Source organism: Ranitomeya variabilis, chromosome 3, assembly GCF_051348905.1.
Source record: "Ranitomeya variabilis isolate aRanVar5 chromosome 3, aRanVar5.hap1, whole genome shotgun sequence".
Taxonomy (NCBI): domain Eukaryota; kingdom Metazoa; phylum Chordata; class Amphibia; order Anura; family Dendrobatidae; genus Ranitomeya; species Ranitomeya variabilis.
The window spans coordinates 113,969,619-114,113,797 of NC_135234.1; the positions used below are offsets into that span (position 1 = coordinate 113,969,619).

The window sequence follows — 144,179 nt, forward strand, 5'->3', positions numbered from 1 at the left end:
TTCTCCCTAGTCTAGCTTTACACCACTCCACTTTGAACAGTCACCTGCTATGCCTCCATGTCTTCCAAGGAGTTCTGAATTTTGTCCAATAAAACAGCTTCTGTTAATGTACTTTAATTCATGAAGTAAATGTCAAGAATTAAGAATTATCATAATTAGAGCAGAGGAAATAAGAATTTAAAGGGATCCTTTCGCCTGTTGACAGCCGCAATGCATGCGGGGATTGGCTGCTTGTTAGGCAATCCCTGTATTACGGCTGTCTAACAGCTGCAAAACATGCTGCAGCAGGGACTCGAACATATTATCCGAGCATGCCCAAGACACTCAGATAGCACCTGAGAATGCTTGGATAACATCTGCACGTTCGCTCATCACTAATGCCTGGCTGTCTTACTGGAAGTACATCTACGAGGAGAAAACAAACTTATATTCTCATGCAAAAAACAAGGATACAGAAGCAGCTTGGCACAAACAGAAGAAAAGGATTCAAATTAGCTTAAAACGACACCTGACATAGAGCTTAAGACGTGATATATGGTGGTGCTCTGTTCGGAGTCCAAGTGGGGTAAAGAGAAGCAATGTTGCATATAATGTGAGATAAGCGTATGCACACATTGCAGATTTGGTGCGTTTTTGCCATGCAGATTTGCTAGTAAAACCTGAAGCAATCCTGATGCCAGCAAAGTGAATGAGAAACCTAAAGTGTCATGGAGACGTTGAGTATTTTGACTTGCAGATTTGGTGCAGAAAATAACCTGCCTTATGTCAATTTTCTGTGCATTTTTGCCAGCGTTTTTCACCATTGACCTCATGCAAATCAGTCAAAAATCGCAGGGTAAAAATGCATAAAACGCACATTTTTGCAGCTGTGTTTTCTCTGCCAAGAGATGCAAAAATGGTGCAGACATTTCTGCATCCATTTACTCAACGTGTGCACATAGCCTATTTGTAGTCTATTAAAAACAGACAGCATGAGAGTTGGCTGCATGGTGTGAAAGCAACTGATAAAACTGACCAAATTCTGATGAAACTTGGTTCGTTTTTCTCGTACGTCAAAAAAACTCACGTCTGAATAAAGCCTAAGGTGCTCATGTCCATATCTCTGCTTCAGTGGTTGCCTTGAATCACTTGTGATAGGTTCTAGCCACTGCATAACTCCCATTATTTTGATAGGTGCCAATCAATGTTCACATCACCTGCCGATGGTTTTATCTATTTAATTACATTTAGGCTGTGTGCCCACGATGAGTTTCTGACACTGCATATTTCCATTGCGTCAAAATTGCAGTTTCAGAGTAACAGCAAAGTGGATGTGATTTATAGAAATCTCATGCCCACTGTATTTTTTTTACTCTTTTTTACTTTTTTAAGTGTAAACTGACTTGTGGTGCGTGTTTCAAATCCACAACATGTCACTTTCTCTTGGCACAGATCTCAACAAGGTTACAACACAATTTCTGCAGTACTCAACGTTCCTAAAAGCACAGTGGCCTCCATAATCCTTAAATGGAAGAAGTTTGGGACCACCAGAAGTCTTCCTAGACCTGGCCGTCCAGCCAAACTGAACAATCATGGAAGAAGAGCCTTGGTGAGAGAGGTAAAGAAGAACCCCAAGATCACTGTGGCTGAGCTCCAGAGATGCAGTAGAGAGATGGGAGAAAGTTCCATAAAGTCAACTATCACTGCAGCCCTCCACCAGTTGGGCCTTTATGGCAGAGTGGCCCTACGGAAGCCTCTCCTCAGTGCTAGACATATGAAAGCCCGCATAGAGTTTGCTACAAAACACATGAAGGACTTCCAGACTTGTCTTTTGCTTTGTTCACTGGCAGGGTGTCAGATCCCAAATTATGATTTGGAACTCCCAATGGAACCCCCCTGAGATTAAATGGGTAATCCCTACCTTTATGTCTCGTTAAAGAGCCAGAACACTACGTGCATACCAGAGGAGAAAACAAGAAGCTGGGGGGTTCATCACGAGGAACTGAACCGTGCGCTATGACCGTTGGACAGGTTAGTAGCGAAGTGAGTATCAATATTTTTTTTCACCAATTACCTGGCCCTTTAAAGATCAGCAATATGGCAGCTGTCTGGCCTCCATTTTGCTATATTTGCACAAAGTGAATCACAAAAAATTAAGACTCGGTAGAGTCTGATTTTTTTGTCAAATTAAAAGATGAATTCAAGTTGCCTCCAACCGATTTATTTGTCTATAAGTAATAAGCACTTGGTGTCACAACTAAACCTTTGATGCCAGTATGGATGGGTGTTTTCATAGATATGAATATAGCCACCTCAGCAATATGATTCTGGTTGACTATTCCAGTGCAGAATATTAATTTGCAGTTTTGTCCACTTTGATATTCTATTCATTAGTATAATAATTGCTGCACTTGCTTCATGTCCATTTGTAATCTCTACAAGTTTGCCAATTCACTCTATATCGAGGATTTTTGGCTTTCAAGAAATAGCAAAGTAGCCAAAACAATGCTGATAAGAAGTTAAAAGACACTAATAACAATAAACACAAGGCAGTCTCAACTACAGAGTCTTGTTTTTACAGGAGATACGCTATCTAGTAGAAATACTCATACACTTTACTTTTACAGAATTTCAACATTTTTTTTTATACTGAAACCTCCTCCGCCAAAGTTAAGTCTAACACAAATATTTGCCTTTTGTCTACTACCCATTTTTGTCTGTGTTTTCTTCCTAGTCTATTGTGTGACTTTGTAATTTAATGATGGGTGTTATAGAAACAAAACACTGCGAAAGCAGGGGAAACTTGCAGAAATACTTGATGCTAAAAGAGACACAAGCTGAATGGCAGAAGAAACATAAATCTACAGGGTGGGCCATTTATATGGATACGCCTGGGTGGGCAATTTATAAAATTGGATCCAAAATGGCGGCCATGGTCACCAACCATCTTGAAAAGATTTCCTCCTTCCATATACTAATGTGCCACAAACAGGAAGTTGATATCACCAACCATTCCCATTTTATTAAGATACCGTATTTTTCGGACCACAAGACGCACTTTTTCCCCCCCAAAAAAGGGGGGAAAATGGGGGGTGCGTCTAATAGTCGCAATGCAGGCTTACCGGTGCGGCGGCAGAGGTGCGGCGGCAGAGGTGCGGGGATGAGGAGGCGCAGTGAGCGGGGTCCCTTTCCCCAGTGAGGTGATGCAGCAGCCCGGTAATGCAGCAGAGCTGGGTGAATCCTGCTGTTACCGGTGGTGGCGGCCATCTTCCTGGGGCCGCGCGTGCGCAGATGGAGCGCTCTGCTGCCCGGGGCTTCAGGAAAATGGCCGCGGGATGCCGCGCGTGCGCAGATGGGGATCGCGGTGGCCATTTTCCTGAAGCCGAGATGCAAACTCGGCTTCAGGAAAATGGCCGCCGTGATCCCCATCTGCGCACGCGTGGCATCCCGCGGCCATTTTCCTGAAGCCCCGGGCAGCAGAGCGCTCCATCTGCGCACGCGCGGCCCCAAGAAGATGGCCGCCACTACCAGTAACAACAGGATTCACCCAGCTCTGCTGCATTACCGGGCTGCTGCATCACCTCACCGGGGAAAGGGACCCCTCTCACGCCATATCTCTCACTGCGCCTCCTCATCCCAGCACCTGTGCCGGTAACCACTGCTGCAACCCTCCCATGGACACCAGGCCGTGGCGTCGCCCACCTAAGCAGGAAGGGACCCTCCTCAGGTGTACCGCATCACCCCACCTCTGCCCACACCATGCCTCTTGTGACCCTGCTCTGCCACCGCCAGCCCTCAGGTAAGATACTGTAAATTCAGACAATAAGACGGACCCCCATCTTATAAAAAATCTTTTTTTCTGCAATTTTCACCCCAAATTTGGGGTGCGCCTTATGGTCCGGTGCGTCTTATAGTCCGAAAAATACGGTATCCATATAAATGGCCCACCCTGTACATTGTGGTGTCTATCAGTCTTGCAGTGTATTATTATGAAGTAGAGATCATAACGTAAATAATATTGAGAACAAGTAAAATTCTCTCTTGGTCATATACAGTGAAAAAGTGTTTGCTCCTTCCTGATTTTCTATTTTATTTCATGATTGTCACACTTAAATGTTTCAGATCACCAAAACAATTTAAATATTAGACAAAGATAACACAAATAAACACAAAATGCAGTTTTTAAATGAAGGTCTTTATTACTAAGGGAAAAAGAAATCCAAACCTACAGGGCCATGTGTAAAAAAAAAGTGATTGCCCGTAAACCGAATAACTGGTTGGACCATTCTTAGCAGCAACAACTGCCAAGCGCTTCAGATAACTGGCCATGAGTCTTTTACAACACTCTGTGGGAATTTTGGCCCACTCATCTTTGTAGAATTGTTGTAATTCAGCCATGCTGGAGTTTTTTGGATCATTGTCCAGCTGCATAATACCAGTACGCTTCAACATGAGGTTACAAACAGATGGCCGGACATTATACTTCACAATGTTTTGGTAGACAGCAGAATTCATGGTTCCATTTACCACAGCAAGTCTTCCAGGTCCTGAAGCAGCAAAACAGCCCCAGACCATCACACTACCACCACCATTTTTTACTATTGGTATGATGTTCCTTTTATGAAATGCTGTGCTACTTCTATGCCACATGTAATGAGACATGCACCTTCCAAAAAGTTCAACTTTGTCTTGTCAGTCCACAGAGTATTCTCCCCAAACTCTTGGGGATCATCAATATGTTTTCTGGCAAAATGAGATATTTATGTTCTTATTGCTCAGCAGTGGTTTTTGTCTTGGAACTCTGCCATGCATGTCATTTTTGCCAGTGTCTTTCTTATGGTGGTGTCATGAACACTGACCATAACTGAGGCAAGTGAAGCCTGTAGTTTGTTGAATGTTGTTCTGGGGCCTTTTGTGACCTCTTGGTGGAGTTATTGCAGCGCTCTTGGGGTAATTTTGGTCTGCCGGCAACTCCTGGGAATGTTCACCACTGTTCCATGTTTTTGCCATTTGTGGATAATGGAGCTAACTGTGTTTCGCTGGAGTCCCAAAGCTTTAGAAATGGCTTTATAACCTTTTGAGACTGATAGATCTCAATTACTTTGTTTCTCATTTGTTCCAGAATTTCTTTGGATCATGGCATTATGTCTAGCTTTTTTGGATCTTTTGGTCAGGCAGCTCCTATTTTAGTGATTTCTTGAGTGATAACAGATTTGGCAGTAATCAGACCTGCGTGTGGCTAGGTAATTTTAACTCAACTTCACAAAGTTGTGATAAACTAAAGTTAATTTATGTGTTTTTTGGGGGGGTTGGGGGGCAATTACTTTTCACACAGGGCCCTGTGGGTTTGGATTTCTTTTTGCTTTACTAATGAAGACCTTCATTTAAAAACTAAATTTTGTGATTACTTATGTTATCTTTGTCTAATATTTAAATTTGTTTGGTGATCTGAAACTTTAACTTTTAAGTGTGATAATCATGCAAAAGAATAAGAAATCAGGAAGGGGGCAAACACTTTTTCACACAACTGTAACTGCTTCATTGGAGGCTCACAAGCAGCCAAAAACATTAGTTCTTTTAACCAGTGAGAGGTTATCACACATGCGGTCACTATCCAATATGGTAGATATATGGAAATGGCTGAATTTAAAGGGAATCTGTCGCAAGTTTTTGCTATGTAATCTGAGAACAGCATAAGGTAGAGGTTAAAACACAGATTTCTGTGATATGTCACTTATCAGACTCTGTGCTGTTATTTAATTGCAGTGAAGATTTTATCACTAGGACATTATCATTACTATGATTAGCTGCTCTCGTGAGCACTGGTCAGACCTTGGCCCCTGTAAGCAGCTCACTGGCAATAGACAATGTAAATGCAGAGCCTTGTGTGGGCGAGGTTAGCTTTTTCAGCTCTGCCTCATGTTAAATCTAAGGCTACATGCACAAGTTCAGTATTTAATCAGTATTTTACCTCAGTAATTGTAAGCCAAAACCAGGCGTGGGTAATGAAGGGTTACATGTGATTCTATTATAATTTTTTTCTGCTTGTTCCACTTCTGGTTTTGGCTTTCAAATACTGAGGTAAAAAACTGACCAAATACTCAACGTGTGAACGTGGTCTAAGTGATACATCGTTGGATTCAGGGCCTCTTTGCCTACATCAATACTTCCCAAACTACAGTCCCAATGGCCCCCCACATGTCATGTTTTCAGAATTTCCATACTATTGCACAGGTGATGGAATTACTATTAAGCAGGGGCGGACACAGACAGCTTGGGGCCCCTGTGCAGGAAATGTGTCTGGGCCCCCCCTCCTATAAAGGCGAAAAAGCTATATATATATATATATATATATATATATATATATATATATATATATATATATATACATATACACATCCCCACACACATACATGTATATATATTAAATAGTCTCCTTTATCCTATAAAGGCGACAAAGCTATATATATATATATATATATATATATATATACACTCACCGGCCACTTTATTAGGTACACCATGCTAGTAACGGGTTGGACCCCCTTTTGCCTTCAGAACTGCCTCAATTCTTCGTGGCATAGATTCAACAAGGTGCTGGAAGCATTCCTCAGAGATTTTGGTCCATATTGACATGATGGCATCACACAGTTGCCACAGATTTGTCGGCTGCACATCCCAAAGATGCTCCATACAAGGCAGGATGGATCCATGCTTTCATGTTGTTTACACCAAATTCTGACCCTACCATCCGAATGTCGCAGCAGAAATCGAGACTCATCAGACCAAGCAACGTTTTTCCAATCTTCTACTGTCCAATTTCGATGAGCTTGTACAAATTGTAGCCTCAGTTTCCTGTTCTTAGCTGAAAGGAGTGGTACCCGGTGTGGTCTTCTGCTGCTGTAGCCCATCTGCCTCAAAGTTCGACGCACTGTGCATTCAGAGATGCTCTTAGGCCTACCTTGGTTGTAACGGGTGGTGATTTGAGTCACTGTTGCCTTTCTATCAGCTCGAACCAGTCTGCCCATTCTCCTCTGACCTCTGGCATCAACAAGGCATTTCCGCCCACAGAACTGCCGCTCACTGGATTTTTTTTCTTTTTCGGTCCATTCTCTGTAAACCCTAGAGATGGTTGTGCGTGAAAATCCCAGTAGATCAGCAGTTTCTGAAATACTCAGACCAGCCCTTCTGGCACCAACAACCATGCCACGTTCAAAGGCACTCAAATCACCTTTCTTCCCCATACTGATGCTCGGTTTGAACTGCAGGAGATTGTCTTGACCATGTCTACATGCCTAAATGCACTGAGTTGCCGCCATGTGATTGGCTGATTAGAAATTAAGTGTTAACAAGAAGTTGGGCAGGTGTACCTAATAAAGTGGCCAGTGAGTATATATCTCCACACACATACATGTATATATATTAAATAGTCTCCTTTATTATGTATATTGCCGTCCTTTATTATACAGTGCCCTCTCCTATTGTGTACTGCACCGTCCCTTACATATTGGATTTTATAGAGCCCTGTGTTTTTATTACATACCGTCCTGTCTTGTTAGCTGTAAAATGCAATGATGGCTGATGGAGCATAAGAAAGCTTCTTTTCTAAAGGAGGAGCTGATGGACTGGTAGTCTGGTCACCGGCTCCTCCATCAGTAGTCATTTTATATCTAACAAGAGAGGGGACTATGTAATAAAAGAAGGCGCTGTGAATAACAAAAATATCAAGAATACACTATGTAAGAGACTGCACTGTACATAACAGCAGAGGAAGCTATATTATAAAGGAGGGCATCATACATTCGCTAGAGAGGATGGTACGTAATAAGGGACGGTGTTATACATAACAAAAGAGGAAACTATGTAACTAAGGATGGTTTTATACATAATGAGTACACTATACACTAAGGGACTGTGCTAAAGATAAGTGAGTACACTATATACTAAGGGACTGTGCTATACATAATAAGTGAGTACACTTTATACTAAGGGACTGTGTTAGACATAATAATTATCGATAATAACGTCTTTCTCCACCTCCCCCTGTTCCAAATCCATTATAAATCCCCCTTCCTCCCATCCCAATCCCCCTTCTTCTCACCCCAATCCCCCACATCCCTCATTGTCCTCCTCCCCCCACATCCCATTATTGCCCTCTTCCCCACCTCCTTAATTGCCCTCTTCACCACCTCCATCATTGCTTTCTCCCCACCACCCCATTATTGCCCATTCCACCACCTCCATCATTGCCTCCTCCCCACCACCCCATCATTGTCTTTTCCACTGCCACCATCATTGCCTTCTCCCCACCACCCTATCATTACCCATTCCATGACCTCCATCATTTACTCCTCTTCACCACCCCATCATTAAACATTCCAGGACCTCCATCATTTCCTTCTCCCCACCATCCCATTATTGCCCTTTCTACCTCCCCCATAATTGCTTTCTCCCCCACCACCCCTATCATTGCCCTCTCCATCAACCCAATCATTGCCTTCTGCCCCATCACCTCCATAATTGCCCACTCCGTCAACCCAATCATTGCCTTCTGCCCCATCATTGCCCTCTCCATCAACCCAATCATTGCCTTCTGCCTCATCACCCCCATCATTGCCCTCTCCTCCACCCAGGGCTGCCACTAGGAATTTCAGGGCCCCATGCTGTCAAAATTTTCGGGCCCTTTGAGACTCCGCTAAGGCTTCACCTCAGCTCTGCTTCCACACCTCGAACCTTCCACAGTCTCATTGCCCACTCTTGGAAAAACTCCACTTCTGCACCACGTCCTCACCAATCACACATTAACAGTTCCCATCAAACACCAGATTACATACATAGCCTGCAGCTTTTGTTTTGGCAAAGTCAGGAGTGGAACAATCAGAGGAGAAGTATAATAGAAACATGTCACCACTTCCGCATTTATCGCCGCTCCTGGTTTTGGCTTACAAATACTAATGTATAATACTGACCACATACCTATATAAAATGCATACATATACTGTAGAATATGCCCATGTATAATAAACACCTGTGTCTACTGCATATGTGACATACTATACATTAATGTATAAGGGTATGGTTCCACGGTCAGGAATCGGCAGCGCTTTGGATGCAGCACATGTCCACTCAGTCCAAAGCGCTGCCGGCTTTTGTACGAGTGATGATTCCGCATGTGTTCATTGAACATATGCGGAATCACCGCATCCTATACATTGGACTGTGATATTTATCTTGCGGAGACTGAGCGTCTCCGCAAGATAAATAGACATGCTACGGTCTAGAAAGATGCGCCGCATGTCCGTCTCCGCAGGGAAGCTGCGGGCGCCACTGCATACATAGTGGACATTGGATTCCTTGAAATCTCATGCACTATGCTGTAACATCCGGCTGCTGCGGATTGGATGCTGCGGATGTACACAGCGTCCAATCCGCAGAGTTTACTGACAGTGGAAACATCTACTATATAATTGTCTAAGGGGTACTTACGTCTTTCTGTCTGTCTGTCCTTCTTTCTGTCGGGGTTATTCGTTCGCTGATTGGTCTCGGCAGCTGCCTGTCATGGCTGCCGCGACCAATCAGCGACGCGCACAGTCCGGAAGAAAATGGCCGCTCCTTACTCCCCGCACTCACTGCCCGGCACCCGCATACACCCCTCCGCTCACCGCTCACACAGAGTTAATGCCGGCGGTAACGGACCGCGTTATGCTGCGGGTAACGCACTCCGTTACCGCTGCTATTAACCCTGTGTGACCACCTTTTTACTATTCATGCTGCCTATGCGGCATGAATAGTAAAACGATCTAATGTTAAAAATAATAAAAAAAATAAAAAATCGTTATATACTCACCATCCGTCGGCCCCTTGATCGACAACACGCCTGCCCGACGCTCCGGTGACCGCTCCATGCTGCGATCTCGCGAGATGATGACGTAGCGGTCTCGCGAGACCTCTACGTCATCATCTCGCGAGACCGCAATGCACTCCTGGGACCGGACCGCGCGAGGAGCTTCGGTAAAGGCCTCGCGTCGGTAAAGGCCTCGCTTGGATCCGGGGGCTCCGGAAGGTGAGTATATAACTATTTTTTATTTTATTTCTTTTTTTTAACAGGGATATGATGCCCACATTGCTATATACTGCGTGGGCTGGGCAATATACTACATGGGCTGTGCAATATACTCCGTGCGCTGGGCAATATACAACGTGGGCTGTGCTATATACTCCGTGCGCTGGGCAATCTACTACATGGCTGTGCAATATACTCCGTGCACTGGGCAATATACTACATGGGTTGTGCTATATACTACGTGCGCTTGGCAATATACTACATGGGCTGTGCAATATACTCCGTGCGCTGGGCAATATACTACATGGCTGTGCTATATACTACGTGGCTGGGCAATATACTACGTGACTATACAACGTGGGCTGTGCAAAATACAATGTGGGCTGCGCAATATACAACGTGGGCTGCGCAATATACAACGTGGGCTGCGCAATATACAACGTGGGCTGCGCAATGTACAACGTGGGCTGCGCAATGTACAATGTGGGCTGCGCAATTTACTACGTGGGCTGCGCAATGTACAACGTGGGCTGCACAATATACTACATGGGCTGTGAAATGTACTGCGTGGCCTGTGCTATACACTACGCATACATATTCTAGAATACCCGATGCGTTAGAATCGGGCCACCATCTAGTACCCTTATATGTGTCTATGTATTGTACCTGTGTGTTTAATGCAACAGATACAGTATATGTGAAAAAGTCTTCACTGTGGGGATGGGTTCAGGGGTCAGTCCCAGCCTGGATCTGATACTGCAGTGATGACTGGAGACCCGTCAGAGAATAGACCCAGTGATTTAGTGACTGTGTTCCCGAGTTCTGAGCTCTCTGGTCACTGCTGTGTGTGGATGAGAATCCTGCACTGACCAGAGAACACAAAGCTCCGGGGGTCACAGTCAGTAAATCACTGCTTCTAGTCTCTGACTGCAGCCCCTGCCTCCCCTCTTTATTCTGCAAACAATCCGTCACATTCAGACCATTCTTTACCTCCTGCTCAGGGGATGATTGAGGTCCTGCACACAGCTGCAGCTTCCTTCCAGCCATGAGTGTGCAGACCCCGTTCTGCACAGGCTGGAAGTGTGTGCAGGGAGAAGGGGGGTGATCTAACAACAAGCACCAGACAGGAGGAGCAGCTGTGAAGAAGACAGGAGATGTCTCACCTCTGCGCACGGATCCTATCCTGCAGCTGCACGCCGGCAGCTTCCTGTCTCGCCCAGCCGCAGCGCAGAATGATGATGTCATTCAGCCGCTGCTGTCTGTGTGAGAAAGGAAGCAGGATGGATTCATTCCCTGCAGATCCGCTGCCATTTTCTCTTGCAGGCAGCGGAGCTGCAGGGATTGCTCCCTGCCTGCCGCACGAGAGCCAGGGGGCCCCCGGAGCCTCGGGGCCGGAGAGACTGGCCAGATTGCCCTCTATATTAGCCGCCCTGCAGGGGCCCCCCAGAGCCTCCGGGCCCCGGTGCAGCCGCACCGGTTGAACCGGCGGTATGTCCGCCCATGCTATTAAGGCATCAGACATTGCCACAGGTTCTCTAAGTTGTGCAATAATAAGAAAATCCTGAAAACATTAACTGTTGGAGGGCTGTGGAGATGGGTTTGGGAAATACTGGTCTACGCATCAGGCTGCTCTCAGATGATGTAGTAAAAACCTGCTGACATATTCCCTTTAACCCCTTTCTCACATTGGGCGTAATAGTATGCCAATGTCGGAGTCCCTCCCTTTGATGTGGGCTCTGGCGCTGTCAGCTGTTTTGAACAGCTGACATGTGCCTGTAACAGCAGCCGGTGGAATCGCGATCCACCCGCGGCTGTTAACTAGTGTGACAGCAGCATTTAACTCGCGCTTCCGGCAAGCGCGCCAGAAAACCCGTCCATCGGTGATCCCGTCACGTTATTGCGGGTCCCAGATGGGTCGGCATGACAACCAGAGGTCTCCAGCAAACTTCTATGGTTGTTGCTGCCGGATTGCTATGAGTGCCGCCCGGTGATTGGCGCTCATAGCAAGTGATCATGTCTGCTGTATACAAGCAATCTGATCATCGCCTGTATGTAGCAGAGCCGACCGAGTTATGGCAGCTTCTAGCCTCCCATAGAGACTATACAAGCATGCCAAAAGTAAAAAAAAATGTTTTAAAAATATAAAAAAAATAAAACAATAACAATAAAACAATAAAAATAAAACAAACATGAAAGTTAAAATCACCCCCCTTTCACCCCATTCAAAATAAAACAATAAAAAAATTAAACATACACATATTTGGTATCACCGCATTCAGAATTACTGATCTATCAACATAAAAAAGAATTAATCCGATCGTTAAATGGCGTAACATGAAAAAAAAAGTCAAAACGCCAGTTACTTTTTGTTGGTCGCCGCAACATTGCATTAAAATGCAATAATGGGCAATCAAAAGATCGTATCTGCACCAAAATGGTGTCACTAAAAACGTCAGCTCGGCACGCAAAACCCGAGATCACGAAAAATGGAGACGCTATTTATTTTTGGAATTTTTTTTCACTACTTAAATTAAACAGAACCTAGACATCTTTGGTGTCTATATACTCGAAATGACCTGGAGAATCATAATGGCAGTTTTAGCATTTAGTGAACATGGTAAAAAACAACTGTGGAATTGCACTTTGTATTACAATTTCACCTGCCCTAAGAGTTACAGCTACACAAAGCATGAAAGGCCTAGTTCACACATCATGGATTTATGGTGCATATTTTGCACTGCAAATCTGCAAAAATATACAGTACAGTACAAGTAAATGGGATTTTCAAAATCCCAGTTAAGCTGCAAAGAAATGGAGATTTTCATTGTTGTTTTGCCTTGATTTAATTCTGAGTATATGGTGTAGAGTAAACTTGGCAGTGGATTTGTGACCAAATTTTCTGCAACGTGTGAACACAGATTATCACTGTCTACTATTCTAAATATGAGCTGCATGTGTCTGAGTGCTTCCTTTATAAAGTATAGACACAACCCCCTATAGAATATCCAATGAAGGACATGCCCCCCATTACTCAATGTGCAGTAAGTGCCCCTGTATATACACTCACCGGCCACTTTATTAGGTACACCATGCTAGTAACGGGTTGGACCCCCTTTTGCCTTCAGAACTGCCTCAATTCTTTGTGGCATAGATTCAACAAGGTGCTGGAAGCATTCCTCAGAGATTTTGGTCCATATTGACATGATGGCATCACACAGTTGCCGCAGATTTGTCGGCTGCACATCCCAAAGATGCTCCATACAAGGCAGGATGGATCCATGCTTTCATGTTGTTTACGCCAAATTCTGACCCTACCATCCGAATGTCGCAGCAGAAATCGAGACTCATCAGACCAAGCAACGTTTTTCCAATCTTCTACTGTCCAATTTCGATGAGCTTGTACAAATTGTAGCCTCAGTTTCCTGTTCTTAGCTGAAAGGAGTGGTACCCGGTGTGGTCTTCTGCTGCTGTAGCCCATCTGCCTCAAAGTTCGACGCACTGTGCGTTCAGAGATGCTCTTAAGCCTACCTTGGTTGTAACGGGTGGCGATTTGAGTCACTGTTGCCTTTCTATCAGCTCGAACCAGTCTGCCCATTCTCCTCTGACCTCTGGCATCAACAAGGCATTTCCGCCCACAGAACTGCCACTCACTGAATTTTTTTTCTTTTTCGGACCATTCTCTGTAAACCCTAGAGGTGGTTGTGCGTGAAAATCCCAGTAGATCAGCAGTTTCTGAAATACTCAGACCAGCCCTTCTGGCACCAACAACCATGCCACGTTCAAAGGCACTCAAATCACCTTTCTTCCCCATACTGATGCTCGGTTTGAACTGCAGGAGATTGTCTTGACCATGTCTACATGCCTAAATGCACTGAGTTGCCGCCATGTGATTGGCTGATTAGAAATTAAGTGTTAACAAGAAGTTGGACAGGTGTACCTAATAAAGTGGCCGGTGAGTGTAAGTATCCTGCTATCCTACATGAAGTGTCGGGGCAGCCACAAGCCTTTCTCCAGGTAGAGTCTCAGCTCTTATTCCCCCTTCACGTTCCTCGATATTTGCAAGAAGTAACAGCACTATGTAATGCTGCCACGTGTTTGACAGGCCAAATTCATGATGTCTTCTCTGAGATAGTTATGACGTCACTGTGGGGTTCACATCCTTTACAGAGTAAACAAATACAGTGTTATTAAAGGAAATATCTTTGTGTCTTGGACATTCTTATTATTGTTTTTATTATTGAGGTTTCTTCTGACAAATTACGGAGTGATCCAGTGGTGGAATCCCCAGTAATGATTTCCAAATTTGCAGTAGTGCCACCACAGGTGAAATGTGGAATTACACAGGCTCCATTAAAGGGCCACTGTCACCCCCTCCAGCCGTTATAAACTAAAAGAGCCACCTTGTGCAGCAGTAATGCTGCAGTCTAACAAGGTGGCTCTTTTAGTTTTTTATTAAGTTATTACCTCAATAAAGCGATTTGAAAATTGTCCACAAAGACCAGCTATTGTACTGGGAGGCGGTCCGAAGCGTCCTGTATGAATCCCCCAACTGCCGTCACTCTTCTCTTCAGGGGCGCTGGTTTCCGCCCCCTGAGCGCTGTTATCTTCTGAAATCCGGCGCTTGCGCTGTTCTTTCCTGCCTGGGGCCTGCGCAGTGTTTACTGTGAGTCACAGCACAGACGCAGGGTGCCTGACTGCACCTGTGCCGGCAGTGCGGCCGCCCTGTTACTGAATCCCCGCCCCGCACTGTGTTATTCATTATGCACAGTGCGGGGCGGGGATTCAGTAACAGGGCGGCCGCACTGCCGGCACAGGCGCAGTCAGGCACCCTGCGTCTGTGCTGTGACTCACAGTAAACACTGCGCAGGCCCCAGGCAGGAAAGAACAGCGCAAGCGCCGGATTTCAGAAGATAACAGCGCTCAGGGGGCGGAAACCAGCGCCCCTGAAGAGAAGAGTGACGGCCGTTGGGGGATTCATACAGGACGCTTCGGACCGCCTCCCAGTACAATAGCTGGTCTTTGTGGACAATTTTCAAATCGCTTTATTGAGGTAATAACTTAATCAAAAACTAAAAGAGCCACCTTGTTAGACTGCAGCATTACTGCTGCACAAGGTGGCTCTTTTAGTTTATAACGGCTGGAGGGGGGTGACAGTGGCCCTTTAAAATCAATATACAGTCCAACAAGTGATGTCATATAGAGATGCTATTATTAGCTAAAATAATGGGCCTGAATGCGGGACCACCCTTCTGACTCGCCAGTATTTGAAAATGGGCTTCCTAATCAGGGAGCCCTTTTAATATTTCCATCGGCCAAGTATTAGGCTGAAATTATATTTATGATGTATACCTGGATCACTATGTACAAACAATTTAACAATCTACCCAGGTCATTGTGATATAAATTTGTGATTGACGATAATGTCACATTTGCATGTAGCTGAAAAGTGGGGCTCTGGAGTTGATTACTGGTGGGCCCTCAACACCCCCAACCCGACACTGAATCCACTCATACTGTACTGAGGACCATATATACAGGACACGGCATGAAGAATGTTAAAGGTATGTGCGTGTGTGTATGGGGGGTTACATAATTAAAAAATATAGTGATTTTTGAGTTTTTGCAATGCCACATCTGTCCATAAGTTGGGTGGTGTCACAGCTCAGACCTCTCTCCAGGAGTGGACACAGACTGAAGAGGGCTCCTGTGCTCCTGTGCAAGAACAGTAAATGGCTCTTTGCAGTGTAATAATGTATCTATGGTGGAAGTAGCTTGCTGCTTCAGAGATGGAAATGGGCTCCTTATTAGGGTTGAGCGAAACGGGTCGATCATTTTCAAAAGTCGCCGACTTTTGGCTAAGTCGGCGTCTCATGAAACCCGATCCGACCCCTGTGCTTGTCGGCCATGCGGTACGCGACTTTCGCGCCAAAGTCGCGTTTCAATGACGCGAAAAGCGCCATTTCTCAGCCAATGAAGGTGAACGCAGAGTGTGGGCAGCGTGATGACATAGATCCTGGTCCCCACCATCTTAGAGAAGGGCATTGCAGTGATTGGCTTGCTGTCTGCGGCGTCACAGGGGCTATAAAGGGGCGTTCCCGCCGACCGCCATCTTACTGCTGCTGATCTGAGCTTAGGGACAGGTTGCTGCCGCTTCATCAGAAGCAGGGAGAGCGTTAGGCAGGGTCCACTAACCACCAAACCGCTTGTGCTGCAGCGATTTCCACTGTCCAACACCACCTTCGGTGTGCAGGAACAGTGGAAGCTATTTTTTTTTTTTTTTCCCCTCAGCGCTGTAGCTCATTGGGCTGCCCTAGAAGGCTCCGTGATAGCTGTATTGCTGTGTGTACGCCACTGTGGAAACCAACTGCTTTTTTCAAAGCACATATCCTCTTGTTCCTTCCTTTCTGCACAGCTATCTTTTTTGTTTGTCCACACTTTTTATTTAATTTGTGCATCAGTCCACTCCTATTGCTGCCTGCCATACCTGGCTTACATTACTGCAGGGAGATAGTAATTGTAGGACAGTTTTTTTTTTTTTTTTGTTTTTTTTTTGTGGGAGATTAAGATTGGCATTTCTGCTACAGTGCCATCCCTGTGTGTGCCATCTCTCACTGAGTGGGCCATAGAAAGCCTATTTATTTTTTCCGTGATTTGTGTTCTAAAATCTACCTCAACACAGAAACACTACATCAATCAGTGGGAGAAAAATATTGGCCTCAGTCAGGGCTTGTGTGCCACTGCTGTGTGTGCGCTATCTCTCATTCAGTGGGCTATAGCAAGCCTATATTTTTTTTTTTTTTTTTTTTTTAATATTATTTGGTTTCAAAAGTCTCCCTGAAAAAAAAAAAAAACCTAAAAAAACAGTGGGAGAGTAATATTGCCCTTTCAGCTTGTGTGCCAGTCTTGACTCCTGGGTGTGCCACCTCTCTCCCTCTCATTCAGTGGGCCATAGAAAGCCTATTTATTTTTTTTTTTAAATATTATTGGGTTTCTAAAGTCTCCCTGAAAAAAACAAAAAATACATAAAAAAACAGTGGGAGAGTAATATTGCCCTTTCAGCTTGTGTGCCAGTCTTGACTCCTGGGTGTGCCACCTCTCTCCCTTTCATTCAGTGGGCCATAGAAAGCCTATTTATTTTTTTTTTTAAATATTATTGGGTTTCTAAAGTCTCCCTGAAAAAACAAAAAAAACCTAAAAAAACAGTGGGAGAGTAATATTGCCCTTTCAGCTTGTGTGCCAGTCTTGACTCCTGGGTGTGCCACCTCTCTCCCTCTCATTCAGTGGGCCATAGAAAGCCTATTTATTTTTTTTTTTAAATATTATTGGGTTTCTAAAGTCTCCCTGAAAAAAACAAAAAATACATAAAAAAACAGTGGGAGAGTAATATTGCCCTTTCAGCTTGTGTGCCAGTCTTGACTCCTGGGTGTGCCACCTCTCTCCCTCTCATTCAGTGGGCCATAGAAAGCCTTTTTTTTTTTTGGTTTTTTTAATATTATTTGGTTTCTAAAGTCTCCCTGAAAAAAACAAAAAAAACATAAAAAACAGTGGGAGAGTAATATTGCCCTTTCAGCTTGTGCGCCAGTCTTGACTCCTGGTTGTGCCACCTCTCTCTCTCTAATTGTGGGCCATAGAAAGCCTTTTTTTTTTTTTTAAATATTATTGGGTTTCTAAAGTCTCCCTGAAAAAACAAAAAAAACCTAAAAAAACAGTGGGAGAGTAATATTGCCCTTTCAGCTTGTGTGCCAGTCTTGACTCCTGGGTGTGCCACCTCTCTCCCTCTCATTCAGTGGGCCATAGAAAGCCTATTTATTTTTTTTTTTAAATATTATTGGGTTTCTAAAGTCTCCCTGAAAAAAACAAAAAATACATAAAAAAACAGTGGGAGAGTAATATTGCCCTTTCAGCTTGTGTGCCAGTCTTGACTCCTGGGTGTGCCACCTCTCTCCCTCTCATTCAGTGGGCCATAGAAAGCCTTTTTTTTTTTTGGTTTTTTTAATATTATTTGGTTTCTAAAGTCTCCCTGAAAAAAACAAAAAAAACATAAAAAACAGTGGGAGAGTAATATTGCCCTTTCAGCTTGTGCGCCAGTCTTGACTCCTGGTTGTGCCACCTCTCTCTCTCTAATTGTGGGCCATAGAAAGCCTTTTTTTTTTTTTAAAATATTATTGGGTTTCTAAAGTCTCCCTGAAAAAACAAAAAAAACCTAAAAAAACAGTGGGAGAGTAATATTGCCCTTTCAGCTTGTGTGCCAGTCTTGACTCCTGGGTGTGCCACCTCTCTCCCTCTCATTCAGTGGGCCATAGAAAGCCTATTTATTTTTTTTTTTAAATATTATTGGGTTTCTAAAGTCTCCCTGAAAAAAACAAAAAATACATAAAAAAACAGTGGGAGAGTAATATTGCCCTTTCAGCTTGTGTGCCAGTCTTGACTCCTGGGTGTGCCACCTCTCTCCCTCTCATTCAGTGGGCCATAGAAAGCCTTTTTTTTTTTTGGTTTTTTTAATATTATTTGGTTTCTAAAGTCTCCCTGAAAAAAACAAAAAAAACATAAAAAACAGTGGGAGAGTAATATTGCCCTTTCAGCTTGTGCGCCAGTCTTGACTCCTGGTTGTGCCACCTCTCTCTCTCTAATTGTGGGCCATAGAAAGCCTTTTTTTTTTTTTTAAATATTATTGGGTTTCTAAAGTCTCCCTGAAAAAACAAAAAATACATAAAAAAACAGTGGGAGAGTAATATTGCCCTTTCAGCTTGTGTGCCAGTCTTGACTCCTGGGTGTGCCACCTCTCTCCCTTTCATTCAGTGGGCCATAGAAAGCCTATTTATTTTTTCCGTGATTTGTGTTCTAAATTCTACCTCAACACAAAAACACTACATCAATCAGTGGGAGAAAAATATTGGCCTCAGTCAGGGCTTGTGTGCCACTGCTGTGTGTGCTATCTCTCATTCAGTGGGCTATAGCAAGCCTATTTTTTTTTTTTTTTTTTTTTTTTTAATATTATTTGGTTTCTAAAGTCTCCATGAAAAAAAAAAAAAACCTAAAAAAACAGTGGGAGAGTAATATTGCCCTTTCAGCTTGTGTGCCAGTCTTGACTCCTGGGTGTGCCACCTCTCTCCCTCTCATTCAGTGGGCCATAGAAAGCCTATTTATTTTTTTTTTTAAATATTATTGGGTTTCTAAAGTCTCCCTGAAAAAACAAAAAAAACCTAAAAAAACAGTGGGAGAGTAATATTGCCCTTTCAGCTTGTGTGCCAGTCTTGACTCCTGGGTGTGCCACCTCTCTCCCTCTCATTCAGTGGGCCATAGAAAGCCTTTTTTTTTTTTGGTTTTTTTAATATTATTTGGTTTCTAAAGTCTCCCTGAAAAAAACAAAAAAAACATAAAAAACAGTGGGAGAGTAATATTGCCCTTTCAGCTTGTGCGCCAGTCTTGACTCCTGGTTGTGCCACCTCTCTCTCTCTAATTGTGGGCCATAGAAAGCCTTTTTTTTTTTTTTTTTTAATATTATTTGGTTTCTAAAGTCTCCCTGAGAAAAAAAAATAAATAAATTAGGTGGGAGATTAATATTGACATTAGTGCTTGAGTGACAGTCCTGCGTGTGTGTCATCTCTGTGATTTTGTGCCACAGAAAACAGAGTGTGTAACATTGTGCCTGATTTTCCTTGTGGTCTCACCAACCTGTTAAGGGATATTGAAATCATACTGAAGTTATAGCTCACCGTGTAAGTTGTTTGATAGCAACAAATAAAGTTACTTTGGTTAAGATTTTAAAACAATGAGGAAGTCTGGTGCAAGAGGTCGTCGTGGGCGTTCATTGTCAGCTGGTAATGATGGTAGTGGTAGTGGAGCATCAGGTGGTCGTGGGGATAAAAATATTCCACCTAAGTCTGGAGCTGTGGAGCCAGTTTCGTCGTCAGGCTACACAAGGCCTCGAACGCTCTCTTTTCTGGGAGTAGGAAAACCGCTTTTAAAGGCGGAGCAGCAACAGCAAGTTTTGGCTTACATTGCAGACTCAGCCTCTAGCTCTTTTGCCTCCTCTTCCGAAACTGGTAAATGTAAAAGCAGCGCGTCGCTTGTGGATGTTCACGGTCAGGGACAAGTCGCTTCCTTGTCCTCCTCAGCAAAAACTACAACAAGAGAGAAGGATGCAGCAGGCGACACAACGGGTCACTCCATGGAGCTCTTTACACATACCGTCCCTGGCTTAGAAAGTGAAACATTTAACAGGCCATGCCCATTACAAGTATATTCTGACATGGAGTGCACTGATGCACAGCCACAGCCAGAGTACTATGCTGCTCCTTTGACTCAGACCACCACATTGCCCTCTCAGGGTACAGATCCACAATCAGACCCTGATGAGACTATGTTGCCCCGCCACGAACGCTATACCACCGACCGACACAGTGACACAGACGAAGTTGCACACGAGCTCGAAGAGGAGGTAATAGATGACCCAGTTATTGACCCCGATTGGCAGCCATTGGGGGAACAGGGTGCAGGCGGCAGTAGTTCAGAAGCGGAGGTGGAGGAGGGGCCGCAGCAGGCATCAACATCGCAACAGGTTCCATCTGCCGGGCCCGTATCTGGACCAAAACGCGTGTCAAAGCCAAAACCTGTTGGAGCACAGCGTTGCCATCCGGTTAAAGCTCAGTCTGCAATCCCTGAAAAGGGATCAGAGTCTAGGAAGAGTGCAGTCTGGCATTTTTTTAAACAACATCCAACTGATCAGCGCAAAGTCATCTGTCAAAAATGTTCAACTAGCTTAAGCAGAGGTCAGAATCTGAAAAGTCTAAATACTAGTTGCATGCATAGACACTTAACCACCATGCATTCTCAAGCCTGGACTAACTACCAAACGTCCCTCAAGGTTGTAGCACCCTCGGCCAATGAAGCTAGTCAGCAACGCAACATCCCTTCCGTCACTGTAAGGCCACCATTTTCCGCACCACCGGCAGTATCTGTGCAGGTTTCTTTGCCAGCCAAAAGCAGTCAGGGTCAGGGAATCACCAGTTTTGTAGGAGGAAATATTGCATGTAGGGCACCGGCGGAAACAATACCGTCTCCAACCGTCTCTCAGTCTGCCATGTCCACCGGCACACCCGAAAGTTCCACGATCTACAGCTCTCCAGTCCAGCTCACCCTACATGAGACTCTGGTTAGAAAAAGGAAGTACTTATCCTCGCATCCGCGTACACAGGGTTTTAACGCCCACATAGCTAGACTAATCTCGTTAGAGATGATGCCCTACCGGTTAGTTGAAAGCGAAGCTTTCAAAGCCCTGATGGAGTACGCTGAACCACGATACGAGCTACCCAGTCGACACTTTTTTTCCAGAAAAGCCATCCCAGCCCTGCACCAGCATGTTAAACAGCGCATCGTCCATGCACTCAGGCAATCTGTGAGTACAAAGGTGCACCTGACTACAGATGCATGGACCAGTAGGCATGGCCAGGGACGTTATGTGTCCATCACGGCACACTGGGTGAATGTGGTGGATGCAGGGTCCACAGGCGACATCAATTTAGGGACAGTTGTGCCTAGCCCACGGTCTAGGAAACAGTTGGCTGTAGGCGTTCGCACCCCCTCCTCCTCCTCCTCGTCCTCCTGCAGAAGCTACAGCTCTTCCACAGAACGCAGTCGGCCAACCACTCCATCGGCAGATGACACTGTTGCACACCAGTTGTCCCATTATGGGCCAGCTACTGCCAAGCGTCAGCAGGCTGTATTGGCTATGAAGTGTTTGGGCGACAACAGACACACCGCGGAAGTTCTGTCCGAGTTCTTGCAACAAGAAACGCAGTCGTGGCTGGGCACAGTAGATCTTGAGGCAGGCAAGGTAGTGAGTGATAACGGAAGGAATTTCATGGCTGCCATCTCCCTTTCCCAACTGAAACACATTCCTTGCCTGGCTCACACCTTAAACCTGGTGGTGCAGTGCTTATTGAAAACTTATCCTGGGTTCTCCGACCTGCTCCTCAAAGTGCGTGCACTTTGCTCACATATCCGACGTTCGCCTGTACACGCCAGCCGTATGCAGACCTATCAGCGGTCTTTGAACCTTCCCCAGCATCGCCTAATCATAGACGTTGCAACAAGGTGGAACTCAACACTGCACATGCTTCAGAGACTGTGCGAACAGAGGCGTGCTGTTATTTATTTGTGGGAGGATACACGGGCAGGCAGTAGGATGGCAGACATGGAGTTGTCAGGTGTGCAGTGGTCGAAGATACAAGACATGTGTCAAGTCCTTCAGTGTTTTGAGGAATGCACACGGCTGGTTAGTGCAGACAACGCCGTAATAAGCATGAGCATCCCCCTAATGCGTCTGCTGATGCAAAGTTTGACGCACATAAAGGAGCAGGCGTCTGCACCAGAGGAAGAGGGAAGCCTTGATGACAGTCAGCCATTGTCTGGTCAGGGCAGTGTACAGGACGAGGTAGCGGGCGAAGAGGAGGTGGAGGACGAGGAGGATGATGGGGATGAGTATATTTTTAATGCGGAAACTTTCACGGGGGCACAGGAAATTGGTTGCGTGTCACGGCCGGGTTCTGGTTTTTTGAGGGACACAAGTGACGTAGATTTGCCTGCAACTGCCCCTCAACCAATCACAACCGGAGATTTGACAAGTGGAACTTTGGCCCACATGGCGGATTATGCCTTACGTATCCTACAAAGGGACACACGCATTACGAAAATGATGAACGATGACGATTACTGGTTGGCCTGCCTCCTTGATCCACGCTATAAAGGCAAATTGCTAAATATTATGCCACATGAGAACTTGGAACTAATATTAGCAACCAAACAATCAACTCTTGTTGACCGTTTGCTTCAGGCATTCCCAGCACACAGCGCACGTGATCGTTCTCACACGAGCTCCAGGGGGCAGCAGACTAGGAGTGTTAGGGGTGCACACATCAGAAGTGGCGTTGGACAGAGGGGTTTTCTGACCAGGTTGTGGAGTGATTTTGCTATGACCGCAGACAGGACAGGTACTGCTGCATCAATTGAAAGTGACAGGAGACAACATTTGTCCAGTATGGTTACTAACTATTTTTCATCCCTTATCGATGTTCTCCCTCAACCGTCATTCCCATTTGATTACTGGGCCTCCAAATTAGACACCTGGCCAGAATTGGCAGAATATGCATTGCAGGAGCTTGCTTGCCCGGCAGCAAGTGTCCTATCAGAAAGAGTATTCAGTGCTGCAGGGTCAATATTAACCGAAAAAAGGACTCGTCTGGCTACCCAAAATGTTGACGATCTAACATTCATTAAAATGAACCACAACTGGATTTCAAAATCTTTTGCCCCACCTTGCCCGGCCGACACCTAGCTTTCCTATGAAAAGCTCTTGCCTGTGAATTACTTTTCTAATGTCTAATTTGCTGCTGCAGATTGTACAGCATACGACATGTTTACACCTCCCTAAATGGCCAAACTCCCCACACGGGGCCGTGGTATCGCGACTTGGCGCAAGCACCCGTGAGACTGCTGTTTGTCTGAAGAGGTGGGTGTGCTCGCTTTTGGTTGACGGCATTGCTACTGGGTCCCTCATAGTACAATGTAGTGTCTCTGGCGGTGGTGGTGCGCACCCAACGTCAGACACACCGTTGTAACATGAGTGGCCCTGGGGCGGTCCCGCCGGCCTCAAGAGAGTTCCCCCCTACCCCAGCTCAAACTGGGCTCTACTACGTGCAAAATTATGTCGCACAGCTCCACCAATCTTTAGTCTATTCGCTGACATCATTCAATGTCTGGCACTGACAATACAAATTTGTAGACATCTATGATGCAACTTAAAGTAGTCTGTGTCTGTGTCCTATATTGGCACCATTAAATAGTTACTGCCAAATTACTATGTCAGAAACACAGCAGATGAGCCCACCCCTGTACCTAAGTATGCCATCTTTTTTTTTGTTTTGGTTGTTTTGCGAGACATTAACATCTATTTATATTTTGGGAGTACTGGGACAGACACTCCTTGCACTACTCCTCCACTCAGCACCAAGCTGCCTGCCCGTGTATCCATGTAACCGCTGTAAAACTGCCATGAGCCTATTGTTTGTTATTTTAGGCCTTTGATAGCCTGTCTGCGGTCCCTACTCCTCCACTGACCACCAAGCTGCCTGCCCGTGTATCCATGTAACCGCTGTAAAACTGCCATGAGCCTATTGTTTGTTATTTTAGGCCTTTGAAGCCTTTCTGCGCTCCCTCCTTCCACTAGTCCTCCACTGACCAGACCACTGCTGCCCGTGTACCCCTGGAACCAATTTTAAAGTGCCTACAGCCAGCCCATTTTATTGTGTTAGGCCTTCGAAGCCTGTCTGCGGTCCCTCCTTCCACTAGGCCTCCACTGACCAGACCACTGCTGCCCGTGTACCCCTGGAACCAATTTTAAAGTGCCTACAGCCAGCCCATTTTATTGTGTTAGGCCTTCGAAGCCTGTCTGCGGTCCCTCCTTCCACTAGGCCTCCACTGACCAGACCACTGCTGCCCGTGTACCCCTGGAACCAATTTTAAAGTGCCTACAGCCAGCCCATTTTATTGTGTTAGGCCTTCGAAGCCTGTCTGCGGTCCATACTTTAAATACTCCTCCACTCAGCACCAAGCTGCCTGCCCGTGTATCCATGTAACCGCTGTAAAACTGCCATGAGCCTATTGTTTGTTATGTTAGGCCTTTGATAGCCTGTCTGCGGTCCCTACTTTAAATACTCCTCCACTCACCACCACCAAGCTGCCTGCCCGTGTATCCATGTAACCGCTGTGAAACTGCCATGAGCCTATTGTTTTTTTATGTTAGGCCTTTGATAGCCTGTCTGCGGTCCCTACTTTAAATACTCCTCCACTCACCACCACCAAGCTGCCTGCCCGTGTATCCATGTAACCGCTGTAAAACTGCCATGAGCCTATTGTTTGTTATTTTAGGCCTTTGATAGCCTGTCTGCGGTCCCTACTCCTCCACTGACCACCAAGCTGCCTGCCCGTGTATCCATGTAACCGCTGTAAAACTGCCATGAGCCTATTGTTTGTTATTTTAGGCCTTTGAAGCCTTTCTGCGCTCCCTCCTTCCACTAGTCCTCCACTGACCAGACCACTGCTGCCCGTGTACCCCTGGAACCAATTTTAAAGTGCCTACAGCCAGCCCATTTTATTGTGTTAGGCCTTCGAAGCCTGTCTGCGGTCCCTCCTTCCACTAGGCCTCCACTGACCAGACCACTGCTGCCCGTGTACCCCTGGAACCAATTTTAAAGTGCCTACAGCCAGCCCATTTTATTGTGTTAGGCCTTCGAAGCCTGTCTGCGGTCCATACTTCCACTAGTCCTCCACTGACCAGACCACTGCTGCCCGTGTACCCCTGGAACCAATTTTAAAGTGCCTACAGCCAGCCCATTTTATTGTGTTAGGCCTTCGAAGCCTGTCTGCGGTCCATACTTCCACTAGGCCTCCACTGACCAGACCACTGCTGCCCGTGTACCCCTGGAACCAATTTTAAAGTGCCTACAGCCAGCCCATTTTATTGTGTTAGGCCTTCGAAGCCTGTCTGCGGTCCCTCCTTCCACTAGGCCTCCACTGACCAGACCACTGCTGCCCGTGTACCCCTGGAACCAATTTTAAAGTGCCTACAGCCAGCCCATTTTATTGTGTTAGGCCTTCGAAGCCTGTCTGCGGTCCATACTTTAAATACTCCTCCACTCACCACCAAGCTGCCTGCCCGTGTATCCATGTAACCGCTGTAAAACTGCCATGAGCCTATTGTTTGTTATGTTAGGCCTTTGATAGCCTGTCTGCGGTCCTTACTTTAAATACTCCTCCACTCACCACCTAGCTGCCTGTGTATCCATGTAACCGATGTAAAACTGCCATGACTGCCTACTGTTTGTTATTTTAGGCCTTTGATAGCCTGTCTGCGGCCCCTACTTGCAATACTCCTCCACTGACCACAATGCTGCCTGGAGTGCCTGCCTGTGTATCCATGTAACCGATGTAAAACTGCCATGACTGCCTACTGTTTGTTATTTTAGGCCTTTGATAGCCTGTCTGCGGCCCCTACTTGCAATACTCCTCCACTGAGCACAATGCTGCCTGGAGTGCCTGCCTGTGTATCCATGTAACCGATGTAAAACTGCCATGACTGCCTACTGTTTGTTATTTTAGGCCTTTGATAGCCTGTCTGCAGCCCCTACTTGCAATACTCCTCCACTGACCACACCAATGCTGCCCGTGTACCCCTGGAACCTATTTAAAAGTTCATAGAGCCTAGTTATATATTTTATTTACTATTAATAAGGCCATGATGGACTACGCTGTACCACGCTACAAGCTAACCAGTCGACACTTCTTTTGCGAGAAAAGCCATCCCAACCCTCCACCAGCATGTAGAAGACCGCATTGTCCATGCACTCTGGCAATCTGTGAGTACAAAGGTGCACCTGACAACAGACGCATGGACCTGTAGGCATGGCCACGGAAGATTTCGTGTCCATTACGGCGCAATGGGTTAATGTGGTGGATGCATGGTCCACAGGGGACAGCCTACTAAGTCTGTCTGCAGTCCCTAATTCAAATTGTCCTCCACTGTCTAAATCGGAACTTCCACCTTCTGGCTTTCGGCCTATAGTATCAGAAATTAAACTGCATTTGGCCTTCAACTTTGGTTAGGGCCTACTAACGGCTTCTGCCCCTCCCTGGTGTTGCCCTCAACTAAATAAAGCTGAGCTTCAACCTTCCGGCTCTCATTATGTGGTTTTAAAAAAAAAAATGGTGGTTAGGGCCTACTAACGGCTTCTGCCCCTCCCTGGTGTTGTCCTCAACTAAATAAAGCTGAGCTTCAACCTTCCGGCTCTCATTATGTGGTTTTAAAAAAAAAAAAAATGGTGGTTAGGGCCTACTAACGGCTTCTGCCCCTCCCTGGTGTTGTCCTCAACTAAATAAAGCTGAGCTTCAACCTTCCGGCTCTCATTAAGTGGTTTTAAAAAAAAAATGGTGGTTAGGGCCTACTAACGGCTTCTGCCCCTCCCTGGTGTTGTCCTCAACTAAATAAAGCTGAGCTTCAACCTTCCGGCTCTCATTAAGTGGTTTTAAAAAAAAAATGGTGGTTAGGGCCTACTAACGGCTTCTGCCCCTCCCTGGTGTTGTCCTCAACTAAATAAAGCTGAGCTTCAACCTTCCGGCTCTCATTAAGTGGTTTTAAAAAAAAAAAAAATGGTGGTTAGGGCCTACTAACGGCTTCTGCCCCTCCCTGGTGTTGCCCTCAACTAAATAAAGCTGAGCTTCAACCTTCTGCTCCAAATTACCATTTTAAAAAATGCAATAGGCTTTTCCGGCCTACTAAAGGTGTCTGCCCCTCCCTGGTGTTGTCCTCAACTGAACAAAGCTGAGCTTCCACATTCTGGCTTTCGCCCTATACTATCAGATATTAAACTGCATTTGGCCTACTAGTGTGGTTAGGCCCTTGAAACAGTGTCTGCTGCTCTTGGGTTTGCTACTCCACTGAACAAAGCAATGCCGCCTGTTTAGTCCTGTTACCAATTTTGAACTGCATGTAGCCTACTTTATTCTTTGGCCCTATATCTGTTTCCTCCTCATCCTGCCCATTGCCCAGCCACTGCTAAATGAGTCTGCTGGTACATTGACCTAGACCACTACATTCCCCTTGTACTCTACACAGCCAGAATCTGTCCCTGCTGAAAGTAAGGTTCCCCTTCCCGCATGTTATACCACCTTACACAGGGACAAAGAGGAAGGTGCAGATGAAAGTGCAGGTTCCTTCATCAGGTGGGGGGGCATACTCGTTGGCGACGTCACTGGCACAGGGCCCCTCAGAGTACGCAAAAGTGTCGCTGCTGGTGGGAGGCGCCCCCGCCATGCAAACACACCGCCGTACTTTGAGGGGCCCTGTGCCAGTGGCAATGCGAACGAGTGGGCCCCCCCTGCTTGCTCAGGATCACAGCACTTGCAACTTTTAAATACTTACCTTTCCCTGCAACACCGCCGTGACGTAGTCCGCATTTCCTGGGCCCACGAAAAACTTGAGCCAGCCCTACTCCCCCCACAACTTTCCCCCAATTCCCTATGCCCAACTATTATTATACAGTTAATTAAGATTGGCAAGCTTCAGAAACAAGAATGGATGTTTTTGGCATTAAAATGGGCACTGTAGGTGTTTTCCTGGCCTCCACTCACTGCCGACTATGCTTCCCCATTGACTTGCATTGGGTTTCGTGTTTCGGTCGATCCCCGACTTTTAGCGATAATCGGCCGACTGCACTCGACTCGACTCTGGACAAAATCGGGTTTCCCAAAACCCTACTCGATCTTAAAAAAATGAAAGTCGCTCAACCCTACTCCTTATCTTTTGCGTCCATGTGTAATACATAGGTAGCACCAATGGTATGTCCGCTTCTGCTCCTCTCACTTCAATAAAGCTATAATATCAAACATAAATTGGTGCAGTCAGGCTCGGACTGGCCCATAGGGAAACAGGGGAATCCCCCGGTGGGCCCCTGTGCAGATGTAGGCTCCTAACCCCACTGTATGGGCAGTCCTTGGCATAATTCACTTGATTCACTGTGTACAGAAAAAAAGCAGCATCTCCTCATTCATTAACCGCGCTACCTAGTTTATTTTTATATAGAGATGTAGGTAAATTTATGAACCAGGGTTGTGTAATATTTGTATGCAGATGAAAAGTGCCCCCCCCCCCCCCCCAAGTCAATATTACTAGTGGGCCCTTGGCACTGGGTGCGGTGCTGTTTGTAGAAAAAAAGTAGCAAATTATTCCCCTCCAGGAAGAAACCAATCTCACTAGTGCTATCTATAGGAAGCAGCTAACCTGCCAGTCAATGCATACTCCTTCAGCAAAGCTTTTTAAAGAATCAGATATTTACTTCCATGGAAGATATCTCCAAAAGATGGCACTAGCAGGATAGTCCTCTTTCCTTCCTGGAGATAGTTTGCGTGTTTCTATAATGGAACATTGCCAGTGAGACTGTAAACTCACCTGATCTCCCTAAGGCTGTGTGCACACATACAGGATTTTTCACGTCTTTTTGCGGTTTTTCGCTATAAAAATGCGAAAAAAACGCATACATTAAGCATCCTATTTTTAGAATGAAATCCGTAATTTTTTTGCACATGCTACGTTTTTTTTCCGTGGCGGAATCGCATTCCGGAAAAAAACGCAGCATCTTCATTTCTTGTGTGGAATCGTGGGGATTCCGCACACCTAGAAATGCATTGATCCACTTACTTTCTGCATGTGGCTATGCCCACCATGCGGGAAGTAAGCGGATCCTGTGCGGTTGGTACCCAGGGTGGAGGAGAGGAGACTCTCCTCCAGGCGCTGGGAACCATATAATTGTTAAAAAAAAGAATTAAAATAATAAATCGTGATATTCTCACCTTCCGGCGTCCCCGGCAGCCTTCCCGCTCCTCGCGATGCTTCTGTTCCCAATAATGCATTGTGAAAATGACCTGTGATGACGTGCGGTCTCGCGAGGCAGCATCAATAGTAAAAAGTTGGTCACAATTGTCAAACACTATGTGTGACCAACCTGTCAATCAGTTTTCCAAGCGATGCTACAGATCGCTTGGAAAACGCTAGTGTTTAGCGGGAATACGCATGCCAATTCTGCATGCGATATACCCGTGGCAGGAGTTGCGGAATTGCCATTGAAATTTCCATTTCCATTTCTGTTTTTTTCCACCTAATCTGAAAACAGCATAATGTAGGGACAGAGACCCTGATTCCAGTGATGTGTAACTTACTGTGCTGCCTGGTGTACTTTTAACAAAATCACAGTTTAATCAGCAGTATATTATCATTAAAGGACTAGTAAGCCTGCTGCCCTGGTAGTCCTCCATATTCATGAGCTCGGTATAACCACGCCCCAGTACCGATTGGCAGCTTTCTGCCTATGCATTGTGTACACAGAAAGCTGCTAATCAGTGGTGTGGTTGGGGTTATACAGAGCTCAACACATAGAGGACTGGCAGATTGGCAGTAGACAAAAGTGATTTTATTAAAACTGTAGCAAGCAGCTTAGTAAGTGACACATCACTGGATTCAGGATCTCTACCCCTACATCCTGCTGCTCTCAGGTGAAGTAGTAAAAAGTCCCCCTAAAGGAGAATCATTCCTCCCCAAAAGCTAAAAGAAAGAAACATTTTCTTTTAGAATCATTTAATGCTGTACAACTCATTTCGGCTGGTTGGTGATGTGCACTTTGACTTTTTGCTTTGTTTATCTTCACAGTGTTATAAATGATTGCCTTTATGATCAATGTAAATATAATAATGCATCCAGCTTTCATGATGCTAATGAAAGCTCTGAAAGATAGCCTTGACCCCCCTTGACCACGATGTGAAGCCCCTCCGGACTCTGTGGATTTTTGCCCAAATAAAATAAACATAGTGAAAAACATAAAGTCTCGCTCGACCTCTCCTTGGTAATGAGTGTGTGACATCACAGCGTGCCACGAAGACAATGGGGGTGGAGGCAGGGATCACGTCCTAGTGAAAGTCCCAGGGTGACCAATTACCTGATAGCCTGATAGTTGTGCGCTGCTTTGGGAAATTCGCTGCTATGAAAAATTCTCCCAGCGAGGGATAAGGCATTAGTGTGTTGGCCGGAAAAAACAGTGAAAGCAATGACACCATGACTCATTAGGCCGTCAGTCTGGAAGAAGCTACATTATCTGTGACACATAATTGTTAAGTAAAACACAACTCAGCTGTTGTTCTCGGTGCTGATCCTTATGATTAAGACATTACAAGAACCAAGGCCCATATGCAAGCGCTAATGAATGGAAATTTCAGAAGCATGACCTAATTTCATATTTACTTATCATATAATATGTTCAGGGTTATGTTCACTTTTGGAGGCAAAAGTAAGGAAAATAAATTAAATACCTTAATATTCCAAAAAATATAAATGTTAAAATATTCACACTTCACTAATGATCATATGACCATTTGTGTTTATAGACCAGAAAGCCGTAAATTCAGCTGACGCCTCAGGCCGTGACATGTTCCTTCTGGAATAAGGTAAACTAATGAGAAAAAATACTTTAAACTGGCTACAATTACTGATTTATGCCCAGGATAGTCAAAGTGTTGCATCCAATAATGATCATCTTGGTTTCCAAATTTGTTTCTCCCCATGATCCACATAATCCAGTGAGCCCTCCTTTGATGAGTTACAAAATTCTTTTGTAGAGGCAGTAGTATTATTAAAACCGCTACCTATACAAGGCCTAGGTTCGTGAAAAATCCCAGAGGTCTGGACTCAGAGTACAGAATTAAAGTTGAAATATAGATTACATTTTCTGTTACAAGCTTTTAAGATGTTATTCACACACTAGATACATGTAAACATTGTTTTCCTATTTATTACTAATTACATTCATTTTTTTCTTGTAGGTATAATCATCTTCAATACTATGTAATGAATCATAAAGTGTAAGAGACTGTGGGGACATCATTCTACAGTGTGTAGGGGCAGCATACTGTATGGGAGCTGTGTGGGCATCATACTGTGCATGGGGATGTGTAGGCATTATTGTGTACGGGGAATGTTCTGAAAGAGAATTATATTGTTTTGCGGTGAGCTGTGGGGGCATCATACTGTGTGTAGGGACATCATATTGTATTGAGAGATGTGTGTGCATCAAACTGTGTGGGGGGATTCATACTGTGTTTGGGGGGAATCTACTGTTGAGCATTATAGTGTTTGGGGCAGTAAAGTGGGGGCCATGAAAGGGGTGACACTGTTTGTGGCAGCCAGTGTGGGAGAAAGTGCAGAAAAACAGAACTGAGCTTTGTGTCATTACAAACACTTCTATCAGCTCTCCTGTCATAGTGTTATCTGCCCAGCTGTATTGCCCCTCCCCCATACTAGTTACCATGATGAAAACTTAAGAAGTGTTGGTAATCACACTTATGTCTGCTCTACTGCAGCAGTGTTTGAAATCACACCTAACTCTGCAGTGGCACCAGTGAAGAGCAGACTGTCATTACATGTCTCACGCTGAGAAACCTGCTGTAACTCATTATGGGACTTGTTGCTGCCTGCTTATGACTGGGTAACATCATACAGAGAGAAGTGTATGCCCCCAAGACAGACTTTCGAGAAGATCTGTGTGGGGTATCATGCTGTGTGGGCATTATATTGTGTGGGGAGCTGTGTGGCCATCATAATGTATGTGTGTGGGGGCATTATACTGTGCGTGTGGGGGGAACATAATAATGGGCATTATACTGTTTGGGGTGGCACTGTAGGGGCCATAAAAGTGATGCTATACTGAGTGGGGGCACTACTGGGCTTCAGTAAGAGCATTATTTTTGTTTGGGCACATATAAAGGACTTGTGAGGTTAGGGTTATGGCTAAGCATAAAATAAGCATAAAATAAAAATTGCCTATAGTTGTCTGTCTTTCTTATCTTTCAAAACCCGGGGGGGGGGGGGGGGTATGTAAATACTGCACTTCCTGTGTATGTCACTATAAGAGGCATGAATGGACATTTTTTCCTACACTCCAGAAAAAAGGGAGTTAATCATATTAGTTGTGTATGCAGAAGTTTGTAGATTAGGGGAGAGGCAGAAATGATCAGTGCCCCCTTTGATGGAGCCAGAGCTAAAAGGAGAGGTCAGAAGATTGCTGTGTATTAGTGGCAGAAAGAGTTTCTGCCGAATAAGAGGAGCTGCCCAGTGCAATGTTGAGGGAGTTCTGATGGATTTTCTTGGACTACGATGGAACTTTTTTTTTTATCAAGAGTTCAACTAGAGAAAGTGTCTTTGTTTTTTTTCTCTGTCTTTTCTGTGTATGTTCTTTTCAGGTTTCCATTGACTTGACTACATAGTATTCAGTGGACCTTTCAGACCTGCGTGGGATTTTTTTTTTTTTAAAGTTGTGAACCAGGGAAAGTGTGGGGGAGTGTTTATTTCTTTTAAAGCCTTTTTTGTGTGTTTTGTGTCTCTATTACAACACCAGGGCTTAGGGTATGTGCACACGTTGCGGATTTCTTGCAGAAATTTCCTGAAGAAAACCGGAAATTTTCTGCAAGAAATCCGCATTTTTTTTTTTGCGTTTTTTTTGCGTTTTTTTAGCATTCTGCAAGCGTAATTAGCTTGCAGAATGCTAAAGTTTTCCAAGCGATCTGTAGCATCGCTTGGAAAACTGACTGACAAGTTGGTCACACTTGTCAAACATAGCGTTTGACAAGTGTGACCAACTTGTTACTATAGATGCTGCTTTTGCAGCATCTATAGTAAAAGATAGAACGTTTAAAAATAATAAAAAAAATAAAAAAAATGCTTATACTCACCCGCAGACATCAGATCTCCTCACCGGCGTCCGTTCCTATAGCTGATGTGTGCGCGCAGGGCCTTCCATGACGTCACGGTCACGTGAGCGGTCTCGGCCAATCACAGGACAGTGACGTCATTCGGCAAGGTCCTTCACCGCACGCCAGCTACAGGAACCGAAGCCAGCGTGCAGCACAGAGGCGGGAACACTTCGGGGGCCATCAGAGGGTGAGTATAGGACTATTTTTTATTTTAATTCTTATTTTTTTACCAATTATATGGTGCCCAGTGCGTGGAGGAGAGTCTCCTCTCCTCCACCCTGGGTACCAACCGCACATAATCTGCTTACTTCCCGCATCGTGGGCACAGCCCCGTGCGGGAAGTAAGCAGATCAATGGACCCCTAGGTGTGCGGAATCCCCTGCAATTCCGCATTTTAATGAACATGTTGCTTTTTTTTCCGCGATGCGATTTTTTCGCGGAAAAAAAGGCTACATTTGCACAAAAAATGCGGAATACACTGAAAATAATGGGAGGCATATGTTAGCGTTTTTTTCGCGTTTTTATCACGTTTTTATAGCGAAAAAACGCGAAAAAAACGCGAAAAATACTGAACGTGTGCACATGGCCTTAATGTCAGCTCTGTTTTTGGACAATTCACAGCTGAAATCAACACCAAGCCCCAACAAAAATAGGGGGGACCCCACGTAGTTTTTTCTTTTATTTATTAATTTATTTATTAGTTTAATACAAAGCTGTACAATAAGCTTCATATGAGAGGCACTAAAGGGTGCAATTAAGTCTTTTTATTAAGAAAAAAATAAATCCAAACCTACAGGGCCCTGTGTGAAAAAGTGATTGCCACTCACCCTTAAAAATAAATTAACTGTGGTTGATCACATCTTTGGGAAGCGGAGTTAAAATTCCCTAGCCATGCACATGCCTGATTACTGCCACCTCTGTTCTCAATCAAGAAGTCACTTAAATAGGACCTACCTGACAAAGTGAAGTAGACCAAAAGATCATCAAAAGCTAGAAATTATGCAGTGATCCAAAGAAACTCTGGAACAAATGAGAAACAAAGTAATTGAGATCTATTAGTCTCAAAAAGGTTATAAAGCCATTTCTAAAGCTTTGGGACCCCAGCGAACCACAGTGAGATCCATTATCCACAATTGGTGAAAACACGGAACAGTGATGAACCTTCTCTTTGGGAAAAAGTGATTGTCCCCTAAACTTAATAACTGGTTGGACCACCCTTAGCAGCAACAACTGCAATCAAGCTGTCATGACTCTGGACAGGATGGTGCTGCCTCCATCCTGGTCAGGTCAGGGTTAATTTTAGTCCGCCTCTCTTTGGTTCTGGGGCGGCTATTTAAATGTTGGCAGTTCCTGGATCGTGTGTCGGTGATACTTCCATATACTTGGCTTGTGGTTGCTGACCCAGGTTCTCGTCCTTAAACTTTGTCCTCTGTGCTAGTGTGCCTTGCTGTGTATGACTCAGTTATGTTCTTTGACTTCAGTCTTTGCATTCTGCTTTGTACTGCTCTGTCTCTCCTGGTTATCAGACCCCTTGGCTGGTCCTTTTTACTCTTTGTCTTATGCCTAAAGTACATCACTCCCTCCTGGCTTTGACCATCGGCTCTATTTGGCTACATTTTCTGTCTGTGTCCTGCAGACTGTATTTTCAGTGTCATTCCCTACCCCTACACTCATATGTTGTGGCTCCGCCCCTGGTCACTTGACTGCTCTGTGCCAGGTCCTATGCTCACTGCATTAGAGTAATGTCCTTGAGTTTGGCATGACTTGTTTCTGCAGTTATTACATTTATTTGTGGCCCCCCTGATAGTGCCCCCTAGGCAGCGCCAGTGAAACATTAGGTGTCACAACACAAGCGTTTTCAATAACTGGCAATAAGTCTTTTACAATGCTCTGGATGATTTTTGACCCATTCATCTCTGCAAAATTGTTGTAATTCAGCCACATTGGAGGGTTTCCGAGCATGAACTGCCATTTTAAGGTCATGCTAGAGCATCTCAATTGGATTAAGGTCAGGACTTTGACTAGGCCACTTCAAAGTCTTAATCTTGTTTTTCTTAAGCCATTCAGAGGTTCACTTGCTGGTGTGTTTTGGGTCATTTTCCTGCTGCATAAACCAAGCGCGCTTCAGCTTGAGGTCATGCACAGATAGATTTTTTGGTAGACAGCAGAATTCATGGTTGAATTTACCACAAGAAGTTTTCCAGGTCCTGAAGCAGCAAAACAGCCCCAGACCATCACACTACCACCACATTTTACTGTTGGTACGATGTTCTTTTTCTGAAATGCTGTGTTACTCCTGCGCCACATCTGATGGAACATACACATTCCAAAATATTCAACTTTTGTCTAGTCAGTTCACAGAGTATTCTCACAAAAGTCTTGGGGATCATAAAGATGTTTTCTGGAAAAAATGACATGAGCCTTTATATTCTTATTGCTCAGCAGTGGTTTTTGTCTTGGAACTCTGCCATGCAGGCCATTTTTACTCAGTCTCTTTCTTGTGGTCGAGTCATGAACACTGACGTTAACTGAGGCCTGCAGTTCTTTAGATGTTTTTGTGGAGTCTTTTGTGACCTCTTGGATGAGTCGTTGCTACACTCTTGGGGTAATTTTGGTTGGCCGGTAACTCCTGGGAAGATTCACCACTGTTCCATGGTTTTGCCATGGTTTTGTTTCTGTGGAAACTTCCTGAAGAAGAAGCCATGAGCTTCGAAATGCATTGAATAAACCACCCGAACATCTTAGAAGTATATCTGGATCCATCATTTGTCGCAGCAGCGCGGATTTTATCCACATTCATTTATTATAAAGATATCTCCAGTATTGTCCCATGAAAAGATGAAAGAAAATATTTACAAAAATGTAAGGGGTCCACATTCATCTATTATAACGGTTCTAAGAGGTCGCAGTGCCGACCTGTGGATCTGCAGCAGCTGAAAACTACACGCTTTTACTATGTACCACCAGGTGAGCAGTTCTCTCATAATTGATTGGAAACAATCCTGGGGATAAGACCCTATTTGCCCTTTTTTTGTTTCCTACCTTTCTATACTAGCAATACTGAAGATATGACACTTTAAAACAATGTAAAGTACCGAGTCTACAACTTGTATAACAGTATAAATTTGGTGTGCCCTCTAAATAACTCAACACACAGTCATTAATGGCTAAGCCACTGGCAACAAAAGTGAGTCCAGGTTCAGCATCCGCTTCACCTCTTTCGAGATAATCTCTTGGCGGACTTCGAGAATCCGATACAGCTTCAAGTTCACCTGAACAAGAGACTCTATGAGAACCTCATGCTCTATGACCTAAGTACAACCCAGTAATTCTGAGAACAGGTCTGTGTTCCGATGTAGCAACTCTCGACACTGTTGCTCTTGGGCATGTGACAGTGACTCTGTCACCTTCACCTCTTTCCTGTCGGCTTCTGATTTAGCCACCAAACACGGAGCTTCCATGGGCTCACTATTTCACCACGGCTTAATCAGGTTGACGTGGTATACATGGTAGAGCTTCCTTTTCCCTGGTTGGTGGACTTTATAGTTGATGTCGCCAACCTTTTCAACTACTTTATAGGGATCTTACCACTTGATCAAAAATTTGCTCTCTACCATAGGTACCAGCATCAGTACCCAATCCCCAGGATTTAAGTGTCTCACCCTCGATGATCTATTGTACACCCTCGACTGTGTCTCTTGTGCTTTGAGGAGGTTTTCTTTCATAATGGGCATCATATCTGCAATTCTCTCTTGCATCTGGACCACATGTCCAATTAAACTTGTTTAGGGTGTGGACTCTGCCTCCCAGAGCTTCTTTGCTACATCCAGGTGTCCACAGGGGTGTTGGCCATACAATAGTTCAAAAGCGGAGAAATCAAAAGAGGACTGTGAGACTTCTCTGATGGAGAACAAAAAGGTACGACAGTAGACAGTCCCAGTCTTGGCCATCCTTCTTTATGACCTTCTTCAACATGGCCTTTAAGGTTTTATTATACCTCTACACCAAATCATCCACCAGCAGATGGTAGAGCGAGTTCCTGGGTTACGTGATTTGGGGAATTTTGCATGACTCTCTCATTGCCTTTGACATGAATGGAGCTCCTTTGTCCATTTGGATCTCCTTGGGCAACCCCGTTCTGGAAAAGAGATGAACCACCTCCAGAGCTATACACTTGGCGGAGGAGTTTCTTAGTGGTACAGCCTTAGGATACTGTGCAGCATAGTCCAGGACCACCAGGATATACTGATGCCCTCTGGTGGACTTGACCAGGGGTCCCACTAAATCCATGACTATGCAATAAAATGGTACCTCAATGATGGGCAATGGCACTAAGGGGCTACTGAAGTGAGCCACTGGGGAGGTTAACTGGCAGGTGAGCCAGGACATACATAATTTTGGATTTTTCGTTGACAACTAGTCCAGTAGAACCTCTAGAGGATCCGTTCATGGGTTTTACTAGACCCAGATGATCACCTAAGGCCTCTGTCACACTTCCGTTTTTTATAATCCGTCACAACAATCCGTCAAAATGTTGAAAAGACGGATCCTGTGCAGATTGTAAAAAACTGATGCACTGGATCCGTTTTTTGACGGATCCGTAGCGTTTTCCAAGCGATGTTTAGCATCACTTGGGAAATTGATTGACAGGTTGGTCACACTTGCCAAACATAGTGTTTGACAAGTGTGACAAACTTTTTACTATTGATGCTGCCTATGCAGCATCAATAGTAAAAAGATGTAATGTTAAAAAAATAAAAAAAATAAAAAATCTTGATATTCTAACCTTCCGGCGTCCCCCGCAGCGTTCCCGATGCTCTCGATGCTCCCGTTCCCAGTAATGCCATGCGTGAATGACCCGATGACGTAGCGCTACGTTATCACAGGTCATTGTCTCGTTACTGGGAATGCTGCGGGGGACGCCTGAAGGTGAGAATATCAAGATTTTTTTTATTATTATTTTTAATATTATATCTTTTTACCATTGATGCTGCCTATGCAGCATCAATAGTAAAAAGTTAGTCACACTTGTCAAAAGAGAGAGAGAGAAAGAGCGAGAGAGAATTTCCCTGACTGGAAATTCTTCCACGCATGCTCAGTTTCAAAAGACGGAACCCATCGCTGGATTCCTGCTTTTAACACACAGCGACGGATCCTGCGTCCATAGACTTCCATTATAGCCAATGACGGATGGTGCAGGATCCGTCGCTGCGCGATTTTCCGACGTGCACAAAAAACATTTCTATGTGCATTGTTTCCGCCCGACGGACAGCGATTTTATAACGGATCCAGTGCACGATGGATGAAATGGATGGCCATTCGTCACAATCCATCGCTAATAAAAGTCTATGAGCAAAAACAGATCCAGCAGAAACATTTGCTGGATCCGTTTTTATCATAAAACGACAGATTTTGACAGAAACAAAAATACGGAAGTGTGAAAGAGGCCTAACACATGCATATGGGCCAAATCTAACACCTTGTGTCTGTATGGCCCTGGCACCAGTAACTGCTCGATTACCTCACCTCTCTGCTTGGTGACCCGATATAACTCTCCATTTACGGCAAAATATGGACATCGGGTGTCAGCCCCCGGCTCTTGAGCAACATCATTAAGTACAGTTACATTATTAAGTGCCTCTTTTATAATTAAATCACTGAGAAGGGCGGTTCCAAAGGTTCCCCTGGACACCTCCAGCTCCTTTATGTTGGCATCTGGGATGTTACTTCTTTCTTTTTGCCAACAAACACTCAAAAAGGAAAACCATAAGCTGCTGCCTACATCAAGGTTTCTTTAGGAGCAACTTGGTTGTCATCCGAGCAACCAGGTGACCCTGCTTTCTCCCACAAGTTCCAGAACAAAGCAAAGTACCACCCTCTTTTAACAGGGTGTAATAGGTCTTTCACTACGCCAAACTCATGGGACTCGGTGCCACAGTTTGTGTCTATGAACACTCGGGCGAGAGGGTTGTTTTTTGCATCCCCATGGATACAGCGGAAATCCAACTTCCCACTAATCAGCCAATGAGGAACTGTGGTCCTCACTAAGGTTACCAAACTGCTGTCTGTTCTGTGTGTTCTGTGAGGAAGTAAGGCTGCGAGAGAGCTATAGTCTCGCAACACCCTCTGATGAAGGAGACAGCTGCGTCTTTGAAAGGGATGGTACGGCCCTTCCAGGATCCTGTACACAAGCAATACAGTGACGTCACACACCAACTGCTCTCACACACGGCTATATCAGATGAGTCACTGGTCGGGACTCCCTGAAGTCAGGTTTGCAGCTAAACTCCTGGATTTTTGCCAACTGCTGAAGGCTTTTTAATACAGATCAGAACCTGGACTTGGAGGTATTTAACCCCTTCCTGACATGTACAGTACATATACTGCTCTGCGGGAGGTGCATTCCCGCAAAGAGCAGTATATCAATGGCAGCACAATCGCGTGGCCTCACGCTGAGCGCCACAGCGATCGCATGCGGGTGTCAGCTGTATGTGACAGCTGACACCCCGTAGCAATGCCCACGATCAGTGCTAGCACTGATCGTAGGCATTTAACCCCTCTGATGCTGCTGTCAGTAGTGACAGCGGCATAGAGAAGCATCGTGCAGGGAGGGGACTCCCTACGCGCCTCCATCAGGCCAACGCGATGTGGTTGTGTTGGCCTGATGGTCTCCATGAAGACCCCCGGCACCAAGATGACCGTGGGGTCCTGGAGGGTCCAGGAGGGAAGGTGGCTTGCGAGCGCCTGCTGAGAACAGGTGCTGGCATGCCTCCTTCCCTGCCTGTCAAATTGCTGATCTGATACTCGGCTGTGTAGTGTCAGATCAGCGATCTGACATTATATAGTAATGTTCCATACTGGGACAATGTAAAAAAGATTAAAAAAAAAAATTACAAAGTGTAAAAATATTTTTTTTGAAATCCCTAAAGAAAAAAAACAAAAATATTTTTCCAATAAATCCATTTATTTATGTAGATAAAAAAAAGTACACATATTTGGTATTGCCGAGTCTGTAACAATCCGCTCTATAAAACTGTCCCACTATAGTAGTTAACCCCTTCAGTGTACACGTAAAAAATAAATAAAAAACGAGGCAAAAAACAATGCTTTATAATCATGCCTGCAAACAAAAAGTGCAATAAAACGTCAAAAAGACGGATGTAAATAAAAATGGTACCACTGAAAATGTCATCTTGTCCCGCAAAAATAAGCTGCCAAACAGCTCCATCAGCAGAAAAATAAAAAGTTCTAGCTCTCAGAATAAAGCGATGCAAAAATAATTATTTTTTTCTATAAAATCCCTTCTGAGCCCCAGTGTGCCTAAACAACATTTAGCGCCCACATGTTTGGCATTTCTGTAGTGATGAGAGCCCTCCTAATTTACAGGTGCGTGTCTCCAGAAGCATGAGCTGGGCATAATGTACTGGTCACTGCAACATACTGGTCACTACAATGGCAATTTGCAATTTTCACTCAGCAACTGCTGCCTGTTTCTGGAAAGCACCCATGGAGTCAAAATCATTACTACATCTGTAGATAAATTCTCAAAGGGTTATAATTTCCAAAATGGGGTCACTTGAGGGGGGGTTTCCACTGTTTAGGCACATCGGTGGCTCTCCAAACGCGACGTGGCATCCACTAATTATTCCAGTAAATTTTACATTAAAAAAAATCATATGGTGATCCTTCCCTTCTGGCATCTACATGTAGCAGAGCTAGACTCATCAAGGGGTAAATGGATTATCTTCACGTCAGACAGGTGAGGGATATGGTGGTTTTTATTTATTTATTTTTTTTACAGAGGACATGGGTTTCAATGGATTTTAGGCATAAAGGTGAGTATAACTTTGCTTTTTATTTTTAAATAAATGTGTAAAACAGGATGCTGAGTTTTATTTCAAATAATTTTATTCTTGCTGTGTGTTTATTTCAAAACTTACTATGGGGTTAGTAATGGGGGCATTTTATAGAGGCCTCTGCATTACTAATCACTGGGCTTGTTCTCAGCTGCCAAAGTTGGCATGAACCCCAACCCTATTAACCCACTTGGCATTGCGGCTCAGCAAGTGGAAAGAGCAAGGCTAAGTGCAAGATTTGGCACATCTTAAGGATGTGTCATTTCTGGGACGGCTGAGGACTGATGTTGGTAGCCTGGGAGGGGGGGCAATATCTATGGCCCCTTCCCAGGTTATTAATTCCAACTGTAACACCCCAGGGGACCGGTGGTTACAGTGATGTTGCCTTCCCTTCGGGGAGGATGATATCACGCTTGGAGGCAAGGAAGATTCTCTTTACCAGGTAAGCACACAGATGCACCACATTCTGAATCCAGGCCAGAAGGGGGAGCTCTGAACCCAGATTCTGGGGAGCGTCCCCAGCTATATGTGTTCTGGCCTGGAGGAGGAGTTAGGCAGTTGCTGAGAGACACTGAACAGAGAAGGAAGTCTGAGAGAGCAGACAGCGGGGCTGGCAGCCAGGATTGAGCTGCAGCCTCTGGAAAGGAGAGAGAACCTGAAGGGTGGAATTGCAGTGGAGCATTGAGGGAAGGAGCACAAGAGTGGAAAAGGGCTCAGAGGGGAACTGTGACCGGGCACCCTCAGAGCCAAAGTGCGGAGGCCGGGTGCCATGAGCCCGAGGCTTTTGTGGGACTCTAAGACACAGAGCAGAAACGGAGGGCATTGAGCTGTATGCAATTTGGTTACACTATGCCTGAGGTGAAGCAGCACCTAGAGAGCCCAGGTCGTGATAGAGACCCTGTAAAAAGGCTCAAGCTGCCCGCCATGCAGGTACCATCCCAGGACAGGGGAAAAGAGGACTTTGCCAGTAAGCTTCAGGCAGCAGGGACCTCATATGACAGCACTAGTGGGAAAGGCTTAAGGACCTTGCCTGGGGGAGAGATCCCCTATTGCCTCCAAGCCAGCTTTACCCCATCACCACCTGTGCCTGGTACCCTGGACAGTGGACTGCTAACGACAGTAAACCAGGTAAAGACTTTACAACTTATGTCCTCCACTTATTCGTCGGCATACACCATCTGTGCCACACACCTTGGGAGCCCTGGGGACCCAGCTTCACCTGTGGGAAGCGTCACCATCTAGCCACCATATCATCACTCCAGAGGACCACTTTAAGCGGCGTCAGTCCCTACTGACCGAGAACCACTGGTGGCATCACAACAGACTTTATCACAATTCCCTTTAAAGACCTTTCCCCTTTAAGTGAGAGCCCAGGGCTAAGGATCGGGTCACAGCCACCTTGATACCCCCTTTAAGACCGGACTCAGTACCGAGTACCCCACGGCCCAGGCAGACGACTCACAACCCACAGCTGTCTGTTTAGCCTTTGCTAGTTTGAATTTATAGGCGGATCTGTTGTGAATTCTGCTTTTGGGCTCCCTCCGGTGGTAGTAGGTGGTAATGCAGTTGTCCCTGGGTTGCAGTCCTGGTGTCAGTTGCGGTGTTAGTTCAGGATTTGCGGTCAGTACAGGTTCCACCGACTCCAGAAAAAGTTTCATGCGGCTCCAAGGTCACCGGATCATAACAGTATAACTGGCCAATAATGAGTTAAATGCATCTCAGAAGAAGGGAAGAAAGGTGTTGAGACATTTTTTTTTCTGCAGTCTGCTTTGTCTTTTCTTTCCTCTTTATCTATGGGTGGCTGAGGAGTCTTGTGCCAGCATGGATGTTCAGGAATTAGCTTCTCGTGTGGACCAGCTTGCTGCTAGGGTACAGGGTATTTCTGATTATATTGTTCAGACTCCTGCTTTAGAGCCGAAGATTCCTACTCCTGATTTGTTTTTTGGCGATAGGTCCAAATGTTTGAGTTTTAAAAACAATTGTCAACTGTTTTTTGCTCTGAGACCGCGATCCTCTGGTGATTGCATTCAGCAGGTTAAAATTGTCATCTCCCTGTTGCGTGGCGATCCACAGGATTGGGCATTTTCCCTGGAATCTGGGAATCCGGTCTTGCTTAATGTAGACTCCTTTTTTCAGGCTTTAGGATTATTATATGATGAACCGAATTCTGTGGATCAAGCGGAGAAAACCTTGTTGGCCCTGTCTCATGGTCAAGAGGCGGCAGAATTGTATTGTCAGAAATTTAGAAAATGGTCTGTGTTGACTAAATGGAATGATGATGCTTTGGCGGCAATTTTCAGAAAGGGTCTTTCTGAATCCATTAAAGATGTTATGGTGGGGTTTCCCACGCCTTCCGGTCTGAGTGATTCTATGTCTCTGGCCATTCAGATTGATCGGCGCTTGCGGGAGCATCGAACTGTGCGCGCTGTGGCGTCGTCCTTAGAGCAAAATCCTGAGCCAATGCAGTGTGATAGGATTTTGTCTAGAACGGAACGACAAGGATTCAGACGTCAGAATAGGTTGTGTTATTATTGTGGCGACGCTTCTCATGTCATTTCAGTCTGCCCTAAGCGGACAAAAAGGATCGCTAGTTCATTTACTATCAGTACAGTACAACCTAAATTTCTGTTATCGGTGTCCTTGATCTGCTCATTGTCATCATTTTTTGTCATGGCGTTTGTGGATTCAGGCGCCGCCTTGAACTTAATGGATTTTGAGTTTGCCAGGCGTTGTGGTTTTCCCTTGCAGCCTTTGCAGAACCCTATTCCTTTAAGGGGGACTGATGCTACACCTTTGGCTAAAAATAAGCCCCAGTTTTGGACACAGGTGACCATACACATGGCGCCAGCCCATCAGGAAGATTGTCGATTTCTGGTGTTGCATAATTTGCATGATGTTATCGTGCTGGGTTTTCCGTGGTTGCAGGTACATAATCCTGTGTTGGATTTGAAATCTATGTCTGTGACTAGTTGGGGTTGTCAGGGGGTTCATAATGATGTTCCTTTGATGTCAATCTCCTCTTCTTCCTCTTCTGAAATTCCAGAGTTTTTGTCTGATTTTCAGGATGAATTCGATGAGCCCAAGTCCAGTTCCCTTCCACCGCACAGGGACTGTGATTGTGTGATTGACTTGATTCCGGGCAGTAAGTTTCCTAAGGGCCGACTTTTTAACCTGTCTGTGCCTGAACATACCGCCATGCGGAGTTATGTTAAGGAGTCTTTGGAGAAAGGGCATATTCGGCCATCTTCTTCACCGTTGGGAGCAGGTTTTTTTTTTGTTGCTAAGAAGGATGGCTCCTTGAGACCTTGTATTGATTATCGCCTCTTGAATAAGATCACGGTCAAGTTTCAATACCCTTTACCTTTGCTTTCCGATTTGTTTGCTAGGATTAAGGGGGCTAGTTGGTTTACGAAGATTGACCTTCGGGGGGCATATAATGTTGTTCGTATTAAGCAGGGTGATGAATGGAAAACTGCGTTTAATAGGCCCGAAGGCCATTTTGAATACCTTGTGATGCCATTCGGGCTCACTAATGCTCCATCTGTTTTTCAATCCTTCATGCATGATATCTTCTGGATTTATATTGATAAATTCTTGATTGTATATTTGGACGATATTTTGATTTTTTCCGATGATTGGGAGTCTCATGTGGAACAGGTCAGGATGGTATTTCAGATCCTTCGTGACAATGCTTTGTTTGTGAAGGGGTCTAAGTGTCTCTTTAAGGTTTCTTTTTTGGGCTTTATTTTTTCTCCCTCATCTATGGAGATGGATCCGGTTAAGGTTCAGGCCATTCATGATTGGATTCAACCCACATCCGTGAAGAGCCTTCAGAAATGTTTGGGTTTTGCAAATTTTTATCGCCGTTTCATTGCTAACTTCTCCAGCGTGGTTAAACCCTTGATGGATTTGACGAAGAAAGGCGCTGATGTGGCGAATTGGTCCTCTGCGGCTGTCTCTGCCTTTCAGGAGCTTAAACGCCGATTTACTTCTGCTCCGGTGTTGCGCCAACCGGATGTTTCTCTTCCGTTTCAGGTTGAGATTGACGCTTCTGAGATTGGGGCAGGGGCCATTTTGTCTCAGAGGGATTCTGTTGGTTCTTTGATGAAACCGTGTGCCTTCTTCTCCTGCAAGTTTTCGCCTGCTGAACGCAATTATGATGTCGGCAATCGGGAGTTGTTGGCTATGAAGTGGGCGTTTAAGGAGTGGCGACATTGGCTTGAGGGAGCTAAGCACCGTATTGTGGTCCTGACCGATCATAAGAATTTGATTTACCTCGAGTCTGCCAAGCGGCTGAGTCCTAGACAGGCTCGATGGTCCTTGTTTTTTTCCCGTTTTGATTTCATGGTTTCGTATCTTCCAGGTTCTAAGAATATTAAGGCTGATGCCCTTTCTAGGAGTTTTTTGCCTGATTTTCCTGAGGTCCTTGAACCGGTCGGCATTCTGAAAGAAGGGGTGGTCCTTTCTGCCATTTCCCCTGATTTACGGCGGGTTCTTCAGGAATTTCAGGCTGATAGACCTGACTGCTGTCCTGTGGGGAAATTGTTTGTTCCTGACAGATGGACTAGTAGAGTGATTTCTGAGGTTCACTGTTCTGTGTTGGCTGGTCACCTGGTATTTTTGGTACCAGAGATTTGGTTGGTAGGTCCTTTTGGTGGCCTTCGTTGTCACGTGATGTGCGTTCTTTTGTGCAGTCCTGTGGGACTTGTGCGCGGGCCAAGCCTTGTTGTTCCCGTGCTAGTGGGTTACTTTTGCCATTGCCGGTCCCTGAGAGGCCCTGGACGCATATTTCTATGGATTTTATTTCTGATCTTCCGGTTTCCCAGAGGATGTCGGTTATCTGGGTTGTTTGTGACCGGTTTTCTAAAATGGTTCATTTGGTGCCTTTGCCTAAATTGCCTTCCTGTTATGATCTGGTGGCCTAAGAGCAGCATGAGACGTACTCTGAGAAGGTGGTACCTGTACTGACCGCAGACCCTGAACTTAACACCGCAACTAGAAGTAGCCGTGGAATGTACCTAGCGCTCCCTGGACATCTCGACACAGCCGGAGGACTAATTACCCCTAGAGATAGAAAAGGGAAAACTATCTTGCCTCAGAGAAAATTCCCAAAGGATAGGCAGCCACCCACAAATATTGACTGTGAGAGGAGAGGGAAAAAACATACACAGACTGAAATGAGAATTTAGCAAAGGAGGCCACTTCTAGCTAAATAGAAAAGATAGGACAGAGTACTATGCGGTCAGTATTAAAACACTAGAAAATATCCACCACAGAAAATACAAAATCTCCACAGCTAACTAAAGATATGGAGGGTATATCTGCATCTCCAGAGATACCAGCTTGGCTAAACAAATCCTTATACAGACCAAGCTGGACAAGACAAAACATAGAAAAGAACTGAACAATAAGGCCACAGCATGTGGACAGCAAAATCAAGGCCAGAACTTATCTTTGTTGAAATGAACTGCAAAGCAGAAGAGACCAGGCAGGGATGTGAATCCTCCAGGAACCATGGACAACTGGCACTGACTAAAGGGTGAAGCAAGACTAAATAGCCCAGTCAAAATTACAAAAAGTGAACACACCTGACAAATGCTGCGATTCAGAGACAGCAGCGCTACCACCTACAACCACCGGAGGGAGCCCAAGAGCAGAATTCACAACAGTACCCCCCCCTTGAGGAGGGGTCACCGAACCCTCACCAGAACCCCCAGGCCGATCCGGACGAGCCAAATGAAAGGCACGAACCAAATCATCAGCATGAACATCGGTGGCAACAACCCAAGAATTATCCTCCTGGCCATAACCCTTCCATTTGACAAGATAGTGAAGCTTCCGCCTCGAAAAACGAGAATCCAAAATCTTCTCAACCACATACTCCAACTCCCCATCAATCAACACCGGGGCAGGAGGATCAACAGAGGAAACAACGGGCACCACATATTTCCGCAACAAAGATCTATGAAAAACATTATGGATGGAAAAAGAGGCTGGAAGGGCCAAACGAAAAGACACTGGATTGATAATCTCAGAAATCCTATAAGGGCCAATAAACCGAGGCTTAAACTTAGGGGAAGAAACCTTCATAGGGACATGACGGGAAGACAACCAGACCAAATCCCCAACCCGAAGCCGGGAACCAACACACCGACGACGGTTAGCAAAACGCTGAGCCCCCTCCTGAGACAACACCAAATTGTCAACAACACGAGCCCAAATTTGCTGCAACCTGTCAACCACAGAGTCCACCCCAGGACAATCAGAAGGCTCAACCTGCCCCGAAGAAAAACGAGGATGAAAACCAGAGTTACAAAAGAAGGGTGAAACCAAGGTAGCAGAACTAGCCCGATTATTAAGGGCAAACTCGGCCAATGGCAAGAAAGCCACCCAATCATCCTGATCAGCAGACACAAAGCATCTCAAATAAGTCTCCAAAGTCTGATTAGTTTGCTCGGTTTGGCCATTTGTCTGAGGATGAAATGCGGAAGAAAAAGACAAATCAATGCCCAGCCTAGCACAAAAGGCCCGCCAAAACCTAGAAACAAACTGGGAACCTCTATCGGACACAATATTCTCCGGAATGCCATGCAAACGAACCACATGCTGAAAAAACAACGGAACCAAATCAGAAGAGGAAGGCAACTTAGGCAAAGGTACCAAATGAACCATCTTAGAAAACCGGTCACAAAAAACCCAGATAACTGACATCCTCTGGGAAACCGGAAGATCCGAAATAAAATCCATAGAAATATGCGTCCAAGGCCTCTCAGGGACCGGCAAAGGCAAAAGCAACCCACTAGTGCGGGAACAGCAAGGCTTGGCCCGCGCACAAGTCCCACTGGACTGCACAAAAGAACGCACATCCCGTGACAAAGAAGGCCACCAAAAGGACCTACCAACCAAATCTCTGGTACCAAAAATCCCAGGATGACCAGCCAACACAGAACAGTGAACCTCAGAAATCACTTTACTAGTCCATCTGTCAGGAACAAACAATTTCCCCACTGGACAGCGGTCAGGTTTATCAGCCTGAAATTCCTGAAGAACCCGTCGTAAATCAGGGGAGATGGCAGAAAGAATCACCCCTTCCTTCAGAATACCGACCGGCTCAAGGACCCCAGGAGAATCAGGCAAAAAGCTCCTAGAGAGGGCATCAGCCTTAACATTCTTAGAACCCGGAAGATACGAGACCACAAAATCAAAACGGGAGAAAAACAGGGACCATCGGGCCTGTCTAGGATTCAGCCGTTTGGCAGACTCGAGATAAATCAGATTCTTATGATCGGTCAAGACCACAATACGGTGCTTGGCCCCCTCAAGCCAATGTCGCCACTCCTCAAATGCCCACTTCATAGCCAACAACTCACGATTGCCGACATCATAATTGCGTTCCGCAGGCGAAAACTTTCGAGAAAAGAAGGCACACGGTTTCATCAAGGAACCATCAGAATTCCTCTGAGACAAAACGGCCCCTGCCCCAATCTCAGAAGCGTCAACCTCAACCTGAAAAGGAAGAGAAACATCCGGCTGACGCAACACAGGGGCAGAAGTAAATCGGCATTTAAGCTCCTGAAAGGCAGAAACAGCCGCAGAGGACCAATTTGTCACATCAGCGCCTTTCTTCGTCAATTCGGTCAGGGGTTTAACCACACTGGAGAAGTTGGCAATGAAACGGCGATAAAAATTAGCAAAGCCCAAAAATTTCTGAAGGCTCTTCACGGATGTGGGCTGGATCCAATCATGAATGGCCTGAACCTTAACCGGATCCATATCTATTGATGAGGGAGAAAAAATGAAGCCCAAAAAATAAATCTTCTGTACTCCAAAGAGGCACATAGACCCCTTCACAAACAAGGCATTATCACGAAGGATCTGAAATACCATCCTGACTTGTTTCACATGAGACTCCCAATCATCTGAAAAAATCAAAATATCATCCAAATATACAATCATGAATTTATCAAGATAATTCCGAAATATATCATGCATGAAGGACTGAAACACAGATGGAGCATTAGAGAGTCCGAATGGCATCACAAGGTATTCAAAATGGCCTTCGGGCGTATTAAACGCAGTTTTCCATTCGTCACCCTGCTTAATACGAACAAGATTATATGCCCCTCGAAGGTCAATCTTAGTAAACCAACTAGCCCCCTTAATCCTAGCAAACAGATCAGAAAGCAAAGGCAAAGGGTATTGGAATTTGACCGTGATCTTATTCAAGAGGCGATAATCAATACAGGGTCTCAAGGAGCCATCTTTTTTGGCAACAAAAAAAAAAACCTGCTCCCAATGGTGAAGAAGATGGCCGAATATGCCCCTTCTCCAAGGACTCCTTAACATAGCTCCGCATGGCGGTATGTTCTGGCACAGACAGGTTGAAAAGTCGGCCCTTAGGGAACTTACAGCCTGGAATCAAGTCAATAGCACAATCACAGTCCCTATGCGGTGGAAGGGAACTGGACTTGGGCTCATTGAATACATCCTGGAAATCTGACAAAAACTCAGGAATTTCAGAAGAGGGGGAGGAGGCAATTGACATCAAAGGAATGTCACCATGAACCCCCTGACAACCCCAAGAGATAGAAAAGGGAAAACTATCTTGCCTCAGAGAAAATTCCCAAAGGATAGGCAGCCCCCCACAAATATTGACTGTGAGAGGAGAGGGAAAAAACATACACAGACTGAAATGAGAATTTAGCAAAGGAGGCCACTTCTAGCTAAATAGAAAGGATAGGACAGAGTACTATGCGGTCAGTATTAAAACACTAGAAAATATCCACCACAGAAAATACAAAATCTCCACAGCTAACTAAAGATATGGAGGGTATATCTGCATCTCCAGAGATACCAGCTTGGCTAAACAAATCCTTATACAGACCAAGCTGGACAAGACAAAACATAGAAAAGAACTGAACAATAAGGCCACAGCATGTGGACAGCAAAATCAAGGCCAGAACTTATCTTTGTTGAAATGAACTGCAAAGCAGAAGAGACCAGGCAGGGATGTGAATCCTCCAGGAACCATGGACAACTGGCACTGACTAAAGGGTGAAGCAAGACTAAATAGCCCAATCAAAATTACAAAAAGTGAACACACCTGACAAATGCTGCGATTCAGAGACAGCAGCGCTACCACCTACAACCACCGGAGGGAGCCCAAGAGCAGAATTCACAACGCCTTCCTCTTCAGAGTTGGTTCCGTTGTTTTTTCAGCATGTGGTTCGTTTGCATGGTATTCCGGAGAATATTGTGTCCGACAGAGGTTCCCAGTTTGTTTCTAGGTTATGGCGGGCCTTTTGTGCTAGGCTGGGCATTGATTTGTCTTTTTCTTCTGCATTTCATCCTCAGACAAATGGCCAGACCGAGCGAACTAATCAGACTTTGGAGACTTATTTGAGATGCTTTGTGTTTGCTGATCAGGATGATTGGGTGGCCTTTTTGCCATTGGCCGAGTTTGCCCTTAATAATCGGGCTAGTTCGGCTACTTCGGTTTCGCCTTTTTTTTGTAATTTTGGTTTTCATCCTCGTTTTTCTTCTGGGCAGGTTGAGCCTTCTGACTGTCCTGGTGTGGATTCTGTGGTTGACAGGTTGCAGCAGATTTGGGCTCGTGTGGTGGACAATTTGGTGTTGTCTCAGGAGGAGGCTCAATGTTTTGCTAGCCGTCGTCGGTGTGTTGGTTCCCGGCTTCGGGTTGGGGATTTGGTTTGGTTGTCTTCCCGTCATGTTCCTATGAAGGTTTCTTCCGGCCTCTTTTGCTATCCATAATGTCTTCCATAGATCTTTATTACGGAAATATGTGGTGCCCGTTGTTCCCTCTGTTGATCCTCCGGCCCCTGTTTTGGTTGATGGGGAGTTGGAGTATGTGGTTGAGAAGATTTTGGATTCTCGTTTTTCGAGGCGGAGGCTTCAGTACCTTGTCAAATGGAAGGGTTATGGCCAGGAGGATAATTCTTGGGTTTTTGCTTCTGATGTCCATGCTGCTGATTTGGTCCGTGCCTTTCATCTGGCTCGTCCTGATCGGCCTGGGGGCGCTGGTGAGGGTTCGGTGACCCCTCCTCAAGGGGAGGGTACTGTTGTGAATTCTGCTTTTGGGTTCCCTCCGGTGGTAGTAGGTGGTAATGCAGTTGTCCCTGGGTTGCAGTCCTGGTCAGGTGTGTCTGCTGATTGCAGTTCTGACTGGGGTATTTAGGTGTGCAGGATTCATTAGTCCTTGCCAGTTGTCAATTGCTGTTGGGAGGTGTTGGACCTCTGCCTGGTTCCTCCTGCCTTTCTGCCAAATCAGCAAAGATAAGTGTCTATTTTTTTTCTCTGTGGCACACATGCTGTGTGCTTCATAATTCAGTGCTATTCTTTGTGTTTTCTTGTCCAGCTTAGATTGTGTCAGTATTTTCTCAGTCTTGTTGGATTCTCTGGGGGTTGCAGATATTCATTCCACGTCTTTAGTTAGATTGTGGAATTTTTTTTATTATCTGTTGTGGATATTTTTGGAAGGGTTTTTTACTGACCGCCTAGTTATCTTTCCTATCCTTTCCTATTTAGCTAGAGTGGCCTCTTTTGCTAAATCCTGTTTTCTACCTGCGTGTGTCTTTTCTTCTCCTACTCACAGTCATTATTCGTGGGGGGCTGCCTATCCTTTGGGGGTCTGCTCTGAGGCAAGGTAGTATTCCTATTTCCATCTATAGGGGTATTTAGTCCTCCGGCTGTGTTGAGGTGTCTAGGGTTTGTTAGGCACACCCCACGGCTACTTCTAGTTGTGGTGTTAGTTCAGGATTTGCGGTCAGTACAGGTTCCACCGACTCCAGAGAAAGTTTCATGCGGCTCCAAGGTCACCGGATCATAACAGTGATCCTACATCATTTTTTTGGGGGGGGTCCCTCGTAAATTTATCAGTAATGGCTAAGCAAACAGCTGTGAGCTGTTATTGATAGCCTGGGAAACTTTTGGGATATTGTCCTTTTTACCAGATTTTTAACATCAGTTCCCAGCCATGGGCTTTCCCTCTGCTTGTTCTGAAAATTACGCAGGAGCTCACTCCAGTTTTTAAATTTAGTTCTTAATTTTAGACAGGAGGAACACAGCAGGGGCTGAATACAACTTGCATCATTGTCGCATGATCACGCTGATCTCAGGGAGCCCAGGCAACAATGATGAGAGCTGCCTTCAGTAGCTGGCCGCTGGGAACAGCACAAGCTCTACCGCTTCTTCCCAGGTGCTGGCTGATAGCACATGAAGGTCATCAGTGTGTGGCATGCTGTCATCAGCGTGCTGCTGATAAAGAACTGACATGTCTGCTGGTTTCCATGTGAAAAACCTCCATTGAACACCACCATTGACCACTCCAGGACCAGTAGAAATGCTGGAGAGCACGAAACAATCGTCGTCCCACACGTGCTCCTTCCCTTTACTGCAGCCAGTTTTAAACATGCTTTTCTGAGTAAAGACATTGGATTTTACAGGACTGGTGAGTGCCACTATTTTTTCTTCTCACGCTTTGTAGAAATACATTCCAAGAGGAGAAACCGGACAGCCTCTGCCTGCACTGCTTTTGGTGCCTGACCTGATGAAGGCCCCACTTTGGGGCAAAATGTGTTGTACAGAGGATCTAATGAAGAACTCTTCACTACTGATCCATCTCAGTATATTTCCTGTTGCCACCATGAGATGTTTTGTTTTTCATACTAGAATGTATTTTATATTTGTTGTTGGTACTCGATTATTAGTTACTCAAGAATTACTCATTACTTAATAGGTTATTTAAATGTTTATGTCACTGTTCATAGGTAATCTATCTACTAAACTCTTGATAAAGTCCGATAACCAGACACAAGGAAATCCTAGGAGAAGCGTTTACATGCTTGTCAGATGAGCTCCAATATTTAAACAGATTCTTCAGGAAGCTACTGACGTGACATGGAAGATATTCTATAATCACCACCCAGCACATTAACTCCTGAACCTCTTATGTTATCACTCCCATTTCAGCACTATGTAAGTTCAGTAGATCATCCCTCCACTTACACAATTCTTTCATGATTTATTTTAAATAGGATAAAAGGAAGAAATAAAAAAAGAAACATTTTCTGATTTAAGCCATAACAATCCTAAGACTGAAGAGATTCATCATGGTGATTATTTTGCTGCGTGCACAGCTTTATTGTTGTTCATCAATTTTATTTATTTGGAAAACCAGACACAGCATAGTGCACATGCTCCCCTGCTCTTACAAGGGCAGCACATACCTGCTAAGATGGCCCCAGCCAATAGCTGGTGGTCATCTTAAATAGGGAGGTGCCTAAGCAAGATTGAGTTATTAGTGAGTGAAGTGTTCTGCTAGTGAGTTTTTAGATCCCCTGGTCCTTGTGTGGATAGATCCTGAACCCAAACTCCTTGTCTGTGTGGGGCCTTTGCCCGATCCTCGTCCCCTGGTCTATGTGTGGCTAGTGCCTGAATCTTGTCCCCTTGTCCGTTTGTGGCCAGAGCCTTAACCTCATCCGCTGGTCCATGTATCGCTAGTGCCTGAACCTTGTCCCCTGGTTTGTGTGGGGGCAGTGTCTGAACCTGCTCATCTGGTTCTTGTGTGGCCAGTGTCTGAACGTGTACTTCATGTATCCGGATTGTTGTACCAGTCCCCAAATCCACCCCCGTCTGTGACTCCTTGTCCGTATCTGTCCTGCCTGAGGAATAGTCAAAAATGGATCTCAAGTCCAGTCCGTGTCTGCGTCCCTGACCCCTGGGATCAGCAGCTGTATTACCAGAGAGTGTTTAGGAGTGGTACCTGACAGCTACCTGCAGCTCTAGCTTGACTGCTTAGCTATGCCCCTCCTAGGTATACCTGACCCCGTAGCACAGTGGGTCCATGAACCACATGCGCCACCTGCATGAGTGACACACTGTAGTCATGAAAATCATATTCAAATGTTGAATAAATAAAATGATTCTCTCAAATCTGTGTATAAAATTGGCAAGTGCAATGTGAGAAAAAATTGCATTGCTCTGTCAACAATGTTATTCAATTAGGCAGTGTTCATCTGCAAGTTTTTCCTCACCTGGAATTGAAATGAGGAAAAAAATTGCAGCATGCTGCATATATGGCCCAGTAAAATGGCCAAGACTCACCAATTCAAGTCAATGAGTGTGAGAAAAAAATAGTTCGGCACATGGGCCATGCACACCCACCTCATAGGAAACCTGACATTTCATCAGCCGAGTACAGTAAATTCAAAGTGTGAACTGTCATAATAAAATATTTATATAGATAAAATAAATATATAGAAAGATGTCAGTGAGATACAGTATATATTTAGTGCAGTGCGTGTGTAGCTTACTGTACATGTATTTAGTTAATAAATATAAAATTAAATTCAAAATATGGCATGGGGTCCGCCATATTTTTAATAACCAAAGAAAAAGTCCTTTAATTGTGAAAAGCACTCCCCAATCCTCTTTTACTCATTTATGATCTTTAAAAATGTAAATAATCAAAAGGGGTCTGAAGTAACTCCACGATGATTGGTGACGATGTCGACGATGTGACCACTCAGACGGCAGCTGGAACACAATGACAGTAGTGTGTGAATCCAGCTGCTGTGATGTGCGCTGACGTCAGTAAGCTTACCGCTATCAACTGCTGAAATCTTACTGACCTCACTGCATGCAGTGTGAGAATTTCTGGGGCAGCTGAGGGCTGGTGTTATTAGTCAGGGAGGGGGCTAATATCCACTGGCCCCTTCCCAGCCTATTAAGCAGTTGTCTGCTTAGCCTTTACTGGTTATTAAAAAGTAGTGGTGCTCCCAAGTCATTTGTTTTTTGGTGGGTCTAACCTTTAACCAGTAAAGGCCACACAGACAGCTGTGAACTGTTATTAATAATCTTGGAAGCTTCATGGATATTTGCTTCTTCCCAGAATAATAACATCAGCCCCCAGCTGTCTGCTTTCCCTCAGTTGGGTATTAAAAATAAGGGGGACCCAACACAATTCTTTCTTTTATTTCTTTATTTGTTAGCTAAATACATATACAGTAAGCTACACATGCGAAGCACTGATTATGTATCTCACTGACATATTTCTTACTATCATCTATCTATATCTGTATATAAGATTGTTTTGAGTTTGAAAACTAGATTGAAATGTCCTAGAGAATTACTGTAAGTAAAAGATTATGTTATAAATGCATTGCATATGGATTGCATAAGCATATCATTCTAGGAGCTAGGTGAGAAAAAAACGCATGACACTTGCATGACACTCTCCAACTGTTCTGTTTTCTCAGCTACTTTATATATGCAGATGTGAGCATACCCTTACTAATATACTTACATTTTTAAGACTTGACTGATCTCCCAAATTTATTTGCAGTTAGCTGGTCCCAGAAGTTTGAATATTTTCCTCTAAGCAGAAATGCTCAACCTCAGGGTAAGTTCACACAACCGCCTAAGAAAAAATGTCCGATCATTATCAAGAAAAGCTAATGATTTTTCTTCTGTATTATCATCTGTAGGCACTCCGTATGACATACATACGTCATGTGTAAGGTCTTATGGTCAGCTGAGTCCTCACGCCTCCACATATTTTTTCTGAACAATTATAATTTCCAGTTTTATAATTTCCTTTGCCCAAATTTATTCACCACAAGTTTTTGATGAAAATTTGGCAAAATTGGTGAATTCAAATTTCAAAAGTTCTGTTCATCTACTTAGTAATTCTATGAGAAATCTATAAATCTGTCTTTTATAAACTCTGCCTAGTAAATTGCTGAAGGCAAATAAAATATTATCATTTGCAGGGGTTTTCCAGGAAATGTATAATTTACCCAAGAGACTTCCTTTGTATCAATGAGAGTATTAGAGATAATTCAGGTCAGTTTTTCTTACGAGTGTGTTTCACGTATAGCACTCAAATCTATGATACTATGTGGGGCAGTTCACATGTCCAACTTTTTAAGTTGGACTGAGTGGTATGCACAAAAGCACGGAGACACGTCTGATATTAAGACTTGTTCATACCTTCAGTATTTGGTCAGTATTTTACATTAGTATTTGTAAGCCCAAATCAGGAGAGGAGCAATCAGAGGAAAAGTATAATAGAAACACGTCACCACTTCTGTATTTATCACCCACTCCTGATTTTGGCTTACAGATACTGATGTAAAATACTGAGCTAATACTGAATGTGAGAACAAGGCCTGTTAGGGCTAGTGGAACGCACCAAATAATTAGAAAGATAGAGTAAGGTGCGCTCACAGCCCGGGGTCCACTGTGCAGAGATGGAACCTGCTGCTAAGTAATGACGGACTATATGGCGGTACAATATGGATTCACACTCGGGTTAACGTCACCCGTATGAAGAAAGTGAACCCTGTTACGTCACAGGACCGTGGTACCGCACAAAGAGCGCAAGCAAGGAGTCACAGAACTCTACCCCTAGACTCGGGATTAGAGTACAACTAGACCTCTTGAGCTCGACACCGCAACTGGGGTGTCAGTGTAACTGAAATAATAATTTAAATGCACGGGAGTGCATGCGGTGCCGCTCTGGCAGACGCCACTAACAACCCAGGCTTGGGCAAGAAAGCGCAAGGCGCCGCACTGGCGGTCACAGCAATTGACGCTGTTTTGTGTGCCACGTGCTGATAGCAAGTGGGGCCCTAGATAGCAATCATCCACCTTAAATGAGCAGTCATACACAAGGGAGGGGATAATTAATGAGCGACTTTCACAAGTCAACACACACACGTTTACAAGTGTACACTAGCGCATGGCCGAGCGGCCATGCGAACCTTTTATTGCGGCAGTGCTACAAGACCTTCCAGATGGTCTAATAGGAGCCACAACAGGACCTGAGCATGTGACCCCTGACCTCCAATGGGAGGTCGTCCCGTGGGCATGCTCAGTAAGGGAAAAGCATGACTTAGTCCCAGAAAGACCTGCTTGCTGCTGAACATTGCTGGCTACAAGGACAGAGCCTGGAAGGGCAGCGGTAACCAGTCGTCCAGTATCAGCCTGAGCTAGACGCTGGGACCGACATCTCTGCTGAGCAGACTCCACTGCACCTGGAGAAGAATGGGAGACCACAGCGGAGATGGTTTGAGATTCCCCCCTGTGCAGAGGCGGGAACTTGACACCCAGTATGTCCTCAGTCAAAAAATTGAATACCTTCCATGTGCTGTTAGATTTTCATAGACTTAGGAGAAGCTCGAGAAATCTCTTTTATTTTTCTATCAGAGAAAAACTGATGAAGCTTTGAACAGGGAGTTGACTTGAACGTCCCGCCCTTCACCATACCTGTGATTTTTAATTACATCTTAACACTATTGGTTCTGAGCCTCCCTATAAAAATAGGCTTTATCGTGTCATTAGCCACAAGCATGTGTTCACATTGGGCAGTAGCTCAGAGACCATAGGTGAGTGTTCACACCAGACAGGCAGTGTAGTTACCCATTCAATCTGAGATTACCTTGTCGTTGGTGAATGGGCTCACAATATTTGGCCAAATCTTGTGCTAAAATCTCATGTTTGTTCATAAAATTCATAAGCCATTATGCTATTCCTATTTCCTAGATTTCAAACTTTCTTATTTTAGCACAGATGTGTGCAGCCATTATCTATTATTATATATGTATTTTTTTTGGCTTTGCACCATCACTTATAACCATTATATGTACTGTTCAGTCAGTTTACCCATTGTTATTATATGTTATTTTTCTGACTTGAACGTCCCGCCCTTCACCATACCTGTGATTTTTAATTACATCTTAACACTATTGGTTCTGAGCCTCCCTATAAAAATAGGCTTTATCGTGTCATTAGCCACAAGCATGTGTTCACATTGGGCAGTAGCTCAGAGACCATAGGTGAGTGTTCACACCAGACAGGCAGTGTAGTTACCCATTCAATCTGAGATTACCTTGTCGTTGGTGAATGGGCTCACAATATTTGGCCAAATCTTGTGCTAAAATCTCATGTTTGTTCATAAAATTCATAAGCCATTATGCTATTCCTATTTCCTAGATTTCAAACTTTCTTATTTTAGCACAGATGTGTGCAGCCATTATCTATTATTATATATGTATTTTTTTTGGCTTTGCACCATCACTTATAACCATTATATGTACTGTTCAGTCAGTTTACCCATTGTTATTATATGTTATTTTTCTGACTTGAACGTCCCGCCCTTCACCATACCTGTGATTTTTAATTACATCTTAACACTATTGGTTCTGAGCCTCCCTATAAAAATAGGCTTTATCGTGTCATTAGCCACAAGCATGTGTTCACATTGGGCAGTAGCTCAGAGACCATAGGTGAGTGTTCACACCAGACAGGCAGTGTAGTTACCCATTCAATCTGAGATTACCTTGTCGTTGGTGAATGGGCTCACAATATTTGGCCAAATCTTGTGCTAAAATCTCATGTTTGTTCATAAAATTCATAAGCCATTATGCTATTCCTATTTCCTAGATTTCAAACTTTCTTATTTTAGCACAGATGTGTGCAGCCATTATCTATTATTATATATGTATTTTTTTTGGCTTTGCACCATCACTTATAACCATTATATGTACTGTTCAGTCAGTTTACCCATTGTTATTATATGTTATTTTTCTGACTTGAACGTCCCGCCCTTCACCATACCTGTGATTTTTAATTACATCTTAACACTATTGGTTCTGAGCCTCCCTATAAAAATAGGCTTTATCGTGTCATTAGCCACAAGCATGTGTTCACATTGGGCAGTAGCTCAGAGACCATAGGTGAGTGTTCACACCAGACAGGCAGTGTAGTTACCCATTCAATCTGAGATTACCTTGTCGTTGGTGAATGGGCTCACAATATTTGGCCAAATCTTGTGCTAAAATCTCATGTTTGTTCATAAAATTCATAAGCCATTATGCTATTCCTATTTCCTAGATTTCAAACTTTCTTATTTTAGCACAGATGTGTGCAGCCATTATCTATTATTATATATGTATTTTTTTTGGCTTTGCACCATCACTTATAACCATTATATGTACTGTTCAGTCAGTTTACCCATTGTTATTATATGTTATTTTTCTGACTTGAACGTCCCGCCCTTCACCATACCTGTGATTTTTAATTACATCTTAACACTATTGGTTCTGAGCCTCCCTATAAAAATAGGCTTTATCGTGTCATTAGCCACAAGCATGTGTTCACATTGGGCAGTAGCTCAGAGACCATAGGTGAGTGTTCACACCAGACAGGCAGTGTAGTTACCCATTCAATCTGAGATTACCTTGTCGTTGGTGAATGGGCTCACAATATTTGGCCAAATCTTGTGCTAAAATCTCATGTTTGTTCATAAAATTCATAAGCCATTATGCTATTCCTATTTCCTAGATTTCAAACTTTCTTATTTTAGCACAGATGTGTGCAGCCATTATCTATTATTATATATGTATTTTTTTTGGCTTTGCACCATCACTTATAACCATTATATGTACTGTTCAGTCAGTTTACCCATTGTTATTATATGTTATTTTTCTGACTTGAACGTCCCGCCCTTCACCATACCTGTGATTTTTAATTACATCTTAACACTATTGGTTCTGAGCCTCCCTATAAAAATAGGCTTTATCGTGTCATTAGCCACAAGCATGTGTTCACATTGGGCAGTAGCTCAGAGACCATAGGTGAGTGTTCACACCAGACAGGCAGTGTAGTTACCCATTCAATCTGAGATTACCTTGTCGTTGGTGAATGGGCTCACAATATTTGGCCAAATCTTGTGCTAAAATCTCATGTTTGTTCATAAAATTCATAAGCCATTATGCTATTCCTATTTCCTAGATTTCAAACTTTCTTATTTTAGCACAGATGTGTGCAGCCATTATCTATTATTATATATGTATTTTTTTTGGCTTTGCACCATCACTTATAACCATTATATGTACTGTTCAGTCAGTTTACCCATTGTTATTATATGTTATTTTTCTGACTTGAACGTCCCGCCCTTCACCATACCTGTGATTTTTAATTACATCTTAACACTATTGGTTCTGAGCCTCCCTATAAAAATAGGCTTTATCGTGTCATTAGCCACAAGCATGTGTTCACATTGGGCAGTAGCTCAGAGACCATAGGTGAGTGTTCACACCAGACAGGCAGTGTAGTTACCCATTCAATCTGAGATTACCTTGTCGTTGGTGAATGGGCTCACAATATTTGGCCAAATCTTGTGCTAAAATCTCATGTTTGTTCATAAAATTCATAAGCCATTATGCTATTCCTATTTCCTAGATTTCAAACTTTCTTATTTTAGCACAGATGTGTGCAGCCATTATCTATTATTATATATGTATTTTTTTTGGCTTTGCACCATCACTTATAACCATTATATGTACTGTTCAGTCAGTTTACCCATTGTTATTATATGTTATTTTTCTGACTTGAACGTCCCGCCCTTCACCATACCTGTGATTTTTAATTACATCTTAACACTATTGGTTCTGAGCCTCCCTATAAAAATAGGCTTTATCGTGTCATTAGCCACAAGCATGTGTTCACATTGGGCAGTAGCTCAGAGACCATAGGTGAGTGTTCACACCAGACAGGCAGTGTAGTTACCCATTCAATCTGAGATTACCTTGTCGTTGGTGAATGGGCTCACAATATTTGGCCAAATCTTGTGCTAAAATCTCATGTTTGTTCATAAAATTCATAAGCCATTATGCTATTCCTATTTCCTAGATTTCAAACTTTCTTATTTTAGCACAGATGTGTGCAGCCATTATCTATTATTATATATGTATTTTTTTTGGCTTTGCACCATCACTTATAACCATTATATGTACTGTTCAGTCAGTTTACCCATTGTTATTATATGTTATTTTTCTGACTTGAACGTCCCGCCCTTCACCATACCTGTGATTTTTAATTACATCTTAACACTATTGGTTCTGAGCCTCCCTATAAAAATAGGCTTTATCGTGTCATTAGCCACAAGCATGTGTTCACATTGGGCAGTAGCTCAGAGACCATAGGTGAGTGTTCACACCAGACAGGCAGTGTAGTTACCCATTCAATCTGAGATTACCTTGTCGTTGGTGAATGGGCTCACAATATTTGGCCAAATCTTGTGCTAAAATCTCATGTTTGTTCATAAAATTCATAAGCCATTATGCTATTCCTATTTCCTAGATTTCAAACTTTCTTATTTTAGCACAGATGTGTGCAGCCATTATCTATTATTATATATGTATTTTTTTTGGCTTTGCACCATCACTTATAACCATTATATGTACTGTTCAGTCAGTTTACCCATTGTTATTATATGTTATTTTTCTGACTTGAACGTCCCGCCCTTCACCATACCTGTGATTTTTAATTACATCTTAACACTATTGGTTCTGAGCCTCCCTATAAAAATAGGCTTTATCGTGTCATTAGCCACAAGCATGTGTTCACATTGGGCAGTAGCTCAGAGACCATAGGTGAGTGTTCACACCAGACAGGCAGTGTAGTTACCCATTCAATCTGAGATTACCTTGTCGTTGGTGAATGGGCTCACAATATTTGGCCAAATCTTGTGCTAAAATCTCATGTTTGTTCATAAAATTCATAAGCCATTATGCTATTCCTATTTCCTAGATTTCAAACTTTCTTATTTTAGCACAGATGTGTGCAGCCATTATCTATTATTATATATGTATTTTTTTTGGCTTTGCACCATCACTTATAACCATTATATGTACTGTTCAGTCAGTTTACCCATTGTTATTATATGTTATTTTTCTGACTTGAACGTCCCGCCCTTCACCATACCTGTGATTTTTAATTACATCTTAACACTATTGGTTCTGAGCCTCCCTATAAAAATAGGCTTTATCGTGTCATTAGCCACAAGCATGTGTTCACATTGGGCAGTAGCTCAGAGACCATAGGTGAGTGTTCACACCAGACAGGCAGTGTAGTTACCCATTCAATCTGAGATTACCTTGTCGTTGGTGAATGGGCTCACAATATTTGGCCAAATCTTGTGCTAAAATCTCATGTTTGTTCATAAAATTCATAAGCCATTATGCTATTCCTATTTCCTAGATTTCAAACTTTCTTATTTTAGCACAGATGTGTGCAGCCATTATCTATTATTATATATGTATTTTTTTTGGCTTTGCACCATCACTTATAACCATTATATGTACTGTTCAGTCAGTTTACCCATTGTTATTATATGTTATTTTTCTGACTTGAACGTCCCGCCCTTCACCATACCTGTGATTTTTAATTACATCTTAACACTATTGGTTCTGAGCCTCCCTATAAAAATAGGCTTTATCGTGTCATTAGCCACAAGCATGTGTTCACATTGGGCAGTAGCTCAGAGACCATAGGTGAGTGTTCACACCAGACAGGCAGTGTAGTTACCCATTCAATCTGAGATTACCTTGTCGTTGGTGAATGGGCTCACAATATTTGGCCAAATCTTGTGCTAAAATCTCATGTTTGTTCATAAAATTCATAAGCCATTATGCTATTCCTATTTCCTAGATTTCAAACTTTCTTATTTTAGCACAGATGTGTGCAGCCATTATCTATTATTATATATGTATTTTTTTTGGCTTTGCACCATCACTTATAACCATTATATGTACTGTTCAGTCAGTTTACCCATTGTTATTATATGTTATTTTTCTGACTTGAACGTCCCGCCCTTCACCATACCTGTGATTTTTAATTACATCTTAACACTATTGGTTCTGAGCCTCCCTATAAAAATAGGCTTTATCGTGTCATTAGCCACAAGCATGTGTTCACATTGGGCAGTAGCTCAGAGACCATAGGTGAGTGTTCACACCAGACAGGCAGTGTAGTTACCCATTCAATCTGAGATTACCTTGTCGTTGGTGAATGGGCTCACAATATTTGGCCAAATCTTGTGCTAAAATCTCATGTTTGTTCATAAAATTCATAAGCCATTATGCTATTCCTATTTCCTAGATTTCAAACTTTCTTATTTTAGCACAGATGTGTGCAGCCATTATCTATTATTATATATGTATTTTTTTTGGCTTTGCACCATCACTTATAACCATTATATGTACTGTTCAGTCAGTTTACCCATTGTTATTATATGTTATTTTTCTGACTTGAACGTCCCGCCCTTCACCATACCTGTGATTTTTAATTACATCTTAACACTATTGGTTCTGAGCCTCCCTATAAAAATAGGCTTTATCGTGTCATTAGCCACAAGCATGTGTTCACATTGGGCAGTAGCTCAGAGACCATAGGTGAGTGTTCACACCAGACAGGCAGTGTAGTTACCCATTCAATCTGAGATTACCTTGTCGTTGGTGAATGGGCTCACAATATTTGGCCAAATCTTGTGCTAAAATCTCATGTTTGTTCATAAAATTCATAAGCCATTATGCTATTCCTATTTCCTAGATTTCAAACTTTCTTATTTTAGCACAGATGTGTGCAGCCATTATCTATTATTATATATGTATTTTTTTTTGGCTTTGCACCATCACTTATAACCATTATATGTACTGTTCAGTCAGTTTACCCATTGTTATTATATGTTATTTTTCTGACTTGAACGTCCCGCCCTTCACCATACCTGTGATTTTTAATTACATCTTAACACTATTGGTTCTGAGCCTCCCTATAAAAATAGGCTTTATCGTGTCATTAGCCACAAGCATGTGTTCACATTGGGCAGTAGCTCAGAGACCATAGGTGAGTGTTCACACCAGACAGGCAGTGTAGTTACCCATTCAATCTGAGATTACCTTGTCGTTGGTGAATGGGCTCACAATATTTGGCCAAATCTTGTGCTAAAATCTCATGTTTGTTCATAAAATTCATAAGCCATTATGCTATTCCTATTTCCTAGATTTCAAACTTTCTTATTTTAGCACAGATGTGTGCAGCCATTATCTATTATTATATATGTATTTTTTTTGGCTTTGCACCATCACTTATAACCATTATATGTACTGTTCAGTCAGTTTACCCATTGTTATTATATGTTATTTTTCTGACTTGAACGTCCCGCCCTTCACCATACCTGTGATTTTTAATTACATCTTAACACTATTGGTTCTGAGCCTCCCTATAAAAATAGGCTTTATCGTGTCATTAGCCACAAGCATGTGTTCACATTGGGCAGTAGCTCAGAGACCATAGGTGAGTGTTCACACCAGACAGGCAGTGTAGTTACCCATTCAATCTGAGATTACCTTGTCGTTGGTGAATGGGCTCACAATATTTGGCCAAATCTTGTGCTAAAATCTCATGTTTGTTCATAAAATTCATAAGCCATTATGCTATTCCTATTTCCTAGATTTCAAACTTTCTTATTTTAGCACAGATGTGTGCAGCCATTATCTATTATTATATATGTATTTTTTTTGGCTTTGCACCATCACTTATAACCATTATATGTACTGTTCAGTCAGTTTACCCATTGTTATTATATGTTATTTTTCTGACTTGAACGTCCCGCCCTTCACCATACCTGTGATTTTTAATTACATCTTAACACTATTGGTTCTGAGCCTCCCTATAAAAATAGGCTTTATCGTGTCATTAGCCACAAGCATGTGTTCACATTGGGCAGTAGCTCAGAGACCATAGGTGAGTGTTCACACCAGACAGGCAGTGTAGTTACCCATTCAATCTGAGATTACCTTGTCGTTGGTGAATGGGCTCACAATATTTGGCCAAATCTTGTGCTAAAATCTCATGTTTGTTCATAAAATTCATAAGCCATTATGCTATTCCTATTTCCTAGATTTCAAACTTTCTTATTTTAGCACAGATGTGTGCAGCCATTATCTATTATTGAACAGGGAGTTGGACCAGATGTCCCAGGAGGTCCCTTCCAACTCTAACATTCTATGATTCTGACCAGACTCTGATGGTAAAATCTTACACACTGTGCAAACTCTGATGACATACTGATCAAAAACACTAATGAAATTCAGACTGTTTCTTTTTTTCCCCAAAAAATCATTGACATCTGAATGATCCCTTACCAAATGACTCTTCAGTGCGATCAACAGATTTCTTTAACAAGCAAGCCATGAAACACTATGCAGACAGAAGGCGAGGGGCACAGCCATGTGCTATCAAAAGAGGTGATATGGTTGTTGTGCGTCAAAAATCAACCAACAAAACCTCAGCTGTATATAGTCCTGCAAAATATAATGTTACTGAGAGAAAAGGCAATATGGTCACAGCTGAACAAGACGGACACTCCATTACTCGAAATTCCTCACATTTTAAAATCATACCGCAGAACGATGGTAATGAACTCCCACCAGTGGAAGATTTGATACCCGACAATGGAGAGGACCAACAAGAGGTGGCTGATCCATCAGCACTGGACACCCCCAATGAACCCAGACATTACCCTAGACGGGAAAGAAGGGCTCCATCGAGACTTATTGAAGAGATATAATTTTAAACAAAGGGGGAGTAAGACAATACAGACTTATGGGTTTTCTTGGACATTTTTGTGTTGTTGCATTGTCCATATTTGTTTTAGGTTGTTAATATATATATATATATATAAAAAAAAAAAAAGGGGATGATGTAATGTATAAGAATTAGATCTGTCTCTTTAAGAAAGTGTGTGGGCGGGAGTTGAGTTGAGTTTCAGTTTCTGTTATAGCCTGAGGAGAAGATGTTATGGTGTGTGCTGGAGGAAAAGAGGAGAAGAATAAACTACAGTTAAAACGTACTCTCTCTTAAATTCCTTACACCGTCTGGATGCTACAAGTATGTACTGTTTTTTTTTTTTTTTTTACATTTACGATGGTAACCAGGGTAAACATCGGGTTACTAAGCGCGGCCCTGTGCTTAGTAACCCGATGTTTACCCTGGTTACAAGCGAACGCATCGCTGGATCGGTGTCACACACACCGATCCAGCGATGAGAGCGGGAGATTCAGCGACGAAAGAAAGTTCCAAACGATCTGCTACGACGTACGATTCTCAGCAGGGTCCCTGATCGCTGCTGCGTGTCAGACACAGCGATATCGTATGGATATCGCTGGAACGTCACGAATCGTACCGTCGTAGCGACCAAAGTGCCACTGTGAGACGGTACCCTTACTCTCGTAGACATCTAAGAAGATAGCCAAATGCCAACATGGCCACTTCATTATCTATTTCAATGGTAGAAACACTTGCTCGAAGCACCTTTTAATCATTAAACAGGGTTCATAAAACTCTCTGCTTTTCCAATAAAGGAGGGCCCCAAAGGTGGGACTCCAACCTATAAGACATTTATCACAAAGTATTGTCTAACTTAAGAGTGAATATTTTACACAAGTAGTTTATTTATAAGCATTCGTTTTTAAGGATGTGTTCACATTGCGCTTTATGCTACTGTCATTGGCTCCATTGAAGTTTACGTCTGAAGCCCTGGAAAATGGAAATTTGCACTGACGAGGTCATTGACTTTCATGATGCAAAATAGGTCAGCCTGGGCACTGTTGGACATAGGCAGTATATGCCTATTTGAAGTGGTCAGCAAACCGCAGTTAACCACATCTTGTGCCAACTTCAAATAAACGTATATTGACAAAAATTATGTCTGGCAGAGTGCAATGTGACTCTGCCCACATTATTAAAGTCAATGGCATCATCAACGCAAATGCATGAAACCCATTTTCCAGGGGTTCAGACGTAAGCCTCGACAGAGCCACTGACACTAACCTAAAATGCAATGGGAACCAAACCTAAGGATCAAGCCTATAGATACAATATGTCCATCCTTACCTTAGCCTGAATTTTTTACTCCCTCAGCGCTATGGTATATACAATGACACTGGGTGGGGCTCTTCGCATAGCACTGACCTTGTAAGCGCGTTATGAGTCTGTACATGAGTGCAGCCTGCATATGAGTGCAGCTTATTTATGGTGTTGGTCCGATAGAACATTTATGATCATGTGCCTGCACCGTTTTGCTCTCTCTAATATGTTTGTGTGCAATGTTTCAACATGCATTAACAATATGGGCATGATTATTCTGGGGGTAAAATACGGCAGGTACTTTTATGCCTATATGCATAATTATACTCATTTATTTTTGCATCTTTTTACTCCCCGAGCATTACAATATATGTAATGATACTAGGTGGGGCTCTTCGCATAGTACTGACCTTTTAAGCGCATTATGAGTCTGCATATGAGTGCAGCCTGCATATGAGTGCAGCTTATCTACGGTGCTGGTCCGATGGGACATTTATGATCATGTGCCTGCATCGCTCTGCTCTCTCTAACATGTTTGTGTACACTGTGCCAACATGCAATAACAATACGGGCATGATTATTCTGGGGGTAAAATACGGCAGGTACTTTTATGCCTAGATGCATAATTATACTCTTTTATCTTTGCATCTTTTTATTCCCTGAGTGTTACAATATATGAAATGACACTAGGTGGGGCTCTTCGCATAGTACTGACCCTTTAAGCGTATTATGAGTCTGCTGCATATGAATGCAGCCTGCATATGAGTGCAGCTTATCTACGGTGCTGGTCCGATGGGACATTTATGATCATGTGCCTGCGTCGCTTTGCTCTCTCTAACATGTTTGTGTGCACTGTGCCAACATGCAATAACAATACGGGCATGATTACTTCGGGGGTAAAATACGGCAGGTACTTCTATGCCTATATGCATAATCATACTCATCTATCTTTGCATCTTGTACTCCCTCAGCATTACATTATGTGCAATGACACTAGGTGGGGCTCTTTGTATAGTACTGATCCTGCAAGCGCATTATGAGTCTGCATATGAGTGCAGCCGGCATATGAGTGCAGCTTACCTATGGTGTTGGTCTGATAGGACATTTATGATCATGTGCCTGCGCCGTTTTGCTCTCTCTGATATGTTTGTGTGCACTGTGTTAACATACAGTAACAACACAGGCATGACTATTTCAGGGGTAAAATATATATATATATATATATATATATATATATATATATATATATATATATATATTTTATACAACTTTATTGTCAGTACACCACTCTGGTGGATTCACAAGATGGCCGCGACCAGTCTGCTCCATGTGCCTTTCTCACTGCTGTTTCCTAACAGGTGAATATCATTTAGCTCATTTATTCTACATAAATATTGGATCGATACGACACACAAGATGCTACCTCTCCCTGAAGAAGCCGCAACTTTTGCGGCGATACGCGTGGGTTTCTTTTCCCACATCTCCTTCCCTCCTCTCTTTTCCATCGGTACACACATGGCCCTAGCCTGATCTCAACATTTGGATCCCACATGGTGTATGTATTTGATTCTTTTTTGACATGCAGGACCTTATCATACTTTGTGGTCTTTTCATTGAGCATGGCTGCATTGGGTAAAGGCCGTTTAGGCATTGATCTTTAGTTGCCTGTGGGGTCCATTGTTTTCCATTGATACCTTTAGGGCTATATGGTACTGTGATACTAGCAGGTCTACACTTATTTGCTCATATTGTTGTGTTGTTTTGATCTGTGAACCATGTACATATAACTAATTGTTTCTGTATACTAAGCACATTGTATATGGTTATACCACAGGCCATTATATTCTATTGTATGACCATACTGGAGTAGTTGGGGATGTGGGTTGTCACTCTTTTCCTACATTATCATATTAGGATATGACTTGTGTACAAGATTTGTGCTGTTGCTGCACTTTTAATGTTTTTATCCGTTTTTCTGTGTGATGTATCTTTTTGTGTGTTGCATTATTTTTTGTAAAAGCTTACTAATAAAAGATTTTGTATTTTTTACATATGGTTGTGGTTCTCCCTTCCGTGTGGACTTGATCTTTTTCTATGGATTAAGTTTACCTTAGCCTGAATTTGGTTACAACTAGTGTTGAGCGATACGTCCGATACTTGAAAGTATCGGTATCGGATAGTATCGGCCGATACCCGAAAAGTATCGGATATCGCCGATACCGATACCCGATACCAATACAAGTCAATGGGACACCAAGTATCGGAAGGTATCCTGATGGTTCCCAGGGTCTGAAGGAGAGGAAACTCTCCTTCAGGCCCTGGGATCCATATTACTGTGTAAAATAAAGAATTAAAATAAAAAATATTGATATACTCACCTCTCCGGAGGCCCCTGGACATCACCGCTGGTAACCGGCAGCCTTCTTTGCTTAAAATGAGCGCGTTTAGGGCCTTCCATGACGTCACGGCTTCTGATTGGTTGCGTGCCGCTCATGTGACCGCCACGCGACCAATCACAAGCCGTGACGTCATTCTCAGGTCCTAAATTCCAAATTCTAGGAATTTAGGACCTGAGAATTACGTCACGGCTTGTGATTGGTCGCGTGGCGGTCACATGAGCGGCACGCGACCAATGAGAAGCCGTGACGTCATGGAAGGTGCTGAACGCGCTCATTTTAAGCAAAGCAGGCTGCCGGTTACCAGCGGTGATGTCCAGGGGCCTCCGGAGAGGTGAGTATATCAATATTTTTTATTTTAATTCTTTATTTTTTACATGGATATGGATCCCAGGGCCGGAAGGAGAGTTTCCTCTCCTTCAGACCCTGGGAACCATACACTGGGAACTTCCGATTCCGATTCCCGATACCACAAAAGTATCGGATCTCGGTATCGGAATTCCGATACCGCAAGTATCGGCCGATACCCGATACTTGCGGTATCGGAATGCTCAACACTAGTTACAACTTCCAACAATAATGTTGGTAATGTAGAATATAATATTAACGTCAAGTAGACACTTGAGAATCTTAAGCCTAATCTTCTACTGAGGTTGTTTTACTTTTGGCCAATTATAAGAAAACCTTAGTCTTAGCCAAAAAAAAATTCACTCACTTAGCAATTAAAGGCACACAAGGATAAAGAAGAGCAGAAATAAGATGGATCGATATAATCACAGAAAATATGAGCATACCATTTGAGATGTATGGAGAAACAAAGAACATTCAGGAGAGAAAAGCTACTCATATGGTCAACAGGAGTTGCAACCAACTTGATGTCACTTAATAAACATCTGAAATATGTCAATCTTTCAAGACAAACCTAAGGATAAGCTGCTATTGAGTAAAATGATGATGTGAAGCTGAACCTTTACCAGCTCAAAGCTACTTTCCATTTGATAAAAAAAATCAGGCTGGGATGGTTTCGTTTTTGACAAATTATGCAAAGACCTTAACCTCTGCCAAATACAATTACTCACCTGGGCATTGAAGGCACTAGAGGATAAAGAAACCAGTAATAAGATGGATGATACAATCACAGAAAACGTGGGAATACCTTTGGAGATGGAGGAGAAACAGAAGACAAGACATTCTGAAAAAATGCTACTCAAATAGTCACAAGGAGTTGAAACCAACTTGATGACTCATACTACATATCTCAAATATGTTAACCATTCTAAACAATTCCAAGAAGTAGCTATTTTCTATTTTGTTGTGGAAACGTGGAACTGGTAGAGACAGGATATTACATAGATAAAGTAGTTTTGGAAGGAAAAAAATAATAGACAATGAAATATGTTAGCAACTTCTCCATCATCACTTTTAAATGAGCAACAAGGGATCTTGATCTGTAATCTAGACTCATGGCAAGAAGCAAAAATGGCAGACTTGGAGAATTCATGATCTGCGTCAGAAGATAGTGGAGGCAAATCTTGACTGCTTAGTTTATGCAATTAGTGAGGATCACAGGGCACAGACCCTCTGTTATAACATCTTTTATATTGGTTTATGTCTTCTGCACCTATTAGGTTGTATACATAAGCTTGTTATTTCTTGTTCAGTAAATTTACCTTCACTATCCATGATGAATGAAGAAAAAATTAGCTATATACTCTGTTTTTTCCAAATTCAACATTTTTATACAGTGGGGCAAAAAAGTATTTAGTCATTCAGCAATAGTGCAAGTTCCACCACTTAAAAAGATGAGAGGCGTCTGTAATTTACATCATAGGTAGACCTCAACTATGGGAGACAAACTGAGAAAAAAAATCCAGAAAATCACATTGTCTGTTTTTTTATCATTTTATTTGCATATTATGGTGGAAAATAAGTATTTGGTCAGAAACAAACAATCAAGATTTCTGGCTCTCACAGACCTGTAACTTCTTCTTTAAGAGTCTCCTCTTTCCTCCACTCATTACCTGTAGTAATGGCACCTGTTTAAACTTGTTATCAGTATAAAAAGACACCTGTGCACACCCTCAAACAGTCTGACTCCAAACTCCACTATGGTGAAGACCAAAGAGCTGTCAAAGGACACCAGAAACAAAATTGTAGCCCTGCACCAGGCTGGGAAGACTGAATCTGCAATAGCCAACCAGCTTGGAGTGAAGAAATCAACAGTGGGAGCAATAATTAGAAAATGGAAGACATTCAAGACCACTGATAATCTCCCTCGATCTGGGGCTCCACGCAAAATCCCACCCCGTGGGGTCAGAATGATCACAAGAACGGTGAGCAAAAATCCCAGAACCACGCGGGGGGACCTAGTGAATGAACTGCAGAGAGCTGGGACCAATGTAACAAGGCCTACCATAAGTAACACACTACGCCACCATGGACTCAGATCCTGCAGTGCCAGACGTGTCCCACTGCTTAAGCCAGTACATGTCTGGGCCCGTCTGAAGTTTGCTAGAGAGCATTTGGATGATCCAGAGGAGTTTTGGGAGAATGTCCTATGGTCTGATGAAACCAAACTGGAACTGTTTGGTAGAAACACAACTTGTCGTGTTTGGAGGAAAAAGAATACTGAGTTGCATCCATCAAACACCATACCTACTGTAAAGCATGGTGGTGGAAACATCATGCTTTGGGGCTGTTTCTCTGCAAAGGGGCCAGGACAACTGATCCGGGTACATGAAAGAATGAATGGGGCCATGTATCGTGAGATTTTGAGTGCAAACCTCCTTCCATCAGCAAGGGCATTGAAGATGAAACGTGGCTGGGTCTTTCAACATGGCAATGATCCAAAGCACACCGCCAGGGCAACGAAGGAGTGGCTTCATAAGAAGCATTTCAAGGTCCTGGAGTGGCCTAGCCAGTCTCCAGATCTCAACCCTATAGAAAACCTTTGGAGGGAGTTGAAAGTCCGTGTTGCCAAGCGAAAAGCCATAAACATCACTGCTCTAGAGGAGATCTGCATGGAGGAATGGGCCAACATACCAACAACAGTGTGTGGCAACCTTGTGAAGACTTACAGAAAACGTTTGACCTCTGTCATTGCCAACAAAGGATTTATTACAAAGTATTGAGATGAAATTTTGTTTCTGACCAAATACTTATTTTTCACCATAATATGCAAATAAAATGATAAAAAAACAGACAATGTGATTTTCTGGATTTTTTTTCTCAGTTTGTCTCCCATAGTTGAGGTCTACCTATGATGTAAATTACAGACGCCTCTCATCTTTTTAAGTGGGGGAACTTGCACTATTGCTGAATGACTAAATACTTTTTTGCCCCACTGTATATTCAAGTAGAATTAAATTCTCTCATCTCTAGTGATAAGTTCTCTTTAACGAGTGTTCCTGTTGTAGGGACCACCACCAATCTCTTACCTGTATTAAAAAGTTACATTCCCAGCCAAATGTGGACAACAAGCCATCATGCTATATAGAAGAGTGAGCATCATAATTAGTGTTGAGCGATACCGTCCGATACTTGAAAGTATCGGTATCGGAAAGTATCGGCCGATACCGGCAAAGTATCGGATCCAATCCGATACCGATACCCGATACCAATACAAGTCAATGGGACTCAAGTATCGGACGGTATTCCTGATGGTTCCCAGGGTCTGAAGGAGAGGAAACTCTCCTTCAGGCCCTGGGAACCATATTAATGTGTAAAAGAAAGAATTACAATAAAAAATATTGCTATACTCACCTGTCCGACGCAGCCGGGACCTCAGCGAGGGAACCGGCAGCGTTGTTTGTTTAAAATTCGCGCTTTTACTTGGTTACGTGAGGTCCCGGCTTGTGATTGGTCAGGGCGGCCATGTTGCCGGGACGCGGACCAATCACAGCAAGCCGTGACGAAATTACGTCACGGCTTGCTGTGATTGGTCCGCGTCCCGGCAACATGGCCGCCATTAACCAATCACAAGCCGTGACGTCACGGGAGTCTGGACATGCGCGTATTTTGAAAAGCGCGCGTGTCCAGCCTCCAGTGACGTCCCGGCTTATGATTGGTCCGCGTCCCGGCAACATGGCGCCGTGACCAATCACAGCAAGCCGTGACGAAATTACGTCACGGCTTGCTGTGATTGGTCCGCGTCCCGGCAACATGGCCGCCATTAACCAATCACAAGCCGTGACGTCACGGGAGGCTGGACACGCGCGCTTTTCAAAATACGCGCATGTCCAGCCTCCCGTGACGTCCCGGCTTGTGATTGGTTAATGGCGGCCATGTTGCCGGGACGTCACTGGAGGCTGGACACGCGCGCTTTTCAAAATACGCGCATGTCCAGCCTCCCGTGACGTCCCGGCTTGTGATTGGTTAATGGCGGCCATGTTGCCGGGACGTCACTGGAGGCTGGACACGCGCGCTTTTCAAAATACGCGCATGTCCAGCCTCCCGTGACGTCCCGGCTTGTGATTGGTTAATGGCGGCCATGTTGCCGGGACGTCACTGGAGGCTGGACACGCGCGCTTTTCAAAATACGCGCATGTCCAGCCTCCCGTGACGTCACGGCTTGTGATTGGTTAATGGCGGCCATGTTGCCGGGACGCGGACCAATCACAGCAAGCCGTGACGTAATTTCGTCACGGCTTGCTGTGATTGGTCCGCGTCCCGGCAACATGGCCGCCCTGACCAATCACAAGCCGGGACTTCACGTAACCAAGTAAAAGCGCGAAATTTAAACAAACAACGCTGCCGGTTCCCTCGCTGAGGTCCCGGCTGCGTCGGACAGGTGAGTATAGCAATATTTTTTATTTTAATTCTCTTTTTTACACATTATTACATTAATGTTGTTGCGATACCCGATACCCGATACCACAAAAGTATCGGATCTCGGTATCGTAAATTCCGATACAGCAAGTATCGGCCGATACCCGATACTTGCAGTATCGGAATACTCAACACTAATCATAATATATTTTTCAATCTCTTTCATTGCATTAATAGACAAATGCCAAAAGTACAAATGTAAATAATACTTTAATTTTACATGAACATGAAAAGAAATGGAAAAGAACCATCCAGTTAATCACACAATAATCATTTGATAGGCACAAGCAAATTCTTTTCTATGGCCTTGTAAAGGCGTTTTCCAGAAAAAAATGAAAAGTCCACCAATGACTTGGTTCTGTAAAAAATAACAAACTAAATGACAACTACTAGTGTCCACCTGGATCTAGTGCAGGCCACTCCATTGTCTGTGCTGACACAAGAAGAGAAGATATCTTTGTTCCAATAGCTACAAGACCACTGTGGCCTGTGATTGGCTGCAGTGGTCAGGTAACTTGAACCATGCAAGAACACATGTTTTTCTGATGATGTGCTGCTCAAGTCACCTGACTCCTGTGGTGAAGCGGTGATGTCTCCTCATTGTGTGTCAGCACAGACCATGGAGTGGACTGTGCTGGATCCAGGTGGGTGCTGGAAGGTGAGTATCACTTAGTTATTTGTTACAGCACCAATGCCCTGTGGAACTTTTCTTTTTGGCCCTGTGAACTCCTTTACGTACTTTATTACACTTGACTCCAAGAAAAATAAGTATTTACACTCAGTAATATATTTAAAAGAAGCTGCTAGAAGAAACTGGTCACTGGGAGCACTGTTATAAAACACTAATCCTTGATTCCTCCAGCTAAAAAATGTAAGTGACTATAATATGACACAGTACAAAGATATATATTTTTCCTGTATAATATAAGTAACAGCTTGCAACGACAATTGTAACATGGCAGAGTAGCATGTCATATTCCATATGTTACTAGCTAACAGTGCATGCTTTCATTCATTCATTACCGAGGCTCCATTTCTATCACTTGTTGTCATAGATTTCACATGGCGATATTTTATGAATAAACCAACTATATTTGGGGCAAAACATTTGTGTAAATATTCATATATGGAGTTTCTCCACGTGTCTGGAACATTTAAAAACACAAAAGTTTATACATACTGTAGGCACAGAGTGGCATATGTTGCTCATAATCCACATTGTAAAAATAACTGTTATTTACTGAAGTCCTCTCCTTATAGCGAAGTCTACAACTCTATTCCATACAGTGAAAAAAAAAGGTTCTTTGTGCATTAGTATGCTAAAAGAACATGCTTTTGGCATTTGGCTAGTTAGTATAACCTTGTTTGTGCATTTGACATACAAGTGTATGTGCTGGTAATTCATGGCATAACTTGAAGCTTGTGGTCCCCAATGCAAAATCTCCAGACCCCAACTAAAACACGTTTTTAATTGCAACAGTCTTTTTAAATGGGACAAAAGGGACCTTTGGGGCCCCGCTTATCTCAAGGGCCCAGGTGCGTTTGCAACCCCTGCACCCATTATAGTTATCCCTTCTCGCTGGTAACTTTCCCAGTACATATACTTATCATAGTGCAATAATAAAATGTATACACAGCCTAAGCTTATATAAATACCGGTACCATTGCCCATTTTGAACATGAATTTGCTAAAATAATATGGTAATATGGTAATTTAATTTCTTCTTTTTGTGTGGCTCTAGTAGCTTGTTTTGGTATTTTACATGATTTTAAAATTACATTTAATAAAATTCATTATGTTTTAACATTTGCCTGTATCATCTTTTCTACACTTTATTGAAGTGGTAGTGTGTACTTAGCATTGTATCTTGACGTTTTTTGCAAGGAATTTTTTTCAAGACTGTGTTTAACAATTTAATTTTAGTCTAGTAGAACCTTAGGGAGCTTGGTTCTTCTAGACATATTATGGTGGTCTAAAACCACATACTGTATATTGTAGCTGTTAGGGGGTTTACCAAGGAGCACAACCACCATGTAATGCATGGAAATGGAGGCACAGATGGTGAAGTTCACATTCGTTTTTACTGTAATTAAATGTGGAACCTCTGGACCACAGTCCGGGGAACTCCGAAGGGGGCATGACTACGTGAGTCCCAGACACCCGTGGTAAGACCCCTCAAACAGGGTCAGAATGGGATACCTGGGGGACATGGGTGCTACCTCCAGTTAGACCCCGGACTCGTGGTAGCTGACAGACGGACAAGCAGGGCTAGCGGGTGACGTAGAGCTGCCTGGTGGGTACCAGGGGTACGGGTAGAATCTGGTTCCAGCGGTACTGATGTTGTCCTGAGGTTCAGGTGACTGAAAGGTGGGACGCGACAGAACTGGAGTAAGCAGGTGGGAGATCGTCCATCCAGGAAAGCCAGGTAACAGGTAGCAGATAGTCTAGATAAACAGTGTAAGCGGAGCACTGACAGAGACTTCAGTAACAGAAGAACATGCTAGCAGGAACCAGAAGTTAGCAACTGAGGATACTTGTTGCCCTGGCACCTTCCCTGTGGTGGAGGGGCTAGAAATCATAATCATTGACATGCCATTGGTCAGAAACACCTTTTCGAAAAAGCATGCTGTCTCCTTAAGAGACCGGGAGCGAGCGCGCGTGCGACCTAAGCACCTGCTGGCTGCATGCCAGGAAGCAGAGGAGGGAGGGGAAGCGGAGGCCCTGTCAGGGCAGTGTGGAGCCTGCACAGAGTTTGAGTCCTGACGGGGACCCCGTGAAGGTATAGGGACCAGACCGGGTGTAACGCCCCCTCTTTTTCAAGCCTGCATAGAATCTCTTCAGAAGAAGAGGAGCCTGGATATTCTCTTTAGGCTCCCATGACCTCTCCTCAGGACCAAAGCCTTTCCAATCCACCAAATAAAAACTCTTACCCCTTACTCTTTTAGTGGCCAAGATGTTCTTTACCTCAAAAACATCCTCCTCACTGACGGGCTAAGGAGTGGAACATGGGTCTTTAAAGAAAGAGCTCAAAACTATTGGTTTGAGGCGGGAAACATGGAAAGAGTTAGGCACATGCAAAGAAGCAGGCAATTTCAATTTGTAGGAGACTGCTTTGATCTGTTTCAAGACTTCGAGTGGACCTATGAAGCGGGGACCCAGTTTGTTTGAGGGCACCTTCAGATGGACATAACTGGAAGAGAGCCACACCTTATCTCTAGGCCGAAAGATAGGTGCAGCCAGACATTTTTTGTCTGCATGACTCTTCATACGTTGTGAGGCTTTCTGCAAGGCGACCTTGGCGTTGCTCCATACTTTCAAGAATTCCCCAGTAAAGAAGTCAGCTGCAGGAATGCCTGAAGACCCAGAGATGGGAAGAAGGATCCTGGGTTGGAGTCCAAACACAATCTGAAATGGAGATTTTCCCGAGGATTCACTTACTTGATTATTGTACGAGAATTCTGCCCAAGGCAGCAATTTGATCCAGTCATCATGATGCACATTGAAGAAGTGATGTAGGAATCCAGTCAGGATTTGATTGGTCCTCTCTACTTGCCCATTGGATTGAGGGTGGTATGCAGAAGAGAAGTCCAGTTCCACTTGCACAGATTTACAAACTGCTCTATAGAACTTGGAGGTGAACTGGACGCCCCTGTCGGACACAATGTGGAGAGGAAACCCATGAAGACAGAAGATGTGCTGTATGAAATGGTCAGCGAGCTCAGGAGCAGATGGTAGACTGGATAACGGAACGAAGTGGGCCATCTTAGAGAAGCGATCCACCACTACCCAGATGACGGAACAGCCAGAAGAGATGGGAAGATCAGTAATGAAGTCCATCGCGATGTGCTGCCAGGGAACTGAAGGAAGAGAGAGGTAATAGCTGCCCGGAGGGCAGATGCTTAGCAGTCTTGTTGCGGAACATGGAGGACAGGCAGCAACATATTCCTGGACATCTTTGCCCATGGTGGTCCACCAGTAGAAACAGGAGATAAGTTGCAGAGTCTTTTTCTGACCGACATGGCCAGCCAACTTGGAAGAATGACCCCACCGGAGGACATGGCTCAGATCTAAAGTAGATACAAGTGTCTTTCCTGGGGGAAGTCAAGCAAGATTAACTGCGGCCACGGGCCCGAACCTGTACTGTTCAATGATGTGTTGCGTTCCGCTCTAGAGAGTGCATCGGCTTTAACATTCCTATCAGCCAGATGAAAATGAAGAACAAAATTAAATCGGGTAAAAAACAAGGCCCAGCGGGCCTGACGAGGATTCAGTCTTTGTGCGGATTGGAGATAAGCGAGGTTCTTATGATCAGTGAAGATGACAACCTGATGGACCGCTCCCTCGAGGAGATGTCGCCACTCTTGCAGGGCTAACATGATTGCCAATAATTTTCGATCTCCCATGGAATAGTTCCTTTCTGAGGTAGAAAAGACCTTCGAGAAGAAACCACAGGTGACCATCCGACCGGAGGACGACTTCTGGGTGAGAACCGCATCAGCACCTATGGAAGAAGCATCTACCTCTAACAAGAATTGTTTATCTGAATCCGGTCGATGAAGAACGGGTGCGGAGAAGAAGTCCTATTTTATAGAAACAAAAGCCTCCTCTGCCTCAGGAGTCCAATCCTTGGCATTTGCGCCTTTCCGGGTCAAGGCCGAGATGGATGTCACTCGGATGGAAAAGTGTGGAATAAATATACGGTAATAGTTGGCGAACCCTAGAAACTGTTGTATGGCTTTCAGACCGGATGGGCGAGGCCACTTAAGAATGGCAGATACCTTCTCCAGATCCATCTTTAATCCTGTGGACGAGACAATATAACCAAGGAAAGGCAGAGAGGATTGTTCAAAGAGACATTTTTCAAATTTAGCATAAAGTCTGTTCTCCCTCAGTCTTTGTAAGACTAGACGTACTTGTCTCTGGTGGGAGGCTAAATCTGCAGAGAAGATCAGAATGTCATCCAGGTATGCAACAACATACGAATAGAGCAGATCTCTGAAAATATAATTTACGAATTCCTGAAAAACTGCAGGTGCATTACTTAGACCGAACGGCATAAACAGGTATTCATAGTGTCCGTCCCGGGTGTTAAAAGCGGTTTTCCACTCATCTCCTTCACGAATATGTATTAGGTTGTAGGCCCCTCTGAGGTCCAGATTGGTGAAGATTTTAGAACCCCTAAGACGATTAAAAACTCTATGATAAGCGGCAATGGATACCTGTTCTTTACCGTAATCTGGTTCAGCCCCCTGTAATTGATACAGGGCCGAAGAGATCCATCTTTTTTCTTCACGAAAAAGAATCCTGCTGTAGCTGGAGAGGATGACTTCTGGATAAATCCTCTGGCCAGGTTCTCCTGAATGTAGTCTGACATGGACCTGGTCTATGTTGGAGAAGAGAAAGAGGATAGATTCGCCCCAAGGGGGAGATGTTCTGGGGAGCAGATCAATCAGGCAATCATACGACCTGTGTGGAGGTAATTTCTCTGCCTCCTTTTTCCCGAAGACGTCAGCAAAGGCCCAGTAAGAGGAGTGTAGGCCCGGCAGGGCAGTGGGCTGAGCTGGAGGAAGAACAGGTCGAACTGGGATGAAACATCTATCCAAGCAGGAGTATCCCCAGCGCAGAACCTCCCCGTCTTCCAATATAAGACTGGTTAATGCATCCGAAGCCAGGGTAGACCTAAAAGCAAGGGGTAAGAGGAACCAGGCAACACATAAAAGCGAATTCTTTCTGAATGCGTTAAACCTACCCGGAGTTCCACTGGCTCAGTCTGGAACCAAATGGACTTGGACAGGGGTTTACCATCCACGGATGTCACCTGCAACGGTTCTGGAAGGCATTGGACTGGTATCTGATAACGATCCACGACCGCCTGCTGAATGAGATTCCCAGCAGCTCCAGAATCCAGGTCACAGAGTTCTGAAAATTTTACCATGCCAAAGACCACAGAGACTGTTATTTGCAGTGGTGGAGATAGATGATCCTTACCTAGGGCTGCCTCTCCTACAGACCCTAGGCACTGGAGTTTCCCGACTTCCTTGGACAGGAGCGGATAAGATGCTCAGAACTGCCACAGTTGAAGCAGCTTCCCTCCTGGTGAAGCGCCTCCTGGCAGCGGTTACCAAAGCTTACTTGATCTACTTCCATAGCCATAGATGAGGGAAGCAAAGATGAGGAGGCCACTGGTTTAGGAGTACTAGCAACCGGGTGGTAGAACCCCTTTTCACGTTTGATCTCCTTGGATCATTCTTGAAACCGTAGATCTATCCGGACTGCCAGGTAAATCAAGTAATCCAGAGTTGTAAGCACGTCCTGTCCTGCCAGTTCATCCTTAATTCTTCCTGAAAGACCTTCCCAGAAGGTGGCCACCAAGGCTTCATTGTTCCAGGATAATTCAGATGAAACGGTAAGGAACTGCACTGCACACTAGGCCACAGTACGAGCCTCCTGATGTAGTTGAAGAAGAGCCGAAGCTGTCGATGTGGCACGACCAGGTTCATCAAAGGTCCTGCGGAATGCCTCTAGAAAAGACTGACGATTAGTAACCAGAGGATTCATTCTCTCCCACAGTGGATTCAGCCAAGCGAGAGCCTCTCCGCCAAGGTGAGACATAATGAAGCCCACCGTAGCCCGATCAGAAGCAAACATATGCCCCAGGAGTTCAAAGTGCAGCATGCACTGATTAATGAACCCCCGACACTGAACAGGATAACCACGGAAGCGGGTGGGAGCCACTACGTGAGGACACCTGTGGCAGAGACAGGTACAGTCGAAGAGACCAGGGTATCCATACGAGTAGACAAGTTGTGCAGAAAGGTTGTGATCTTGTCCTGTTGACCCCTCAGACGGGTAACCTCTTGACATAGCTCCATGGCCGGAGGTGTCTAGGATCCAGCGGGTTCCATGGCCGGAGCAATCTGTAACGAATGGAAAAGGAGGTACAGATGGTGAAGTTCACATTCGTTTTTATTGTAATTAAATGTGGAACCTCTGGACCACGGTTCAGGGGGCTCCGAAGGGGGCATGACTACGTGAGCCCCAGACACCCGTGGTAAGACCCCTCGAACAGGGTCAGAAAGGGATACCTGGGGGACACGGGTGCTACCTCCAGTTAGACCCCGGACTCGTGGTATCTGACCCAGTGGGACAGATGGACAAGTAGGGTTAGCGGGTGATGAGCTAACCGGTGGGTACAGGGGGTAAGGGTAGAAGCTGGTTCCAGCAGTACTGACATTGTCCTGAGGTTCAGGTGACTGAATGGCGGGACGAGACGGAACTGGAGTAAGCAGGTTGGAGAAGGAAAGCCAGATAACGGGTAGCAGATAGTCTGTGGAGACAAACATTGTAAGCGGAGCACTGACAGAGACTTCAGTAACAGAAGCACATGCTAGCAGGAACCGGAAGTTAGCAACTGAGGATACTTGTTGCTCCGGCACCCTACCTATGGTGGAGGGGCTAGAAATAGTAATCATTAACACGCCATTGGTCAGAAACGCCTTTTGAAAAATGCGCTTTGTCTCTTTAAGAGACCAGGAGCGAGCGCGTGCGCGATGTAAGCACGCAGCCCAAGGACCTGCTGGCTGCATGCCAGGAATCAGAGGAGGGAGGGGAAGCAGAGGCCCTGTCAGGACAGCGTGGAGCCGGCACAGAGCGGGAGTCCCGACGGGGACCCCGCGAAGGTACAGGGACCGGACCTTTTGTAACACACCACCTGATACAGAATATATAGGCTTGAATTGTATAATATCTATCACGGCTGGTCTCAGACAAAGTTGGCCCTGGGAAAAAGTAAAAAATTTGGCCCCAAATGCTAACATATTACACCATCACACAGAAAAATTTAGGTTGTACTTAGACGAGCTGCTTTCAGACCGTTAAATGAGCACGTTCTATTATATTGGAGTTGTTCGACACTTGATTACCACCCTTTTACACAGGCTGATGAAGAATGATGGCCACTGAATGATCTCTAATAAATCCTTCTGTCCACATACAGCACCATGTTATTAGCGGCACATCTGCAGTTTACACCAAGCGAAGTGCTGCCAAGAACAATTATCTTTGTCACAGCATAAACAATCTAATCACCCGATAAATGAGCATCATTTGCCCCGTAATTTGGCTGATTGCTGACATGTTTACAACCACGAACTCTTGTCTGCAAATGTAGCATTTATACTGTAACTGTGGATATTACACATACGCACACAGAAAAAGTGGTTATTCAGCTCACCCATAAACTGAAGTCCTCCGGTAGTGCAGGGACATGAAGGCCTGTTTCGGCAGCAGAAAATGAAGACAACTTGGTAGGGAAAATGTCCAGCTACAGATCCAGAGCGGTAGCAGCTATTTATTTAAAAAAATTATTATTAGGCTAGGTTCACATTGCGTTAGGGCAATCCGTTTAGTGCATACGCTAGCGGATTGTGCTAACGCAATGTCCCAAAAGGGATCACGTTTGGCGATCCCGCTAGCGCAGATGCCCGATCTGCGCTAGTGAGGAACGGACCTTGGACGCTGCAAGCAGCGTTCGAGGTCCGTTAGAAAATAACGGGACATCGCTAGCGCATGCGTCAGTGATGAGTTAGCGACCCGTTAGCACATTGCGGTCAATGGGTGAGCTAACGGACCCGTTACATAGCGTTAATTGCGACAATTGCGCCATGTAACGGAGTCCGCTAGCGGACACCCATTAACGCAATGTGAACCTAGCCTTATTTTTCTTTTTTTTCTCAAAAAATGTTTTGTATCATATTAGTAAAAATTGCATATCCCTGGGAATGAACCAGACTGACACACTTCAAATTACTTGTTCTTACTTAGTTAAAAAACAAAATGTTGAGAAAGAAAAACAAAATTTTTAAATAATTTTTTAAAATAAATATTTGTTTTTAACGCTTACCTCTCCAGATCTGTTGCTGGACATCTTCCCTACCAAATTGTACACATACACACACAGTATGTGACACAAATACTGTATGTTATGCACATATCATTTATAACACACTGCAAGTTATATACATATATGTATAAGAAACAGAAACATATGTATATACACATAGCACACAAACACATTAGCATATACACATAGCATACTCACATATATATATACACTCACCGGCCACTTTATTAGGTACACCATGCTAGTAACGGGTTGGACCCCCTTTTGCCTTCAGAACTGCCTCAATTCTTCGTGGCATAGATTCAACAAGGTGCTGGAAGCATTCCTCAGAGATTTTGGTCCATATTGACATGATGGCATCACACAGTTGCCGCAGATTTGTCGGCTGCACATCCCAAAGATGCTCCATACAAGGCAGGATGGATCCATGCTTTCATGTTGTTTACGCCAAATTCTGACCCTACCATCCGAATGTCGCAGCAGAAATCGAGACTCATCAGACCAAGCAACGTTTTTCCAATCTTCTACTGTCCAATTTCGATGAGCTTGTACAAATTGTAGCCTCAGTTTCCTGTTCTTAGCTGAAAGGAGTGGTACCCGGTGTGGTCTTCTGCTGCTGTAGCCCATCTGCCTCAAAGTTCGACGCACTGTGCGTTCAGAGATGCTCTTAGGCCTACCTTGGTTGTAACGGGTGGCGATTTGAGTCACTGTTGCCTTTCTATCAGCTCAAACCAGTCTGCCCATTCTCCTCTGACCTCTGGCATCAACAAGGCATTTCTGCCCACAGAACTGCCGCTCACTGGATTTTTTTTCTTTTTCGGACCATTCTCTGTAAACCCTAGAGATGGTTGTGCGTGAAAATCCCAGTAGATCAGCAGTTTCTGAAATACTCAGACCAGCCCTTCTGGCACCAACAACCATGCCACGTTCAAAGGCACTCAAATCACCTTTCTTCCCCATACTGATGCTCGGTTTGAACTGCAGGAGATTGTCTTGACCATGTCTACATGCCTAAATGCACTGAGTTGCCGCCATGTGATTGGCTGATTAGAAATTAAGTGTTAACAAGAAGTTGGACAGGTGTACCTAATAAAGTGGCCGGTGAGTGTATATATATACACATAACATATACACACCCTTGTAAATAGATATAGCACACACATAGATGTATATACAGAGCACAAACAAATGCAGAAATATACAGTTAGGTCCATATATATTTGGACAGAGACAACATTTTTCTAATTTTGGTTATAGACATTACCACAATGAATTTTAAACAAAACAATTCAGATGCAGTTGAAGTTCAGATTTTCAGCTTTCATTTGAGGGTATCCACATTGAAATTGGATGAAGGGTTTAGGAGTTTCAGCTCCTTAACATGTGCCACCCTATTTTTAAAAGGGACCAAAAGTAATTGGACAGAATCAATAATTTTAAATAAAATGTTCATTTTTAGTACTTGGTTGAAAACCCTTTATTGGCAATGACTGCCTGAAGTCTTGACCTCATGGACATCACCAGATGCTGTGTTTCCTCCTTTTTGATGCTCTGCCAGGCCTTCACTGCGGTGGTTTTCAGTTGCTGTTTGTTTGTGGGCCTTTCTGTCTGAAGTTTAGTCTTTAACAAGTGAAATGCTGCTCAATTGGGTTGAGATCAGGTGACTGACTTCACCATTCAAGAATATTCCACTTCTTTGCTTTAATAATCTCCTGGGTTGCTTTGGCTTTATGTTTTGGGTCATAGTCCATCTGTAGTATGAAACGATGACCAATCAGTTTGGCTGCATTTGGCTGGTTCTGAGCACACAGTATTTCTCTGAATACCTCAGAATTCATTCGGCTGCTTCTGTCCTGTGTCACATCATCAATAAACACTAGTGACCCAGTGCCACTGGCAGCCATGCATGCCCAAGCCATCACACTGCCTCCACCGTGTTTTACAGATGATGTGGTATGCTTTGGATCATGAGCTGTACCACGCCTTCGCCATACTTTTCTCTTTACATCATTCATAGAGGTTGATCTTGGTTTCATCTATCCAAAGAATGTTATTCTAGAACTGTGCTGGCTTTTTTAGATGTTTTTTAGCCAAGTCCAGTCTAGCCTTTTTCTTCTTGATGCTTATGAGTGGCTTGCACCATGCAGTGAACCCTCTGTATTTACTTTCATGCAGTCTTCTCTTTATGGTAGATTTGGATATTGATACGCCGACCTCCTGGAGAGTGTTGTTCACTTGGTTGGCTGTTGTGAAGGGGTTTCTCTTCACCATGGAGAATATTCTGCGATCATCCACCACTGTTGTCTTCCGTGGGCGCCCAGGTCTTTTTGCATTGATGAGTTCACCAGTGCTTTCTTTCTTTCTCAGGATGTACCAAACTGTAGATTTTGCCACTCCTAATATTGTAGCAATTTCTCAGATGGGTTTTTTCTGTTTTCGCAGCTTAAGGATGGCTTGTTTCACCTGCATGGAGAGCTCCTTTGACCACATGTTTACTTCACAGCAAAACCTTCCAAATGCAAGCACCACACCTCAAATCAACTCCAGGCCTTTTATCTGCTTAATTGAGAATGACATAACGAAGGGATTGCCCACACCTGTCCATGAAATAGCCTTGGAGTCAATTGTCCAATTACTTTTGGTCCCTTTAAAAACAGGGTGGCATATGTTAAGGAGCTGAAATTCCTAAACCCTTCATCCAATTTTAATGTGAATACCCTCAAATGAAAGCTGAAAGTCTGAACTTCAACTGCATCTGAATTGTTTTGTTTAAAATTCATTGTGGTAATGTCTATAACCAAAATAAGAAAAATGTTGTCTTTGTCCAAATATATATGGACCTAACTGTATACAAAGAGCACAAGCACACATGTTTATACACAGAGCACGTACACAAAAGTGTATACGCAGAGCACATACACATACGAATATACACAGCAAATACATACATACACTTATGTATACACAGAGCACACATACACACGTGAAGACACATATTACACACATGCATGAACAGAGCACATACACACACATGTATAAACAGAAAGCACATACATTCATAGAGTGTCTTGCAAAAGTATTCGGACCCCTGGAACTTTTCAACCTTTTCCCACATATCATGCTTCAAACATAAAGATACCAAATGTAAATTTTTGGTGAAGAATCAACAACAAGTGGAACACAATTGTGAAGTTGAACAAAACTTATTGGTTATTTAAAATTTTTGTGGAAATTCAAAAACTGAAAAGTGGGGCGTGCAATATTATTCAGCCCCTTTACTTTCAGTGCAGCAAACTCACTCCAGAAGTTCATTGTGGATCTCTGAAAGATCCAATGTTGTCCTAAATGCCTAATGATGATAAATATAATCCACCTGTGTGTAATCAAGTGTCTGTATAAATGCACCTGCTCTGTGATAGTCTCAGGGTTCTGTTTGAAGCACAGAGAGCATAATGAAGACCAAGGAACACAAAAGGCAGGTCTGTGATACTGTTGAAGAGAAGTTTAAAGCTGGATTTGGATACAAAATGATTTCCAAAACTTTAAACATCCCAAGGAGCACTGTGCAAGCAATCATACTGAAATGGAAGGAGTATCATACCACTGCAAATCTACCAAGACCCCGCCGACTCTGTAAACTTTCATCTCAAACAAGGAGAAGACTGATCAGAGATGCAGCCGAGAGGCCCATGATCACTCTGGATGAACTGCAGAGATCTACAGCTGATGTGGGACAGTCTGTCCATAGGACAACAATCTGTCGTACAAACAAGAAGAAAGTCATTTCTCAAAGATATCCATAAAAAGTATAGTTTAAAGTTTGCAACAAGCCACCTGGAAGACACACCAAACATGTGGAAGAAAGTGCTATGGTCAGATGAAGCCAAAATTGAACTTTTCTGGCAACAATGCCAAACGATATGTTTGGCGTAAAGGCAACACAGCTCATCACCCTGAACACACCATCCCCACTGTCAAACATGGTGATGGCAGCATCAAGGTTTGGGCCTGCTTTTCTTCAGCAGGGACAAGGAAGATGGTTAAAATTGATGGGAAGACGGATGAAGCCAAATACAGGACCATTCTTGAAGAAAACCTGTTGGAGTCTGCAAAAGACCTGAGACTGGGACAGAGATTTGTCTTCCAACAAGACAATGATCCCAAACATAAAGCAAATTCTACAATGGAATGGTTCACAAATAAACGTATCCAGGTGTTAGAGTGGCCAAGTCAAAGTCCAGACCTCAATCCAATCGAGAATCTGTGGAAAGAGCTGAAAACTGCTGTTCACAAACAATCTCCATCAAGCCTCACTGAGCTCGAGCTGTATGCCAAGGAAGAATGGGCAAAAATTTCAGTCTCTCGATTTACAAAACTGATAGAGACATACTCCAAGCGACTTGCAGCTGTAATCGCAGCAAAAGGTGGCGCAACAAAGTATTATGTTAAAGGGGCCAAATAATATTGCACGCCCCACTTTTCAGTTTTTTAAATTTCCAGAAAAATTTAAAGTAACCAATACATTTTGTTCAACTTTACAAATGTGTTCCACTTGTTGTTGATTCTTCACCAAAAATTTACATTTGGTATCTTTATGTTTGAAGCATGATATGTGGGAAAAGGTTGAAAAGTTCCAGGGAGCCGAATACTTTTGCAAGGCACTGTATGTATATGCACAGAGCATATGCACACATATATAAACCTAAAAGAAATAAGCACGAGTCGGACCTCAAAGTACCAAAAAATACCAAGTTTTATTAACAGACAAAAAAATTAACAAAAGACAACAATGATGGTGACGTATACCAGTATAAAATGGCACCATAGACCTGAGGCACGTGTAAATACCAATATCCCTCTTGCCACACATATAAGTATCCATACACTAACGGCTTGTTATGCCCAGTGGCATGTTCCATATAATGTCATGTCTCTAGTGTGGCAGTAAAATACATTCAGCAATAACAAACTACATTACCTCAGATCTGATGGTGCCAGATCCCCTACGCGCGTTTCGGCAGAGTAAGCCTTCTTCCGGGGGAGTTGTCTTTTGTTAATTTTTTTGTCTGTTAATAAAACTTGGTATTTTTTGGTACTTTAAGGTCCGACTCGTGCTTATTTCTTTTAGGTTTATATATTTATTTGTACGGGACCGTTATGGTTGTAACATCTCCTGATGGACACAGGGGTTAATGTTTTTATTGAACCTGTGTTTTTGCTTGTCTCATTGGTTAACATATACACACATATGTATACACAGAGCACATACACTTATACAGTTGTGTGAAAAAGTGTTTGTCCCCATCCTGATTTCCTAATCTTTTGCATGTTTGTCACACTGAAAAGTTCCAGATCACCAAACAAATTAAAATATTAGTCAAAGATAACACAAGTAAACACAAAATCTAGTTTTGTAAATGAAGGTCTTTATTATTAAGGCAAAAAGAAAAACACAGCCCTGTGCGAAAAATGATTGACCCCCCTTAAAACATAAATTAACTGTGGTTTATCACATCTTTGGGAAGTGAGTTTAAACTCCCTAGCCACACGCAGGTATGATTACTGCCACACCTTTTCTCAATCAAGAAATCACTGACATAAGACCTGCCTAACAAAGTGAAGTAGACCAAAAGATCCTCAAGAACCAAACATCAAGCCGCGATCCAAAAAACTTCTGGAACAAATGAGAAACAAAATAATTCAGATCTGTCTGGAAAAGGTTACAAAGCCATTTCTAAAGCTTTGGGACTCTAGCTAACCACAGAGAAAGCCATTATCCACAAATTTTGAAAACATGGAACAGTGTCGGACCTTACCAGAAGTGGCTGGCAGACCAAAATTACCCCAAGAATGCTGTGACAACTCATACAAGAGGTCACAAAAGACCCCACAACATTCAAAGAACTGCAGTTCTCACTTGCCCCAGTTAAGTTCAGTGTTCATCACTCCACCATAAGAAAGAAACTGGTCAAAAATGACCTGCATGGCAGTGTTCTAAGACAAAACCACTGCTGAGCAATAAGAACATTAAGGCTCAATTTTGCCAGAAAACATCTCGATGATCCCCAAGACTATTGGGAGAATACTCTTTTGACTAACAAGACAAAAGTTGAACTTTCTAGAAGGTGTATGTCCCATCACATGTGGCGTAGAAGTAACACAGCATTTCAGAAAAGGAACATCATATCAATAGTAAAATATGGTTGTGCTAGTGACGTGGAAGACTTGTTGTGGCAAACGGAACCATGAATTCTGCTTTCTACCAAAAAATCCTGAAAAAGAATGTCCTGCCATCTGTTGTCCTCAAACTGAATCACACTTGGTTTAAGCAACAGGACAATGATTCAAAACACACCAGCTAGTCCACCTCTGAATAATAAATAATAATAATAACAATAATAGTAATAATAATTTTATTTCTATAGCGCCAACATATTCCGCAGCACTTTACATTTTAGAAGGGACTTGTACAGTCAAAAAGACATTACAGCATAACAATAATCACATAACTCAACAGATATTAAGGAATAAGGTCCTGCTTGCAAGCTTACAATCTATGAGGAAATAGGGGAGACAGGAAAGGTGGATGGTAACAATTGCTTTCATTGTTCGGACCAGCCATAATGTAAGATTGTCCCCGCTGCTCTAAGGAGGAGTCGTCCCCAGACCGGCAGACCACTACCGAAAGGTTTGGAGGGTGAGCGTCCTGCCCGCTTGTCCCGAGATGACACAGACAGAGACACTCTGAATGAGCACAGGGGCCGGCTGATGAATACTCCCACCTGCCGCCGCCTGCTCTCGCTGATGTTATTAGCGGCAAAACACGTAGGTTAATGGGAGCAGTAGTCCCATCAGCCGACACCAATGACCTGAGGTAAACCTCTGGTCACAGCTGCGGGCTCACGCTGTCATTTGACATCATGGGAACTGCGGTCGTCTGATCAGTGGTAAAATCACTAGCAGTGACAGAACATGACAGCACGACAGACACCCGATGTTCGGAGGGCTGAACCCGAACAGTAAGGCTACGGTCACACAATCAGTATTTAGTCAGTATTTCACATCAGTATTTGTTAGCCAAAACCAGGAGTGGGTCAAAAATACAGACTTGGTGACGTGTTTTTATTATAGCTTTCCCCTCTGTTTGTTCCACTCCTGGTTTTGGCTTACAAATACTGATGTAAAATACTGACCACATACTGATAGTGTAACCGTGGCCTAACGCGGACTTCTTTGTGAAGTCTGGTTTCGTTGTCTGTGACCGAACAGTAGGTGTTCGGTACAGGACGCCGAACTTTACTATTTGAGTTTGCCCATCTCTACTCCCTAGTACTGTATTGTAGTTCTGTTTCAATGCCCTGTTTATGTCAGATACCCTCCCTTTGATGTGTGCTCCGGCAGTGAGCCCACATCTTTCTGGGGACATGTCAGCTGTTTTCAACGGCTGACATGTGCCTGTAATAGCCGTAGGTGCTGACAGAAGCATTTAAATGGTGCTTCTGGCAATCGCGCTGGAAATAGAAACACCGGTGACCCGCCTCACATGATCGCGGGCCACCGGTGTGTCGGCATGACAACCTGAGGTCTCCTGGAAACCTCTATGGTTGTCACTTCCGGATTGCTGTGAGCACCACCCAGTGGTCAGTGCTCATAGCAACTCAGCAATTCTACTACATAGAGGCGATCTGACCATCGCCTCAATGTAGCAGAGCTGATCGAGTTGTGCCAGCTTCTAGCTGGCAAAAGTAAAAAAAAGTAAAAAAAAATGTGTGTTTAAAAATAATAAAAAATTAAAGTTTAAATCACCCCCCTTTTGCCCCATTCAAAATAAAACAATACAAGTAAAATCAAACCTACACATACTTGGTATCGCCGAGTTCAGAATATCCCAATCTATCAATAAAAAAAGGATTAACCTGATCGCTAAACGGCATAGTGAAATAAAAAGTAAAAACGCCAGAATTAAGTTTTTTTGGTCGCCGCGACATTGCATTAAAATGCAATAACAGGCGATAAAAATATTGTATCTGCACCAAAATGGTATAATTAAAAACGACAGGTTGTAGCACAAAAAATAAGCCCTCACTCAACCCGAGATCACAAAAATTGGAGACGCTACAGAAAATGCCACATTTTTTTTTTTTCATAGCAAAGTTTGGAATTTTTTTCACCACTTAGATAAAAAAGAACCTAGACATGTTTGGTGTCTATGAACTTGTAATGACCTGGAGAATCATAATGGCAGGTCAGTTTTAGCATTTAATGAACCTAGCAAAAAAAAAAACAAGTGTGGGATTGCACTTTTTTTACAATTTCACCGCACTTGGAATTTTTTTTATTGATTTCTAGGACACGACATGGTAAAACCAATGGTGTCGTTCAAAAGTACAAGTCATCCCGCAAAAAATAAGCCCTCGTATGGGTTTATTCATGATAAAATAAAAAAGTTATGGCTCTGGGAAGGTGGGGAGCGAAAAACGAAAACACAAAACTGAAAAAGCTCTGGTCGTGAAGGGGTTAAAAGTTTCTTTCAACTGCTGCTCAGCTTATATTTGAAGAGTGTGTGTGTATGGGGGATTATATTGTCTGGGCCTTTCCACTTCGAACCACAGTGTTCAGAAAAGTAAAGTCCCATACACAGACTGAATTTAATGTATATTTCTTAGCTGAACTGCAGTTGAAAGGAGTTTCTAAAAGAGCATGAACTGGGTATTGAAACAGCAATGCAGCATAGCATTTGGGAGCAAAACGATTCAGAATACACTAATGAAGTACAGTACATTGCAAAAATATATAACTTTGCAATGTCTAGATGATTAAATACATTTTGTTACTCTACAATGTGTGCAATTGAACCTTTCCAAAAATAGTTTAAATGTGTTAGAGCAACGAGAACCATAACACGAGACCGGTAACTTGCAAGACTTACACCTACATAGTGCAATGAAAATATTATACTTGAGGCCTCATTAAGAGACTATAATCACCACCCTTGCTTGCATTATCGTGCGTAAACTTGTTTCAAATTAACCCTAGCATCTCTGTATCTATAGCTCTACCTTTCATGATCTAGAAGTTATGTTTAGGGTCAAAGCACCACACACAAGTTTTGACCTGCTTACCTGGCCCTGTTAAAAAACAATCCAATGGTTGATTTCTAATCAAGTGTATTACTTTTAGGAGTTTTTGATTTTAGATTATTTGGTGACTTTGTGCACCATTTATTAAAGGGTTTGTCCAGGATTTGAAAAACCTGGCTGGTTTCTTCACTGACCACAATATACATGTGTAGGCATAGCGGAGAAAGTAGGCACATTTTCTAAAATTGGACAACTTCTTTAAGCCTTTAAAAATGATCATGCACTATAACACAAGCAAGGGTGGTGATAATAGTCTCTTAACGTGGCACATTTCGGTGGGAGAAATTTGACTACATCTTAATAGGGTATGTGAAATCCCATGCACATTCTGTATATTGAAAACCTATTAGGATGGGTTCCAGCACTAAATCTGCCAGATGTGAACATACCCTACTACATCTCTATCAATATATTATTAACTAATGCCTGTGGTACATTTATTATGAAATAATAAATGTGATCATGATTTCATGTGCATTAAATAAAGGTACGAGAATGACAAAAAGAGAAAAAAATATTTGAGAAACAAAGAACAGTCTTTACATCTGGTTTCTAAGTTTTTTTTCCAATTAAATTACCTCTTCAGTATAGCTGAAGAAAAGTCCACAACAATTATCCAATTCTGCACTTTGTCAAACATACTTGCTGACTAATTCCAGGTTAAATGTGATAATGATCCAATTTTGGGTTGATAGATAGACTTTCTGGTACAAATGTAGCATGACTGCATGCTTCTGGAGCTATGGGACATCGAAAAAATGAGAGAAACTGGAACTAATTGACATATATATGACATCATTATAAGATGAAAGAGATCTTCAGTCAGATGTGAGGGAAATAAGGTAATGATTGCTTATAAAGTTTGTACAACCAAACTGTGTTATCAAATTAAGTGGTTACTTATCTACAATGTTTTCTTGAAATACTTGGGAAAACAACCTGACATAAATTGTTAAGGGGAAAAGTCACAGGAAACTAAGGAGATTTATTTGATAAATGCTGTGTTTTACAGTAGCAGAGCACATGTTTAGTCCAAGACCGACAGCTGGGAGAAGCTTTAGAAATGACTTCCATAAACCCTGGACTGACAAATATTATACATAATTCGAGTTATCATCCAATAAACACACCTGCTATCCTACAATCCACCGTATGTTTGTCTGATCATAAGAAATCAATGTACAAGAAAAATAGAATGTTCATGTGTAAAGTGCTGAGATGATGGCTACATGGTTCTGTGCCAGGTTGTGCGATATGTGAGTTTTCTTTCCTGGTTCCTGGCACCAAAGGGCCTACTTGCTGGTGTTCAGAATGGGGAAAATGATTCTTGCAAGGGTGTGTTCACAGAGATTTTTGATAAAGACAAAAATAAAGATTTCTAGTGGAAACCACTTTAGGAAGTGCTCCTTTTTTGTGAGTTTTTAGAGGAGTTTTCAAGAATTTTTGAAGTCTTCTCTAAGAGGTTTTATTCCTAAAGCTTTTTTGAAGCTTTTTTGGTTGGACAGTATCTAGTTTGGAGCAGATTACATCAGGATTCATTTCAAAGAAGTGAAATGCACTTTCTTTTTTTCCATTAGGCATTTTTCAAAAGTCAGATGCAAAATAAAATGGTGAAAAAGCAGAACATATGACCAACAAAATGGTTTTACGATAGAAATAAATAGAAAAAGTCTTTCAAGCATTTTTTAAGTGATTTTTCAGGAGTTTTTTGTAACTGACCTGCTCTTAAAAAAAGCTAAAAATACTATAAGTGCATATAGGCTGAGAGTGTAATTAGAGTGTAATTGCTTATGATAATAATAATAATAATAATTTTTATTTCTATAGCGCCAACATATTCCGCAGCACTTTACATTATAGAGGGGACTTGTACATACAATAGACATTACTGCATAACAGTAAACACATAGATCAAAACTGATACCAAGAGGAGCGAGGGCCCTGCTCACAAGCTTACAATCTATGCGGAAAAAGGGGAGATATGAAAGGTGGATGGTAACAATTGCTTTTGTTGTTCGGACCAGCCATAGTGTAAGAATCGGGTGTTCATATAAAGCTGCATGAACCTGTTATTTGCCTAACTATGTAACAGTAAAGAGATACAGAGGGCTATTAAATGCAAAAAGCATGTGAGAACATGATAGGACGAACCTGGTTATGGTAAAAATTTTAATGGGCAACACAGGGATAGTTAGGTTAATGCGTTGAGGCAGTAGGCCGATCTGAACAAATGTGTTTATAGGGCACGCTTAAAACTGTGTGGATTGGGGATTAATCGTATTAACCTTGGTAGTGCATTTCAAAGAATTGGTGCAGCACGTGAAAAGTCCTGGAGACGGGAGTGGAAGGTTCTGATTATTGAGGATGTCAACCTCAGGTCATTAGCAGAACGGAGGGCACAAGTAGTGTGGTAGGCTGAGATGAGGGAGGAGATGTAGGGTGGTGCTGAGTCATGGAGTGCTTTGTGGGTGAGGGTAATAAGTTTGTACTGGATTCTGAAGTGGATGGGTAACCAGTGTAATGACTTGCACAAGGTAGAGGCATCGGAATAATGATTGGTGAGGAATATGATCCTGGCTGCAGCATTCAAGACAGATTGGAGAGGGGAGAGTTTGGTAAAAGGGAGACCGATTAGTAGAGAATTACAGTAGTCCAGACGAGAATGAATAAGAGAAGCAGTAAGAGTTTTTGCAGAGTCGAAAGTAAGAAAAGGTCGAATTCTAGAAATGTTTTTGAGGTGCAGATAACAAGAGCGAGCCAGTGATTGGATGTGGGGAGTGAATGAAAGCTCGTAATGAAGTATGACCCCAAGACAGTGAGCATGTTGCTGGGGAGTAACGGTGGAACCACACATGGAAATGGCAATGTTTGGCATAGGTAGGTTACTAGAGGGAGGCAACAAAAGGAGTTCAGTTTTTGACAGGTTCGGTTTCAGATAGAGGGATGACATGATGTTAGAGACAGCAGTAAGACAATCACTGGTGTTTTCTAAAAAGGTAGGCGTGATATCAGGAGAATAAGTGTATAATTGGGTGTCATCAGCATAGAGATGGTACTGGAAACCAAATCTACTGATTGCTTGACCAATAGTGGCAGTATACAAAGAGAAGAGGAGGGGTCTAGAACTGATCCTTGAGGAACCCCAACAGTAAGGGGAAGAGGAGAGGAGGGGGAGCCAGCAAAAGATACAGTGAAGGAGCTGTCAGAGAGATAGTAGGAGAACCAGGAGAGAACAGTGTCTTTGAGGCCAATGGAGGGGAGCATAGGGAGGTGGAGCTGGTGATCAACAGTGTTGAATGATGCAGAGAGTTCCAAAGGACTTGGTGGTTCACCTAAGGTAATGTCTATCAAGATGGTGGTGGGAATGTCCAAAACAGATAACCATGTTTGATGGGCATCACCATAGAATCTACTTCACTTAGATGGCATTTAATACTGAAAGGGCCACTTGTAAATGTAAAGACTCATGCAGATGTCCATGCAACATATGGTAGATCGAGCATGGGCTGTAATGCACAGACTGGCCAGAGTCTCTGGGTAGTAGGGCTATAACATAGCTGTCCCTGGATAGTAACGCTATAAGACAGCTGCGTCTCCTCTGATGCAAAGATGACACCACAAAAAAGTGCTGGCTGACTGCGTTCACTGTGCTGGCTGACTGTGTTCATAGCCTTCAATGTTTTTGCTGACTGACTACGATAACAGTGTTCACTGTTTGTGCAGGCTGACTGCAGTATCTGCATTTATCATGTGTGCAGGCTGATTGCATTCATTGCATTCACAGTTTGTGTAGGCTGGCTGGTTTCACTTTAACTATTCACTCACAAAGATGGGACTTGCTCCTTGCGCTGGCGCCATCCCCTCTGTTAAGCGTTGGCTACCTCTGCTCAGATTTGAAAATTGCATCATCTCCCTGTGCTTGGGCCACCCTCTCTAGTAATCTCTGGCTGTGTCAACGTAGAAAGCTACTAGTTATCATGCCTCAGGATTCGATCCGACAGTCTTGTGTTTGTCTGCAGCGTCTCTGTCTGCTGACATACTGGAGATCCATTTGCTGTCCGGGTGCTGATTACTCTTTGTCTGTTCGTCCACTCTTTTCTTACAGCAGATGTTTTCCATCTTCCATTTGGCCTATCCTATCACTCTGCAGGGCCTTCTATTTAAACCTTACTGCTTTTCCTGTTCCCTGCTGGTGAGAGCTTACAACCACTCAGTTTGGTAGTGAAGGAGTAGTGCTTATTTGTGGCTGTTAATTGGTGTTAACTCTAGGAGTTATGTGTGGGGTTTTGGTTGTGTGTGTATTTCCTTATCCTCTCCCATTTGGTTGGTCACACCTATTGTTCCCTTGTTCTCTACTTTGCTGTTTCATGAGTGTCTTTGTGCAGTTTCCTTTCATTCCCTTGTATGACTTGTGCTACCCGTTTCACATCTGTCCCATACCTCCCTGGATGGGGGAGGGAATAGTTTCAGTGTGCATTCAGGAGCATAATAAGGTTGGTGACTCAGGCCTCTCTACCTTTAACCCCTTCCCGACCTGTGACACAGCGTATGCGTCATGAAAGGCGGTGCCAATCCGACCTGTGACGCATATGCTGTGTCACAGAATGATCGCGTCCCTGCAGATCGGGTGAAAGGGTTAACTCCAATTTCACCCGATCTGCAGGGACAGGGGGAGTGGTACTTTAGCCCAGGGGGGGTGGCTTTGCCCCCACGTGGCTACGATCGCTCTGATTGGCTGTTGAAAGTGCAACAGCCAATCAGAGCAATTTGCAATATTTCACCTATGAAAATGGTGAAAAATTGCAATCCAGCCATGGCCGATGCTGCAATATCATCGGCCATGGCTGGAAAACCTGATCTGCCCCCCCCACCGCCACCGATCGCCTCCCCAGTCATCTGTTATGTGGCCCGGTCCCCTCCATCCTCCTGTCCGCTCCCCCATCCTCCTGCCCGCTCCTTCCTTGCTCCGATCCACCTCCCCTGTGCTTCGATCCACCCCCCGAGCTCCCCCCCTTACCCCCTCATACTTACCAAGCCTCCCGATGTCGGTCTGTCTCCTCCCTGGGCGCCGCCATCTTCCAAAATGGCGGGCGCATGCGCAGTACGCCCGCCGAATCTGCCGGCCGGCAGATTCGTTCAATGTACATTTTGATCACTGTGAAAACCTTGATCATAGTGATCAAAATAAAAAAAATGTAAATGACCCCCCCCTTTATCGCCCTTATAGCTAGGGACAACAATAAAATAAAGAAAATATATATATATATTTTTTCCCCCACTACGTTCAGGACCAGGGTTAGGGTTAGGGTTAGGGTTAGGGTTTTCTGGTCCTCTGTGGATTTTTCCTTAGGGTTAGGGTATTCTGGTCCTCTGTGGATTTTTCCACAGCGCATTTGATAAATTCGCAGCGTAAAACCGCTGCGGACTTATCGCGGATTCAACGTGGTTTTTCTGCGGATTTCACTGCGGTTTTACAACTGCGGTTTTCTATTGGAGCAGTTGTAAAACCGCTGCGGAATCCACAGAAAGATGTGACATGCTGCGGAATGTAAACCGCTGCGTTTCCGCGCAGTTTTTTCCGCAGCATGTGCACAGCGTTTTTTGTTTCCCATAGGTTTACATTGAACCATAATCTCAAGGGAAACTGCTGTGGACCCGCAGCTGCGGAAAAGCTGCGGATCCGCAGCGTTTTCCGCAGCGTGTGCACATAGCCTTAGAATTAGGCTATGTGCACACGTTGTGGATTTGGCTGCGGATCCGCAGCTGATTGGCTGCTGCGGATTCGTAGCAGTTTTCCAACAGGTTTACAGTTCCATGTAAATCTTTGGAAAACCAAATCCACTGTGCCCATGGTGCGGAAAATACCGCGCAGAAACGCTGCGTTGTATTTTACGCAGCATATCAATGCTTTGTGCGGATTCCGCAGCGTTTTACACCTGTTCCTCAATAGGAATCCGCAGGTGAAATCCGCACAAAAACCACTGGAAATCTGTGGTAAATCCGCAGGTAAAACGCAGTGCCTTTTACCTGTGGATTTTTCAAAAATGGTGCGGAAAAATCTCACACGAATCCACAACGTGGGCACATAGCCTTAGGGTTAGGGATGGAATTAGGGCTAGGGTTGGAAATAGGTTTAAGATTAGGCTTGTGGTTAGGGTTATGGTTAGGGGTGTGTTGGGGTTAGGGTTGTGGTTAGGGGTGTGTTGGGATTAGGGTTATGGCTAGAGTTGGGATTAGGGTTAGGGGTGTGTTGGGGTTAGTGTTGGAGTTAGAATTGAGAGGTTTCCACTGTTTAGGCACATCAGGGGTCTCCAAACGCAACATGGCGCCACCATTGATTCCAGCCAATCTTGCGTTCCAAAAGTCAAATGGTGCACCCTCCCTTCCGAGCCCCAACGTGCAACCAAACAGTGGTTTACCCCCACGTACGGAGTACCAGCATACTCAGGACAAACTGGGCAACAACTATTGGGGTCCAATTTCATCTGTTACCCTTGTGAAAATAAAAAATTGCTTGCTAAAACATCATTTTTGAGGAAATAAAAATGATTTTTTATTTTCACGGCTCTGCATTGTAAACTTCTGTGAAGCACTTGGGGGTTCAAAGTGCTCACCACATATCTAGCTAAGTTCCTTTGGGGGTCTAGTTTCCAAAATAAGGTCACTTGTGGGGGGTTTCTACTGTTTAGACACATCAGGGTCTCTGCAAATGCAACGTGACGCCCGCAGACCATTCCATCAAAGTCTGCATTTCAAAACGTCACTACTTCCCTTCCGAGCCCCAGCGTGTGCCCAAATAGTGGTTTACCCCCACATATGGGATACCAGCATACTCAAGACAAACTGGGCAACAACTATTGGGGTCCAATTTCTCCTTTTAGCCTTGTGAAAATAAATAATTGCTTGCTAAAACATCATTTTTGAGGAAAGAAAAATGATTTTTTATTTTCACAGCTCTGCGTTGTAAACTTCTGTGAAGCACTTGGGGGTTCAAAGTGCTCAACACACATCTAGATAAGTTCCTTTGGGGGTCTAGTTTCCAAAATGGGGTCACTTGTGGGGCGGTTTACTGTTTAGGGACATCAGGGGCTCTGCAAACGCAACGTGACGCCCGCAGAGCATTCCATCAAAGTCTGCATTTCAAAATGTCACTACTTCACTTCCGAGCCCCGGCATGTGCCCAAACAGTGGTTTACCCCCACATATGGGGTATTATCGTACTCAGGAGATACTGGACAACAACTTTTGGGGTCAAATTTCTCCTGTTACCCTTGGGAAAATAAAAAATTCTGGGCAAAAAAATTATTTTTGAGGAAAGAAAAAGTATTTATTATTTTCACGGCTCTGCGTTATAAACTTCTGTGAAGCATTTGGGGGTTCAAAGTGCTCACCACACATCTAGATAAGTTCCTTTGGGGGTCTAGTTTCAAAAATGGGGTTACTTGTGCAGAGTATCTACTGTTTAGGCACATCAGGGGCTCTGCAAATGCAACGTGACGCCCGCAGAGCATTCCATCAAAGTCTGCATTTCAAAACGTCACTACTTCCATTCCGAACCCCGACGTGTGCCCAAACAGTGGTTTACCCCCACATATGGGGTATCAGCGTACTCAGGAGAAACTGTACAATAACTTTTGGGGTCAAATTTCTCCTGTTACCCTTGGGAAAATAAAAAATTCAGGGCTAAAAAATCATTTTTGAGAAAAGAAAAATTATTTTTTATTTTCATGGCTCTGCGTTATAAACTTCTGTGAAGCACTTTGGGGTTCAAAGCGCTCACCACACATCTAGATTAGTTCCTTGGGAGGTCTAGTTTCCAAAAGGGGGTAACTTGTGGGGGAGCTCCAATGCTTAGGCACACAGGGGCTCTCCAAACGCGACATGGTGTCCGCTAATGATTGGAGCTAATTTTCCATTCAAAAAGCCAAATGGCGTGCCTTCCCTTCCGAACCCTGCCATGTGCCCAAACAGTGGTTTACCCCCACATTTGGGGTATCAGCGTACTCAGGAGAAACTGGACAATAACTATTGGGGTCCAATTTCTCCTGTTACCCTTGGGAAAATAAAAAAGTCCAGGCTAAAAAATCATTTTTGAGGAAAGAAAAATTATTTTTTACTTTCACGGCTCTGCTTTGTAAACTTCTGTGAAGCACCTGGTGGTTTAAAGTGCTCACTATGCATCTAGATAAGTTCCTTGTGGGGTCTAGTTTCCAAAATGGGGTCACTTGTGGGGGAGCTCCAGTGTTTAGGCACACAGGGGCTCTCCAAAGGCGACATGGTGTCCGCTAATGATTGGAGCTAATTTTCCATTCAAAAAGTCAAATGGCGCTCCTTCCCTTCCGAGCCTTGCCGTGCGACCAAACAGTGGTTTACCCCCACATATGAGATATCAGCGTACTCAGGAGAAATTGGCCAACAAACTTTAGGATCCATTTTATCCTGTTGCCCATGTGAAAATGAAAATATTGAGGCTAAAAGAAATTTTTTTGTGAAAAAAAAGCACTTTTTCATTTTTATGGATCAATTTCTGAAGCACATAAGGGTTTAAAGTGCTCACTATGCATCTAGATAAGTTCCTTGGGGGGTCTAGTTTCCAAAATGGGGTCACTTGTGTGGGAGCTCCAATGTTTAGGCACACAGGGGCTCTCCAAACGCAACATGGTGTCTGCTAACGATGGAGATCATTTTTCATTCAAAAAGTCAAATGGCGCTCCTTCCCTTCCGAGCCTTACCATATGCCCAAACAGTGGTTTACCCCCACATATGAGGTATCGGTGTACTCAGGAGAAATTTACCAACAAATTTTAGGATCCATTTTATCCTGTTGCCCATGTGAAAATGAAGAAATTGAGGCTAAAAGAATTTTTTTGTGAAAAAAAAGTAAGTTTTCATTTTTACGGATCAATTTGTGAAGCACCTGGGGGTTTAAAGTGCTCACTATGCATCTAGATAAGTTCATTGGGGTGTCTAGTTTCCAAATTGGGGTCACTTGTGTGGGAGCTCCAATGTTTAGGCACACGGGGACTCTCCAAACGTGACATGCTATCCGCTGAAGATTGGAGCCAAATTTTCATTCAAAAAGTCAAATGGCGCTCCTTCCCTTCCGAGCCCTGCTGTGCACCCAACCAGTGGTTTACCCCCACATATGAGGTATCAGCGTACTCAGGACAAATTGGACAACCAAGTTCATGGTCTAGTTTCTCCTTTTACCCTTGGGAAAATAACAAAATTGTTGCTAAAAATCATTTTTGTGACTAAAAAGTTAAATGTTCATATTTTCCTTCCATGTTGCTTCTGCTGCTGTGAAACACCTGAAGGGTTAACAAACTTCTTGAATGTGGTTTTAAGCACCTTGAGGTGTGTAGTTTTTAGAATGGTGTCACTTTTGGGTATTTTCAGCCATATAGACCCCTCAAACTGACTTCAAATGTGAGGTGGTCCCTAAAAAAAATGATTTTGTAAATTTTGTTGTAAAAATGAGAAATCACTGGTCAAATTTTAACCTTTATAACTTCCTAGCAAAAAAAAATTTTGTTTCCAAAATTGTGCTGATGTAAAGTAGACATGTGGGAAATGTTATTTATTAACTATTTTGTGTCACATACCTCTCTGATTTAACAGAATAAAAATTCAAAATTTGAAAATTGCGAAATTTTCAAAATTTTCGCCAAATTTCCATTTTTTTCACAAATAAACGAAGAAATTATCGACCTAAATTTACCACTAACATGAAGCCCAATATGTCACGAAAAAACAATCTCAGAATCGCTAGGATCCGTTGAAGCGTTCCTGAGTTATTACCTCATAAAGGGACACTGGTCAGAATTGCAAAAAATGGCCAGGTCATTAAGGTCAAAATAGGCTGGGTCATGAAGGGGTTAAGAGTATCTCTGGGACAGGGATAGTGAGGGCTCCAGCTCCAGGGATACTTGCAGGCCCCATCTCCCTTACTACATTGTGACACCAGTACTTAGTAGAGGGGGTGGTGCCAGCACAGATGGTGCTGCCATCTTGGATTTTGAGCTCCAGTGGAGATATCAACATTGCTCTGACCAGCTCTCCACTTTCCCCAAATAAACAGTCAGAGCAGTGTTCAAGTGTGTCCTGACCTTACGGGCCACATAGAATGACACGGGCCTTGAGCTTGACACCTAGACTAGGGTAATATTTATTGCCAATCAACATAGTGTCAGGAATGTCCATATCATTTATGTTTGGTGGGGATCACCATAGAATACCAGATGGTAGAGCACACGTTGCACACCAGCAGAGAGAAATAAAATGTAAGCAACAGTGAGTATACATTCTGAACAAGGTATGTAATGTCAGTGGCTTTCATTACCACATATCTGTATCACATCATCTGAGGAGAATAAGCCCTATCACTTCAGGCTATATCATAAGTCTTTTACTAAGAATCTAAGTGCTATACCCAATGTGGAACCATTATGCTTTCTATGTCTCTCCACAAGAGAAGACAAAATAAAGTGCTTGTTGCTACAAGAAATTTATGTGTGCTTTATTTGTGACCTGCCCATTTGCGTCCAAGGCCATGTTAGGATGGTTTCATACATTCGACTTTCACAGCGAGAGTACAGATTACGATGTTCAGACCTTCCATAATTCTCCTGACCCTAACTCAACAACCTCATTGCGCTCAAATCGCCGTTTTTACAGGGATATGTGCAAGCGCCACTGATATATTTGATTACATTTTTTGTTCTAAATTCCAGGTATAATTGAAGCCATGGATAGCTTCTTGCCTCGACACTCAATGTTTTCTCTTTGATGATGCCACCAGCACAGAGACAACAGGTGATTATGATATTATATCATATTGAATACTAAGGAACGCTTAGCTCCGCATGTCACCAAATGATCTTTCATACAAAGACACTATTTCAACCTATGTTGCTATGAAATATTTTACCAAGCCAGCATAACATATATTAGGGTACATACTTCACATACTGTATGTAAATGATAATTGCACTGACTGTGCTTAAAAGCCATTCAAATATTAATTCAGCTATTAAATGATTTTTTTTGGCACTATGCCACATGTAACAGGCTGACGGTGTCTTATTAGTTCAACAAGACAACATATGGTTTAGTTATAACATTGAACAAGAGCACAATCATTAATTGTGGAAGTAATGGTAGTTCGCTGTGTGCGGCTTTGAGAGCCGTATGACATGAGAAGAGCAAAGATGTTGTGCATCTCACTGTTACTCCCTGTGAGTGTTCCAGCCCCTACTAATAGGATGTCAGTGTTTAAATATTGGTGGCAGAAAATAAATATGTATTTAATTTTCTTCCTCGATATTTCCTACCCCATGCTCGTGGTCAGGATATTTGTCCCAATGTACGTTTCGCCAGACAACGGGCTTTTTCTTGGGAAGCAAGAAAGTGCACGCTTTTAATGTGTGACACAAAGGTGATAGGACATTTGGATGTGAGTCTGGAATTATTTTATGAAATGTAATATTAGTTATATTATATTGTTTATTCACATTACTTTCCATCACTTTTTCTTGACCTTCATTATTTAGTGAAACTTTACAGCGAAAATACAAAATATAGATCCATAAATTTATATTTTTCATTCTGATTTATAAAGATTTATAAAGATTAAAAGAGTCACTTGGATTTAATTCATTTAATATTGTTATAAGCAGAAGAAAGTAATTATGAATAACATAATTTGTCCAGTTCCCCTCCTTTTAAATCATTTGATGAAGTTTTAGACAAATGTAGTGTTATTAGAGTGGAAGGATGACTTGCACTCGAGGGATCGAAAGAAAAATTGATTATAATGGAGAAAAGTGCTGGACACATTTTTTTCTGCAAAAGAAGATAAGAGAATTTTGTTATTTGAGATCTTTCAATATGTTTTTTGACCTCTTTATAATAAGCTCCAAGGTATCCTATATGCCAAAAGATCCAAAACAGAGAACGTGTGGAGGAGTTGAGGAAATGGAAGAGGGCTTTATCATAATCAGTTTTATTATTTTATTATTATTATTTTATTATTATTTAACTGTTTTGTTTTTATTTGAAAATGGTGATTTTTTTTTCCCTCCTCTTTTAGGCCCCTTTCACAAGTCCTTATAATAATAAAAATAATAATCTTTATTTATATAGCGCCAACATATTCCGCAGCGCTTTACAGTTTAACAGTTTCAAACAACAATCATAGGTAACAATGTTAGCAATACAATAATAAAGCAAAATAAGACGACCCTGCCCGTGAGAGCTTACAATCTACAATGAGGTGGGGGAGATACAAAGTACAGGTGTGTATTTACAATGATGTATTTACAATGATGGTCCAGCCATCTTCAGGGGGTGGGGGATAGATGGAGATTGTGAAAGGGTTACACACACACACAAACATAAAATGACCTTGATTAGTTAATGTGGTAGGCAGCTCTGAACAAATGTGTTTTGAGGGAGCGCCTAAAACTATGCAAGTTGTGGATGGTCCTAATATCTTGTGGTAGAGCATTCCAGAGGATTGGCGCAGCACAGGAGAAGTCTTGGAGTCGGGAGTGGGAGGTACGGATTAATGCTGAGGTTAGTCAAAAGTCATTTGCAAAGCGCAGCGGTCGGCTAGGCCGATAGACCGAAATGAGGGAAGAGATGTATGAGGGTGCCGCACTGTGGAGAGCTTTGTGGGTGAGAACAAGAACTTTGAATTGTATCCTGTAATGAATGGGCAGCCAGTGTAATGACTGGCGAAGAGCGGATGCATCTGAGAAACAATTAGCCAGATGGACAACCCTGGCTGCTGCATTAAGGATAGACTGGAGAGGGGAAAGTCGAGTAAGAGGGAGGCCAATTAATAGAGCATTGCAGTAGTCCAGGCAGGAGTGGATCAGGGCGACAGTGAGGGTTTTTGTTGTCTCCATAGTAAGAAAAGGGCAGATTCTAGAGATGTTCTTTAGGTGTAAGCAGCACGAGCGGGCAAGAGATTGTATATGGGATGTGAAGGAGAGATCGGAGTCAAACAAAACACCCAGACAGCGCGCCTGCTGCCGGGGTGTTATTATGGTGCCACCCACGGAGAGGGAAATGTCAGATTTAGGGAGGTTAGTAGAAGGTGGGAGCAGAAGAAGTTCAGTTTTGGAGAGGTTGAGTTTCAGATAGAGAGCGGACATGATGTTGGAGACTGCGGACAGAGAGTCGGTGGCGTTCTGTAGTACAGCGGGGGTAAGGTCGGGAGATGACATGTATAGTTGTGTGTCATCAGCATAAAGATGGTACTGAAAGCCAAATCTGCTGATGGTCTGTCCAATTGGGGCTGTGTAGAGGGAGAAGAGAAGGGGGCCAAGGACTGAACCCTGGGGTAAGAGGAGATGAAGTGGAACCAGAGAACAGAACACTGAAGGAGGGGTCAGAAAGATAGGAGGAGAACCAGGAGAGAGCAGTGTCCTTAATGCCTAATGGCTGGAGCCTAGAGAGTAGGAGAGGGTGGTCAACAGTGTCAAAAGCTGCAGAAAGGTCGAGAAGAATGAGCAGAGAGTGGTCCCCATTACATTTTGCTGTCAGAAGGTCATTGGTCACCTTGATGAGTGCAGTTTCTGTCGAATGTAGGGGGCAGAAACCGGACTGTGAAGGGTCTAGGAGGGAATGAGTGGAGAGGTAATGGGTAAGGCGGGAGTAGATCAGGCGCTCCAGGAGTTTAGAGATGAAGGGGAGATTGGAGACCGGTCTGTAGTTGTTTGTGCAGGGTGGGTCGAGGGTGGGTTTTCTTTTAGTAATGGAGTAATGATAGAGTGTTTGAAGGAGGAAGGGAAAATGCCAGAGGAGAGGGAGAGATTAAAGATTGTGGTTAGGTGAGTTGTGACAACTGGAGAGAGAGACTGGAGGAGGTGTGAGGGAATGGGGTCGGTAGTGCATGTAGTTGGATGAGAAGAGGAGAGGAGCTTGGAGACTTCTTCTGTGATGGGATCGAATGTGGAGAGTGAGCCAGGGGAAATGCAGGGAGGGATGGGAGTCATTGCACTTGGTGTCTGGGAGAAGATTTCCTGACGGATATTGTCTATTTTCTCTATAAAGTGGGAGGCCAGGTATATTTCCGGTACCGGAAAAACTGGTACCGGGCATATCCGTGTCCATGTGTCCATGTGTGTACTGTTATGATCTGGTAGCCTAAGAGCAGCATGAGACGTACTCTGGAGAAGGTGGTACCTGTACTGACCGCAGACCCTGAACTTAACACCGCAACTAGAAGTAGCCGTGGAATGTACCTTTCACTCCCTAGACATCTTGACACAGCCGGAGGACTAATTACCCCTAGAGATAGAAAAGGGAAAACTATCTTGCCTCAGAGAAAATCCCCAAAGGATAGACAGCCCCCCACAAATATTGACTGTGAAAGGAGAGGGAAAAAACATACACAGACTGAAATCAGAATTTAGCAAAGGAGGCCACTTCTAGCTAAATAGAAAGGATAGGACAGAGTACTATGCGGTCAGTATTAAAACACTAGAAAATATCCACCACAGAAAATACAAAATCTCCACATCTAACTAAAGATATGGAGGGTATATCTGCATCTCCAGAGATACCAGCTTGGCTAAACAAATCCTTATACAGACCAAGCTGGACAAGACAAAAACATGGAAAAGAACTGAACAATAAGGCTCACAGCATGTGGACAGCAAAAATCAAGGCCAGAACTTATCTTTGCTGAAATGAACAGCAAAGCAGGAGGGACCAGGCAGGGATGTGAATCCTCCAGGAACAATGGACAACTGGCACTGACTAAAGGGTAGAGCAAGACTAAATAGCCCAGTCAGAATTGCAAAAAGTGGACACACCTGATAAATGCTGCGATCCAGAGACAGCAGCGCTACCACTTATAACCACCAAAGGGAGCCCAAGAACAGAATTCACAACAGTACCCCCCCCTTGAGGAGGGGTCACCGAACCCACACCAGAGCCCCCAGGCCGATCCGGACGAGCCAAATGAAAGGCACGAACCAAATCCTCAGCATGAACATCGGAGGCAACAACCCAAGAATTATCCTCCTGGCCATAACCCTTCCATTTGACAAGATACTGAAGCTTCCGCCTCGAAAAACGAGAATCCAAAATCTTCTCAACCACATACTCCAACTCCCCATCAATCAACACCGGGGCAGGAGGATCAACAGAGGGAACAACGGGCACCACATATTTCCGCAGCAAAGATCTATGAAAAACATTATGGATGGAAAAAGAGGCTGGAAGGGCCAAACGAAAAGACACTGGATTGATAATCTCAGAAATCCTATAAGGGCCAATAAACCGAAGCTTAAACTTAGGGGAAGAAACCTTCATAGGAACATGACGGGAAGACAACCAGACCAGATCCCCAACCCGAAGCCGGGAACCAACACACCGACGACGGTTAGCAAAACGCTGAGCCCCCTCCTGAGACAACACCAAATTGTCAACAACGTGAGCCCAAATTTGCTGCAACCTGTCAACCACAGAGTCCACCCCAGGACAATCAGAAGGCTCAACCTGCCCTGAAGAAAAACGAGGATGAAAACCAGAGTTACAAAAGAAGGGTGAAACCAAGGTAGCAGAACTAGCCCGATTATTAAGGGCAAACTCGGCCAATGGCAAGAAAGCCACCCAATCATCCTGATCAGCAGACACAAAGCATCTCAAATAAGTCTCCAAAGTCTGATTAGTTCGCTTGGTTTGGCCATTTGTCTGAGGATGAAATGCGGAAGAAAAAGACAAATCAATGCCCAGCCTAGCACAAAAGGCCCGCCAAAACCTAGAAACAAACTGGGAACCTCTATCGGACACAGTATTCTCCGGAATGCCATGCAAACGAACCACATGCTGAAAAAACAACGGAACCAAATCAGAAGAGGAAGGCAATTTAGGCAAAGGTACCAAATGAACCATCTTAGAAAACCGGTCACAAACCACCCAGATAACAGACATCCTCTGGGAAACCGGAAGATCCGAAATAAAATCCATAGAAATATGCGTCCAAGGCCTCTCAGGGACCGGCAAAGGCAAAAGCAACCGACTAGCGTGGGAATAGCAAGGCTTGGCCCGCACACAAGTCCCACAGGACTGCACAAAAGAACGCACATCCCGTGACAAAGAAGGCCACCAAAAGGACCTACCAACCAAATCTCTGGTACCAAAAATCCCAGGATGACCAGCCAACACAGAACAATGAACCTCAGAAATCACTTTACTAGTCCATCTGTCAGGAACAAACAGCTTCCCCACTGGACAGCGGTCAGGTTTATCAGCCTGAAATTCCTGAAGAACCCATCGTAAATCAGGGGAGATGGCAGAAAGAATCACCCCTTCCTTTAGAATGCCGACCGGCTCAAGGACCCCAGGAGAATCAGGCAAAAAGCTCCTAGAGAGGGCATCAGCCTTAACATTCTTAGAACCCGGAAGATACGAGACCACAAAATCAAAATGGGAGAAAAACAGGGACCATCGGGCCTGTCTAGGATTCAGCCGTTTGGCAGACTCGAGGTAAATCAGATTCTTATGATTGGTCAAGACCACAATACGGTGCTTGGCCCCCTCAAGCCAATGTCGCCACTCCTCAAATGCCCACTTCATAGCCAACAACTCACGATTGCCGACATCATAATTGCGTTCCGCAGGCGAAAACTTTCGAGAAAAGAAGGCACACGGTTTCATCAAGGAACCATCAGAATTCCTCTGAGACAAAACGGCCACTGCCCCAATCTCAGAAGCGTCAACCTCAACCTGAAAAGGAAGAGAAACATCCTGCTGACGCAACACAGGGGCAGAAGTAAATCGACGTTTAAGCTCCTGAAAGGCAGAAACAGCCGCAGAGGACCAATTCGTCACATCAGCGCCTTTCTTCGTCAAATCGGTCAGGGGTTTAACCACACTGGAGAAGTTGGCAATGAAACGGCGATAAAAATTAGCAAAGCCCAAAAATTTCTGAAGGCTCTTCACGGATGTGGGCTGCATCCAATCATGAATGGCCTGAACCTTAACCGGATCCATTTCTATAGATGAGGGAGAAAAAATGAAGCCCAAAAAAGAAATCTTCTGTACTCCAAAGAGGCACTTAGACCCCTTCACAAACAAGGCATTATCACGAAGGATCTGAAATACCATCCTGACTTGTTTCACATGAGACTCCCAATCATCTGAAAAAATCAAAATATCATCCAAATATACAATCATGAATTTATCAAGATAATTCCGAAATATATCATGCATGAAGGACTGAAACACAGATGGAGCATTAGAGAGTCCGAATGGCATCACAAGGTATTCAAAATGGCCTTCGGGCGTATTAAACGCAGTTTTCCATTCGTCACCCTGCTTAATACGAACAAGATTATATGCCCCTTGAAGGTCAATCTTAGTAAACCAACTAGCCCCCTTAATCCTAGCAAACTGATCAGAAAGTAAAGGCAAAGGGTATTGGAATTTGACCGTGATCTTATTCAAGAGGCGATAATCAATACAGGGTCTCAAGGAGCCATCCTTCTTGGCAACAAAAAAAAAACCTGCTCCCAATGGTGAAGAAGATGGCCAAATATGCCCCTTCTCCAAAGACTCCTTAACATAGCTCCGCATAGCGGTATGTTCTGGCACAGACAGGTTGAAAAGTCAGCCCTTAGGGAACTTACAGCCTGGAATCAAGTCAATAGCACAATCACAGTCCCTATGCGGTGGAAGGGAACTGGACTTGGGCTCATGGAATACATCCTGGAAATCTGACAAAAACTCAGGAATTTCAGAAGAGGGGGAGGAGGCAATTGACATCAAAGGAACGTCACCATGAACCCCCTGACAACCCCAACTAGTCACAGACATAGATTTCCAATCTAATACCGGATTATGCACCTGTAACCATGGGAAACCCAGCACAATAGCATCATGCAAATTATGCAACACGAGAAAACGATAATCTTCCTGATGGGCTGGCGCCATGCACATGGTCAGCTGTGTCCAAAACTGAGGTTTATTTTTAGCATCAATGCCCCTCAAAGGAATAGGACTCTGCAAAGGCTGCAAGGGGAAACCACAACGTCTGGCAAATTCTAAGCCCATTAAATTTAGAGCGGCGCCTGAATCCACAAATGCCATGACAGAAAATGAAGATAATGAGCAGATCAGGGTCACAGATAACAGAAATTTAGGTTGTACAGTACTGATGGTAACAGAACTAGCGATTCTCTTGGTACACTTAGGGCAATCAGAAAAACACAACCTATTCTGACGTCTGAATCCTTGTCGTTCAGCTCTAGACACAATCCTATCACACTGCATAGGCTCAGGACTCCGCTCGGAAGACAATGCCATAGTGTGCACAACTCTGCGCTCGCGCAAGCGCCGATCAATCTGAATGGCCAAAGACATAGAATCACTCAGACCAGCAGGCGTGGGGAACCCCACCATAACATCTTTAACGGATTCAGAAAGACCCTTTCTGAAAATTGCCGCCAAGGCATCCTCATTCCATTTAGTCAGCACAGACCATTTTCTAAATTTCTGGCAATATGATTCTGCCGCTTCTTGACCCTGAAACAGGGCCAACAAGGTCTTCTCAGCATGATCCACTGAATTAGGTTCATCATACAATAACCCAAGCGCCTGGAAAAAGGTGTCTACATTAAACAAAGCCGGATTCGCAGGTTCCAGGGCAAATGCCCAATCCTGGGGGTCACCACGCAGCAGAGATATAACAATTTTAACCTGCTGGACGGGATCACCAGAGGAACGGGGTTTCAGAGCAAAAAACAGTTTACAGTTATTTTTGGAGTTGGAATTCTAGGCTCTAAAACCGGAGTCTGAACGATATAATCGGAAATACCCTGTACTCTAGCAGCAAGTTGATCCACACGAGAAGCCAATCCCTGAGCATTCATGCCAGCGTCAAACTCCTGAGCCACCCAGAGGTAAAGAGGGAAAAAAAAAAAACACAACAGACTACAGAAAAAAAAATGGCTCAGCACTTTCCTTCCCTTCTTCTGAGATGCGGTTAACTCATTGTTGGCCAGTTGTACTGTTATGATCTGGTGGCCTAAGAGCAGCATGAGACGTACTCTGGAGAAGGTGGTACCTGTACTGACCGCAGTTCCTGAACTTAACACCGCAACTAGAAGTAGCCGTGGAATGTACCTTTCACTCCCTAGACATCTCGAAACAGCCGGAGGACTAATTACCCCTAGAGATAGAAAAGGGAAAACTATCTTGCCTCAGAGAAAATCCCCAAAGGATAGACAGCCCCGCACAAATATTGACTGTGAGAGGAGAGGGAAAAAAACATACACAGACTGAAATCAGAATTTAGCAAAGGAGGCCACTTCTAGCTAAATAGAAAGGATAGGACAGAGTACTATGCGGTCAGTATTAAAACACTAGAAAATATCCACCACAGAAAATACAAAATCTCCACATCTAACTAAAGATATGGAGGGTATATCTGCATCTCCAGAGATACCAGCTTGGCCAAACAAATCCTTATACAGACCAAGCTGGACAAGACAAAAACATGGAAAAGAACTGAACAATAAGGCCCACAGCATGTGGACAGCAAAAATCAAGGCCAGAACTTATCTTTGTTGAAATGAACAGCAAAGCAGGAGGGACCAGGCAGGGATGTGAATCCTCCAGGAACAATGGACAACTGGCACTGACTAAAGGGTAGAGCAAGACTAAATAGCCCAGTCAGAATTGCAAAAAGTGGACACACCTGATAAATGCTGCAATCCAGAGACACAGCACTACCACTTATAACCACCGGAGGGAGCCCAAGAACAGAATTCACAACAGTGTACTACGTGTGGCACACGTATGGTAACCATGTGCCACCCGTGTGCCGCATCAGTACCACATGGACAGCCGCCGGAGAAGTGCTACAGTAAGCGCTGTTCCCCGGCAGCTGGTGCTGAAGCCGGCTGTCATCATTCTCCCCTCCTCTGCCGGCGAGCAGAGGAGAATGATGAGCATTAAATTAAAGTCTGAATGACAGCAGGTGGAGGCTTTTGGGACTGTTGCCCCATCATCCGACTCTTGCTGTCGCTAATAATAGTGATATTAGGTGCGGAGGATGTGATCGTTTGGAAAAAAATTTATGAAAAACTCTACGTGGGTTCCCCCCTATTTTATTAACCAACAAGACAAAACTCACAGCTGGGGGCTGCAACCCCCAGCTGTCAGCTTCTGCAAGGTTGGTTATCAAGGATACAGGGGTCCCCATGCTGTTTTTTTAATTAAATAAATAATTTAAAAAAACGGCGTGGCATCCCCCCATTTTTCACAACCTGTCTTGCTAAAGCTCACAGTTGGGGGCTGCTATTCTCAGACTGGTAAAGGGCCATTGATATAGGCCCCCCAGCCTAAAAACAGCAGCCCACAGCTGCCCAGAAAAGGCGCATCTATTAGATGCACCTTTTCTGGTGCTTTGCCCGACTCTTCCCACTTGCCTTGTAGTGGTGGCAAGTGGGGTAATATGTGTGGGGTTGATGTCACCTTTCAGGCGACATCAAGCCCATGGCTTAGTAATGGAGAGGCGTCTATAAGACACCTATCCATTATTAATTGTATAGTTGTTACATGTTAAATAATGACACAGCCAGAATAAAGTATTTTAATGAAACACAACACAGTTTTCCCATTTTATTATTTCTCCTAATCAATGCGATGCCCTCGATCTCCTGTTATAAAAACAAAATAATAAACCAACAATATACCATACCTGTCGGTTGCTCTGTCCCACACTGTAATCCAAGTCTGAGGGCTAAATAGTTTTCAAACAAGGACGGTGCCAATAGGCGACCGTCCCGGCTAAAAGCCACTGGTGAATGAGCTGCAGAGAGCACAGCATCATTCACCAGCGGGTTTTGCATTCATTTATTTCTGAACGATCGCAGCCTGCAGCTATGGAATACCCCCATCCTCCACACCTACTGTCACTGTTATTAGTGACAGCAGGTGTCGGAAGATGGGGGTAACAGTCCCAAAAGCCGCCACCTGCTGTCATTCGGACTTTAATTTAACACTCATCATTCTCCTCTGCTGGCCGGCAGAGCAGGGGAGAATGATGGCAGCCCGCTTCAGCACCAGCCACCGGGGAACAGCGCTTATTGTAGCGCTTCTTCCCCGGCGGCCGTCCGTGTCAAACGGAGGACATCAAAGTGTCTTTTCCGTGTGCATGTGTGCGGGACGTTTTGCCATCCGTGGTGATGGCAAAAAGGGACACACAGTCTGTGGAAACACACTGACGTGCATAGACCCATTCATTTGAATGGGTCTACGTGTGTACGTGTCTCCGGTACGTGTGAAAACTATCACCACATGTACTGGAGACAGGGACTTGTGAAAGGGGCCTTAAGCTACATTTCCACACTGTGCTTTTGTTGTGTAATTGACGTTGCAGATTTTCTGTACCTGTCCGCGTCAATGAAATTAGGTTATTAAATATAGGTGTTTTTTGGTATATCCTTGTTTTAAACAAACCTGTTTTGTTTTTGATACTTCTTGGTATTTAGCTTTTACAAAACTGTATTGCTATGTGGAGATTATACAAGCTGTTGATGCGTTTCCACAGCAGATATGCACTAAAAAACGTATGAGTGTTTTTTACATGCAAATTTTTTGCATTTAATGGAAGTCTATTGGAAAAATCCTCACATAACACTCAGCGTATCCACAAGAGAAATTTACATTTTGCTGATTTGTACGGCAGGTTAGCTTACACAAGCACAGTGGGCACGAGATTTCTATAAATCCCATCCACTTTGCCGGAACTATAAGAAGATGCATTTTGGACGCAGCGAACATACACAGAGTCAAAAAGGTCATCGTGGGCACACAGCCTTAGATATTTTTCTTCTTTCTTCTCGGTCAGTTATTGAAGTAATAATAAAAAAATATGAAATCATAGAGCTAAAACGAAACGACATTCCTCACTGGCACATCATATGGCAGAACACAAAGTTTCTACAAGTCAGTAACATGGATCAGAAAAGACTATGTGCCACTGCTTTGGGAGTGGGACTAAATAAATAGCTTTGATTTACTGTCAACTCAAGGTAGAAGTCTGAAAAAGAAAGGTCTGTGAAACAAAATACCAAAATAAAATTGTGTGATTCCTATCGCCCTATTGAATATTTTGCCTAATGTCATACTCAAGATGCTAGTAATACAGTATTATATGATATGTTTTTTGAGATCCATATATATCCTCTCTCCTTAAAATGATTAATTTCTGTGCATCAGAAAAGCTGTGAAAAGAAAACTGATATTGTGATATCTAAAAAAAAGTTGCCATTTTTTATGGGCCATTAACTGAGAGTCAACCAATTTGCATAGAGTTCATCTGCACTCCTTTATGAGCAGATTTCTGCCCACTATAAGCTCCAGTCATTGATATAACAAGTAAATTAAAGCTTGTTTTAGGCTATTTCTAAGTAAAACAAATTTCAGGCTGTGGGAATGTGGCCGTGAAGCAGGCAAGATCAGAACATACAATGGATAAATACTCTTTTAAATTGTTACCTTCCTAATACATGATACGCTCAACCAAGTAACTGCAGTTACTATTTTATTAGGCACTGGATTACTGTCCCAAATTAAAATAAAAAATAGTTATATACTCACCTTCCGGAGCCCCCGGATCCAGCCGAGGCGTTTATCGATGCTCCTCGCAACGTACCGGTCCCAAGAGTGCATTGCGGTGTCGTGAGATGATGATGTAGCGGTCTCGCGAGACCGCTACATCATCATCTCGCGAGACTGCAATGCATGGACCGGTCACCGGAACGTCGCGAGGAGTGGGAAAGGCCTCGGCTGGATCCGGGGGCACACAGAAGGTGAGTATATAATGATTTTTTATTTTTTTATTATTTTTAACATTAGATCTTTTTACTATTGATGCCGCATAGACAGCATCAATAGTAAAAAGTTGGTCACACAGGGTTAATAGCAGCGTTAACGGAGTGCGTTACACCGCAGCATAACGCGGTCCGTTAACGCTGCCATTAACCCTGTGTGAGCACTGAGTGGGGGGAGTATGGACTGCGGGCACTGACTGCGGGGAGTAAGGAGCGGCCATTTTGCCACTGGACTGTGCCCGTCGCTGATTGGTCGTGGCCGTTTTGCCGCGACCAATCAGCGAATTGGGATTTCCGTGACAGAAAGAAGGACAGACAGACAGAAGGACAGACACAAAGACGGAAGTGGACCTTAGACAATTATATAGTAGATGAGTACCAGGTTATCCATATGTTCCTTATGGCACCATAAGATTTGAAGACACTACTTTCAGTTGTACGTATTAAGTTTATTCCCCGGCCTGCTTTTTTACCTAGGGATCAAATCGCATTTGTATCTGAAATTATGTATTAATATGTATTTTGTGATTGTAACCATATGTAAATAAATAAAATTTGATATTTTTAGCACATTCCAACTCTAGTTCTCCTTGTTATATATATTAAGATGAGTCACTAAAATATATGGATACAAGAAAAAATGTGTATCTGGTATTTTTGTACAAGTTTAAGGCTGTGTCCATATGTTGCAACCACGTTTTTGCACTATCATGGCAAAAAATGCATCATTTCGCTAACAGTTTTCCAGATTCGTGGCAAATCTTACGTTCTACTGTAGTAAATAATCACAACGCAGAAAGGTAATTCCTGCATTTAATCAACCTTTAACATACCCCCAGGTAACAAGATTACAAAATCAGACAGCTTATTTTGGGATTGAACCCAGGATCTGCATGTAAGGCAGAAGTGATGACAACAACACTGTAAAATCCAATAAAAAACATACCTTACGGTTTCACTGGGGATTGAACCCAGGACCTTATGTATGTAAATTAAACATTATGACCAGTATGCAACAAAACCCAAGAAAGATCGATTGAACCTCATGGTTTCACTGGGGACTTCAACATATGAAGCAGACATTGTGAACATATGGTTTTATTGATGATTAATTCCAGAACCTTCATGTTTTAAAGCAGTTATGATGACCAGAAAGGCTGATAAAAGAACAAATCTCTTAATTATACTGGAGTTTGAACTAAGGAACCTATACATGTAAAGCACACATGATGTATATCATATAATAGCCCTTCATTCAGTATAATGACCCACCAAACAGCATAATGGCTCCTACATCCCTCCACACAGTATGATGACCCCAGCACACCCCTCCACACAGTACGAGATACACCACACAGCATAATAGAATCTATTAACCCTTCAAACAGTATAATGACACCCATATTGACATCCAAACAGTATAATTGGCCCCCATACAGCTCGCCAAACAGTATAATTAGCCCCCACACAGCCCACCAAACAGTATAATGGCTCCCCACACAGCCGGAGGAACCCTTAGGCGGAGGAAGCGTACCAATCTATGAAGTTGGCGCTGTGCGGACAGCCCGTCCTTACTAGCCCCAACTTCAAGAAAGACCTTATCATTCAAACAGATGCCTCTAACATAGGCCTAGAAGCAGTCCTGTCACAGGAGGTGAACGGAGAAGAACATTCGGTCACCTACCTGAGTACGAAACTTACCCTTGTGCAAACCCCGCTGCACTACAGGCCCCATACCGTCCTCCAAACAGAATAATAGCCACCCAAATAGCACTACAAGCAGAATAATGGCCACCACAAAACCCTCCATAAATTATAATGACCTCCACTATATAGGCCTTCAAACAGTATAATTGGCCCCTGCACAGCCCGCCAAACAGTATAATGGCTCCCCACACAGCCATTTAAACACCTTCTGAACTTATGGGCTTCTTAGTGGCTGCATGGTCTGCTGCTGGTAACGGTATGCCACAGCAACAGGCCTGTAATGTTCCATATGTTATGTAAACTATTATTGTGATATTAATAAACCTCTACATTTTATGTATATTGCTAGGTGTGGGACCTCTTCTTTTGGTAGTGCTGGTTGCTGTTGTCTTCTGTTACAAGTTATGTCTTTTCAGAACTTGTGGATGTCACAGACCTGTCCATCAGCAATTATGTATCAATTTTAGGCAAAATGTATGGGTGACTGGTTTAACCCCTTCACGACATATTTAGGGGACTTTGATGCAGGCTCCAGCGTTGAGCCCACATCTTCCCCTGCATATGGCAGCTGATTTAATCAGCTATCATCACCTTTGACAACTGCTGGTGGATCGGAGCTCTATCTGTGGCTGTTGACCAGAACAATCCAGCTGTCATTCTCTGACAGCAGGATTTAACACGTGTCAATCGTAAAACACATCATTAATCCCACCCATTAGTGCCCCTCTGATGTGATCACAGGGCGATGATGGGTTGGGTTGGGGGGGTCTGCGGAAGACTCCCATGCCTGTCATTATGAAACTCCTGTGGGATCTGACCTGACCTCAGGAAATCATATTACCATGTTAGTTTTACCATATAATGAACATTGTAACTAAAAAATCCAAAAAACAATTGTAGAATTGCTCTTTTTTTTACAATTTCACTCCACTTGGAATTTTTTTTCCCATTTTCCAGTACACTATATGGTAAAATCAATGATGCCATTCTAAAGTACAACTTGTCCCACAAAAAGCAAGCCATAATACGGTTATATTGACAGAAATTTCTAAAAGTTTTGGCTCTTGGAAGAAGGGGGAGAAAAAAACAAAAGAAAAAGGACAATGGCCCTGGCGTGAAGGGATTGAAAAATCTTATTGCTAGCTCAAAAACCCCTTTAACAATTAGAGCACTTTGATACAATCAAACACTCTTAATTAGAAGAAAACTTTTCTACTTATTCTTATTCCAGCTACAAGATGTGGACTGATAGATAGCTCATCACTTCTGATCAGATTTAGGCTTCTTTTACACATACCGTGTTTTTTGGCGTCCGTTATTGCGGGTCTTTTTTGCGGGTCGTAATGCCTCAAATTTCAAGGTCTGCTGCAATAACGGACAGCAAAAAACTTGTGGATTACCGTTTTCCAGGTTCCCAGTATTATAGCAAAAGTGTTGGGAAAAAAAATGGCTGTCCGCAAAACCGGAAGAGACGGCGCACCGCAAAAACATCCTTCCTTTGTTTTTGCGGCCCCATTGATTTTCAATGGGGCCGGTGTCCTGTCGGTAAACCATGAAATATATCGAGCAAGCTCGATAGTTTTTCACGGCCATAAATACGGCCCTCACAGCCTTACGGCGTATGGCGCTCCTATTAATTTTTGCAGCCCGTTTTTGCGGACTCATAGAAATGCATTGGGGCCGCAAAACGGGCCGAAAAAACACAACAACTGTAAAACCAGCCTTACATTGGAATTCTGAACATTCATTTGAGCCTTTATACAGCATTACCGTAGTTCTCAATCAGCGGCATACAACAACAGTTACATAATCTCTTCTGTATAACAGACCAATTATTCACTCACGGGTAAACTAAGTGAATTCGTATGTTTGCTAATTGACTACTTCTACAACGAGAGCGTCTAGGGTTTATAATGTGCAAAACCTCATCACTACGCTAGATATACAAACTTTACAATACTTACAATAATTAGAAAGAGATTTACAATAATTCAGTTATAGGTGAGACTATTTTGACTTGTATATCACCGCCTCCTTATCTTCCCGGTCATATTTAGTAGTGAAGATTATGAGGGAAGATGAATACACTTATATTGAAGATCCTGATGACTGGGTTCTGCATACTTGAACTTTCAAGGCAATTTATTGATGTTCTGCAGGACTGTCATGTTCAGGCTAGATTATTTTACTGATGATTAGCAGCTCTCAATCTGAGCAGATGTTAGATGGAATATTTTGCAATGAATAAAATAACATTTCCATGTAAGGAAAATAAAAATGTAAAAAAACTCCAGAGGCTGCAATCTTGCATAATGATCCTGGTACCATAGCATTATGTTACTCTTCTACATAGGTAAAAGTATCATGAACACAGCCTGTGAAGTCTGCCAGAACTCTATGTATTGGCACTTCTTTTTCCTTTTTTACAATCCAATCAGAATCTTCTCCTGAACTTAAAACTTGCCTCTTTGTTATGCCTGCTCACAGTTTGCCAGACGGGAGAGTGGGAGCAGAGAGACAAAGACTTACCCCACTTCCTGTAGTTTATCTTTTTGTCTCTGCAGCTAAAGACACATTTCACATGATAACAGGCAGAGGACAAAATGTTAGTAAAAATAATCCCAAAATATTTTTTAACTACGTAAATAGTAAGAAACTAAAAAATGATAGTGTTGGCCCCCTTAAAAATAGTCTGGGTGAAATGGTGGATGAGGATGAGGAAAAAGCCAATATGCTAAATGACTTTTTTTCATCAGTATTTACACAAGAAAATCCCATGGCAGCCAATATGACTAGTGATAAAAATTCCCCATTAAATGCCACCTGCTTAACCCAGCAGGAAGTACGGCGGCGTCTAAAAATCACTAAAATTTACAAATCTCCGGGCCTGGATGGGATACACCCCTGAGTACTGCAGGAATTAAGTACAGTCATTGATAGACCATTATTTTTAATCTTTAAAGAGTCCAAAATAACGGTCTGTACCACAGGACTGGCGTATAGCAAATGTGGTGCCAATATTCAAAAAGGAGACAAAAACTGAACTCAGTAATTATAGGCCAGTAAGCTTAACCTCTACTGTGGGTAAAATCCTGGAGGGCATTCTAAGGGATGCTATACTGGAGTATCTGAAGAGGAATAACCTCATGACCCAGTATCAGCACGGGTTTACTAGGGACCGTTCATGTCAGACTAATCTGATCAGCTTCTATGAAGAGGTAAGTTCTGGACTGGACCAAGGGAACCCAGTGGACGTAGTGTATATGGACTTTTCAAAAGCTTTTGATACGGTGCCACACAAAAGGTTGATACATAAAATGAGAATAATGGGGATAGGGGAAAATATGTGTAAGTGGGTTAAGAGCTGGCTCAGGGATAGGAAACAAAGGGTGGTTATTAATGGAGCACACTCGGACTGGGTTAGCAGTGGGGTACCACAGGGGTCAGTATTGGGCCCTCTTCTTTTTAATATATTTATTAATGACCTTGTAGGGGGCATTCAGAGCAGAATTTCAATATTTGCAGATGACACTAAACTCTGCAGGGTAATCAATACAGAGGAGGACAATTTTATATTACAGGATGATTTATGTAAACTAGAAGCTTGGGCTGATAAATGGCAAATGAGCTTTAATGGGGATAAATGTAAGGTCATGCACTTGGGTAGAAGTAATAAGATGTATAACTATGTGCTTAATTCTAAAACTCTGGGCAAAACCGTCAATGGAAAAGACCTGGGTGTATGGGTAGATGACAAACTCATATTCAGTGGCCAGTGTCAGGCAGCTGCTACAAAGGCAAATAAAATAATGGGATGCATTAAAAGAGGCATAGATGCTCATGAGGAGAACATAATTTTACCTCTATACAAGTCACTAGTTCGACCACACTTAGAATACTGTGTACAGTTCTGGTCTCCGGTGTATAAGAAAGACATAGCTGAACTAGAGCGGGTGCAGAGAAGAGCGACCAAGGTTATTAGAGGACTGGGGGGTCTGCAATACCAAGATAGATTATTACACTTGGGGCTATTTAGTTTGGAAAAACGAAGGCTAAGGGGTGATCTTATTTTAATGTCTAAATATATGAGGGGACAGTACAAAGACCTTTCTGATGATCTTTTTAATCATAGACCTGAGACAGGGACAAGGGGGCATCCTCTACGTCTGGAGGAAAGAAGGTTTAAGCATAATAATAGACACGGGTTCTTTACTGTAAGAGCTGTGAGACTATGGAACTCTCTGCCGTATGATGTTGTAATGAGTGATTCATTACTTAAATTTAAGAGGGGACTGCATACCTTTGTGGAAAAGTATAATGTTACAGGGTATACAGTATATACTAGATTCCTTGATAGGGCGTTGATCCAGGGAACTAGTCTAATTTCCGTATGTGGAGCCGGGAAGGAATTTTTTTCCCCAAAGTGGAGCTTACTCTTTGCCTCATGGTTTTTTTTTGCCTTCCTCTGGATCAACATGTTAGGGCATGGTAGGTTAGGCTATGGGTTGAACTAGATGGACTTAAAGTCTTCCTTCAACCTTAATAACTATGTTACTATGTTACTATGTAGTAGAAAGTAAGACCCCCTATTTGGAATTTTTGTTTAGGCACTAAACATTAAGGATCTATATCTTAAGATATTTTTTAGTGTTTATAATTTCTTTGCTGCCACGTAAATAACAGAGATTTAAATTCCCTACTATGCTTCAAATATAGTTAAAGGGGTTTTCAAGAAATACATTGGCCTCTTGTCCGGCATAGACTCTGCCGCTGCCCCAGTCTTTGTTGGCAAGTTGCGGTGGTAACATCAGTAACACACAAACACAACACTGGAGCAGGAGTCAGTGGGTAAGGGATGACTGGTCACATCAGGGATCCGTGTACGAAGAGTTCTGCTGAACATTAGATGAGATGGAGCAGCATTAGTGGTGGAATGTGGCGTGTTGCGGTAATTGCGCATGAATTTGTAAAGTGACTGTTTCAGTGGGGTGTGCTCCAGGCTAGCTGCCTTGATTCGTTTCCCCATGGTGCCCATGAAACGTTCTACAATTCCATTAGCTTGCGGCCAGCAAGGCGTGATCTTTCTGTGGTTGAACCCCAAGTATTCAGAAAACTGTGCAAACACATGTCCATTGAATGGAGGTCCATTATCTGTTTTGACCACTCTCGGAATGCTATATGCAGAGAATATGTCGTCCAGTTCTGGTATGACACTATTAGCAGACGTTGAAGAGATGAATGAAATGACAGGGTATCTAGAATATTCATCAATTGTTACTAGAATGTATTGGCCATTTGGTAATGGTCCATATATGTCGACTGCCACTTCCTCCCATACAGCAGTGGGTAATGGAGACATTTGTAATGGCTCTAGAGTTGACGATGGAGTGATTAATTGACAAGTGGAGCAATGTCTAATCTTCTCTTCCACCAATTTATCCATATTTGGGAACCACACTTTTTCTCTGAGTAACTTTTTTGTGCCAACAATTCCTAGATGACCTTCGTGTGCTATCTGTATGACTAGGTTGCGCAAGGCCTTAGGTACAACCAGTTTGGTACCACGAAGGATGAGTTGGTCTTCAGTGACTGATAATTCCTCACGTACATTTGAAAATAGTTTTAACTCCTTCAGATCAATCCCATCATCAGGAAATTTTTTCTTTTGAATTTCATGCCACCTTCTGTTTTGGATAATTTGTATTAAGGCACAGAGTGTCTTGTCACTTGTTGTTGTATTCACAAACTGATCAACAGAAAGTGCTTTTGGCACGGCGTGAGCTGTAACAAAGTGGATGTATTCTTCAATGGAGGATTGCACAGGTAAATCATCATTCGTAGGATGTCTTGAGAGATAATCAGCCGGATTGCTGTATTTTCCAGGTTTGTGAACAATTTTGTAATTATAGTCCTGTAGACATAGACCCCATCGTTCAATCCGTGCTGGCATTTTAGCTCTGGGATTTCCAAAAATTGTAAGGAGAGCTTGATGATCTGTGACAATAGTGAAGGGAGCTCCATAGAGAAATAAGTGAAAGTGTTCACATCCCCAGACGACTGCCAAGCTTTCTTTTTCAGGTTGCGAATACTTTCGGTGCTTGTTAAACTTTTACTTGCATAAGAAATGATATGGGGACTTTGATTGTCATCCTTGTATTGTGCTAAAATTGCTCCCAGTCCCACGGGACTGGCGTCCACAATCAGTTCGGTTCGAAGAGCTGGACCAAAATAGGCCATGGTGGTTGTTGAGCAGAGTTCATTTTTAATTGTTTCAAAAGAGGCCTGACAGTCTTGGGACCATTGAAAAACGCAATTTTGTTTCGTAAATTACCTTAATGGAGTGCTGATTGTCGAAAAATTTGGAATATATCTAGCACAGTAGCTTGCCATTCCAAGAAAAGAGCGCACTTCACTGGCATTCTGTGGAATTGAAGCTGCTCTGATGGATTCCACTTTCTTGGGATCAGGTCATACTCCTTCCGCCGAGAAAATGTGACCATAGAACTCCAATGAATTTTTGTCAAATTCGCATTTTTCTTTGTTTAAAGTGAGTCCAGCAGAGAGCAGACATTCAAAGATAGCATATAGAGCACGATTATGTTCAGCTTGAGTTTTCCCAAAAACCAGTATGTCATCACTGTAATTAAAGGCATTTGGAATATGTTGAATGACGCTCCTTATCGTATCTTGAAAAATTTCCGCTGCTGAGCAGACCCCAAAAGTCAATCTTTTGTATCTTCTGAGACCCACATGGGTGGAAAATGTTGTTAAGTATCTGGATTCTGGACTCAATTCTAGTTGATGATAGCCCTTATTGAGGTCAAGCTTTGAAAAAACGGTTGCTCCATTTAATAAATGAATAATGTCATCAATTGTGGGTGAGATGTGTCTTTCCCTTTGAATAGCAGTGTTGGGCAGGCGCATGTCAACACACACAGTCTTACCTGCTCTGGAGTCTTTGGTTTTGGAACTACCACAAGTGGAGAGACCCACGGAGTGGGACCAGAAACAGTTTCTATGACATCATCATCCATGAGTAATTGGAGTTCCTTTTCTACCTTCTTTCTCAGGTGAAATGGAATACGCCTGTGAGCCTGGGCTACTGGACGAACACTGTCATCCACATGAAGATGCACTTGAGAGTCCTTTAATTTTCCTAATCCACTAAATAGGGAGGGAAAACTGTTCACCATGGCTTGTACATCCAGGTCCGCAGGGTCGGTTATGGTATGAACAATCTGGATGAGTCCTAGCTTCAAGGCAGTGTGATAGCTGAGAAGACAGCCTCCTGATCCTTGTAATGTGTGAAAAGTGGTTTTCTGCCTATTTTCTTTATAGCTAAGTTCAGCATCAAATTGTCCCATTGTAACTAGAGGTGTTTTAGATCCATATGGAAAGATTTTAGTATGCACTTGCTGTAAGACTGGCTTTGTTTTCAACTGCTCATAAGTATTGCTGTCTATGATATCCACCGAAGCTCCTGTATCTAGTGTAAAGGTGATATCCGTGTTGCAGATGGTGAGTGTAATACATGGAGACTGCACTGAGCCAGTGACAGAAGTTGTGAACACATAGTTCTCAGCCACAGACATTTCTTCTAGATCCTGGTTTACCATTTTTATATTTGCAGGCTTTGTCATTGGCAGAGGAGACTTGTTGGGCGCTGATTTGCAGACAACTGCAAAATGGTTCCCTTTTCCACATTTACTGCAAGTTTGTCCTATAGCTGGACATTTGTTCATGTGGTGAGGGAAATCTTGTCCACATCTATAACATTTCTTCTGTTGCGGGGCTTGCTTGCCTTGTGCACCGTTATGTTTGAGATTATGCACATGTAAATTATCCCCATTCTCCATTGCAGTTGCCTGATGATCTGCTATTTCTATAGCACGGGCCATCTTGAGTAAATCATGCAGAGAGGGATCCTGCTGCAGAACTTTACGCCTTATGTTATTAGACGAGCAGGTGACAATTACTTGAGTTAGAATTTCATCATCTACGTCAGTAAATGCACACCCATGTGCAAGTTCTTTTAGCCGGGTGACATAGGTGTCTATGGATTCTTCTGGAAGCTGCTTAGCAATCCTGAACTTATCTTTCATATCTGATGTTTTGTTTAGGGTTGAAGTAGTCAGTGAGAGCTTTGGAGCAGTTGCTGTACGTGTCTGTCTCCACTGCTGGTAATGTGCTGTATATGTCATAGACTCCTGTGCCCGCACAATGCAGGAACACGGCTCGCTTTCTTTTATCATCCTTTATATCTATTGCTTCCAGGAAATTCTCAAACCGATTTAACCATTTTCTCCAGTTATGAGAGAGATTAGTAACATCAGTCATATCAAACTGTGGGAACGTGTGCAAGTATTCAGCCATGATGGAGTCTCTCAGTGGTGCTGGCGTGTGAAGCAGTAAAGCAGGGGTCAGTACTCACAGTAGCAGGTGATTACATCCCATCCTCGTCGCCAGTTGTAGCATCCACACGGTGTAAGGAATTTAAGAGAAAGTTTTAACTGTAGTTTATTCTTCTCCTCTTTTCCTCCAGCACACACCATAACATCTTCTCCTCAGGCTATAACAGAAACTGAAACTCAACTCAACTCCCACCCACACACTTTCTTAAAGAGACAGATCTAATTCTTATACATTACAATACTCACATTCCGGTGTCCGTCAGGTCCCTAGCCGTCTGCCTTCCGCACTGACTGACTGCCGGCCGGAAAGTAAAAGCACAGCACAGCGGTGACGTCACCGCTGTGCTCTGCTTTCACTTTACGGCTGGCAGTCAGTCAGTGCGGGAAGCAGACAGCTAGGGACCTGATGGACACCGGAATGTGAGTATGTACTGTTTGTTTTTTTTACATTTACGATGGTAACCAGGGTAAACATCGGGTTACTAAGCGCGGCCCTGTGCTTAGTAACCCGATGTTTACCCTGGTTACCCGGGGACTTCGGCATCGTTGGTCGCTGGAGAGCTGTCTGTGTGACAGCTCCACAGCGACCACACAACGACTTACCAACGATCATGGCCAGGTCGTATCGCTGGTGGTGATTGTTGGTACATCGTTTTGTGTAACGTTACCCTTACAAAAAAAGATAATTGCTAGTTCAATCAGCAAACACAGCTTACCAAGCTTTCTTTTTCGCAAGAGGTGTGGCACCTACAAGACATTCATTGAATATTCTGTGGGGCTATATGGAAATAAAGAAGAAAAATGCATCACAGACTACAGAACTTTAGTTGGACTGACATTGTATATTTGCGCCATAAGAGAGAATATACAGTGTCCATATGCATATGTTTATACCATCAACCTTCTATGTGACAACTGGTGTGTTTGCTAAGGGTGGAATGCAAACAGGTTTTTCACTGGACTGAGGTAGTGTCTGGACTAAGTGACGATACATCAGAAGATGATAGTCTAAAGAATGCATTGAGAAGAATGCCGACCAATAAGCTATGATGAGTGTGTTAGACAGAGAGACTGTTATAAGGGCAAAGTTCTTCATGTGTATGTGCAAACGTCTGGCCATAACCCCCACAAGCTTCTGTTATAAAGGTCTGTTTGTAGAATCACCTCATTTCTGTCTTGGTGGGATATGTGAAGAAATAAAGCAGAAAAAACACTCAGACTGCAGTGAACACAGGAATTGTTTTCATGTGATGTAAGCATTGACTTACATGTAACAAAACTGAGCATAGGTAAAATATGGGGAGTACTGCTCGAAAAATCACAGATTGAAAGTGAGTTAACATATAGAAGTGGACAAGAAACTCCTTAATCTATAAACACTTTCCACACCTTCACAAATCCCTTTTCATAAAAGCTCTCAACCAGAAGAGTGGTAAATCTCAGTTTTCACATTGTAAAGTCCCCCACTGTCAGCATCTGCTAAAATGGACACCTAGAGCACCATGAAACTGTCGCCTATTAACTCTTCTATTGCCGGTATGTCATATACTAACTCTAATACACTGTCTCTCCTAATCTTATTTTTTAAATAGAAGAGTTTTGTTAATACCTAAATCTGTGAAAAGTCTAAATAAGGTTTTCTTTATCATGGCAAAAGCAATAGCATTCATTTCCTATGGGGCTGTCAAGAGCTGTATTTGGCTTTTTCCAGGAACCACATGAAGAATGAATGGAGTGGATGCTGTTCCATTTGTAATAGAGATAAAATTGCCCCATTGGGGATAAAAACTCCCCTTTCTACCAATTGGCATTGGCCCCAGCAGTCAGACCCCCATTGCTCCATAAATTATCACCTGTCCTGTGGAAAGGGTTAGCGTTTTTTTTAACCAGACAACCTCTTAAATGTGAGATGCTGAAACATACAAGTGCTTTCCTTCTCCCATAAAACACAATAAATATAGCTGCATTCATACAATGCATCTTTAACAAGCTAGAGGAATCCCCAGTTACCATATATACTCGAGTATAAGCCGACCCGAGTATAAGCCGAGGCACCTAAATTTGCCACGAAAAACTTATTGACTCGAGTATAAGCCGCGTATGCATTGTCCCCTCATCCCTATCCTGGCATGCATGGCTCCCCATCCCTGTATGCATGGCTCCTTATCCCCGTCCTTGTATGCATGGCTCCTTATCCCCTATCCTTGTAAGCATGGCTCCCCATCCCTGTCCTTGTATGCATGGCTCCCCGTCCCTGTATGCATGGCTCCTTATCCCCATTCTTGTATGCATGGCTTCTTACCCAGTGCATACAGGTAGTCGGTGGGATAGTAGATAATGCTTCCAGCAGGCTTGGCAGCACCACCAAGTCTTCCACATGGTCCAGTCTCACCAGCCTAAAGTCTGAATCACTTAATCCTCACCTTGATTCTCCTTCCTCTCACCATGTTGAGTCCCAGGAGATTAGTGATCCCACACTAGGACACTCCGAGGAGCTCTTTACAACATAATTTCTTAATTGTTGCATCTCAACCTGTATGCTCCAAGAGGGACAGAACAACATGCTATTTAGTGATGCACGAACCTTAGAGCAGCCACGGCTACAAGAACATGATGGTGAAAAATGGCAAATTTGGGATAAGTAGGAAGATGATGATGAGACACAGTTGTCACTAAGTCTTGTTGTTAAGTCAGGAGGACCATGGTGCGGTGGTGGAAAATGAGATGGTGGATGATGAAATCACTGACTCAATCTGGGAAGCTGGCATGCAGAGCAAGGCCAAAAACACTGAAGAGGTGAGATCTGCAGCACCGAAACAGACAGAAAGAGGCAATGGGGTGACCAGAGGGACAAGGCGTGAAACTTCCTCAGAGCACTGACACACGTGCATTTCTCCATCAAAGAGTTAGGTGTTCCCCAGTTTGTCCACTGGGTGACACCACTTCCACTTCCCCTGTGCTAGGTGCTTCCCAATCCCCTTTCCAAAACACTGGTGCAGATGCCTCCTGCCCTGCACCTATCTGACTTACCATCATCAGGCGCTTTTAAATCCTTGTCCCAGCCCATTGTTCAGCTATTCCTAGCCAAGGCCTTGAAACAAAAAAGAAATTTCCAAGGAGATTGGCGTGCATGTAGAACAAGGGAAAAGGCAGTGTTGTCACCTGCAGACACTGTTTCTGGACACTGGCATTTGGTTCAAGTAGTCAGGTGTTTTGCTTGCATTGCTTGCATGTGCCTGAGCATGCTGATGGTGGTCAGGCTAGTAGTTGTGCTAACCCTTGACTTGGCAACTTCACTCTTGTTGGTACTCTGAGGAACAGTTGCTCGCTTTGTGTCTTTGGCTACCCCGCTGCCTTTTTCTGCATATTATGATGCTGCAGATCCCTCCCCTTTGCCCTGCTGTCCTTGCTCTGTATGTCACCTTCCCAGGTTGGATCAGTGACTTCATGTCCACCACCTCATCTTCCACTTCCATCTTCCTGGTTGTAATCCTGACTTGTTGACATAACAACACCACCTGTTGGCAATTGTGTCTCATCATCATCCAGCTCTTGTGACAGTATTTGCATTTTCCCATGGTCACCTTCTTATGAGTGTGGCTGCTAAAATATTTGGGATCGCTATATGTGATCTCCTCATGTCAGGGTGAGAGGTCAGAATCTATGAAAATGGAAATGTGAATAGCTCTTTGGAGTGTCCAAGTGTGGCATCACTTAACTCTGGGCACTCGGCATGATGGGAGGAAGGAGGATCAGGGTGAGGATTATGTGGTACACAATCACGGCTGCTGAGACTGAATCATGTGGAAGACAGGGTGGTGCTGGAAAAGTGACTGGAAGCATTATCTGCTATCATCCAACAACCTTTTCACACTGATCTGGATTCAAGAGTGGTGTTCCGTGCACCCATACAAAGTGGGACAGGAAGCTAGATCGACATGATGTGTGTTTTATGTGCTCCCACGGCAGGTACAGTTTCACCTTGCCCACGACCTCACCTTCTGCACTCACCATCAGAATCACCTCTACTTCCCCTTCCCTTACAACGCGCCTTTTTTGAGGCACAACTCTAGCACAATAAATGCCATGTAAAATGTCACTGCAGAAAAAAATTGCAGTATTACAATGCCAGCAAAATGTGCCCACTTCAGATAGACAGATAACTCTGCTGAATCAATATAGCAATGCTATTTTGAACCAAATTTATGTTTTTTTGGTGTTTTGAGGCACAACTCTATTAGGATAAATGCCGTATAAAATTTCACTGATGAAAACGAGTGCAGCATTGCTATTGCAGGACATTTTGCATACCTGATATGGACTGGTTACACTGCAGGAGAAATATATCGATGCTATTGAGATCCAACCAATTCTGGCTGTACACTTTTGACACACAATTGCCGCAGTAAAAATGGTGTAAAATATTTCCCTGATCAGAACAATTTGTAGGATTAAGAGCAACAAGAATATTATTAGCCCTGAGAAATGGTTTTGGTATAATTTGCAGGCAGGCAAAAAAGGGGACTAACATAGTGATGGACGAACCCATGGATATTCAGCCGAACATTTAAAAAAGTTTGGTTTTGGTACCAGAATAGTACCCGAGCTCGAAATGCTCACTGCATGAGAGGACAGTATAAATATCCAAATGGCCCTCGGCAGAAATATGGTTCGCCACCCCTGTTTTAATATGTGACAGCAGCTTAATAAAAAAAATAGATGTAAATCTTGTATTGCTGTAATTGTACCCACCCGGAGAATAAAGTAATCTAATCACTTATACCGCATGAGGAACAGCATAAAAAATAAATAAATCCAATTCTTGACCTGCTGTTGTTTTGTTCATTCTGTCTTCCAAAGTTCTCAGTAAGGCTCGGCTCACATTTATCCTGCTCTCTACGCTGATCGCTTGTACCAGGATTTCCATGTAAATCTCTGAAATACGTGATTCAGATTGAACCCCAGAAGATTTCTATAATCAGACAGATAGAGACACTTGTGGACGCCATCTGACCTATGATCTGACTGTGTCTGTCTTTTTAAGCGTGCATAAAAGCACAGTTGGAAACAGTTTTGTTCACCTTTGAAAAGAAGGACACCGCTGAACAGATGCCAGATGGAGAATAGAGTAACACTGCTGCCTCTTTATAGTGAATGGACCTGTCGGGGATTTCATGTGAATTATGTTTTTCAGAGATTTAGATGGAAAGCCTAATGTAAGGGCTGAGCGTAGAGCGCAGGGTTAATGAAATCCAAAATGTTATGTAAAATATTCCCAATAAAATCTTCAACTCAATCTACACAAAAAGCAAGTCCCCACTCAGGTCCTTCATGTCAATGGAAATATGTGGAGCTTCGACAGTACTGGTAGCACAAAGGCTCTAGAAAAGCGCTATGGCTCCTCAACCCCCAAAATACATCTAGTAAATTCTGCAGTTCTAAATCCAAATGTCACTCATGATGGGATTCTGCTGTTCTGGCACCTTAGGGGGCTTTTGCAGTGGGTCATGGCAGCCGCAAGTCATAACAGCAAATCTGCACTACAAAATGGCGCTTCTCCTTATCTGAGCTATGCATTGTGCCTCAAAACTAATTTTCAACTACATATTGGATATTGGTGTACTCAGAAGAAATTATGTAACTAATTGTACTGTCCTTTTTCCCCTATTATCTCTTTTGAAAATTAAAAACTTGGGGCCAAAGCAACATTTTAGTGAAAAAAAATAGTAATTTTCCATTTACTCCACCTAATGTTATACAAGTATGTGAATAGCCTGAGGGTTAAAATGTATACTATACTCCTAGATGAATACTTTGAGAGGTATCGTTTCTAAAATGTGGTAATTTGTGGGGGTTTCTGCTGTTTTGGTATGCCAGGGGCAATTCAAATGTGACATGGCTTCTGCTATCTATTCCAACCAGAACTGCGCTCCAATTGTCAAATGGTACTCCTTCCGTTTCAAAACCTGCACCCAAACAGTAGTTTTCCACCACATATAGGATGTCGACTTACTCAGGAGAAAACGCATAACAAATTGTGTGGTTCATTTTCACCTGTTACCCATATGAAAATGAAAAACATTGGGCTAAAACAACATTTTTGTGGGAAAAATTTCCATTTCAATTTTCGCTTCCACATTGCTTTAATTTCTGTGAAGCAACTAAAGGGTTATTAATCTTCTAGAATGTGGTTTTGAGCAGTTTGAGGGGTTCAGTTTTTAAAATAGTGTTACTTTTGGGTATTTCCTGTCACGTAAGCCCCTCAAAGCCACTTCAAATGTGCTGTGGCCTCTAAAAATAAATTAATTTTGTGAATTTCATTGGAAAAATAAAACAAATGCTGATTAACTTTTAGCCCCTCTATCTTCCTAACAAAAAATATGTTTTAAAAAATCATGATGATGTAAAATAGACATAGTATAACAGCTTGATTTAATCGCGTAAAAGTTCAAAGTTTGAAAATTGGACAATTTTCAATTTTTTTGATGAATATTTTCATAAATAAGCGCAAATCATTTCGACCAATATTTACCACTACCATGAAGTACAATGTGCAACAAAATCAAAATCTCAAAATCACTGGGATATGTTGACTTGTTTCAGAGAACTATTACCTCATAAAGTCACGCTGGTTAGAATTGGCCTGGTCTGGAAGGTAAAAACAGGCTTCGGAGTTAAGGTGTTAAGGGAAATAAAGGGGGGAAATAAAAAGCAAATATTTTTAAAAAAATATGAAAAAAAAAATTCTAATCATCCTCCTTGTTCCTCTTTAATTAAAAATAGCCAAAAAAACATATTTGGCCTCCCAATATCTGTACAAGTACGATCTATCAAAATATAAAATGAAATCCAACCAAGGACAACATCTGCAAGGAGTGTGTAAACCACTGTGGAATTAATGGCGCTATATAAGTCAGCAAAGTAAATTAATCAATTAACTAAACAGTAAATGTTAAAAGGAGAAAAACAATTGTAACTACAGAATTGCAGGTTTTTGGCACACTTTCCATAAAAAATGCTAGCAAAACTGATCAAAATGTCATATGTACAGTACCTCAAAATAGTGTCAATTAAAACAGCTTGACACATAAAAATGAAATCAGCTCTCACACTGCTCCATCGATGGAAGAATGGAAAGTTCTGGGTCTGAGAAAATAGCAACACAATTTTTTTTTTAACTTTTTTCTTTTTCACCACTTAAATATAAATGTGGCATTATCAATTTCAAATGAAAAATGTGGTACAATCGTAATGTGTAATCATACTGAATTGGACAATCATGTTGCTAGAGTATTTTTACTGCTCAATGAACGCTGTTTCACCATTTTAACACAAACATATTTTCCACTTTCCAATACATTGTACAAATGTCGGGGTCGTAACAACAAATACATCCTTCCTTCACCAGTCATTCCAAATTAAACTATAAGCATGTGGTACCGGGTAAGAATGAGTCAGACAGGTAGCTGGTTCAATCTTAGTGCATGCTCGTGGATCCACACACATGTGTGTAACCGTCACAGCAACTGACTTTATTCTAAAATACACAATACTATATTGAGTGTTAGGGGAAGGCGTGCATTAGGCGGGGTTTCAGGAGCATACGTCCAGTGCTCAGTCTCCTCCTGATACGCTGGACGTCTTCTGGTGGATTCCTCCTCTTCTTTACTTCTCTAAGTTTCGATTTCCAAAGTAATGAATCTTAACCCTTCGGTCACTAAACTGAAATGAAACTGAACACTGGCGGCCATCTTTAAATACAGTTACATTTGCATTAGCAAGGAATTAGGAAAAACTTATTGTTTCACAGTATAAGAGTATAAAAGTACAAAAGCATATAAGAAAGTATATTTTCACCTTGACACAAAAAAATAAAAGATGTAATTCTAAACTAGAACTCGTCCCGCAAACAGCTGCCGATGGGAAAGTATAAAGTTTATTATGACTCTTGGAAAAAGTGAGGAAAAAAATGAATGAAGATCTGGATAACCCCTTTTTAGGTTTGTAACGACATCTTGTCTGTGAACCAGATCTTTGGCTGCTAGTAAACAATGAAACACCTACTGCTCATACTGAATGTCTCCAACTCTTCAAATTTGTGATTAGAGAACCTGAAATATGTAAGTTAAGTTTATATTGCTTATATTTATGTAGTTAGGTTTATTGACATTTTAAGTAAGAATCTTTTCCAAACAAAAATAATTTGTATTAGTAAAAAACAAAACTTTAGTAAAGAACAAAAAGAAAAAAGTATAAAGCTCCATTCATACAGAGATTGTTTCATGCAGATTTTGACGTAAGATATGGTTGAAAACAATTTAAAACAGGAAATCTGCATTACTGTTGATACAGCCTTGAATTATTCCCTGGAACCATAGTGGCAGGTAACCAGATGTGTCATGATTCTCAATGGCGAGAGAACATAGCCCAGCATATATGAGAACTAGCTCTTGGAAGATGGAAACTATACTGACCATGAACTAAACCTGCCGCACAACTAGAAGTGGCCGGGTAGCATGCCTACGTTTTTTATCCCTAGATGCCCAGCGCCAGCCGGAGAACTACCTAATCCTAGCAGAGGAAAAGACAGTCCTGGCTCACCTCTAGAGAAATTTTCCCAAAAGGCAGACAGAGGCCCCCACATATATTGGCGGTGATTTTAGATGAAATGACAAACGTAGTATGAAAATAGGTTTAGCAAAATCGAGGTCCGCTTACTAGATAGCATGAAGACAGAAAGGGCACTTTCATGGTCAGCAGAAAACCCTATCAAAACACCATCCAGAAATTACTTTAAGACTCTAGCATTAACTCATAACACCAGAGTGGCAATTTCCGCTCACAAGAGCTTTCCAGACACAGTAACGAAACAGCAGCTGTGAACAGGAACAAAATGCAAAAACACACAAGGACAAAAGTCCAACTTAGCTAGGAGTTGTCTAGTAGCAGGAACATGCACAGAAGGCTTCTGATTACATTGTTGACCGGCATGAAACTGACAGAGGAGCAAGGTTATATAGCGACTCCCACATCCTGATAGGAGCAGGTGAACAGAGGGGATGATGCACACAAGTACAATTCCACAAGTGGCCACCGGGGGAGCCCAGAATCCAATTTCACAACAGTACCCCCCCCTCAAGGAGGGGGCACCGAACCCTCACCAGAACCACCAGGGCGATCAGGATGAGCCCTTTGAAAGGCACGGACAAGATCGGAGGCATGAACATCAGAGGCAGTGACCCAAGAATTATCCTCCTGACCGTATCCCTTCCATTTGACCAGATACTGGAGTTTCCGTCTGGAAACACGAGAGTCTAAGATCTTTTCCACAACGTACTCCAACTCACCCTCAACCAACACCGGAGCAGGAGGCTCAATGGAAGGCACAGCCGGTACCTCATACCTGCGCAACAATGACCGATGAAAAACATTATGAATCGAAAAGGATGCAGGGAGGTCCAAACGGAAGGACACAGGGTTAAGAATCTCCAATATCTTGTACGGGCCGATGAACCGAGGCTTAAACTTAGGAGAAGAAACCCTCATAGGGACAAAACGAGAAGACAACCACACCAAGTCCCCAACACAAAGCCGAGGACCAACACGACGACGGCGGTTGGCAAAAAGCTGAGTCTTCTCCTGGGACAACTTCAAATTGTCCACCACCTGCCCCCAAATCTGATGCAACCTCTCCACCACAGCATCCACTCCAGGACAATCCGAAGATTCCACTTGACCGGAGGAAAATCGAGGATGAAACCCCGAATTACAGAAAAACGGGGACACCAAGGTGGCAGAGCTGGCCCGATTATTGAGGGCGAACTCCGCCAAAGGCAAAAAAGCAACCCAATCATCCTGATCCGCAGACACAAAACACCTCAAATATGTCTCCAAGGTCTGATTAGTCCGCTCGGTCTGGCCATTAGTCTGAGGATGGAAAGCAGATGAAAAAGACAAATCTATGCCCATCCTAGCACAGAATGCCCGCCAAAATCTAGACACGAATTGGGTCCCTCTGTCAGAAACGATATTCTCCGGAATACCATGCAAACGAACAACATTTTGAAAAAACAGAGGAACCAACTCGGAAGAAGAAGGCAACTTAGGCAAGGGAACCAGATGGACCATCTTAGAGAAACGGTCACACACCACCCAGATGACAGACATCTTCTGAGAAACAGGCAGATCCGAAATAAAATCCATCGAGATGTGCGTCCAAGGCCTCTTCGGGATAGGCAAGGGTAACAACAATCCACTAGCCCGAGAACAACAAGGCTTGGCCCGAGCACAAACGTCACAAGACTGCACAAAGCCTCGCACATCTCGTGACAGGGAAGGCCACCAGAAGGACCTTGCCACCAAATCCCTGGTACCAAAGATTCCAGGATGACCTGCCAACGCAGAAGAATGAACCTCAGAGATGACTCTACTGGTCCAATCATCGGGAACAAACAGTCTACCAGGTGGGCAACGATCAGGTCTATCCGCCTGAAACTCCTGCAAGGCCCGCCGCAGGTCTGGAGAAACGGCAGACAATATCACTCCATCTTTAAGGATACCTGTGGGCTCAGAATTACCAGGGGAGTCAGGCTCAAAACTCCTAGAAAGGGCATCCGCCTTAACATTCTTAGAACCCGGTAGGTAAGACACCACAAAATTAAACCGAGAGAAAAACAACGACCAGCGCGCCTGTCTAGGATTCAGGCGCCTGGCAGACTCAAGGTAAATTAAATTTTTGTGGTCAGTCAATACCACCACCTGATGTCTGGCCCCCTCAAGCCAGTGACGCCACTCCTCAAAAGCCCACTTCATGGCCAAAAGCTCCCGATTCCCAATATCATAATTCCGCTCGGCGGGCGAAAATTTACGGGAAAAAAAGGCACAAGGTCTCATCACAGAGCAGTCGGAACTTCTCTGCGACAACACCGCCCCAGCTCCGATTTCAGAAGCGTCGACCTCAACCTGAAAAGGAAGAGCAACATCAGGCTGACGCAACACTGGGGCGGAAGAAAAGCGGCGCTTGAGCTCCCGAAAGGCCTCCACAGCATCAGGGGACCAATCAGCAACATCAGCACCCTTCTTAGTCAAATCAGTCAATGGTTTTACAACATCAGAAAAACCAGCAATAAATCGACGATAAAAGTTAGCAAAGCCCAAAAATTTCTGAAGACTCTTAAGAGAAGAGGGTTGCGTCCAATCACCAATAGCCTGAACCTTGACAGGATCCATCTCGATGGAAGAGGGGGAAAAAATGTATCCCAAGAAGGAAATCTTTTGAACCCCAAAAACACACTTAGAACCCTTCACACACAAGGAATTAGACCGCAAAACCTGAAAAACCTTCCTGACCTGCTGGACATGAGAGTCCCAGTCATCCGAAAAAATCAGAATATCATCCAGATACACAATCATAAATTTATCCAAATAATCGCGGAAAATGTCATGCATAAAGGACTGGAAGACTGAAGGGGCAGGCATTTGAAAGACCAAAAGGCATCACCAAATACTCAAAATGGCCCTCGGGCGTATTAAATGCGGTTTTCCACTCATCCCCCTGCTTGATTCGCACCAAATTATACGCCCCACGGAGATCAATCTTAGAGAACCACTTGGCCCCCTTTATACGAGCAAACAAATCAGTAAGCAGTGGTAACGGATATTGATATTTAACCGTGATTTTATTCAAAAGTCGATAATCAATACACGGCCTCAAAGAGCCGTCTTTCTTAGACACAAAGAAAAAACCGGCTCCTAAGGGAGATGACGAAGGACGAATATGTCCCTTTTCCAAGGACTCCTTTATATATTCTCGCATAGCCGCGTGTTCAGGCACAGACAGATTAAATAAACGACCCTTAGGGTATTTACTACCCGGGATCAAGTCTATGGCACAATCGCACTCCCGGTGCGCAGGTAGTGAACCAACCTTGGGTTCTTCAAAAACGTCACGAAAGTCAGACAAGAATTCAGGAATCTCAGAGGGAATATATGATGAAATGGAAACCAAAGGTACGTCCCCATGAGTTCCTTTACATCCCCAGCTTAACACAGACATAGCTCTCCAGTCGAGGACTGGGTTATGAGATTGCAGCCATGGCAATCCCAGCACCAAAACATCATGTAGATTATACAGCACCAGAAAGCGAATAACCTCCTGGTGATCCGGATTAACACGCATAGTCACTTGTGTCCAGTATTGTGGTTTATTACTAGCCAATGGGGTGGAGTCAATCCCTTTCAGAGGTATCGGAGCCTCCAATGGCTCCAAATCATACCCACAGCGTTTGGCAAAGGACCAATCCATAAGACTCAAAGCAGCGCCAGAGTCGACATAGGCGTCCGCGGTAATAGATGACAAAGAACAAATCAGGGTCACAGATAGAATAAACTTAGACTGTAAAGTGCTAATTGAAACAGACTTGTCAGGCTTCTTAGTACGCTTAAAGCATGCTGATATAACATGAGTTGAATCACCACAATAGAAGCACAACTGTTGTGAATTTGGATTCTGGGCTCCCCCGGTGGCTACTGGTGGAATTGAACTTGTGACATCATCTTCCCTGTTCACCTGTTCTGATTAGATCTGGGTGTCGCTATATAACCTGGCTTCTCTGTTAGATGCTTGCCGGTCAACAATGTTATCAGAAGCCTCTCTGTGCTTGTTCCTGCTCCCAGACATCTACTAGATAAGTTGGACATTCGTCCATGTTTTGTTTTTGTATTTTGGTTCCAGTTCACAGCTGCAGTTTCGTTACTGTGTCTGGAAAGCTCTTGTTGATCAGGAATTGCCACTCTGGTATTATGAGTTAATGCCAGAGTCCTAAAGTAATTTCTGGATGTGTTTTGTTAGGGTTTTCTACTGACCATGAAAGTATGCTTTCTGTCTTCTGCTATCTAGAAAGCGGACCTCAAATTTGCTAAAACTATTTTCCTGCTGCGTTTGTTGTTTCATCTCATATCACCGCCAATATATGTGGGGGGCCTCTGTCTCCTTTTTTTGGGCATTTCTCTAGAGGTGAGTCAGGTCTTATATTTCCCTCTGCTAGCATTATTTAGTTCTCCGGCCGGCGCTGGGCATATAGGGATAAAAAGTAGGACATGCTACCTGGCTACTTCTAGATGATGCGGTAGGTTTAGTTCATGGTCAGTACAGTTACATCTTCCAAGAGCTTGTTCCTATTGAGGCTTATGCTAGTTCTCTGGCCATGGAGATCATGACAGTTTGACCGGCCCACTAAAGGGTTAAAATCCTTGGCTGAGAAAGGAGAGAAATAAGAAGTCTGCTGAAAATTTTTTTTTTTTTTTTTTCTAGTAGTTAGTGTGCTCTTAATTGGATCACTTGCCAGTCTGTCTATGCTGCAGTCTTTCTTTTTTTTCTCTCTCCTTCTAATCTTTGAATGGCTCTATGTTCACCTGTCTATAATGGATCTACAGAGTGTAACTGCAGGTTTGAATAATCTCGCCACGAAAGTACAAAGTTTGCAAGATTTTGTTGTTCATGCTCCGGTATCAGAGCCGAGAATTCCTTTGCCGGAATTCTTCTCAGGGAATAGATCTAGCTTTCAGAATTTTAGAAATAATTGTAAGTTATTTTTGTCCCTGAAATCTCGTTCTGCTGGAGACCCTGCACAGCAGGTTGGGATTGTGATTTCCTTGCTCCGCGGCGACCCTCAAGATTGGGCTTTTGCATTGGCACCAGGGGATCCTGCGTTGCGCAATGTGGATGCGTTTTTTCTGGCCTTGGGCTTGCTTTATGAGGAACCTCATTTGGAACTTCAGGCAGAAAAAACTTTGATGTCCCTATCGCAGGGGCAAGATGAAGCTGAAATTTACTGCCAAAAATTCCGTAAATGGTCTGTGCTTACTCAGTGGAATGAGTGTGCCTTGGCGGCTACTTTCAGAGAGGGTCTTTCTGATGCCATTAAGGATGTTATGGTGGGGTTCCCTGTGCCTGCAAGTCTGAATGAGTCCATGACAATGGCCATTCAGATCGATAGGCGTCTGCGGGAGCGCAAACCAGTGCACCATCTGGCGGTGTCCACTGAGAAGACGCCAGAAAACATGCAGTGTGATAGAATTCTGTCCAGAAGCGAGCGGCAGAATTTTAGACGGAAAAATGGGTTGTGTTTCTATTGTGGGGATTCTACTCATGTTATATCAGCATGCTCTAAGCGTACTAAAAAGCTTGATAAATCCGTTCCCATTGGCACTTTACAGTCTAAATTTATTTTGTCTGTGACCCTGATTTGCTCTTTGTCATCTATTACTACGGACGCCTATATCGACTCTGGCGCCGCTTTGAGTCTTATGGATTGGTCCTTTGCCAATCGTTGTGGGTATGATTTAGAGCCTTTGGAGACTCTTATTCCTCTGAAGGGGATTGACTCCACCCCATTGGCTAATAATAAACCACAATACTGGACACAAGTGACTATGTGTATTAATCCGGATCACCAGGAGACTATTCGTTTTCTGGTGCTGTATAATCTACGTGATGATTTGGTGCTGGGATTGCCATGGCTGCAGTCTCACAACCCAGTCCTTGACTGGAGAGCTATGTCTGTGTTGAGCTGGGGATGTAAGGGGACTCATGGGGACGTACCTTTGGTGTCCATTTCATCATCTATTCCCTCTGAAATCCCTGAGTTCCTGTCTGATTATCGTGACGTCTTTGAAGAACCCAAGCTGGGTTCATTACCTCCGCACCGGGAGTGCGATTGTGCTATAGATTTAATTCCGGGTAGTAAATACCCAAAGGGTCGTTTATTTAATCTGTCTGTGCCTGAACATACTGCTATGCGAGAATATATAAAGGAGTCCTTGGAAAAGGGACATATTCGTCCATCGTCATCTCCCTTAGGAGCCGGTTTTTTCTTTGTGTCAAAAAAAGACGGCTCTTTGAGACCATGTATTGATTATCGGCTTTTGAATAAAATCACGGTTAAATATCAATACCCATTGCCGTTGCTGACTGATTTGTTTGCTCGCATAAAGGGGGCCAAGTGGTTCTCTAAGATTGATCTCCGTGGGGCGTATAATTTGGTGCGGATCAGGCAGGGGGATGAGTGGAAAACCGCATTTAATACGCCCGAGGGCCACTTTGAGTATTTGGTGATGCCTTTTGGTCTTTCTAATGCCCCTTCAGTCTTCCAGTCCTTTATGCATGATATTTTCCGCGATTTTTTGGATAAATTTATGATAGTGTATCTGGATGATATTCTGATTTTTTCGGATGATTGGGACTCTCATGTCCGGCAAGTTAAGAGGGTTTTTCAGGTTTTGCGGTCTAATTCTCTGTGTGTCAAGGGTTCTAAGTGCGTTTTTGGGGTTCAGAGAATTTCCTTTTTGGGATATATTTTTTCTCCCTCTTCCATTGAGATGGATCCTGTCAAGGTTCAAGCTATTTGTGATTGGACGCAGCCCTCTTCTCTTAAAAGTCTTCAGAAATTTTTGGGCTTTGCCAACTTTTATCGTCGATTTATTTCTGGTTTTTCGGATGTCGTTAAGCCATTGACCGATTTGACTAGACAGGGTGCTGATGTTGCTAATTGGTCCCCTGATGCTGTGGAGGCCTTTCAGGAGCTTAAGCGCCGTTTTTCTTCTGCCCCTGTGTTGCGTCAGCCTGATGTGACTCTTCCTTTTCAGGTTGAGGTTGACGCTTCTGAGATCGGGGCTGGGGCAGTGTTGTCGCAGAAAAGTTCTGACTGCGCCGTGATGAGGCCTTGTGCCTTCTTTTCCCGTAAATTTTCGCCCGCTGAGCGGAATTATGATGTTGGGAATCGGGAGCTTTTGGCCATGAAGTGGGCGTTTGAGGAGTGGCGCCATTGGCTCGAGGGGGCCAGACATCAGGTGGTGGTATTGACTGACCACAAAAATTTGATCTATCTTGAGACCGCCAGGCGCCTGAATCCTAGACAGGCGCGCTGGTCATTATTTTTCTCTCGGTTTGATTTTGTGGTATCGTACCTGCCGGGTTCTAAGAATGTTAAGGCGGATGCCCTTTCTAGGAGTTTTGAGCCTGATTCACCCGGCAACTCTGACCCCACAGGTATTCTTAAGGAGGGAGTTATCTTGTCAGCCGTTTCTCCAGACCTGCGGCGGGCCTTGCAGGAGTTTCAGGCGGATAGACCGGATCGTTGTCCGCCTGATAGGTTGTTTGTTCCTGATGATTGGACCAGTAGAGTCATCTCTGAGGTACATTCTTCTGCATTGGCAGGTCATCCTGGAATTTTTGGTACCAGGGATTTGGTGGCAAGATCCTTCTGGTGGCCTTCCCTGTCACGAGATGTGCGAGGCTTTGTGCAGTCTTGTGACGTTTGTGCTCGGGCCAAGCCTTGTTGTTCTCGGGCTAGTGGATTATTGTTGCCCTTGCCTATTCCTAAGAGGCCTTGGACACACATCTCGATGGATTTTATTTCAGATCTGCCTGTTTCTCAGAAGATGTCTGTCATCTGGGTGGTGTGTGACCGTTTTTCTAAGATGGTCCATTTGGTTCCCCTGCCCAAATTGCCTTCTTCTTCCGAGTTGGTGCCCCTGTTTTTTCAAAATGTTGTTCGTTTGCATGGTATTCCTGAGAATATCGTTTCTGACAGAGGAACCCAATTTGTGTCTAGATTTTGGCGGGCATTCTGTGCTAGGATGGGCATAGATTTGTCTTTTTCGTCTGCTTTTCACCCTCAGACTAATGGCCAGACCGAGCGGACTAATCAGACCCTGGAGACATATCTGAGGTGTTTTGTGTCTGCTGACCAGGATGATTGGGTTGCTTTTTTGCCATTGGCGGAGTTCGCCCTCAATAATCGGGCCAGCTCTGCCACTTTGGTGTCCCCGTTTTTCTGTAATTCGGGGTTCCACCCTCGATTTTCCTCCGGTCAGATGGAATCCTCGGATTGTCCTGGAGTGGATGCGGTGGTGGAGAGATTGCATCATATCTGGGGGCAGGTGATGGACAATTTAAAGTTGTCCCAGGAGAAGACTCAGCTTTTTGCCAACCGTCACCGTCGTGTTGGTCCTCGGCTTTGTGTTGGAGATTTGGTGTGGTTGTCTTCTCGTTTTGTCCCTATGAGGGTCTCATCTCCTAAGTTTAAGCCTCGGTTCATCGGTCCGTATAAAATATTGGAGATTCTTAACCCTGTTTCCTTCCGTTTGGACCTCCCTGCATCCTTTTCTATTCATAACGTTTTTCATCGGTCGTTATTGCGCAGGTATGAGGCACCGGTTGTGCCTTCCGTTGAGCCTCCTGCTCCGGTGTTGGTTGAGGGTGAGTTGGAGTACGTTGTGGAAAAAATCCTAGACTCCCGTGTTTCCAGACGGAGACTCCAGTATCTGGTCAAGTGGAAGGGATACGGCCAGGAGGATAATTCTTGGGTCACTGCATCTGATGTTCATGCCTCTGATCTGGTTCGTGCCTTTCATAGGGCCCATCCTGATCGCCCTGGTGGTTCTGGTGAGGGTTCGGTGCCCCCTCCTTGAGGGGGGGGTACTGTTGTGAATTTGGATTCTGGGCTCCCCCGGTGGCTACTGGTGGAATTGAACTTGTGACATCATCTTCCCTGTTCACCTGTTCTGATTAGATCTGGGTGTCGCTATATAACCTGGCTTCTCTGTTAGATGCTTGCCGGTCAACAATGTTATCAGAAGCCTCTCTGTGCTTGTTCCTGCTCCCAGACATCTACTAGATAAGTTGGACATTCGTCCATGTTTTGTTTTTGTATTTTGGTTCCAGTTCACAGCTGCAGTTTCGTTACTGTGTCTGGAAAGCTCTTGTTGATCAGGAATTGCCACTCTGGTATTATGAGTTAATGCCAGAGTCCTAAAGTAATTTCTGGATGTGTTTTGTTAGGGTTTTCTACTGACCATGAAAGTATGCTTTCTGTCTTCTGCTATCTAGAAAGCGGACCTCAAATTTGCTAAAACTATTTTCCTGCTGCGTTTGTTGTTTCATCTCATATCACCGCCAATATATGTGGGGGGGCCTCTGTCTCCTTTTTTTGGGCATTTCTCTAGAGGTGAGTCAGGTCTTATATTTCCCTCTGCTAGCATTATTTAGTTCTCCGGCCGGCGCTGGGCATATAGGGATAAAAAGTAGGACATGCTACCTGGCTACTTCTAGATGATGCGGTAGGTTTAGTTCATGGTCAGTACAGTTACATCTTCCAAGAGCTTGTTCCTATTGAGGCTTATGCTAGTTCTCTGGCCATGGAGATCATGACACACAACCCATTTTTTCGTCTAAAATTCTGCCGCTCGCTTCTGGACAGAATTCTATCACATTGCATATTTTCTGGCGTTTTCTCAGTAGACACCGCCAAATGGTGCACAGGTTTGCGCTCCCGCAGACGCCTATCGATCTGAATAGCCATCGTCATGGACTCATTCAGACTCGCAGGCACAGGGAACCCCACCATAACATCCTTAATGGCATCAGAGAGACCTTCTCTGAAAATCGCCGCCAGGGCGCACTCATTCCACTGAGTAAGCACAGACCATTTGCGGAATTTTTGGCAGTATATTTCAGCTTCATCTTGCCCCTGAGACAAGGACATCAAGGCCTTTTCCGCCTGAAGCTCTAAATGAGGTTCCTCATAAAGCAACCCCAAGGCCAGAAAAAACGCATCCACATTGAGCAACGCAGGATCCCCTGGTGCCAATGCAAAAGCCCAGTCCTGAGGGTCGCCCCGGAGCAAGGAAATTACAATCCTGACCTGCTGTGCAGGGTCTCCGGCAGAGCGAGACTTCAGGGACAAAAACAATTTGCAATTATTTTTAAAATTTTGAAAGTGAGATCTATTCCCCGAGAAGAATTCAGGCAAAGGAATTCTAGGCTCAGACATAGGTGCATGAACAACAAAATCTTGCAAATTTTGTACCTTTGTGGCGAGATTATTCAAACCTGTAGCTACACTCTGAAGATCCATTTGAAACAGGTGAACACAGAGCCATTCAAGGATTAGAAGGAGAG

General features: G+C 43.5%; 1 long non-coding RNA gene across 2 annotated transcripts; it reads left to right on the plus strand.

The window, feature by feature from the left end:
• Positions 1–31,029: 31,029 nt before the first annotated feature.
• Positions 31,030–103,057, plus strand: LOC143817996 (uncharacterized). 2 transcript variants are annotated; one of them, XR_013224248.1, is made up of 3 exons: positions 31,030–31,090; positions 55,610–55,666; positions 102,978–103,057. It is a non-coding gene; the product is annotated as an uncharacterized LOC143817996 (long non-coding RNA). The 2 variants fall into 2 exon arrangements; XR_013224247.1 differs by lacking the exon at positions 102,978–103,057 and adding an exon at positions 57,475–57,504 and having other exon boundaries at positions 31,042–31,090.
• The last annotated feature ends 41,122 nt before the right edge of the window (positions 103,058–144,179 follow it).